Below are 144,179 nucleotides of genomic sequence, written 5' to 3'. Positions count from 1 at the left end.
CCTCTTCCAGAGCATCTGTGGCTGGTGCAGAGAGCGGGCATCAAATGCGCTGACTGAATGCCTGCTGAAGCTCTCTGTTTATTTAGAGATTCACTGGGGACTCTCTTTGACATGATTTTGGTTGGCAAGGTCATCACCACCTTCACCATCACCAAATGTGCCCTGAAAGACTCTGCTGGAAACATATGAGGCAAATGATGCAGACATTGCCTTCGCCAAGGAACTGTTTTCTAAGATATGCATTTCCATCTCAGCAAGCTCAGAGACAAACACCCAGGCACTATGCTCTAAAGAAGTTACACTGATAAATTAGGGGAGCAACATCCTGGGGAACATCTGCACAGGTGTTCAGTGTGTTGTGGGAGACGGAAAGTGTGAGTGGCATGACAGACCTGGCGGCAGGAGTGGGAAGGAGTACATGGAATCATTGGTGTACGACAGTTTGAATATTTTAATAGTCATTACTACTTTTCAAAGAATGCCTTGTATCTGCACCCAGACCTTTAAGGTCTGGGTGTGTGTGTGTGTGTGTGTGTGTGTGTATGTGTGTGTGTGAGTAATTTTATATATATATATATATTTATTTATTTATGTATATAGTTTTATTTTTAAATAAAAGATTATGTTATTTTTTAATTGAAGCATAGCTGGTTTACAATATTATGTTAGTTTCAGGTGTACAGCAAAATGATTCAGTTATAAATATATATATATATATTATACCTATATTCTATTTTAGATTTTTTCCATTATAGGTTATCACAAGACATTGAATATAGTTCCCTGTGCTATACAGTAACTCTTTGTGGTTTATGATTATGTTATTTTTTTAATTCAAATATGAATACACAGAAAAGAAAAATAACCAGCCTCACCAATTATCTGATCCAGGGGTCAAATTATGGTCCCTGGGCCAAATTCATCCCACTACCTGTTTCTGTTTATAAAGTTTTATTGGAATAGAGTCATGCTCATCTACTTATATACACCAATGAAGCATTTATGCTGTAATGGCAGAGTTGAGTAGTTGCAACACTGGCTGTATGGACTATACAATCTAAATATTTACTACCTGGCTCTTTACAAAAAAAGTTTCCCTACCTCTTATCTACTTCCACCAGCCAAGATCATCACAATTATTATTTTGCATATTTCTTTCTAATTCCTCTATGTGCACGCATACATTGGAAAAAATAATAAAATCATAGTCTGTATTAGTGTCCCCAATAGAACTTTCTGCAAATGATGGAACTATTATGTATCTGTACTATCCAATATGATAGCTATTGAATACTTGAAATGTGCCTCGAGGACAGACAGCAGAAGCAAGAAGAACTACAATCCTGCAGCCTGTGGAACAAAAACCACATTCACAGAAAGATAGACAAGATGAAAAGGCAGAGGGCTATGTACCAGATGAAGAAACAAGATAAAACCCCAGAAAAACAACTAAATGAAGTGGACATAGGAAACCTTCCAGAAAAAGAATTCAGAATAATGATAGTGAAGATGATCCAGGACCTCGGAAAAAGAATGGAGACAAAGATCAAGAAGATGCAAGAAATGTTTAACAAAGACCTAGAAGAATTAAAGAACAAACAAACAGAGATGAACAATACAATAACTGAAATGAAAACTACACTAGAAGGAATCAGTAGCAGAATAACTGAGGCAGAAGAATGGAGAAGTGACCTGGAAGACAGAATGGTGGAATTCACGGCTGTGGAACAGAAAAAAGAAAAAAGAATGAAAAGAAATGAAGACAGCCTAAGAGAGCTCTGGGACAACATTAAACACAGCAACATTCGCATTATAGGGGTCCCAGAAGAAGAAGAGGCAGAGAAAGGACCTGAGAAAACATTTGAAGAGATTATAGTTGAAAACTTCCCTAACATGGGAAAGGAAATAGCTGCCCAAAGCCAGGAAGCACAGAGTTCCATACAGGATAAACCCAAGGAGATACATGCTGAGACACATAGTAATCAAACTGGCAAAAATTAAAGACAAAGAAAAATTATTGAAAGCAGTAAGGGAAAAATGACAAATAATATACAAGGGAACTCCCATAAGGTTAACAGCTGATTTCTCAGCAGAAACTCTACAAGCCAGAAGGGAGTGGCATGATATACTTAAAGTGATGAAAGAGAACGTACAACCAAGATTACTCTACCCGGCAAGGATCTCATTGAGATGCAATGGAGAAATCAAAAGCTTTACAGGCAAGCAAAAGCTAAGAGAATTCAGCACCACAAACCAGCTCTAAGACAAATGCTAAAGGAGCTTCTCTAAGTAGGAAACACAAGAGAAGAAAAGGACCTACATAAACAACCCCTAAACAATTAAGAAAATTGTTATAGGAAAATACATATCGATAATTACCTTAAATGTGAATGGATTAAATGTTCCAACCAAAAGACACAAGCTTACTGAATGGATACCAAAAAAAGACCCATCTATATGCTGTCTACAAGAGACCCACTTCAGACCTAGGGACACATACAGACTGAAAGTGAGGGGATGGAAAAAGATATTCCATGCAAATGGAAATCAAAAGAAAGTGGAGTAGCAATACTCATATCAGATAAAATAGACATTAAAATAAAGAATGTTCCAAGAGACAATGAAGGACACTACATAATGATCAAGGGACCAATCCAAGAAAAAGATATAACAATTATAAATATATATGCACCCAACATAGGAGCACCTCAGTACATAAGGCAACAGCTAACAGGTATAAAAGAGGAAATCAACAGTAACAAAATAATAGTGGGGGACGTTAACACCTCAATTACACCAATGGACAGATCATCCAAAATGAAAATAAATAAGGAAACAGAAGCTTTAAATGACACAATAGACTAGATAGACTTAGTTGATATTCATAGGACATTCCATCCAGAAACAGAAGATTATACTTTCTTCTCAAGTGCACAGGGAATATTCTGAGGATGGATCACATCTTGGGTCACAAATCAAGCCACAGTAAATTTGAGAAAATTGAAGTCATATCAAGCATCTTTTCTGACCACACACTATGAGATTAGAAATGAATTACAGGGGAAAATACGTAAAAAACACAAACACATGGAGGCTAAACTATATGTTACTAAATAACCAAGAGATCACTGAAGAAATCAAAAAATACCTAGAGACAACTGACAATGAAAACACAACAATCCAAAACTTATGGGGTGCAGCAAAAGCAGTTCTAAGAGGGAAGTTTATATCTATACAAGCCTACTTCAAGAAACAAGAAAAATCTCAAATAAACAATCTAAACTTACACCTAAAGGAAATACAGAAAGAAGAACAAACAAAGCCCAAAGTTAGCAGAAGGAAAGAAGTCATAAAGATCAGAGCAGAAATAAATGAAATAGAAACAAAGAAAAAAATAGCAAGGATCAATAAAACTAAAAGCTGGTTCTTTGAGAAGATAAACAAAATTGATAAACTATTAGCCAGACACATCAAGAAAAAGAGGGAGAGGACTCAAATCAATAAAATTAGAAATGAAAAAGAAGAAGTTATAACAGACACTGGAGAAATACACAGCATCCTAAGAGACTACTACAAGCACCTCTACGACAATGAAATGGACAACCTGGAAGAAATGGACAAATTCTTAGAAAGGTATAACCTTCCAAGACTGAACTGGGAAAAAATAGAAAATATGAACAGACCAATCACAAGTAATGAAATTGAAACTGATTAAAAATCTTCCAACAAACAAAAGTCCAGGACCAGATGGCTTCACAGGTGATTTCTATCAAACATTTAGAGAACAGTTAACACCCATCCTTCTCAAACTCTTCCAAAAAATTGTGCAGGAAGGAACACTCCCAAATTCATTCTATGAGGCCACCATCACCTTGATACCAAAACCAGTCAAAGATACTACAAAAGAATAAAATTACGGACCAATATCACTGATGAATATAGATGCAAAAATCCTCAACAAAATACAAGCAAACAGAATCCAACAACACATTAAAAGTATCATACACCATGATCAAGGGGGATTTATCCCAGGGATGCAAGGATTCTCCAATATATGTAAATCAATCAATGTGATAAACCATATTAACAAACTGAAGAAGAAAAAACAAATGATCATCTCAATAGATGCAGAAAATGCTTTTGACAAAATTCAACACCCATTTATGCTAACAACTCTCCAGAAAGTGGGCATAGAGGAAACCTACCTCAACAAAATAAAGGCCATATATGACACACCCACAGCAAACATCATTCTCAATGGTGAAAAACTGAAAGCATTTCCTCTAAGATCAGGAACAAGACAAGGATGTCCACTCTCACTATTATTATTCAACGTAGTTTTGGAAGTCCTAGCCGTGACAATTAGAGAAGAAAAAGAAATAAAAGGAATACAAATTGGAAAAGAAGAAGTAAAACTGTCACTGTTTGCAGATATCATGATACTATACATAGAGAGTCCTAAAGATGACACCAGAAAACTACTAGAGTAGTTTGAATGAGTTTGGTAAAGTTGCAGGGTACAAAATTAATGCACAGAAATCTCTTGCATTCCTATGCACTAATGATGAAAAATCTGAAAGAAATTAAGGAAGCATTCCCATTTACCATTGCAACAAAAAGAATAAAATACCTGGGAATAAACCTACCTAGGGAGAAAAAAGACCTGTATGCAGAAAACTATAAGACACTGATGAAAGAAATTAAAGATGATACCAACAGATGGAGAGATATACCGTGTTCTTGGATTGGAAGAATTAAGATTGTGAAAATGACTATACTACCCAAAGCAATCTACAGATTTAATGCAATCCCTATCAAATTACCAATGGTACTTTTTACAGAGCTAGAAGAAAGAATCTTAAAATTTGTATGGAGACAGTAAAGACCCAGAATACCTAAAGCAGTCTTGAGGGGAAAAAGTGGAGCTGCAGGAATCAGACTCCCTGACTTCAGACTATAGTACAAAGCTACAGTAGTCAAGACAATATGGTACTGACACAAAAACAGAAACATAGATCAATGTAACAAGATAGAAAGCCCAGAGATAAACCCACTCATATATGGTCAGCTAATCTATGACAAAGGATGCAAAGATAAACAATGGAGAAATGACAGTCTCTTCAATAAGTGGTGCTGGAAAAATCAGACAACTACATGTAAAAGAATGAAATTAGAACACTCCCTAACACCATACACAAAAATAAACTCAAAATGGATTAGAGACATAAATGTAAGTCTGGACACTATAAAACTCTTAGAGGAAAACACAGGAAGAACACTCTTTGACATAAATCACAGCAAAATCGTTTCTGATCCACCTCCTAGAGTAATGGAAATAAAAACAAAAATAAACAAATGGGACCTAATGAATCTTAAAAGCCTTTGCACAGTGAAGGAAACCATAAACAAGACGAAAAGACAACCCTCAGAATGGGAGAAAATATTTGCACATGAATCAATGGACAAAGGATTAATCTCCAAATTACATAAACAACTTATGCAGCTCAATATTAAAAAAACAAACAACCCAATCCAAAAATGGGCAGAAGACCTAAATAGACATTTCTCCAAAGAAGACATACAGATGGCCAAGAAGCACATGAAAAGCTGCTCAACATCACTAATTATTAGAGAAATGTAAATCAAACCTACAATGAGGTATCACCTCACACCAGTTAGAATGGGCATCATCAGAAAATCTACAAACAACAAACGCAGGAGAGGGTGTGGAGAAAAGGGAACCCTCTTGCACTGTTGGTGGGAATGTAAATTGATACAGCTACTATGGAGAACACTATGGAGGTTCCTTAAAAAACTAAAAATAGAATTACCATATGATCCAGCAATCCCACTACTGGGCATATACCCAGAGAAAACCATAATTCAAAAAGACACATGCAGCCCAATGTTCATTGCAGCACCATTTACAATAGCCAGGTCATGGAAGCAACCTAAATGCCCATCGACAGACGAATGGATAAAGAAGATGTGGTACATATATACAATGGAATATTACTCAGCCATAAAAAGGAACGAAATTGGGTCATTTGTTGAGATGTGGATGGATCTAGAGACTGTCATACAGCGTGAAGTGAGTCAGAAAGAGAAAAACAAATATCGTATATTAACACATATATGTTGAACCTAGAAAAATGGCACAGATGAACCGGTTTGCAGGGCAGAAATTGAGACACAGATGTAGAGGACAAACGCATGTACACCAAGTGGGGAAAGTAGCGGGGGGGTGATGGTGGTGGTGGTGTGATGAATGGGCAATTGGGATTGACATATATACACTGATGTGTATAAAATTTATGACTAATAAGAACCTGCTGTATAAAAAAATAAATGAAATAAAATTCAAAAATTAAAAATACTTTTCATATCTATCATGTATGCCAATGGTAATTTTAAAAAAAGAAATATGTGCCTCGTGCCACTGAGAAACTGGATTTTTAATTTTAATTAATCAAAATTTAAATTGCCATATGTGGCTAGTAGATGCCATATTGAACAAAACTTTCTTGAAATATTTTCTACAAAACAGAAATAGACTCACAGACATAGAAAACAAACTTATGGTTACCAATGGGGAAAGTGGAGGGAGGGATAAATTAGGAGTTTGGGATTAACATATACACACTACTATATATAAAATAGATAACCAACAAAGACCTGCTGTATAGCACAGGGAACTCTATTCAGTATCTTGTAATAACCTATAATGGAAGAGAATGTAAAAAAAGAACATATCAATATATTTTTATATATCTATATATAACTGTATCACTTTGCTGTATACCTGAAACTAACACAACATTGTAAATCAACTGTATTTTAATAAAAATTAAAAAAATAAAGAGTCACTTCAGGAATGAATGAGGTGCAGGAACAAAATTGTTTAGCTGGAAGAAGATGTGATTCTGGAAGGAAAGAAAAAGAACTTTCTTGAAATACTTTTATTTGCATAATAGTTCATGATCATTTCTTTCAATCATTAAACGTTCTTTGTAGAACCCCTTGTTCTGATTGTATAATATCATAATGTATGGATGTGTCATCGTTTTCCTAAACAAGCCCCTATTGTTGACACTTGGATTATTTTCCATTTTTCACTATTATAATCCATTTCTGTGATAAGCAGTTCTGTGCATATAAATATGTGCATATGTCTGTGATGATTGACTTAAGGTAAATTTCTAGATGCAGAACTGTTTGATCAAAGAACATAAATATTTTTCAGATTCTTGAAACATATCATCAAATTGCTAGTTAGAGAGATTGTTCCACTCTACTTATTTGAGAACAATGTAGGAAAATGTTTGTTCCCCATACTCTACCCTATGTATTTTAAAGAATTGTCTTGAAAAGGCTCTCTCCCTTGTCTCCTCCACCTAGACTGAAGTCAAAGGAATAACTGAGGAGGGCACTTTATGAGAACCCATCAGTGTGCTGAGAGAGGTGGGGCAGAGAGCAAAACGGAACTTTTTCCATTGAACTTTTCTACACAATCAAGGTTTCAGGCAACTTGATTAACTTGGGCAATCACTCCTGAGCTTCGTGCTCGGGGCAAAGTCCTTATTCTGTGGCAGATCACGACATTGAAATGTTCTTGCTTGGCGGTGATTAAGACTTAAATGATCTTGTGTATGGGAAAGTGAAACAGTATGCAAATAGCAAGGAGGGAAATAGTACCTTTTCTTCCTCTAGCTCCCATCCCCCAGGGTCGAAATTGTAAGCAATACGTAACATACAAATAGAGGGATGGAAGAATAAAGAAGTTAGAGGTAAACACCAACTGCGAGTGGTTGTAAATAAAGGTGAGATGAGGTGAATCAGAGAAAGGTTTTCTGGTCAGACAAACACAGGATTGAATTTTACTCTGCCATCTTATCATGGAACCTTTATCTCTCTGAACCTCAATGTTTTCATGAGAATAATGAGTACTTTATGGTGAGGATTATTAAAAATAATCTATGTGAAACATTCAGTGCAGGGCCTGACTCATGTTTATAGCATCTATAAGAACAAAGAGGGGGCATCTGTGGGGTAGGGCTCATAAACTAGGAAGTTCTCGCTGTCTCTTGAATTGGTAATACAGTGTATTGGCAAAAATGAGATTACATAATCCAGACAGGCTCTCTGCAACCACGGAAATCTACCACTCTGGTCAAGAGTCAGACACTAGAGAAGTGGTGTTGATATTTTACCAACTCCACAGTGACTGCTGAGAGCACCAGCCGAGTATTGAAGCACAGAGAAGTCAGCCATGCAGCTCACGCAAAAAGTAACTGCAACCCAGTCTAAGTATGTTGACAGCTGGCTTAATTACTAACAGGAGAAAGTTGACATTTTCTGTGTGGAGCCCAGAAAGTGAGTGAAAAGATTACATTTTCATCCAGCTGTGTGTGGGTAGGGCATGCAAAACCAGTCCCTGCTTGCTTAAGAAGAGACAGAAATCCTGGGTGTGGACGGACTTTCAAGTTCAAGCATGGAGACCAGTGATTGGATTGCCCCAAACTGCCTTAATGAAGCCTCTCCCGGGTCTACACAGGGGAACAGCCACCAACCTTCAGGGAGATTCTTTGGTCATCCTCATCCACCACGTTCTCCGCTCTATTTACCTAATATATTTCCCAGCAAAAAGATTAGTTGATACATTCACACATGAAACTAATTATGATAGAATTAAAGCTTTGCCTGCTCCTTTCCACAAATTGAATTACTGAGACTCAGGCTGAATTCTAAAAAATCTCTTCTTGAGTCATTCTGGGAGGAAAATGAATTACACGTGTCGTGAGCCTTGAGTGCCATGGTTTCCTTATGTTGCCACCAGTGCAGGGAGCTACATTTTCCAGGGGACTGGGTGACCCTGTGTGACAGAAATCAGAAAATGGGAGTAGGAGCTACCGTTGGGTCTTTAAAATAGCCCCACTGGGACTTCACTAGTGGCTCAGTGGTTAAGAATCCGCCTGCCAATTCAGGGAACACGGGTTGGATCCCTGGTCAGGGAAGATCCCACATGCCGTGGAGCAACTAAGCCCGTGCACCACAACTACTGAGCCTGCGCTCTAGACCCCGAGTACTGCAACTACTGAGCCCACACGCCGCATATACTGAAGCCCGTGCACTCTAGAGCCCGTGCTCTGCAACAAGAGAAGCCACCGCAATGAGAAGCTCGCACACAGCAAGGAAGAGTAGCCCCCGCTCGCCACAACTAGAGAAAGACCGCACGCAGCAACGAAGACCCAACACGGCCAAAAAATAAATAAAAATTAAAAAAAAGAAATTCAAAGAAAAGATAGCTCCCCTGGAACACAGAACTCCAGGGAGTGACACAGTTGGTCTTGTAGTTGAGATTTAGACTGCCTTAAGTCAACCGTTCATAAACTGGTTTAGTTATGACTCCCTTGAGAAATTGTCATGTCTGTCACGTCCTGGACATTTTGCAGGCTCCAAATCATGAAATAAAATGTCCGGAATATTCTCAATGGCTCTATTTACGTCATCCATTTTAACTGGCATGTCAACATTTACATTGCTGGAGAATAGCTTTGGGAACTATTGCTCTGAATACAAATTAACGATGGAATGCACCGACCCAATAGCATGGTGTGGTGGAGAACCGAAATAAACTTTTCCCCAAAACTCTAGATGAACCGTGTGTGTGAGTGTACCTGTGTGCCAGTAGGCGTTAATCAATTGGTATTGGGCAACACAATTAAAACTCACTTCGGGGCTTCCCTGGTGGCGCAGTGGTTGGGAGTCCGCCTGCCGATGCAGGGGACATGGGTTCGTGCCCCGGTCCGGGAAGATCCCACATGCCGCGGAGCAGCTAGGCCCGTGAGCCATGGCCGCTGAGCCTGCGCGTCCGGAGCCGCAACGGGAGGGGCCACAACAGTGAGAGGCCGGCGTACCGCAAAAAAAAAAAAAAAACTCACTTCGTGGGAAGCACATATTATGATAGGATTTTTTCCCAATGGTGTTTCAGAGCAGGATACTTATAAGCAAAATACAATGAAACATGCAACAATGAAATTCTACAGCTCATCACTCTTTTCTAGTACCTAGTAGGTTAGAGGCACCATGGGAGACACAAAATAATCAACCCCAGGCCTCACCCTCACAGTATTTACAGCCTATTAAGAAATACTAGTTTTTTCCCAATAACAGAGAGAATTAAAATACAGCTAGTTCCCCCCATTTGTTGTCAAAAATAGAAAGAAAACCATACTCTGCTGGAACATATTATTATTTGCTTAAAAAATTATATAAACAGATACCAGCATAGTAAATTTAATTTAAAGTATCATGGAATTGGAAGTCCTTCATTTATACCGACCAATAAACTGAGCCAAAGAAAATGTGAATGACTTGCCCAGGGTCACACAGCTATTTAATGCCTCCAGTGGCACCAGAAACCAGCTTTTTGACCCTCAGATGGAGACCTTTGGATGTATACTGTGCATGCCAGCCTGGGATTTGGTCTGGCTCTAAAATTCTGGGACTCTCCAAGGACTCTGCGACTATGCTGACCACACTCCTGCCGTTCATTTTAATGAATAAAATCACTCAGTTGAACAAAAACAATAGTTTCATTAAGATGGGGAAAGTGCACTTTCATTACTAAAAATGACCTCATGCCTTATTCACTTTAGGGAAACTTTTATATTTAAAATTTTAACATAAAGAGATTTGCCTAGCAAGGAAAAGCAACCAGTCTATTATTGCATAATATTTGATTACCTATTAATTTTGATCATATCACTGAGCAAACTGTTGGATCCTTGCACTGAGGCATGTGTAGAAACTGCTCTATTTTTAACTCTGCCATTCTGGTTGTTTGTAGAATGGATTTCCCTTTATTTGGAATGATGTGTTTTGTTTTTGTTTTTTTTCCAGACTGCAGTTTTTAATTGCTTTCAAGGCATTGAGAAATGAAATGGACAGAGAGGGAGCAAAGGAGCCTAATTGGAGGCACTTTGGGGACCACTTTAATGAATAGAAGGGCAAGTCCTGTATAATTAATATGGTATGGAATAATGTTTTAAACTGAGCATTTGATGTTAACATCATCACCCACTGAAAAAGTGCTAAGTGCTTCCTGAAGAATGCAAGGCAAAGTGAACACTTTCAAATCAGCGCATGAGGCTTTGTTAGCAATGGCTGTGTCCAGCCTTCAACTCGGCTTGTGAGGTGTAAAAAGAAAGTTTGTGCCTGCTTTTATGGCATTTGGCCAGTTGCCTTTGCTTCAGCCTGCCTCCTGCCCCCTGCTTGCTAGGTCCTGGGAAGTCAGTAATTGTATTAGAAGACAGCAGTAATAGTGATAAAATGTGACATTTGTATTGATAGTACTCTGAAACCTTGTTTCAATGCACTTTCCCACACAGTACCTCAGTAATCCTAAGGGAGGAAGAAAACAGTGTTATGATAGAAAAGTGAGGTTCAGAAAATGTAAGTGACCTGAACTTTGACAGAGGGCAGACCCAGGACTAAAATCCAGGTTATTGGAAGTTCTGTCTGGGGGTTACTCCCTAATGGCAAGGAAAGACATGTAGAGACAGTTCAGTCTTAAGCCACCTTAGGGATGGGAGATATTTCTGCACCTGTCCCTTTGATGATTCCAGGAGTGGATCTCTGGCTTCTGGGTATCCCCGGCTGCTAACGTCTTACTTGACATCAGTCATGGTCACATCTTGCCCTACAGCTTTCATGCACTTCTTTCTCTGTGCTGTGGTCTGTCTTGTTGGCCATTTGATATGTCCATAATGGGATACCTTACTGCCCCAATTTTAATTTTTGGATAAATTGGAGGAAACAGAAAACTTTGGATTCTAAGACTTTGAACCCAATCCCTCATTCTCAGTCTCAAACTCTGCCGAACTTAGCATTTATTGGGCACTTAAAGCGTTAGGTGTTATGCTAAGAACACTGAATGTTCTCGACATCCTAACAAGGTGGAAATTGCAGGGATTTAAACCCAGGCCATCTAACTCAAAACCCACACTCTTAGATGGGATGGTACCGTTGTCTCCCACGGTAAGATAACCGTATTTTTAAGTTTTGTATAACACTAGCGTTTAGAAATCTCTTCAAAAGTATGGGATCCTGAGATTTCTTCTTGCGCTGTGGCATAAACAGAAACTATGAACATACCTAACGAACAGCTGCCACTGATATTTACATCTTAACTGGGGGTTAAATATCAAAGGCATTGTTCTGTTTAGCAGGATTTATGGTGTCATAACTTTTCCAGTAGTTCATTTCAAACAGATTTTTTACATAGTGGGAGAAAACAGTATCATAGTAGCTTTTGAAAGTCTAGTGTGGGAAATTAACTACAGATATTAAAAAGATCTCTCACACACTGTCGGCATTCATTTTTAACCCCCAAACAACCACATGAGCAAAAGTGACTGTTATTTTCTCTATTTTCTTTGCTCCACTTTCCTCTCTGAAAATAAGCCCATTAATAAGGAGGTATGAAAGGAAAATGTAGACGTCTCAAGACAAATTACACTAAAAGTTGTTTCTTAAAGAAACAATTTTACCAAAATGAGTTTGCATATAAAAACATAACTAGTAGATGAACATATTAGGGAAGTGTAGCCATTAGGCATGTTTTTATCATGCAATAATTTATCCATGAACAGCTTATAGTTCACATCCATATTACAGTATTTCTTTCCTGTCCCTGGGAGTACTCAAGCAGAATTGAATGAATTCTCGTTCATCTGGAAAGTTCCAGAAGGGAGTTTGCTGTGGGTAGGAAATTGAGTTAGATTGGACAACAAGGTCACTTCTAATCTGAAGATTCTATAATTTCCAACTTGGACAACTGAAATGAGGTCAGTGTTCTGGTAGACTTCATGTCACAGTGAAAAAAAAGGGCCTGGTGGTAGGAAGCAATCATGGGCTGTCCTGGGGGCCTGGAGCCAGCCTGCCTGGCTTCACCACTTGATTCCGCCACTTACTAGCTGTGTGACCCTGGGCAAGCTATGTCCCCTGTCTCCACCTCAGTTTCCTCATCTGTGAAGTGGGGATAATAATAGCACCGACCTCACAGAGTGGCTGTGAGGAGTAAATGAATGAATGTAAGCAGAGTACTTAGTGGTACATGGGAATGTCCCATAATCTTAGTTGTGCTGTTATGTTCCAAGAACGATGGGGCTAGATTGTTCATTTCTAATGAACAGTCTTATCTGCTTCTTCTTGTTACCTCCAACATGAAATAAATGGCAGTCCATTCTGAGTTTAATGAAGGTGGGGTTAGGGCTCACAGCTTGCATGAAGGGAAGGAGATAAGGAAGAGAAGGCGAGAGGTAAAATGAGGGATTTTGTTTAAAAGGAACAGAGAAATGTCTGATGTCCAGGGAGGTAGATGAAATTCCATGGGAATGACACCTGCATGGGATGCTGGGAATGACAGTCTGATAGGAGGAAAGAGAAAGCTCATGGTACATACATACTCTCATTTTACAAACACACACACACACTTCATAGCAAACAGATATGGGAATGACTGGTCTATTTGTATCCTAAGTTTTCCACGTTAGCACGAGTATTCAGTTCTAATATTGACCTATGGTTTCAGTCGGTCAGTTCAAGTCCACAGGTTTGCCCTGAGCCTGTACAGTACCAAGCACGGTGTGAGGTTCTGTGGAAGCAAAGAGGAGGCTGCCCTGTGGTGCTCAGCCTGGGAGGGATGCAAGAAGTTAAACGCTGTACGTTTCACTCAGCGTGCTAAGTGCTGTGACCAACCTGTGTGTTACACTATGGGGTCTCAGAGGAGGCCACTTGACCCATCTTAGAGAGACAGGGCGGACCCCCAGGAGGAGGGGAAAGCTTAGACTTGAACCAGCTATTAGGCTGATGAAGAAGGGAAAACAAACAAACAAAACAAAGGAAAACAAAACCCAAAGAAAAGTAGACTTATGAAAAGTTTTAATTCTCTCCATCGACTTAGAAATTTGACACAGCTGGTTCTGCTACTTATTAGTTACATGACTTTGGGCAATTACTTAAACTCTCTGAACTTCAGTTTTGTCATATATGAGACAGTTTCTGGCTCATTGGGTTGTTCTAGGAATTAGGGAGACAATGTATGAAAAGCCCAATCCTTGTGCCTGACACAAGCGGTGTGTGCAGGCTTATTTTGAGTATTGGTGACATTAAATTACTCGTACTAAAATATGATAAAAGAGGAAGTGATGATTTGTTGAATTTAGGCTAAGAATAATGTCAAGACAAGCCAAAAGTAGAATAATAAGCTGAGTGTTAAGGCCCATGTGTCAATTTTGCCTGAACCACTAGTTCAGAGCCTGGATGGAGAAAAGCTGGCCGGAGTACCATTCCACCTAATGATATACCTATGGAGGGCAGGGGAAAGGATTTTGGCATCTTACCTTGTCTATTACCTGCCCGTTGTACTACAAAGCTCCAGCCCAAACTAAAAACCTAGAATAATCCCATGATCCACCTTCTCAGCAAATATGATGGTTAAACCATCCACAAAAGTTATATGCAAAAATATTGATCTGTTTCATTAGCACCATCTGTAATTTCACCGTAACATAGAGATGAAGCCAAACAGGGGCCCAGAAAAAATCAGTTTTTTCTAATGCACGAGGCAACTTAGGAGAAGGTTTTGTTCTCATTTACAAATGAAGAACCCAAGGCAAAATTGGTGACTTAACAAAGGTCAGATTGCTCCTTCATGGGAAGCCACCAACAGGCCGATCTCTCTGCCAGCAGAGCTGCTCTCTTCATCATGGGGCTAGGACACCGAGTGCTCTGTGATTGGGGAAGGGAGGTGACATGTGTGGTCAAGGAGCTCAACGTCACCAGGAGACTACGGAAGGCCATTCTTCTTCCTTCTGCTTCTGTGATGCTGCTGCCACAATGTTGTAATAATATTGTGAACTGTCCTGGCAAGTCAGGAAGTTTCTCAGGGAAGAGAAGAGAAAGGCCCACCCAGAATGGGAGAGGAAGTACTAATTGGAGTTCTTCAGGAGGTGAGTGGAGTTAAGAACTTCATCCTGGATGAGGCTGTTAGATCTCTGCTTTGCAGATGACCCCAAATACAGATGCAGCCTCTCTGAAATGAGAAGGAGTTCTCTGGTTCTGAGGAGGTATATTTTCTTCTTAGGTGGAGTGGAATGCTATTTTTTTTTTTAAGATAGATTTTAAAAAATCAGAGACCTTGGTTAAAATCCTGTCTCTGCTACTTAATAACTGTGTGATCTCTCTCTAAACTCACTACTCATCTGCTAAGTAAAATTAATGGTATTTACTTCACTTTTCTTATCTCTAAAATGGTGATAATACCTGCCTCTTAGGATGGTTGTGAGGATTAAATGAAGTCTGGAGTGTAGGAAATGTTCCCCAAAGACATCTATCATATTATTTCTATGTTATTACGTTCATTAGCAACATTACAGCATTCTTATATAAAGTACTTGGATGTGGTAGATGATCGATAAGTGACAGCTATTGTCATTAAAGGGCAACATTTTTGTATTGGTGGTGGTCTAGTGGTGGAATTGAGCAGGCTGGAATGAAGAGAAATTCTAATTCCACAGGCAAACATAGAAACAAAAATAAAAACAAAAAAGCAGAACTGGAAGGAAAAGAATCCTACCCCGAGTCAGCCAACTTATTCCCAGAATTTAAATATCAAAAATCTCTACATTATAGAGCAGAAGCAAGAAGAACTACAATCCAGCAGCCTGTGGAACAAAAGCCACATTCACAGAAAGATAGACAAGATGAAAAGGCAGAGGGCTATGTATCAGATGAAAAAAAAAGATAAAACCCTACAAAAACAACTAAATGAAGTGGACATAGGAAACCTTCCAGAAAAAGAATTCAGAATAATGATAGTGAAGATGATCCAGGACCTTGGGAAAAGAATGGAGTCAAAGATGGAGAAGATGCAAGAAATGTTTAACAAAGACCTAGAAGAATTAAAGAACAAACAAACAGAGACGAACAATACATTAACTGAAATGAAAACTACACTAGAAGGAATCAATACCAGAATAACTGAGGCAGAAGAACGAAGAAGTAACCTGGAAGACAGAATGGTGGAATTCACTGCTGCAGAACAGAATAAAGAAAAAAGGATGAAAAGAAAGAAGACAGCCTAAGAGAGCTCTGGGAAAACATTAAACACAGCAACATTCGCATTATAGGGGTTCCAGAGGGAGAAGAGACAGAGAAAGGACCTGAGAAAACATTTGAAGAGATTATAGTTGAAAACTTCCCTAACATGGGAAAGGAAATAGCCACCCAAGGCCAGGAAGCACAGAGAGTCCCATACAGGATAAACCCAAGGAGAAACATGCCGAGACACACAGTAATCAAACTGGCAAAAATTAAAGACAAAGAAAAATTATTGAAAGCAGTAAGGGAAAAATGACAAATAATATACAAGGGAACTCCCATAAGGTTAACAGCTGATTTCTCAGCAGAAACTCTACAAGCCAGAAGGGAGTGGCATGATATACTTAAAGTGATGAAAGGGAAGAACCTACAACCAAGATTACTCTACCCGGCAAGGATCTCATTCAGATGTAATGGAGAAATCAAAAGCTTTACAGACAAGCAAAAGCTAAAGCTAAGAGAATTCAGCACCACCGAGCCAGCTCTAAGACAAATGCTAAAGGAACTTCTCTAAGTGGGAAACACAGGAGGAGAAAAGGACCTACAAAAACAAACCCAAAACAATTAAGAAAATGGTCATAGGAACATACATATCGATAATTACCTTAAGCATGAATGGATTAAATGCTCCAACCAAAAGACACAGGCTTGCTGAATGGATACAAAAACAGGACCATCTATATGCTGTCTACAAGAGACCCACTTAAAACCTAGGGACACATACAGACTGAAAGTGAGGGGATGGAAAAAGATATTCCATGCAAATGGAAATCAAAAGAAAGCTGGAGTAGCAATACTCATATCAGGGAAAATAGACTTTAAAATAAGGAATGTTACAATCGACAAGGAAGGACACTACATAATGATCAAGGGATCAATCCAAGAAAAAGAATTCACAATTATAAATATATATGCACCCAACCTAGGAGCACCTCAATACATAAGGCAACTGCTAACAGTTTCCTCTAAAAGAGGAAATCAACAGTAACACAATAATAGTGGGAGACTTTAACACTTCACTTACACCAATGGACAGATCATCCAAAATGAAAATAAATAAATGACACAATAGACCGGATAAATTTAATTGATATTTATAGGACATTCCATCCAGAAACAGAAGATTACACTTTCTTCTCAAGTGCGCATGAAACATTCTCCAGGATAGATCACATCTTGGGTCACAAATCAAACCACAGTAAATTTAAGAAAATTGAAATCATATCAAGCAACTTTTCTGACCACACGCTATGAGATTAGAAATGAATTAAAGGGAAAAAATGTAAAAAACACAAACACATGGAGACTAAACAATATGTTACTAAATAACCAAGAGATCACTGAAGAAATCAAAGAAGAAATCAAAAAATACCTAGAGACAAATGGAAATGAAAACACCACAATCCAAAACCTATGGGGTGCAGCAAAAGCAGTTCTAAAGGGAAGTTTATAGCTATACAAGCCTACCTCAAGAAACAAGAAAAATCTCAAATAAACAGTCTAACCTTAGACCTAAAGGAACTAGATAAAGAAGAACAAACAAAACCCAAAGTTAGCAGAAGGAAAGAAGTCATAAAGATCAGAACAGAAATAAATGAAATAGAAACAAAGAAAACAATAGCAAGGATCAATAAAACTAAAAGCTGGTTCTTTGAGAAGATAAACAAAATTGATAAACCATTAGCCGATAAACAAAATTGATAAACCATTAGCCAGACTCATCAAGAAAAAGAGGGGGAGGACTCAAATCAATAAAATTAGAAATGAAAAAGGAGAAGTTACAACAGACACTGCAGAAATACTAAGAGACTACTACAAGCAGCTCTATGCCAATAAAATGGACAACCTGGAAGAAATGGACAAATTCTTAGAAAGGTGTAACCTTCCAAGATGGAACCAGGAAGAAACAGAAAATCTGAGCAGACAGGTCACAAGTAGTGAAATTGAAACTTTGATTAAAAATCTTCCAATAAATAAAAGTCCAGGACCAGATGGCTTCACAGGGGATTTCTATCAAACATTTATGGAAGAGCTAACACCCATCCTTCTCAAACTCTTCCAAAATATTGCACAGGAAGGAACACACCCAAACTCATTCAATGAGGCCCCCATCACCCTGACACAAAAACCAGACAAAGATACTACGAAAAAAAGAATATTACAAACCAATATCACTGATGAATATAGAAGCAAAAATCCTCAACAAAATACAAGCAAACAGAATCCAACAACACATTAAAAGGATCATACAGCATGGTCAAGTGGGATTTATCCCAGGGATGCAAGGATTCTTCAATATATGTAAATCAATCAATGTGATAAACCATATTAACAAATTGAAGGAAAAACCATATGATCATCTCAATAGATGCAGAAAAAGCTTTTGACAAAATTCACCACCCATTTATATAAAAACTCTCCAGAAAGTGGGCATAGAGGGAACCTACCTCAACATAATAAAGACCATATACAACAAACCCATGGCAAACATTATTCTCAATGGGGAAAACCTGAAAGCATTTCCTCTAAGATCAGGAACAAGACAAGGATGCCCACTCTCATCACTATTATTCAACAGAGTTTTGGAAGTCCTAGCCATGGCAATCAGAGAAGAAAAAGAAATAAAAGGAATACAAATTGGAAAAGAAGAAATAAAACTGTCACTGTTTGCAGATATCATCATACTACATACAGAATCCTAAGGATGCTATCAGAAAACTACTAGAGCTAATCAATGAATTTGGTAAAGTTGCAGGATACAAAATTAATGCACAGAAATCTCTTGCATTCCTATGCACTAATGATGACAAATCTGAAAGAGAAATTAAGGAAGCACTCCCATTTACCATTGCAACAAAAAGAATAAAATACCTAGGAATAAACCTACCTAGGGAGACAAAAGACCTGTATGTGGAAAACTATAAGACACTGATGAAAGAAATTAAAGATGATACTAACAGATGGAGAGATATACCATGTTCTTGGATTGGAAGAATCAAGATTGTGAAAATGACTATACTACCCAAAGCAATCTGCAGGTTCAATGCAGTCCCTATCAAATTACCAATGGTATTTTTTACAGAGCTAGAAGAAAAAATGTTAAAACTTGTATGGAGACACAAAAGACTCTGAATAGCCAAAGCAGTCTTGAGGGAAAAAAATGGAGCTAGGACTTACTATATGATCCAGCAATCCCACTACTGGACATATACCCAGAGAAAACCATAATTCAAAAAGACACATGTGCCCCAATGTTCATTGCAGCACTATTTACAATAGCCAGGTCATGGAAGCAACCTATGTCCATCGACAGACGAATGGATAAAGAAGATGTGGTACATACATACAATGGAATATTACTCAGCCATAAAAAGGAACGAAATTGGGTCATTTTTAGAGATGTGGATGGCTCTAGAGACTGTCATACAGAGTGAAGTAAGTCAGAAAGAGAAAAACAAATATTGTATGTTAGTGCATATATGTGGAACCTAGAAATATGGTACAGACGAACTGGTTTGCAGAGCAGAAATTGAGACACAGATGTAGAGAACAAATGTATGGACACCAAGGGGGGAAGCAGTGGGTGGTGGTGGTGGTGGTGTGATTAATTGGGCGATTGGGATTGACATGTATACACTGATGTGTATAAAATTGATGACTAATAAGGACCTGCTGTATAAAAAAATAAATTAAATTAAATTCAAAAATTAAAAAAAAAAATCTTCCAAAAAATAAATCTCTACATTATTAATTTGACCTTTGGAGATTTTAAAAAATTGCATCTTTTACTGTTTTCTTTTGTTTTTACCAAAGTCCATTTGAAGATTCCAGTCTTCACTGGGCCAAGGAAGAAAGGGAAAGGGACTTAAGTTTCTACTCATTTAGTTAGTTTTGCTTGTGAAAGAAAGAACAGCCCTGTCCAGGATCAGATCCTTAACTGCATTCACCTCTGACGATTTTCTCTTAGTCTTTCTTGCCTTTTTGGGTGATGATGTGTCTACATCTATGGGAGGGGGAAATGGGGACCACATGCCCTGGCGGTGATGAGACAGAATGTAAAGTACTCTAAAGAAAGGGGGAAGATTCAGGAGACAGAGTCAGAGGCTTCTTGTGTAGCTATCCCTTCCACAACCCTCACCCTCCAAGCATGGAGTGGTTTGTCCCTAAAAGCTACCTGATTGTTCCCTTGGTGATTTTTTTCCCTATCATGGATCTCAGTGGAGCTCAATCCCTTCTATGGCTAAACACCCAACTACTGCTGTCTGGTGAGATGGCCAGAGCCGAGGAGGGTCACACTGAGGAACAGTGTGAGGGCTCCTGACACACCATGACCCTGTGACTGATGCAGGCCAGCCTGGGCAGCCAGCAAGCACGCATTCCCTAAAAGGTGATCATCCACAAGGAGTCCTGCCACATCGTGGGCCACCTGACCTAGAGCAGAGACTGGGGGGTGGGGTGGGATGAGGTGTGGTGGGGGGAATGCCAGGGAGCCGTGGCAAGCCAATATGGAAATAGGCAGTTGTCCTCCGGAAAGGATGCTCACAACTTGTCTATATCTATCTATTATGTTTCTTCTTTTAAATTAATTTTTATTGGAGTATGGCTGCTTTACAATGTTGTGTTAGCCTCCACTCACTGTACAACAAAATGAATCAGCCATACACATACAGATATCCCCTCCCTTTTGGACTTCCCTCCCATTTAGGTCACTACAGTACATTAGGTAGAGTTCCCTGTGCTATACAACATGTTCCCATCAGCTGTTTTATATATAGTATCAATAATGTATATGCGTCAATTCCAGTCTCCCAATTCCTCCCACCCCAACCCTTTCCCCCTTGGTATCCCTACATTTGTTCTCTCCGTCTGGGTCTCTATTTCTGCTTTGCAATTAAGATCATCTATACCATTTTTCTAGGCTATTATCTTTCTATCTATCATCTCTCTCTCTCTCGATCTATGTATCCATCTATCATCTATCTATTATCAATCAATCATCTACCTACCTATGTATGTATTTATGTGTATATGTTTCGGGGTGGAATGGTGTAAGGTAGGTTTGGAGACACTGCTATTCTTTTTACTGAAGTAGAGTTGATTTACAATGTTGTGTTAATTTCTGTTGTACGGTAAAGTGATTCAGTTATACATATATATATTCTTCAGATTCTTTTCCATTATAGTTTATTACAAAATATTGAATATAGTTCCCTGTGCTATACAGTAGGACCTTGCTGTTTATCTATTTTATATCTACTAGTTTGTATCTGCTAATTCCAAACTCCTAATTTATCCCTCTCCCCACCCTTCCCCTTTGATAACCATAAGTTTGTTTTCTAGAGACACTGCTATTTTGAAACCTACCTAGAATTTGCACCTATTACTCTAGTGGCAGAGACAGAATTCATTTTCAGGGAGACCATCATTTTGATTGGGAAAACACTGTAATAGGCTTTTTAGTAAAACAAAGATAGGGCCATGCTTCTATTTTGGAAGAGACAGATTAAGACAGAAAAGCTAAGCTGTTCTCCAGAGGTTTTCTTCTCTAACAGATTTGATGGCTTCCTCAGGGGAGAGCGGAGTCAGGCGGAGTGGAGATAAAGAAGGAGGCTCCTGGAGAGGAGAAGTGGACTTTAGCATTGTAGTGGTAGGCAGGAGGTTCATAACAGAGTTTAATTGTAAGGGATTCCTTTGACAAGGCTGTGACCAATGGGCTTAAGGAGCAATGGTGTCAAGTTTTCCACCTCCCTTTTCTGTGATATGACTCCTCAAGTTGTCCTGGACTCTCAGTAAAGTTTTGTCACACTCCATGGCTGGTGTCAGCTGTGTGGTTGGAAAAAAGGGAGGAGCTGTGTCCACACAGGACAGACAAGTCACAGGGAGATGGGGTCAGGAGATGACAGGAGTTGATTGGTAGAGATAACTAAGCAAAAATCCTGAGCTTCTCCCACAAATCCTCAGAAATTCTTGGGAAAGAAGACAGCACATCTCTTGGTCACACAGAATGGATTCAGATTATTTGAGGAGGAATATTGTCATAGTTATTTACCATATGGGGCACTATGTGATTTGTGGATGCACGTTTTTTAAAATTAATTAATTGATTAATTATTTTTGGCTGCATTGGGTCTTTGTTGCTGCACACAGGCTTTCTCTAGTTGTGATGAGCAGGGGCTACTCTTCGTTGCGGTGCGCGGGCTTCTCATTGCGGTGGCTTCTCTTGTTGTGGAGCACGGGCTCTAGGCACGGACTCCAGTAGTTGTGGCGCACGGGCTCAGTAGTTGTGGCTCACAGGCTCTAGAGCGCAGGCTCAGTAGTTGTGGCGCATGGGCTTAGTTGCTCTGAGGCATGTGGGATCTTCCCAGACCAGGGCTCGAACCCGTGTCCCCTGCATTGGCAGGCAGATTCTTAACAACTGCACCACCAGGGAAGTCCCCATGGACTCACTTTTAATGTTTATGGAACTCCCCACACCCACCGACACGTGAGTGTTGATGGGAGGTAGAGCCCAGCTCTCCCATAGCCCTCAAGCAGGTCAGAGCTTGCTTTCCTAACCCCCAACCTCCGGACTGGGCGTATGTGACCTAGGTTTGGCCAATCAGGCACTAACCCAGCACCTTGAATTGGAGGCTCGTGAGCCAAAGCAGAGGGGTGGTGAAGAATCTATTTTGGGGAGTGGGTTGGGTGAGGTGGAGGACAGCTGGAACCTCCAGTTTCCTGGGGCAGGAGAGAGAGAGGGCTGGTACCATTTGTTAATTCAGGTTCTCTAAGAAGCAGATTTCAAGAGATTTAATAGGGAAAACAGCTCTGGAGGATAAAGAGGGAGGGAGTGGGAGTTGGTGGAGAGAGCTGTTAGATTAAGAGGCAGCTCTGGCCACTGCAAAAGGAGAAAGGGAAGAAAAGATTGGTGGCAAGAGCCTCGGGCAGCAGTGTAATTCTGCAAACATCTTGGCTTGGCCGATGTGGATCCCCAGGGGAAAACTCTGCATTAGTTTTCTGTTGCTGTTTAAAATAGCACAGATTAATTACCTAACAGTTCTGGAGGTCGTGAGCCTGCAATGAGTCTGACCGTCTTATCCAGGTGTTGATAGGGCTAGGTCCTTCGGAGCACTCCACGAGAGAAGCTGTTCCTTGTCTCTTTCAGCTTCTAGAGACTGCCAACGTTCCTTGGCTTGTGGCTGCATCACTCCAATCTCTGCTTCTGTCATTGCATCTCCTCCTCGTTATGATCTCCTGCTTCTCTCTTATAACAACCCTTGTGATTACATCAGGTCCGTCCTCCTAATCCATGATAATCTCACCATCTCAAGATCACATCCTCAAAAATCTCTTTTGCCATATGAAGTAACATAGGAATGTAACTTCATAACATAGTAACATAGGTTCTGGGAATTAGGATGTGGATATTTGGGAGGAGACCATTTTTCAGCTGACCACAGTTGCCCTTAGAGGGTCCTGCACTGGGCAGGAATGGGCCAGCACTAGTATCCCTGAGAGGCTCACCCACTGGGTATGAGTAGCCCAGGGGGAAGCATGGTCTCAATGATGATGGGCCAGCAGCTGGACGCTCACAATCAGCACTGCTCCCTTGTGTAGGTTCTGTTGAAGGTCTGTTCTAAGCAACATCACTCCATGGATCCCTCATAGTCGAGCTGGTTTCCTGTGTTGGTGGCAAGAGTGCAAGCTCAGGTGTCCAGTGTTCAGTGGTACCAGAAGCAGTGTCCTCTACTTACAGTCCTGTGGCATGAGTTTTTCTTTGGTTCCAAATACTTCAGCTCTCTTCTGCTTGTTTTCTGAGCTTTCTTCTAAAAGCTTCCTTGTGCTTCTGTGGGCTTCTTGATCACCTTTTTAAAAAATATTAATATTTTATTTTAAAAGTTTTTATTTTATATTGGAGTATAGTTGATTTACAATGTTGTGTTAGTTTCATATGTACAGCAAAGTGATTCAGTTTTATATATATATATATATATATATACACATATATCTATTCTTTTTCATATTCTTTTCCCATTTAGGTTATTACAGAATATAGAGTTCACTGTGCTATACAATAGGTCCTTGTTGCTTATCTACTTATATATAGTAGTGTGTATCTGTTAATCCCAGACTCCTAACTTATCCCTCCCCCCACCTTTCCCCTTTGGTAACCATAAGTTTGTTTTCTAAGTCTGTGAGTCTGTTTCTGTTCACCTTTTCATAAATTTCTTTTCTACTTAAATCAACCAGAGTCAGTGTGTTTAGTTATTGTTTCCCAATATTTATTTTCCCCCTTTTCTTTTAGTAACAGAACCTCTTTCCAAAGTTCAGCTGGGCAAATGGCCACAGGGATAGAGCTTAAATTTTCCAATTTACCTTATGGCCAGGTATGGCCATGTGACTAAATTGTCATCGGGGGAATGTAAACAGTAGTCATGTGTATAACTTCCATGTGACTTCTTCAAAAGGAACTTGCTTGCACTTCCCTTCCTCATTTTCCCTCTCCTTGTGGGCTGAATGTGTGTGGTACTGGGGAGTTGCCTTTGATTCAGTGAATAAGAGCAACATTTGAGGACACGATAGGGTGGGTGGAGAGAAGGAACCAGGTTCCCTGGGTGACTTCACAGAGCTCAGCCACCTGCCTACCTTAGATTGCTTGTATTCTTCTGGACTGTTACAGGACAAAGAAATAAACCTATATTGTTTGAGCCATTGTATTCTGAGGTCTCTTTTGAAAGCCGCCAAGTCTATTGAAGTTTAGTATAACCTACCTAATGAAAACAAGCAGTTTCTTTCTCATAACCTGGACTAGTTTAGAGACAGAAACCAGGAGTAATTCCAGTACCTCAGGAAAGGGAAGAGGAAAGAATTCTGGGATGAACTGTCTGGAAAGTTGGGACTAAGGGCATTAAAATTCCAGCCACAGTATATAAGAATGAGAATTTATTAGCCTATAGCATGCACCAATGAAACAACCAAGTGTTGGGGATCCACATAGCCACTGTCATCGAATAGTACAGATGGGAAGAGGCACACAGGACTGCGGGGCAGGGTGGTTACTACTAATGATAGGAGTAGCTTAAATAAAGAAAATAACAAACAAATCACTAAATTCTAAGCTCAAATCACAGAAAAGAACAGGATCATGTATAACTATGATAATACAATCTCTTGCAAGGGGGTCAACACAGCTACAAACCAAATGCAATGGCTAAATCTGAAGTTAGCTTTGATCTGTTTTATTCTCAGCCTTGCCAGTAGAACGTTGAACATCAACACATAGGATCCTGAGAATTGAAATGGGGGGATATGGGAGGATGCAGAGGCCTCAGACTATTATTTTGATCTCCCAAAGGCCACTGAGCCTCTGGAGGTCACTGAGGAACACACACCCATAGGTAACAGTGCATGAGGTGCTATGGAAATCAGCTGTTGGAAATTCTACTGAATTTTAACAAGGTAAAGGGAGAAAGGTCTCCATCAGTGTCTGGATGAGACAACTCTCTGAAGAGGTTGTTCTTGCCTTATTTGAAAACCCTGTAATAACCTTTCTGAGGATTTACTCTACAGGGAAATGTCAATTGTTTACTTCCACACTCTCAACATCCTTCATTGTCTACAGACCTATAATTAAAATGCCAGCATGCCTGTGGAGTGAAAGGGGAGCGATTACAAAGTCAAGTAGCAAAGGAAAAGTCTTTCTAGAACAAAAGGATAATTTTTTTCCCTATTTTATATTATCAAAAATATTTTTGGAATATGATTGGGGAATGGATTCTGGGGTGCTAGGTCAAGGAGGGGGAGAACATACATTTAAACCAAAGATTTTTGTCTTTATCTTGGTGGGGGGTGGTTTTTCAGGGTTTCCTCTCGGTCCAACCTAAAGAGTTAATCAAATCAACCTAACATTCGTGAGGGAATTGCTGACTAATGATGAAATTAGATATTAGAAGCATAAAATGGTTTAGTTGTCCATGTAACTTGCTGGTTTGACTGGAGTAGAACATGGATCTTAGAAAGTACAGTGGATTATTGTAAACTCACTTAGGTGATGACTCTACAACTTCAACTCCAGATGTAGTCTCCTTAATGGAGGCAATTATGAGAACCCATGTGTCCAGGTACTACTTAGTTTATCTTTTTTCTCTGTCCCAGGGATTGGAAGACTTTTTCCGGATAGTATATAGTATAGGCTTTGCAGATCATATGCTCTCTGTTGCAGCTATTCAACTCTGCCATTGCAGCAAGGAAACATCCATAGACCATGCATAAACAACTGGGCATGGCTGTGTTCCAACAAAATTTTATTTACAAAAATAAGCCATAAGTGCTCCAGTAGCAATAAGCATATCTTATTGTGCCCAGATCTTGATTTCTGATACCATTCTCCAATAAAAGGAACTAGGGCTCCTTGGGAAAATGTCTGTAAGACTGAGTCAAAAATATATAAGATGAGCCAAAAAGTAGGGAAGGGCTAAAAAAATTACATTGATGGAGGTATGTCAAAGCGCCAACTGAAAGAGCTTCCAATGGCCAAAGTGGAACAAATTGAGCAAAAAAGTAAAGTATTTATAGTACTGGATTATAACCCAAAGGATATGGTAAATATCCATGAGCCCATATTGTTGCAAATAAATGACTGAATAAATAGTAAATGGAGAGAAGAGGCAAATGTCTCATGCAGGAGAATTCTAAAGAAATTATGTAGATACTTGATCCTAAAGAAGGAGGAGCATAAGTCCCAATTCTTTAAGTGTGGGCTGTGCACAGTGATTTCTTTCCAAAGAGTACATATGGAAGGGTGGAATAAAGCAACTTTAGCGTAGAGAAACCTGACAAATGTGGCTTCATAGGTGACTGAGGTCAACATCGACAGTTATAAATCAGGGTGATAATATATACCCTTGATGTGATGTGATGAAAAGAGCACTTTACATCTGTAATATTCTTTCCCAAATCCATAACCCCAGTCTCATCGTGAGAAAATCATCAAATTCCAAAAGAGAGACATTTTACAGTATCCCTGACCACTACTTCTTAAAACTGTCAAGGTCATCAAAACCAGGGAAAGTTTGAGAAACTGTCACAGCTATGAGCAGCCTAAGGAGATATGACAACTACATGTAATGTGGTATCCTGGACTGGATCCTGGCACAGAAAAAAGAACACTAGGTTAAAAAGAGGGCAGTCAATAAACTATAAACTTTAGTAATAATGTATCAATGTTGGTTCATTAACGGGGAAGAATGTACCCTACTAATGTAAGATGTTAATAATAGGAGAAACCATGAGGAGTTATATGGGAGCTTTCTGTACTATCTGCTCAATTTTTCTCTAAATCTAAAACTGTTCTAAAAAAATAAAGTCTGTTACATAGAAAACAAATGTATGGTTACCAAAGGAGAAAGGAGGGGAGGGATAAATTAGGAGTTTGGGATTAGCAGATACAAACTACTATATATAAAACAGATAAACAACAAAGACCTACTATATAGCACAGGGAACTATAGTCAATTCCTTGTAATAATCTATAACGGAAAATAATTTGAAGAGGAATAGATCTATATCTATATAACTGAATCACTTTGCTGGACCACAGAAACTAACACAACATTGTAAATCAACTATACTTCAATAAAAAAATAAAGTCTGTTAATAAAATAAAAGAAGGTGACAAGCTGGATTTTACCTTCAGACTCCACTTTGCTGACTCCTGCTCTATGCCATTAAGCAGAGAAAACAGTCAAGTTTGCTTTCACCTGTCAGGAATAGTAGAACATCTTTACTGTTTTGCCTCAGGGTTAAGTCAGTTTTCGGGGCCTACAAAACAATACAGTATACCAGTACCTTGACCATCCCATTATCCCATAGGATATCATCGTGATCTACTAGATGGATGACATCTTGCTGGCACAGGTTGAAGAGGAGGAATGAAGAGGTAACCTAGATGCCTTAATAAGATACACGTCGGCCAAAGGGAAAGAAATACATACTCCAGGGACTTCCCTGGTGGCACAGTGGTTGAGACTGCATGCTCCCAACACCGGGGGTCCAGGTTCAATCCCTGGTCAGGGAACTAGATCCTACATTCATGCCGCAACTAAGAGTTCACATGCTGCAACTAAGGAGCCTCAACCAAGACCCGGAGCAACCAAATAACTAGATAAATAAATATTAAAGAAAAATACATACTCCATAAAAATAGAGGAGGTGACCTACCACTTCAGTGAAGTTTCCAGGAGTCTTAGAGTCCAGGGCATATTGGAGTATCTTCTTTAAAGGGAATGACAGGTTGGAACACATGGTAGCACCTGTTTATTACAACAGGTACAATCTGGGGCTCTCTGAAATTTATTGCATTTGATTGGGTTTCCCTGAACGATTGACAAAGTGAGAATTGCTAGGATCTTATAGGATGCAAGGAATACGGAAATTATCTCAGTTAACAAGGTTTATTGATAATTATAAGGAGAGTAAGAAAAACCAGAAAAAGTCAAAATAACCAAAGCTAAGCGCCTAGAGAACTAAAACATTATTGCTATTTAAGATGCACTGAAAGCTCTCATCATATGTCTACTGATTTAACAGTTATCCCGACTCATGATTTAGGTCTTCCACCCCACTTATTTTCTTTCCTAGAACTAATTCTCTATTCTGTCTTGGCTTCTGTTTCTGTTCCTGTAACTACTACAATTGAATAGCTGTTTTTAATCTCCTCTATTTATATCAAGATTTCTGTTTACTCAGATCTTCTACTACTACCCAGTTTTGCTTACTGCCTTCTTTTTGTGCATGTGTCTCTTGGCCTCTCCAGCCTGCTGACTCTCTCTGAATGCTTTGCATTTAATCTCTCAAAAAGAGTTTCTGGTGGGACCCTTGACTCCCATCCAATGCCCTTTTATGACAGAGCTCTTGTGCTAGATTCTCTCATAGGCCCCTAACCAATGAGATGGCTGACCAACACCCATCTCTGGTCCAATCGGCTTTGGCCATGGCTGTGATGTCACACGATACACACACGAACCCACTGACCTATGCAAGTGATCTTTCAGAAGAGGCCGTTACTGTGACAGGCACGCTAAAGATTCTCAGAATGAGGATATTATAACTAGGAGGCACTTTCCCTGGCCTGTCCAGACAATTTACTTTGCCATTTTGATTAAGGAAGCCCCCAATCTTTAACACATTAAAGAATTAAGGGAGGTTTCCCTGGTGGCGCAGTGGTTGAGAGTCCGCCTGCCGATGTAGGGGACACGGGTTCATGCCCCGGTCCGGGAAGATCCCACATGCCACGGAGCGGCTGGGCCGTGAGCCTCCAATTTTACTGGAGCCTGTGCTCCGCAACGGGAGAGGCCACAACAGTGAGAGGCCCGCGTACCGCAAAAAAGAATTAAGGGAAAAAAATTAAACTCTTACTTATTTCAAGTTGGCAGATGAGTTAGAAAGTTTTGATTGAGAGGAAGATGCTTTGGGGGAATTCCCTGGCGTTCCAGTGGTGAGGACTCTGCGCTTTCACTGCCGAGGGCTCGGATTCAATGCCTGGTCGGGGAACTAAGATCCCACAAGCCACGCGATGGGGCAGAAGGAGAGAGAAGAAGGTACTTTGGGAGACCACCAGTCATTATAGCATACTTCCTGTTCCCTTGTATCTGTGGAAGGTTTTCGTCCCAGTGGCTAGTCTTGGTTTATGATGGGAAAATAAGTCGGGCTGTGGAGAAAAGGAACATAGTAGCTCCAAACCCCACATATAAGTCTGGGGGCTGCCATACTGTTATAGAATGCTATAGAGTTAGAGCTCAGTGTTAGTTAGTCCTTGCCTGGGTTGGGTCCTGTGTCCAATGATCAGCTACTTGCTTTTCTTTTTTTTTTTCCTTGAAAATTAACCTGATCTTTGTTTTTTGTTTTTGTTTTGCGGTACGCGGGCCTCTCACTGTTGTGGCCTCTCCCGTTGCGGAGCACAGGCTCCGGACGCGCAGGCTCAGCGGCCATGGCTCACGGGCCCAGCCGCTCCGCGGCACGTGGGATCCTCCCGGCCCGGGGCACGAACTCGTGTCCTCTGCATCGGCAGGCAGACTCTCAACCACTGCGCCACCAGGGAAGCCCGAAAATTAACCTGATCTTGATGACTGTGTTCTTGCTCATGGAAACGAGCTCATGCACACCCTTGGCACAGCTGGTTTGATTTCTGCGTCCTAGCACTCAGTCTTCTCGCCTCCTCAGCCTCTCTGCAGTACACAGCCTCCAGAGCTCTGCAAGGTGTGAGTGATGAAAGTGCATCACTGAGATTCTGCCTCTGGCTGCCTGTCACAGGCGCTGCCATCAACCCCTGGATTCATCCCTCTTGAATTCTGTGAAACTCTCTCCTTAGTCAATCAATGTGAAAAGAAGAAAAACTCTCTTTTCCTGATCTAGTTTTTTTTTAAAGAAAAAATTAGCTTTACCAATATTTCCCATTATACCTACAAATATTCCTTCCCTGTCATGGTCTAGTTCTTGTCATTTCGTATTAACGTTAAGAGAACATTGAATGGAATCTTCTTTCAATCACCACTTACATTAGCACTGATTTTAATATTTGCAACTTTGAAACTAAAGACCTATAAAATTTTAAATATAAACTCCCTAGACACGAGGTTCTCAAACAATCATGAGTGACTGAATTTTGTGTTGGACTTAAAATCCAGAGAGAGAAATACTGGGTGAAGAATACCTCAGAGACTCAGAAATCATATCCTGGAAAAGCAATCATGTTTTATTCGTTTCAAATCAAACTAGCATCATAACAGGATTAATTCAAGTTATTATCTAAGAAGATATCAGCCTATGCACTGTACATAGCTTCAACACCCAGTTTCATTTTGCTGTAAGAAACTATAAATTTTACTGGACAAGCACACAAAAAGCCTGTCATATTATTCTTCACCCCTAGAAGCGGGTCATAGAACAGCAAAGTAATGCCACTAACAAGAAGGAGTTTTCTGTAGTAGACAGCAATTCTCCCCCTGCCATGGATTTATCTTACTATTGACAGTAAATTTGGCTGGCATTGACCAGAACTGGTGCTTCCTCCAGCCCCATACCAGAGCTTGAGCATGAGATAAGCTTACGCCACGTTCAATGTCAGTCACATATTTCCCCCACTCAAAGTCACATCCGTCTTCTGATCTAAATGATTAAGGAGGATGTTTAAAAGCAGATATTCTACACTTTGTTACAGAGTGGTCGGTAAGTAATATTTTGCAATGCCAATACTTGTAAGAGGAAACAGCAGCTACTTTAATATGATTAAAAGTAGCAGTATTCACTACAACAAATGAGACCTACCATTGGCCACCAGACATTTCTCTGTGGCTGGCTAACTCTCTATTTACTTTGGTCAGGAAAATGCCAGGTCAATTAGCACAGGAATTCGCTGGGCTCACAGATGACCCTGTGAGGAGCTGGTATTCTATTTTCCTAGTTCTGTCACTTCTGTTGCCTTTTTAAGATATATTGTATGATAAAGCTTAATGCAACTCTCATTTTTTAAAAGTCACTTGAGGGATGAGATAGCATGAGAATCTGGGGAGGTATACAGAGGCAGTAATCAATAAAGTTTGCATGAGTAATTGGGCTCAGGGTACGCAAATCAGCAGAGAGAGGGATGTGCCCCTCAGTGAGCAAGTGCTTGGTTGAAAGCTGCTGAGGTGGGTAACCTACTTGGGGTCAGTGGAGGGACTGATGAAGCAGAGACATCTCCAGAAAAAATGATACCTACCTCCCAACAATATCCATTCTCCCTTTATAGAGCTAGTAGGAAGTTTAAAGACAAAAGGAGTAAAATTGTCCATCTCTACAATAAGTATGAAGAGATACACAAAACAAAAAGATGTAAAATACAATGTCACGAAGCGGCTGGGCCCGTGAGCCATGCCGCTGAGCCTGCGCGTCTGGAGCCTGTGCTCCGCAACGGGAGAGGCCACAACAGTGAGAGGCCCGCGTACCGCAAAAAAAAAAAAAATACAATGTCAAAGACATTAAATGTTGTGGGCATGGGAGTAAAAATGCAGGGTTGTTAGAATGTGTTTGAACTTAAGAGACCACCAACTTAAAATAATCATATATGATACCAAAATCAGACAAGGACACCTTCAAAAAAGAAAAGTACAAGCCAACATCACTGATAAGCATAGATGCAAAAATCCTTGACAAAATATTAGCAAATCAATTTAAACAATATATTTCAAGGATCATACAACATGCTCAAGTGGGATTAATCCTAGGGATGCAAGGATGGTTCAATATCCACAAATCAATCAATGTGATACACCACATTAGCAAATTGAAGAATAAAAATCATATTATCATCTCAGTAGGTGTAGAAAAACCTTTTGACAAAATTCAATATTTATGTATGATTAAAAACTCTCAACAAAATGGGTACAGAGGGAACACCTCAACATAATAAAGTTCATATATGACAAACCTACAGCTCATATCATAGTCAATGGTTAAAAGTGGAAAGCATTTCCTCTAAGATCAAGAACAACCCAAGGATGATCACTCCTGCTAATTTTATTCTACATAATATCAGAAGTCCTAGCCATAGCAATCAGACAAGAAAAAGAAATAAAAGGAATCCAAATTGGAAAGGAAAAGGTAAAACTGTCACAGTTGCAGATGACAGTATACTATGTACAGAAAATCCTAAAAATGTCACCAAAAAACTATTGGAACTAATAAATGAATTTAGTAAAGTTGCAGGATACAAAATTAGTATAGAGAAATATGTTGCATTTCTATACACTAAAAAACTATCAGAAAGAGAAATTTTAAAAGATTCCATTTATAATTGCATCAAAAAGAATAAAATACCTAGAAATAAATTGAGTCAGTAAGGTAAAACATCTGTACTAGGAAAACTATAAGATGATGATGAATTTGAAGATGACACAAACAAATGGAAAGATATACCATGCTCATGGATTGAAAGAATTAATATTGTTAAAATGATGATACTCCCCAAGGCAATCTACAGATTCAATGCAATCCCTACCAAAATACCAATGGCATTTTTCACAGAACTAGAATAATTCTAAAATTTGTATGGAAACACAGAAGGCCCCAAATAGCCAAAACAATCTTGAGAACAAACAACAAATCTGGAGGTATCATGTTCCCTGATTTCAAACTATACTGCAAAGCTATAGTAATCAAAACAGTATAGTACTGGAACAAAAATAGACATAGAGATCAATGGAACAAAATAGAGCCCAGAAATGAATGTACATTTATATGGACAATTAATCTATGACAAAGGAGGCAGGAATATATTGATATAATGGGGAAAAGACAGTCTTTTTAATAAATGGTGTTGTGACAACAGAACAGCTACATGCAAAAGAATCAAACTAGACTACTTTCTTACGCCATATACAAAAATAAACTCAAAGTGGATTAAAGACTTAAATATAAGACCTGAGACCATAAAACTCCTAGAAGAAAACATAGGCACTTTTCAGGAAGAAAATCATGCTCTTTGATATCAGGCTTAGCAATATTTTTTGTATATGTTTCCTCATGAAAGGGAAACAAATGCAAAAATAAACAAATAGGACCATATCAAGCTAAAAAGCTTTTGCACAACAAAGGAAATTCAACAAAACAAAAAGGTAGCCTACTGAATGGGAGGAGGTATTTGCAAATGATATATCAGAAAATGGGCTAATATACAAAATATACAAAGAACTCATACAACTCAAGAAACAAACAACCCAATTTAAAGGTGGGCAGAGGACCTGAGTAGACATTTTTCCAAAGAAGACATAGAGATAGATGGCCAATAGAGACATGAAAAGATGCCCAGCATCACTAATCATCAAGGAAATGAAAATCAAGCCCACAGTGAGATATCATCTCACAACTGTCTGAGTGGCTATTATCAAAAAGAACAAATAACAAGTGTTAGTGAGGCTGTGGAGAAAAGGGAACACTCATGCACTCTTGGTGGGAATTCAAATTGGTACAGCCACTATAAAAAACAGTATAGAGTTTCCTCAAAATAATTAAAAATAGAACTGCTATATGATCCAGAAATTCCACTCCTGGGTATTTTTCCAAAGAAAATGAAAACAGTAATTTGAAAAGATATATGCATCCCTATATTGATTGCAGCATTATTTATAATGGCCAAGATATGGAAACAATCTAAAGTATCCATCAATAGATGAATGGATAAAGAAGACGTAACATATATATTTATGTAGTTTTATATAATGGAATATTACTCAGCCATAAAAGGAATGAAATTTGCAACAACATTTGAAATTTTTTTTTCAAAGGGTCTAACCTTGTTTATAATTTCTTAAACATTTTATGTCTTAATATTTGCCTTAACCTTTTTTTCTTAAAAGAAAAAGTAAAAATCTTCCCTTCAATTTGCAGTCTCTTTTTCCCAAGACAGAAATAACCAGCATATAAGTGCACTTTTAACACTGTAGAAATAAAAATGAAATCATCTGAACTAATGTCCTAGTACCTAATATTTCCTTCCATTTGCAATATCAATGGACCTAGAGGATATTATGCTAAGTGAAATAAGTCACATAGAGAAAGACAAATACTGCATGATTTCACTTATATGTAGAATCTAAAAAATAAAACAAATGGACAAACAATAAAACAGAAACAGACTCATATCAGAGAATAAACTGGTGGTTGCCAGAGGAACGGTTGGTGGTTGATGAGTAAAATAGGTGAGGGAGATTAAAGAGGTACAAACTTCCCTTTATAAAATAAATAAGTCACAGGGATGTAATGTACAGCATAGGGAATAGAGTCAATAATATTGTAATAACTTTATGGTGACAGATGGTAACTAGACATCATATTGATGATTTTGTAATGTACAACAAAATTGAATCACTATGTTGTACACCTGAAACTAATATAATATTGTAAGAAAGAAAAAAATATGCTCTGAACAATTAAGAAAATCAATACCCACCCCTAGTTTTATATTACCTTGTCTACTGGAGAATTTTCCCATAAGTACGCCACCATTGGCGACTCTCATTACCTGATTGATGAAGGCTGGAACCAAATCCATTGAATCTGTCTCACATAGCACTTATGAGGCTACTATGAAGCTACCACAATTAAGGCTACTATTAACAGGATTCCAAGGAGCAGGATGAGGGCAACCTACAGTGCTGACTTCAGCCACGCTGCCCAGAGTGCCGGGCCAACCAGCTTAACAAATCTCGTAAACCATCAAGGTCTACCTTAGAAAGCCAGGTGTCTTTCTCCTTAAGTTTCAGCATTGACCTTTCCACTTGGCCCTGGCATTACTCCAGGTACAGCAGAATGTATTAGTGATTGCACAGATTTCTCTTTGGCCCATGAGGAGGAAGTTTACGGCAATTCTATCATCCATAACAGGTCTGACCTACGTGCCTTCCGGGGCCTGGGTGGTGTCATTGACAATTTCAGCTAAAGTAAAGGACAAATTTTATACTACCTTTTCTAACTGGATCACTCCCGTCTCCTATCATAGAGATTATTGCCTGCATGGTGTGCATAAATAAGGAAGGAGACATCTGAGAAGCAAGCTCATGTAACCAAGCCTAGCCTTGTTTTGGACAGGACTCTGCAGCCATCTGAAGGCATTACGATCTACTTATGATACTGAGAATTAAATCCCGTTAAACCAACACCCCTGTGAGGTGCTCTAGCTGAAAATGGCAGGGATGTATGTTGCCTGCATTTTAATAAGAGGACTTAAAGTGTTAGATCCTCAGTTCTCAACCGGGAATGGTTTCACTACCACCCCTCACTCTCCCCACCCTACCCGGGACATCTGGCGATGTCTGGAGACACTTCTGGTTGTCACACTGGGGACCAGGGGAGTTGCTCCTGGCATCCAGTGATTACAGACCAGGGTTGCTTCTAAAGGACAGACCTCTCACACAAAGGCTTAGATAAAAAGGGAATTTCACTGACAGTGTCTGGGCAAAAAATACCCTTTGAAAAACACACAGACACGAGTTGTGTCACCACCTCTTCTTCAAATCATGCAAGTGTGGGAGCTTCTGGAAGGAACGATGGAATCCTAGAGGGACCCGGAGCAGCCTGACTAGGGGACTGGTCACCTTCGTGTGCTTGAAGTACAGTCAGCACCTTGCTTAGTCAGGTCACCCCAAAATATAGTGTTTCCTTAAACACTTGAAGGTCTCTTGAGAGGCCCCAGCCCCCCAAAGTGCAAGTCATTGTATTTTGGGAATACGATGCTTGGGAAGCTAGTTAATGTCTGACTTCCACACAAAAAGTACAGTCCTGAGGATGGACATGGTACGCTGGAAAAAAGAAAGTTTTGTTTACAATTGTTGGGGACCCCCAAAGGGGACCTACATCAGTTGGGGGCACAGGCTGATAATGTTTCTAATGTGGACTTCTAGCCAATTGGTAAATCTTAGAGGCCCCAGTTCAGTTCAAATAACTGAGTCTAAGCCTTGTTTTTAGAGGAAAGACATTTATATATGTATCTATTATCTCTATCTATAGATACATAGACACATGCTGTTGAAGAATTATCCATCTACCCTTGTTTTGTTAAGAATCTTGTTTTGCCAGAATATATTTGAACTTGATCAATTGTTTTGAGCATCTGTAGAGATAATCATATGGTTTTTCTCCTTATATGTAGTAATATGGGAAATTACATGAAGGATTTCTAACTATTAGGGTATTCTTACATTCTTAAAACAAACCCCATTTGGTCGTGTATCATAATTTCAGTGTGCTGCTGTATTCTGTTTGTTAATATTTTATTTAGGATATTTTAATTGATATTGATAAGTGAATTTGGTCTGTAGTTTTCTTTTATGTGCGATCTTTGTTAAACTTTCTATGTTATGCTCACTTCATTTAAGAAACATGGTCTGCATATGGTATTTGGAATTTATTAAGGTTTACTTCATGGCCTGCTACATAATAAAGTTTAAAAAATATTCATCAGGGATTTGGAAAGACTGTGTAATTTTGTGTATTGGATAGCTTGTTAATTGTGTGTGGTTTAAATTCTCTATAACATTCCCCTCTCTGCCTCTGACCTCTGTCCCCTTTCTTTTAAGATAGTCAATGTCAACAGTTTCTAGCGCATAATTCCAGAAAAAAAATTTATGTATTTAATATCATATATGTGAATATCTTTTCTAAATATAAAAAATTAACTTGTTTTATAACCTATATTATTTTAATTTAATATAACTTGGAGATGTATTCCACACACGTAGATAGACCTCATTGTTAATAGTTCTTTCTTTTTTATTTTAAAGAATAACTAAGATAGTCTGTTCTTCCCATGTAGTTAGATTTATTTTAGACGTATTTTGTTCTTAAAATCTAGTTTCCTTGCATAATGATCAGAGAATGGGGCTGTATACAATATTTGGAGTTTATTGAGATTTTCTTCATGGTCTGGTACATACTAAAATTTTTAAATGTTCCATCGGGACTTGGAAAGAATGTACAGTTTTTGTATCTTGCCTGACTTATTAATTGTTTGTGATTCAAATTCTCTATAATGTTATGGAGTTTGACTACTCGACCTGCCAAGTCCTGGAGGTATGATTCTCCCATTATGACTGTGGTTTTGACAATTCTCCTTGCATTTCTAACATTTTGGTTTTTATATATATTTTGATTACTGTTGTTTAGAATAAAATAGTTCTTGGCTCTTTTATCTTTTTTGTGTATTGTATTTTTAAGTCAATATAAAATATCTCCCATTGCACTAATGATTTCTGCATTAAAATATATTTTTTGACAAATACATTTTTACATGCCACTTAGTTTACATATGGCTGACATATATATTTGTCTGCTTTTTATGTCCAACCAGTTACAGTTTGCTTTATGTATGTTTCATGAAAATAGCACATAGCTGGGTCTAACAGCTGTAAGAAGTCTATAGGGTGTGTAATGAAATTTTTTGGCATCTCCCAGACCCAGATCTAAACCTTGACTCCACTATTTACCGGTCATGTGACCTCATAGAAGTTATTTAACTTCTCCAAGACTCAGTTTCCTCATCTGTAAATTGGGACACTACATTCTTAGTAGTTAGTACTCTGTATGGTAATAAAAAGGCAATTCAAATGAGGTTACATGCAAGGGAAATTTTCTGTGGTGTCTCAAAAGAAGCATTAAAAACCAAAACATGAGGAAGGACGGGGTTACCCCTGCCCATCATTCATTCCTTTTCTACAACAGTGTCTCCTCACGCCCTTGTTATTTCCAACCAGAGACCCTGTTTATTCATAAACTTTAGCTCACACTGCATTTTGTTTATTGTTTGCCTTGGTGTTACAATTGTAAGTCTGATGAGGGCAGCAAACCCACTGGTCTTCTTCACTACCCTACTATGGGCCACACACTATCTCACCAGGGTGTGGCACATAGTAGGTATGCAATGAAACATATTTATAGAACGAAAACAGATGAACTGAACTGGGCCAACATGGTGGAGGGTAGAGAGGAAGAGTTATGGGTTGAATTGCATCCCTACAAAAAGATGTGTTAGGATATTAATGACCAGTACCTCAGAATGTGACCTTATTTAGTGACAGGGTGTTTGCAGATGTAGTAAGTAAAGATGAGGTGGGCCCTAATCCAATATGACTGGTGTCCTTATAAAATGGGAAAATTTGGACACAAACACAAACATGCACAGAGGACTATGTGACCAGATACAAGGAGAGCTCCAGGGTAAAATTATGCTGCCACAAGCCAAGGAACATCTGGGGTTACCAGAGCTGGAAGAGGCAAGGAAACATCCTTCCCCTGCAGGTTTCAGAGGAAGCATAGCCTTGTAAATACCTTGATTTGCGGCTTCTAGACTACAGAACCGTGAGACAGTAAATTTACTTTGTTCTACGGTACCTAGTTTGTGGTACTTTGTTTCAGCAGCCCTAGGAAACTAACACAAGTGGATCTCAGGTACCAAAGACTCACTCACCCCCAGCATCCCAGATGGTACATGGTTACAAGGTATTCACAGACCCCACTAGCTGGTGGCCTGGGCTGCTCCTGAGTCAAGACAGGATCAGGAAATGCATGCATGGAACTGCAGGTAACAGACACTGGGGAATCCAACGGGCCGTGCCTGAAAAACACCATGTCTGACCACTGACCACTGAGTTCAGCAGCACGGAGAATGGTCCCTTTGGGGAAAAAGAACTTGTTTCTTACTCAGCACAGAGTTGGCTGCTGAGTGTCTGAGAAAACAGGATTGTGAAGGAAAACACTCAAACCTGAATGCGTATTCAATCACGCACCACCCCTGTTTCAGAAGTAGAAATCATGAAAGGAAAAGCCAGCCAGGACACTACTCTGAGCAGCATTTGCAATGTCAGAGATAATTGTGGAATTAGGATTTTTCAAGGTTGTCTAGGCAGAATAAATTAAACAGATTACTCGAGGAAAACTGAGGAGGAAAATGACCTGCTTCCCCACCTCTGACCTTTAATTAGCCATGAAAAAGACAACGCTTGAAAAATTCCTGTGTCTTTCCCACCAAACTGGAACTTTTCAAAGTGCCTCATGAACGGTGCTTTTTCTGTGGAAAGATTCTCAGTGACAGTCAGTTTATTTTTTATTTATTTATTGGCCGCGCCTGGAGGCATGCGGCATCTTAGTTCCCCGACCAGGGATTGAACCCATGCCCCCTGCAGTGGAAGCGCAGAGTTCTAATCACTGGACCACCACGGATTTCCCAACAGTCATTTTAGGAAGTTGATTGGACTGACCAAAATTAATGTGATTTGAATCCCAGATAAGGAAATATCTACATGTATAAGTCATACTAATGAGCACCACTGGATTATGGACACATGTTTCTATGCAAGAAGCTTAGAATACAACCACCATTAGAAGACGAATCATTAAATTCAAATGATTTTGCTTACCTTTCAATAAATGCAGTTCAAGTCTGTTCTTTCAGTACCATCTCCAAGAATATTCCAAAGGGTTTTCTTTTAGATTTTGTTTCTGAATTCAAAGCTTTCCATTGGTTTCAAGTGAATAATCAGGGTCTTTTGATAAAAGTCAAATAAACTTAGTTTCGATAATTTTAATTTAGCTGAGACTAAGAAGCTTTTGGTTTCATTCCTATCACCCTATCCTGATTTTGTTATTTTTAGGTTGACTTTTTTTAAATGCTATACCAAAAAAAAAAAAAAGAAAATGTAGGGAAAGCTAAAAGTGAGTTAAGAGGAATAAATTAGGAGGTTGGGATTAACAGATACATGCTACTGTATATAAAATAGATAAACAAAAAGGACCTACTATATAGCACAGGGAACTATACTCAATATTTTGTAATAACCTATAATGGGAAAGAATCTGAAAAAGAAAATATATATCTATGTATAACTGAATCACTTTGCTGTGCACCTGAAACTAATAGGACACCGTAAATCAACTATACTTCAATAAAATAAAATAAAATTTAAAAAACCCAACTCATTACTCACTTAGCATGGAGAAAGCATACATTCAAAAAAAATTGAGTTACATATGATCACATTTATTTTGACCAATATGTAATTCTTCATCTTAACTTTATGATTGAAATATTAGAAAAACATGAACACTTCTCTCACTGTTGTGGCCTCTCCCGTTGCGGAGCACAGGCTCCGGACGCGCAGGCTCAGCGGCCATGGCTCACGGGCCCAGCCGCTACGCGGCACGTGGGATCTTCCCGGACCGGGGCACGAACCCGTGTCCCTTGCAGCGGCAGGTAGACTCTCAACCACCGCGCCACCAGGGAAGCCCAGGAATCCAATTCTTAATGAAGTAGAGTCAGTTCAAAAGCTGAGGGAGGCTGAACTGAACTGATGGGCCCGTATTCTGCTTCGTTGTCAATGAATTCAAATAATGATGCAACAATTCAAAGAGTACATTTTAAAAGTTTTCAGACAGGTACTTTCTTGAAGTTTAATCAAGGCTCTATATTTGACTTTGTATGTTATCTGGGACATATAGCTACATTGAGGTACAAATTTCATCTCCGCCAGTTATCTGTGTAGCTGTCACCTAGGTCCTGCATCTGATGACCCAGCATCTCTGTTATTAAGTGTTGGAGCCCCTCACCTTAATTTTCTCCTAGGCTGTTTATCACCAGGTAATTTGAAGAAGGTCACTGCCCGCAGTAGAGGGAAACAGGGGTAATCTGTGCTAATGTACCTTTAGAATATTTCCCAAAGTCTTTCTTATTCTAATATTGTCAAGTTTCTCTTTTCTACACTAAAATTGGGTTGTTACTGAGCTGCCTTTCCATTGGAGGAAGACTTTGTATATCTGTACCAAATATGCAATTAGCAAGAGGGCAGTGTTGGTAGCTACGCTCTTGATGGCTGGCCTGCTGGGCCTACTTGCTGAGGAGACGGTTGATCCCATATGGCAGCTGGGGCTGATATCAAGGACAAGCAGGAAGAGCCATTCCCCTGGTAGGAGGCAGTTATCTGCATCCACCCTCAGCAGTCCTCACTGTGATTAACCCAGAAACCCTCCATGCAGTGGCTTTGATTTCTCTGTATCTGCTCAAAGTACTCAGCTAGCAAGTTACTCTAATCAAGGAACTGCTGCTTGCATCAAAAAGCCTTGCACCCCAGCAGGTGGATAATAGTTATATCTTCTGAAAGTCAATAACCTTGACCCGTCCTGCTCCTCAGGCTCATAGCCTCCTTGTTTTTCCAGTCATTTGGGGCATTTAAAAATTACTCCAACTCTGGGCTGCAGCAGTCACACTGATACCATCTTCTCCTTCTCCCTGGCACAGGAGCTCAGCACAACTGACTGTTTGGATATTTCTGGCCTGAAATCCTTCTCCTACCCTGCTCTGCTGTGCATACTGGTTCTCTGACATGTCTGCACTCATACCCATCAATTAGTATGGCAGGATGCCCGCTTCTACTAGGTATGGAGCCAGTTTCAACAAGGCGATGTGCCAACCCCATCCTGGCTCAGACAGGGACTGAAGCAAGTGACACAACATGTCCGTGGAGATCCTTGCTGGTGGACAGAGCTGCCAAAGTGGGACCTTGTGTTTCTCTCCAGGGAACTGTCACCGTGGAAATCTTTAATCACTGTGCATCATTTCTACGCTATCTTTTCTCTTGTTAGAAAAGAAATCTGCATTATCGGATACTGTGGATCCAAGACTCTGAAGAATTCTCTTGTACAACCAGAAGATAGAAACGTGGGTATTACCAGGCATGGAAGGTCACAATAAGAAGTGTGGGGTCATCCTTCCTCCGCAAAGCTGAGAACTGCCCTGGCAGACAGGAAAGCATGATCACAGACAGACAGCAAAGCCCTCTGTGTGCTGGTGTTGGGACCTAGAAAAGGTGACTCTGGTGGTGCTAGAGAAGAGAGAAACACTACTGTAAAAGTACCGTAGAGTTGCCCTTTCCCAAGAAGTTCTCCCTTCTGGCTCAAGAAGAAAGGCCTCAAATGAATTAAGATGCTAAAAGAGCAGAAGGAACAGGTAGAATATAGGAGTAGGATGATCAAGATAACCTCTCATTAGTTTAGGGGCTTCCTTGGTGGCGCAGTGGTTGAGAGTCCGCCTGCCGATGCAGGGGACACGGGTTCGTGCCCCAGTCTGGGAAGATCCCACATGCCGCGGAGCGGCTGGACCCGTGAGCCATGGCTGCTGAGCCTGCACGTCTGGAGCCTGTGCTCCGCAACAGGAGAGGCCACAACAGTGAGAGGCCCGCGTACCGCAAAAAAAAAAAAAAAAAAAAAAAAAAGATAACCTCTCATTAGTTTAAATAATGTACAAAGAAAAAAAATCTGTGAAGCTTTGTTCTGACAGCCCCCCACCCCCCTGCAAAAACATAAAAAAGCCTCTCCATGTAAGAACTGTCCTCAGGTGGAATGAACGTTTTTAGTAGTGAGTCCAGTTCAGGTAAGTGGCCTGGAGCCATCTGCATGCAGGAAAACAAGGGTAATAATATTAACAGTGTTTTCTATCTTAGTGAAGAGGTTTGCTGTATGAATTTTTTATTTAACTCTGTTTTCCCATTGTTTCCTGAAGTAAATGCACAATTGCTTTTTTTAACAAGGAAAAAATACAAAAATAAAAAACTCACTTCAGAAAAATAAGACGGCAAGGTATAAAAATGAGACAAACTATTGTCAAAGGAATTTGGGAGAAAGGAGCAAAGGTCACTAGGCATTTTCAGCAAGTAAAAGCATTCAAATAAAAGGAAGATTGGCAAAGAGGAGGAATCACTAATGAAATGCAAGAAGACTTCCCAGAGCTTGTGCCTTGCAGTCTGTCATAGAGTAGACATGATGGAGCCCTCGTTCACAGAGATGAATGAAAATCGGGGACTTGTGGTCACTAACTGGGCTCAGGAGTGTTTCCAGTTATACTTAGTAAATATTTGCCAATGCAAACCTTGTGCATCGGGAGCTGTCTGTGCCTCAACTCTGGGTGCTGCTGCTACCGCAGGCTCCTGATGCCCCAAGTGGGCTGTGCTCTGGGTCCCTGAGTCAGTGGTGTGCTGGAACCATGTAGACGGACAACAGCTGGTGGTGACATACTCAGGAACTTTGCCTGTCGTCATCAAACGCAGGCATTATTAAAATCTGAATTACATAAACTTGCAATTAAATAAATTATATTAAAAACAAAAGCAATACATTCTCAAAACTCATCAGTTCCTAATTATTTTACTACAATTGTAACGTTTACCTGACTCTATCAAATCTGTAGAGTGAAATTATTATGTGAGGAGGGGTTACTGTCTATCTTCTCCCACCTCCATGTTTAATGACATCACATTGGCAGCTTGAAACTGGCCATGGTGGGAATGTTTACACCGTGAAAATCAGCAAGTTCTACACATTGGGACTTTTATTTTTTTATTTTCTAGAGAGCTGATTGTTCAAATGTATTGGCACACCACTGCTTGAAATCCACAAAAGCCAAACTTCCGTGTTCTGTAATCAAGTGACCAGCCTCCTTCACACCACCTTCTATGTGCTTTGGCTGCATTTTCCCAAAGCTGAGGTTTGCTTTGAATTTCCAGAGCCCCAAAAAGGTGGTGAAAAAGGTGCTTAGTCTTTTTTCTCTCCTAAGGACTCAGGCATCCATGTGATGTTGGATGGGATGTGAGGGGGAAATGACACCACAGTGTCCTCGGAGCTCCCTTCCTCGGAACCCGAGGGCCACCCAGCGTGTTGTCTCCTCTCTTAGAACCATCTTCCCCAGGAGGCTCCTCAGGCCCCCGTGGGCACGCACTCTGCCACCAACCCTCAAGATATGCTTAGCCGCAAAGCTTCCGAGGCGACGGGTGAAGGGAAGGTCAGGCTGCAGTGATGCCAATGGGAATAAAAGAGAAAAAAACAAAACAGGACAGATCTAAGCAAGGAGGAAATGGTGACACTTTACATCTCATTAGTTACAGGTGATGAAAGAGAAGATTGAGACCGAGATAACTCAGTTTCACAATCTTTGACCCTACTAGGAACAATCAGGACTACAGAGAAGAATAACTTCTGTCAGAAATTCATACCTGAGAGTACAGCATTTCCATTTGGCGTCCTAAGAACCAGGGGTGACAATGATCAAAGTGTGGCAGTGATAATATTGGCTTGAAATACTTCTCCAAAAAAAAAAAAAAAGCCTGTTTAATTTATATATATATGGAATCTAGAAAAATGGTACAGATGAACCTATTTGCAGGGCAGGAATAGAGACGCAGATATATAGAATGGACATGGGGACACGGGTTGGGGGAAGGGGGGATGGGATCAATTGGGAGATTGGGATTGACATATACACACTACCAGGTGTAAAACAGATAGCTAGTGGGAACCTGCTGTGAGTGCAGGGAGCTCAGCTCGGTGCTCTGTGGTGACCTAGAGGGGTGGGATGGGGTGGTGGTGGGAGGGAGGTCTGAGAGGCAGGGGGATATACGTATACACATAGCTGATTCACTTTGTTGTACAGCAGAAACTAACACAACATTATAAAGCAATTATACCCCAATTTAAAAAAATGAAAAGCAGCTATTCGGAACTTCTAAAAATAATAAAATACTGTAGGGAGAGTTTAAATGTCCATTCAATTTGATGACATTTCTTTTGCTCCTTATCTCGACCCCTTAGGGCATTGGACAGTTGGATAGCGCGGGTAATGGCCTCTTTTTTTTTTTTTGCGATACGCGGGCCTCTCACTGTTGTGGTCTCTCCCGTTGCGGAGCACAGGCTCCGGACGTGCAGGCTCAGCGGCCATGGCTCACGGGCCCAGCTGCTCCGCGGCACGTGGGTTCTTCCCAGACCGGGGCCCGAACTCGTGTCCCCTGCATCGGCAGGTGGACTCTCAACCACTGCGCCACCAGGGAAGCCCGTCATGGCCTCTTTGAAATATTCTCCTCGCTCAGCTTCCACATCAGTCAGGGAGGGAGGAGGGAGGGAGGGGTTTATTTTAAGGAATTGGCTCACAGGACTGTGGAGGTCGGCAAATCTGAAATTTGTAGGACAGGTCGGCACACTCGAAACTCAGGCAGGATTTCTGTTAGTCTTCTTATTTAGGAAACCTTGGTCTTTCCTTTTAAGGAAGGCCTCCAACTGATTGAATGAGGCCTATCCATATTATCCAGGGTGATCTCCTTTGCTTAAGTTTGTAAAGATGAATCACATCTACAGAATACATTCATGGCAACATCTAGACTAGTGTTTGACCAAAGAACAGGGCACCACAGCCTCGCCAAGTTGACTTAAAATTAACCATCACAGCTTCCAAGCAAGACCTTCCTCCTGACTGCTGGGGTCCCTTCTCATAAGTCTCTTGCCAGCCTCTTCTTCTGCTGGACCCCTTTTAAATGTTGATACTCTCCAGTATCCATCTAAATTTGAGGTACAGTTTTTAAGAGTTAAAAGAAATTTTAGAAATGTGTGAACAGACATAGAGCTGTGAAAAGCACATAATATGCCCAAGTAAATGGTGAAACTTAAGACATGATTTTATTTGTTCTTGAGGTAGCATATAGCTTTCGTTGGGACAGAAAATTAAAATAAGGAATCAAAATAAGGCACTGTTTGTTCTCTTTAAACTTTTGGAACATGACATGCCTAGAGTTTCCCATGTTTCATCTTCAGCCCTCTTTTCTTCCCATGCAACATGTTCTCTTTGGGGATCTGATCTATATCCATCCTTCAGCGACGCTAGTGTCTCTAAAATGATGTTCCAAGGAACACTGGATTCCGTGTATAAATAAGGTTGAGAAATGCTAGCTAGAGACCTCTTGTTCTTGGAGAATTGCAATCCGTATTGTGAAACTAAAGGCTCTGAGAAGTCCTGCAGTAACAGGGAAACGTGGCCCTGAATCTGCATTCTGAGCCCAGCGCCCTAAGTTTCAGAATGATGCTTCCAATTGCTTACTGTATGTTACACTTAGATGTCCCATGCAATTCAAAGTTAAAATGATCAAAACTGACATTCTTTTGGGACTTCCCTGGTGGTCAAGACTCTGTGCTGCCAATGCAGGGGGCAAGGGTTCTATCCCTGGTCGGGGAACTAAGATCCCACATGCCACATGGCACGGCCAAACAACAACAAAAAAAATAATGTCATTATTTTGCCTGAGCCAAAGTGTCTCCTCTTATGTTCCTTTTCTCCTATAATCCTTATCTTTTTTTCATAGTCGGTACCTGCGTTGTCCAAAAAAAAAAAAAAAACGAAAACAAAAAACAAGACTTGCAAGGCCACGCAGACTCTTTCTCTCCCCTCGTGGCTCACCATTTGCTAGTTTACTTACTTAGGTCTGTTGAATCTACCTTCTCAGACGGTCCTGTGTGCCCCTGTCTCCACCCAAGCTGCTCCTGCCTCCCCTCTGCCCTCCATTTTCCCTTTATCTGTAACAGTAACCTCACTGCTTCCACTGCCTCTGGAAAGACCGTCTTCAAACACAAAGTGATGACGTGACTTGTGGTCGACACCCACGAGTGGCTTCTTGCTGACTCCAGGTAATGTCACAACTCTCATCGTGGACGGTGTTGCACATTTAATTTAAGTTGAAGGGCTAAAGTTTTCTTTGTCCCTCCTGAGTAATTTAAAGAAAAATCCTCTACCTTCCTTGGAGATGCAATGTGTCTCTGTTGGATTTGAAAAGGCGTCGACAGTATTCAAGTGAGGTTTGGGAAGCAGAAAAGTAGAGAGCATTATTGATGTCTAACCATTATTATTATTATTTTTAGTCATCTGTTTCTGACCATGGAAAATTGAGAGCTGACTTTTTAGGGAATCATTACATCAAATAGTCTGAATCAGTGTCTGATTGACTTGGGAAAATGGAATACTTAATACTACTACAGTGGACTTCCTCACAGATCAGAAAAATTCTGACTGCTCTTTAAAAAAAAAAAAAAGACTTCTAAAAACTTCTAGAGATACAAGATGTTGTAATACGAAAAAGAGCAGGTTGCAAATTAAAAGTTTCACCTTGACACACTCAAGTGGTGACACTAGTATATTTTTCTATACAAGGAAACACAAATTCTGGAAGAATACATCCTAAACTATTGATCGAGTTTATCCCTAGGGAGAATAAATCGGTCATTTTCATATTCCTCTATCTGCTTAATTGTGTTTCCTAACATGTCTACAATGAATATGAATTATTTTTATAATAAGTAAAAAAGTGTGGTTTTAAAAAAATTATTTGAAAATCTTGGCAGCTTACCAGACTGACCGATCTTAGTCTACTTATATCCAAAATGACCTCAATTTACCTCTTTTCCCTCAGTTTTGTTTTTCTTCCAGAAGAACAGCATGTCAATTTGAACTAGTCAATAGCGTGCTTTCCGTGCTGTCTGGCGTTCAACATATTTTCCATGAGAAGGTAGTACAGCCCAACCATGATGACAACCCTTCTAAGAAAACCCTGGCTACTCTGTCTGAGAGTTTAAAAGTAAAAATTGCAAACTGGCTTAATCTCAAAATACATAAAGGATGCATACTGATATGCAGAAAAAAATAGTTTAAAGACCTCTTATCTAAGCTATGCTTACTATTTATTTGGATTTATTTGTATACCCAACCCATTCTAATATCCTAGATATTTTATCATTTCTGCATGGATTTCCCCCCACCCCTTTTTATCTTTATAAGTGGTCTTATTATGGCTGGAATGATTAATGATTAACTTTGCCTTTTTTTTTTTTCAAATAGATTTCAGGTCTAAGTACCTAAAATGTTCGTTTTTCTTTACCTTACTTGGAGGGGGTAGGTATATGTCTTTACTTATTTATTTTCAAGTTTTTATTTTAAAAGTACTTTCCTTTTCAATATGGTAAAACAGAAGTAATTCTGAAAATATTATACATGGCTTTTAAGATTTTTATCTTTATCCCAAGAATTAATTTTAAAACAAATTGCTATAATGCTGATCCCAATATCTGAGGAGAAAAAAGCAGACATAGTTCATTCAATTAGGGCGACTATCTTTTTTCACTATTCTGTTTAATAAGTTTAACAAAATTTAAAGCACATACTTTAAAAATTTCTGAAAGGGCTTCCCTGGTGGTACAGTGGTTGAGAGTCTGCCTGCCGATGCAGGGGACACGGGTTCGTGCCCCGGTCCGGGAAGATCCCACATGCCACGGAGTGGCTAGTCCTGTGAGCCATGACCGCTGAGCCTGCGCGTCCGGAGCCTGTGCTCCGCAACGGGAGAGGCCACAACAGTGAGAGGCCCGCGTACCGGAAAAAAAAAAAAATTTCTGAAGTAAGTCAAAGTCTTTTCTTCTCAAAAAGATCACAACCCAGAACTCTTTTTACTTCTCCATATAACATGACACACACTTAATAGAGTTCTCAGGCATCTGATTATTGAGTGCCCCCAAAGTTTAATAAACATGGTAGTTTAAAAAAATGTAACATTTTTGGGGCTTAGTTCTTAAGAGCAAAGTTATCCATAGAACGTTCTGCGAAGATGGGAAAGTTCTATATATGTGCTGTCAATACTGTAGCCCTAGCCACTGGGACGGTTGAGCACTTACAGTGCGGTTAGGGTGACCGAGAAGCTGAATTTTAAATTTTATTTAATTTTAGTGAATTCACTTTTAAATGGCCACATGTGTCCAGTAGCCACTGATTGAACTCACAGCTCTAAAGTTATAATCGGTTGAATTATATTCAGATAAAAGTATTCATGGATATTTGCCACTTAGTAATGTTCCTTTTGCCTTAATAAAGTCAACGTTGGGACTTGCCAAATTTCCCCAAAAGAGTAAATTACCTGTTTTCATTACCTCTTTACTTCCAATTCTTCCCTGGCAGATGACAGGAAATGAGAGCTTCATGTATTTCCCCTGAGAATGCGTTGGCAAGTCACTCCATCCCAGTAATAGTCTGGTTGAGCCCTGGGGGCTCTCCTGATGAAACTTAGACTGATTAAAAAGCTGAAGTCCTTTATTTTCTACTTATAGGAACACAATGAGCCAACAGTAAAACTTTTATTTTTATTTTATTATTATTATTTTTTTTTGCGGTACGCGGGCTTCTCTCTGTTGTGGCCTCTCCCGTTGCGGAGCACAGGCTCCGGACGCGCAGGCTCAGCGGCCATGGCTCACGGGCCCAGCTGCTCCGCGGCATGTGGGATCTTCCCGGACCGGGGCACGAACCCACGTCCCCTGCATCGGCAGGCGGACTCTCAACCACTGTGCCACCAGGGAAGCCCAAAATTTTTATTTTTATATATGACTGAAGACTGTTTACTAGTAATCTACTAACAGTTAATAGGGCTTACTTTTCTGGATCTAGGGGTGATAATTAATTACATTCCTGTCCCCACCTGTATTAGTTAGAATCCCAATAGGAAACAGAAGGCACACACAAACCTGTAATTAAAGAGAATTTTAAAAAGGACACTCTACAAATGTGTGGGCTGTGTTAAAGGAAACCTACAAGGGGTGGTGGGTATCCTAGGGTCAGCAGCAGAGGTGAGTTCCTGGACCAGATGGGGCAAGGGAGAGGGTGGTTTTGGAACTATTTGAGAGTTGCCGTAGGAGAAGATTGTTTGATAGGAGCTGTGCTCTTTGTTAAAGGGTCACAGCCAATAATGACAACATTACTCCGGTCTTATCCTCTGATCTCTTGGTGTATCGCATTGGCTAAACCAACTAGAAGCTAGAAAACTGGGGAACCTCTAGATATAGTCTATATAGGCAGCCTTCCAGAGCTCAGACATTTGGATAAACGTGGGTAGGGGATCTGGAGAGGCAACAGAAAATATCCAACTACCTCTCCCAAGTTTGGAGCCAATTGAGAGAGGCACAGATGGTTCTAAATCAACCACGAGAGACCTTAGATGGTTATAAAAATATCTGCTTTATTACTTATGAAAGCTGCATTCAGTGACAATGTTTTGATGTGTGCAATGGACCGGGTTTACGCATGTCCCCAGACTCACAGCCTCACCTGCCCTCATCGGAGAGACTTGCCCACCACCACTGTCACCTAAGTTAAGCAGCACCAGTTTCTAACACCACTAGTTATCTTGCCCCCCTGGCTATAGAGTGCCCCAGACTGCCTACCACTGCAAGAGCTACAGCAGCTTTACCACCAAGGGCTGGAGGTTCTGGATCATCCCACTTACTTCTGGACTCAGATGAAGGGCCACACAGTGGATTATGAAATATGGCTTCCCCAGCAGCCACCTGGGAGTGTATGGGTTGCCAATTCATAGGGCAAACTTTGACAGTGAAAGACAACAGACAACGTGGGGGTGAGGAACTAGCAGATAAAGTCTTCTTTCTTCCCAATAGACTGTTCTGAGGTGGTTTTCTCCAAACATCCTATCTGGAGACTGAAATGTTCAAATAACTGGCTGTATTTTCTTGTATAACCCTGGCCAGGTCAGTCATGTACCAGCTTATATTTGCTGTCCCTCTTCCCCGCCTGTGGCCTGTGGTAGGTTACAGATGGTGGCATATTCTTGTTATGCTTTCCATTGAGAAGTAGAGTTTAATTTCCCCTCCCCTTGAATCTACACTGGTCTTAGGGACTTGCCTGATTAATAGAATGTAGTTGAAGCAACATTCTTGGACTTCGTCTTGCAATTTCTGCCTGGTTCTCCTGGAACCATAATGCTGAGAGAAGCCCAAACCACATGGAGAATCCATGTAGCCCCCTGAGCTCCCAGCCAAGAGCTAGCATCAATTACCAGCTATCCCAGACCATGTGAGTGGGGACGCCATCTTGATAGTGGATCATCTATCCCAACCACCAGAGCTGATGCCACGTGGATCAGAGATGGATCACTTATTCCCATCCTTCCCAGGTTCCTCACAAAATCAGGGCAGAATAAAATGATTATTTTAGGCCACTAGGTTCTCGGGTAGCTTGTTATATAGCAATAGAAAACTGGAACATTGCCCTCGATAGACTGTTGTTAGAAGTGCCTACTTTCAGGGATATATGGCATTGGGAAGCTGACTAGGGTGTTGCTTAATTTGAATACTTTAAAAAATCAATAATTATTGAGCAGAAGGCTATCATTGCCTTCCACGAGGGTAAACTGTACTCCATCATTGAGTTTCTAGGTCTAAGTCAGTTAACAAACCCGGAGCCCATTGATTGAAGGAGATGCTGGATCCCCTTGAGGAAGGACCCTCTAACGCCACTGAAAGTATATACAAGTATATATACTTACTTGATCCTTCCCCGGAGGGAACCGAGGCAATTTGCCCGGGTAACTATACGCTGGGGAAAGGGTCAAACCTGGACTTTTCAAGGGCCATTAGCCACAGTGCATGAGATGATCCTGATATCAGGAGACTTGAATCACCAACACAGTCCTCTGGTTAAAACAGAGGCTTACAGAGACCAAGTCCATCTAATGGTGGGTTCAGTGGCTCTGGATACCCACTTTGTGATTATTTCCCTGGTTTCTGAATGTATAATCAAGACAGATGTACTTAGCTCTGGCAGCATCCTCAAATCGATGACCTGTCCTGTGAATTAGCGTGACTGTGGTAGGAACGGTTAATCTCAACGCTACTGCCATTTGGAACCAGACGATTCTTTGCTGTGTGGCATTTCCTGGGCATTGTAGGATATTTAATAGCATCTCTGTCCTCTCCCCATTAGATGCCAGTGGGACGTAGGTTGTGACAACCAAAACCATTTCCAGACATTGCCAAATATCCCCTAGGAGGGTAAAATTGCCCCTGATTGAGAACCACTGGCTATGTGTAAGCCCCTGAAACTCCCTTATCCCCTGTCATTTGCAGGAGTAATACCACAGTCCTTGAAGAATGACAGAGATGAACACCATCATTAAAGATGGAGGGGTTCCCATAACATTCTCTTTTGAGTCAACTCTCTGGCTTCTGTGAAAATCAGAGAGATCATAGGGCATGACAGTGAACTACTGCAGATTTAACAAGTGATAGAGCTGAGCACAGCTACTGTACCAGATGTGGTGTCTCTGCCTCAGCCGCCACGCCTCTAAGGCTCTGACACTACCTCTGTCAGGAGCGTCACAATGAAAGCCATAACAGCCTTGGTCCCTAGAACTAAACTGATAGGACCTGCTGAGGATCTAGCTCTTCTCACCCCGTGGGTGTGGGATCTGACTTCCCCATCAGTTGCCTGGAAGTGTGGGTGATACAACTCCAAGTGTTAGGGAGTACAGGCCATCTGGAGCAAACTTTTTTTTTTTTTTTTTTTTTTTTGCGGTACATGGGCCTTGCCCTGTTGCGGCCTCTCCCATTGCGGAGCACAGGCTCCGGACGCGCAGGCTCAGCGGCCATGGCCCACGGGCCCAGCAACTCCGCGGCATGTGGGATCCTCCCGGACCAGGGCAAAAACCCGCGTCCCCGGCATCGGCAGGCCGACTCTCAACCACTGTGCCACCAGGGAAGCCCTGGAGCAAACTTTGACCAATGCGAGACAGTATACAGAATGGGAGGGGGATGAACTAGTAAATAATTTTTCTCCCTTCTCCCACCAAAGAACTTTTCTGAGACAGTGGTTCCACACAGTTTGTGACATGTGACAAGGTAATTGGCTGTGTTTTAATTTTTTTGTAACGTCATGGCCAGCTTAGTGATACACCTACCACTTTATATTGGTTCTCCTTTCTTCCCTTCCTCACACGTTTTCCCTCATTCCAGTTGCCATGGGATTGCACCCCTTCCCAGTAAAAGTTAGCCTGTAGGTTTCATCTCAGGTTCTATTTTCTAGGAAACTCATGCAACAAACAAGTTGCAACAAAAATAAGTTTCTGGGGACTTCCCTGTCCCCAGTGGCTAAGACTCCATGCTCCCAATGCAGGAGGCCTGGGTTCGATCCCTGGTCAGGGAACTAGATCTCACATGCTGCAACTAAGAGCTTGCATGCCGCAACTAAGATCCCGCATGCCACAACTAAGGATTCTGCATGCTGCAACAAAGATCCTGCAAGGGACAATGGAGATCCCAAGTGCCGCAACTAAGACCTGGCACAGGCAAATAAATAAATTTTTTTTTAAAGTTTCTGAATATTTCTATCAGAATAAAATTTACCCATCCAATAAAAGGCAGAAGTGGAAAAATATGGTATTGCCAGTTGAGACAGGCCACCTTTTTCATGGTAGAGAAGTGTAGAACACAGAAAGAAGTGGTGTTGTCAGAGATACTTAATTCCTTCTCCCAAACTCACCAATCGAATTATTTACTTCTCCTTCTATTGGGACATGTGAGCAAGGGGCAATGACAGTCCAGGAGAGATTCTGTCCTATGTTGCCTCAAGGACATGTGAGGTCAGGAGAGTTTTATCCTCCTTTCACCATGGTGACTAATGCTTGGCATTTATACCTTTTGTAATTGTCCCACAGTTCTTAGATATTCTGCTCTATCTTTTTCACTATTTTTCCTTTTTGTATTTCAGTTTTAGAAGTTTCTATTGACTCAGGTATCAAGCTCACTGATTCCTTCCTTGGCTGTGTCCCATCTATTGCTAAGCCAATCAAAGGCATTCTTCATATCTGTTACAGCGTTTTTGATATGTAACATTTCCTTTTGATTCTTTCTTAGAATGTCCATCTCTCTGCTTATATTACCGGTCTCTTCTTGTACGTTGTCCACTTTTCCATTAGAGCCCTTAGCATATTAATTATGTTGTTTAAAATTACTAATCTGCTAATTCCAAAGTCTCTGCCAGGGACTTCCCTGGTGGCGCAGTGGTTAAGAATCCGCCTGCCAATTCAGGGTACACGGGTTCGATCCCTGGTCCAGGAAGATCCCACATGCCATGGAGCAACTAAGCCTGTGTGCCACAACTACTGAGCCTGCATGCCACAACTACTAAAGCCCACGCGCCTAGATCCCATGCTCTGCAACAAGAGAAGCCACCGCAATGAGAAGCCCACGCACCACAACGAAGAGTAGCCCCCGCTCTCCACAACTAGAGAAAGCTCGGGCGCAACGATGAAGACCTAACACAGCCAAATAAATAAATAAATAAATCTTTAAAAAATAATAAAATAAATAAAACATCTAATACCTCTTTTCAAACAAACAAACAAAGTCTCTGTTATATCTGAGTGTGGACCTGAAGCTTGCTCTGTCTCTTCAGGGTGTGTTTTTTGTCTTTTAGTATACCTTGTAATTTTTTTGTTTAAAGAAGAACATAATTTACTGGATAAAAAGGACTAAAGTAAATAGACCTTTAGTATAAAGTTTTATGTTTAGCTGGCTAGGAGTTAGGCTATGTTTACTGTTTGCTATAGCTGTAGGTATCTGGGGCTAAAATTTCCTCTGGTGGCTTTGTTGCTTTCCCCTCTGTGTTTTCCTAGAGACTTCTTCTTAAATAAAGTCTGAAGTGTACAGTTATTTCAGTCGTAATCCCCTGATATTATACCGGAGCCCTACTTATGTGTTGGTAAGATGTGGGGGAAGGAAAAGCATTCTATGGTCCTAGGATTAGGTCTTAGTCTTTTAATGAGCCCATGCCCCTGGGCTGTGACCTTCACAGGGGCTTCTCAGGTTTTTATTTTCTCCCTCTTAGATGAGACAGGAAGGCTAGATGGGACTGACATTGGGTATTTCCCTACTCCTAGGTCATTAGGCTCTGGTAAAAGCCCTGTTGGTTAGGCTTTTGTAAAATATTTTCCTTGAGGGCAGGACTTACTAAGAACAGGGAGTTCTGGGCTGTTTCGAAATGGCTACATTTGCCCTCTCCATGGTAGAAGCACAAGGGGATTTTTCTCTACTCTTCACTGTGAGAACTGGTTCAGGATTCTGGACGTAAAGCCCACCAAAGTGTGGAGACCACCTAAGACTGGGAAACCCTGGAATTTTTAGCTCTCAGACTTGTCCACACTGAACTGCCAGCAATTATCTACTTACAGTTTAGGTTTCCTGCCCCCTGCTCTGGTTTTGCAGAGCTCTCTGCTCTGGGAAGCTGTGACTCTGTAGCCACCTTTCTGCTTCTCCAACTTTGGGGGCAGAGGTTTGCCCTGTGACCTCAGTTCTCTGACAGATCTAAGAACAGTTGTTGATTTTCCATTTGCTCAGTGGTTTTTGTTTGTTTGTTTTGTGGCTAGGTATGATAACTTCTGCTTTATTTATGTTAATAAAGTTTAATGAAAGTTTTGACTCAATATTTTACTAATAAGCCTGCCTCCCACGCCTGGCAATACTGTGAAATTCTTCCTGTGTGTATATAAATATATGCAGATGAAGAAAAACAGAAAATGGAACTAATAACACATGAAAGGTAAGATCTGGTATGGTATGTGTGCCATGAGGTCCTGCACTCTGCCTGAGTGAGCCAGGGTCCAAGTTTCGGAACCCCTCTAGTATGTTATGACCTTGATGCCTATATTCCAAGGATATTGTTTGGTTCCCATGCCTCGACTGAATCCAAAATCTCACCCACTACCTCCTGTCACACTTAGAGACTAAGAGACAACAACAAAAGATGTTCCAGCCATATGCACAGCCGTGAATATTGTGCCAAGATTCCAGTCATGTCCTCATTTCCTCTCCTACTCCAGCAAGACATCAAGAAGCCATTCATCCCTTGCCCTTAAAAAACAGGAAAGAGGTGGCCTGAGAAATTTGCCTTGTCTCTTCTCTCTCGACCCTCGCCTGGCCCCCTTCAAGCCTCTAGATCTGAAGGTACCTCCTAAGCAGAAGGCAATACCAATCTTACCAAGAAAGAGAAGGGCAACTACATATCCTTCCAAAGGTCCATCCTCTCATCCTTGACATGTGGGAGGCAGGGCATCATCCTCCAGTGAGCTATTAGGACCTCTATATACCATCTGCCTCAGAATCAATGGTCTACCTACTAAAATCGCACATGCCTGGGCTTCTGTCCAAGTTTACCAAACCGGCATGTCTACATTAATAACGTGTTCCCTTGATTCTCTTGTGCACATCAGAGTTTGAGAACCACTGGGTTATAGTAGCCTGGGGGTGGAAGGGCAGGCGTGTGGGGTAGTAGTCGCCATTAGTATTTGAATGGGTACACATTTTTATGTCAAAGTCATCATTCAAGGATCAGTAGCCCATGGACCTAGGGCCACATGTAGTCGTTTAGAGCTTGAAGTATGATCCTTTGAGCAACCGTGAAGAAAAAATTTCCATTACAAATTATATACATAAGGTAATTTTATATATTCTGAAGTATTAGAAATGAGATCTTAGTGTAAGACACATGACTAATATGGATATTTATCTCATTTTAATTAAGATCAATATCTTATCATATGTATCTTTTTTACTTAGGATAAATATCTTATTTTAATAATTTAAATATCTAACAATTAAATAAAATTGATTTAAATTAATATTTAATTTAATTATTTTAATAATAATAATAGTGGTGATAGGGGCTATCATTTATTTTTTTCTGGAGTATAGTTGATTAACAATGCTGTGTTAGTGTCAGGTGTACAGCAAACTGACTCAGTTATACATATACATGTATCTATTCTTTTTCAAATTCTTTTCCCATTTAGGTTATTACAGAATATTGAGCAGAGTTCCCTGTGCTATACAGTAGGTCCTTTCTGGTTATCTATTTTAAATATAATAGCGTGTACATGTCCATCCCAAACTCCTATGCACTCCCATGAGTGTTTAACCATGCTTTAGGCATGGCGGTAAGTGGGTTTCAGTGATTACCTCAATTAATTCTCACAGATACTGTGAGGTAGTAAAATGATTATTCCCATTTCACATATAATGAAACTGAGGCCTAAAGAAATTAGGTAACTTTTCCAAATCGTATAACTTGTAAGTGGCAGAGACAGAATACAGCCCAGGACTGCCTGCTTAGGCTCATAACCACTGTTTCACTGCAGTAAAATTAATTAGATAATAACATATTAAAAAAATTTATAGCCCTTTGTGACATTGGTCCTTTCTAACCCTTGCCTTTACTGTTTGGCTCCTTTACATGATAAACCTTTGATACTTAATTTTGAGTGTGTAGATGGCTGAATGTGCCTCCATTTAATTAAAGAGAAGTACATTTAATTGTGCTGGCAAAGTTTAAATGCTCGGCTATCCTCTGAGCTGGCAAAACCTCCTAAGTGCTTAAGTTAACCCTCGGACTTCCAGAAATTTTGCTTAATGAATGAAAGTTTATTTGAATAGTGAGAGCCCCTCTGGTTTTGGAATACAGTATTAGGGTTTTCCTTGCTAAGCCGCAACAGACTTTTCTCTGATGTGATGGAGGGTGCTTTTAGAATTTCACGGGGAATTAGCTTGCAGGAGGCCCTTTCTCCCCTTTCCCAGGTACACAGGATTTAGCAACATAGCAGTTCTCAGATGATTTGATAAAAATCCTTCCTGCTCAGTTAGGAGTGGGTAGCAGTGTTAATTAGAGGACTTAGGACAAGGACATCTGAATATCTGCCTCTGAGAATGCAATGCTCTTTTCAAAACCAGAACCAGTATTTTCTACACCAAATGCTATACCTTTAAGGCCTCATTTGCAAACAAAAAGATTGCGAGTTTCTAGCATTTGTTTACTGTCGTTTCTCCAGGCACAATAGTCACGCACCCTCCTAATGACAGAAGGGCTGTCAATATCATTTTCAAGTGATGAGACCTCTTCCAGGTAGGAGAGCAGGGAGAGGAAATGGTCAACAGGCAATGCAGCTTTCATTGAAATCCTCCCTGGAGGATTTTCATTACCCTTTCAGTATCAGGACTTACCTTTTCCCTTCTCAAGGTCAGCTCTGTCTAGACAGTTCAACTTCTGGTAGCTAAAGCACACTCACGATAGACTTGTGCCCAGGACCTCGCAGGGCGCCCTTCCACCTAAATCTGGAGAGTCCCTTCCTTCTGTCTTATTTGTGACCTTTCTCTAGGTGAGAAGGTCTCCTAGGAAGCAGCCAGGTCGGCCTTGTTATGGTGATGGCACTGCAGAAAGCGGCTTCTCCCTCGTTAGAAGTGACATCACTGTACACTAAAGACATCATATCTCCTTTCATATTAAAATGCCTGTCAGCTCTCTTGCTCAAAGGTTGTAAATCTGCCAGAGTCGCCTGAGCTTGGGGAGTTTTCATTATGGAAATACAAAGATAAACACTCTGTTTTCCTGTCAAAGGGAAAAAGGTAAGCCTTCTGGTAACGACATTACTTTAAAAAATAAATATACGTTTTCTTAACTGAGTGTTATAGGAGCACATTTGGAAAAGGTAGCTCCCCCCCCCCCTTTTTTTTTAAGTTTTAAAAATTCAGGCTTAGAAAGCGGGCTGGCATAGCTCAGATAGGATATATAGCTGGAGTAAGATTTATTAATGCATGCTTTTCACACTTACTCTTAGAGTAAATCATTAGACGTTTTCAATGATTTTAGCCCTTCATTTTTTGTTGTCCAGTCTAGAAAGTGACCAAAGAATACTTAACCCACCAGTCACTTGTAATTCACAAATGAAGTAGACATTGTGTTGGACTTAAGCTTTTCCTTAACATTTTTAAAGACTTGCCAAATCATCTCTTACTCGTAGAACTTATTTGACGACGGCCTCTCTCCATCACAGGGAAAAAGATGGTGCCAACTACAGACTGGCACTTGCCATCTACCTCTACAACGATTAAATCATGAACCGCTGCAGCTGCTGACTTTCAACACCCCCTGGAAGGAGTTCAGGGTGGAGATCAGGAATGAGGCCCTCTGTGCTCTGGGAAAAACTGGTAGAACAGGTCTTTAGATAGTTAGATATTTTCAAGGGAAGATTTTATGAGCCCAATTCTTGCAATCTCCTCGTACATAGAAAAGCACTAAAACCCTTCATGGTGACGTCTGCTCCTCGTGACTCGCAGTAACCTTCACGAGACTGGCAGAAACCTGCAAAATATATGTGCTTGATTGCATGTGCTCCCCCTTCACCAAAATCACATCTTTACTGACCTTCCCCCCTGCCTCTCTGGAGCAGTTTCTCAGAGCTATCTGGGATGTTGTCTCCTGGGCTATTGTCCTCATTTTTTCCCCAATAAAACTTAACTCACGGGCTTCCCTGGTGGCGCAGTGGTTGGGAGTCCGCCTGCCGATGCAGGGAACACGGGTTCGTGTCCCGGTCCGGGAAGATCCCACATGCCGCTGAGCCTGCGCGTCTGGAGCCTGTGCTCCGCAAAAAAAAAAAAAAAAAAGGAAAAAAAAAAACAACCTAACTCACAACTCTTACGTTGTGCTTTTTTTTTTTCAGTTGACAAAAGTGAGTTTAGAGAGCATTATCCGTGGAAGGTGGGGTTTCCTTTCTACCTAAACACATAAAATAGAGAAAAATGGTTGAGGAAACTACAGTATAAAAACCTTTGCCTCTGTGAGGCTTCAGGTTCCAAATGAACACTTTCCAGGCGGGGACATTTGCATTTTCTGGAAGGTCTTACAATCAAAGACCTAAATTAAACTCGCAAACACCGCTGCATTCAGGAGTGGGGTTTGATCAGCTGTCTGTGAAGCAAACTAATGATTCTCAATTTGGTTTCTGGTTCATCTCCGAAGTTCATTCTTACTTGGTAGCTCGTGAAGAGGACTTTAGATTTCAGATACTATTGCTTCTCTCTGCAGAAGTGACCATTAAGATCAATGCTGGGTTATTCAGGGCATCCCATTAGTGAAAAAAAGTGGCACAGCTGTGTTTGGCTGTCAGCTACTCTGTGGATTCATAAAGACTCAGAGAACTCAGCTTCTCAAAGCTGACAAATCAAAAAGTTTTCATAGGTTGGAATTAACTCCTCTTTCATTCATAAAAGGCTAAAATATCAATATCTCTATCTTCATCCCACTGACAAATGAATAAAAATGCCACAATGCTCCCTCTCTTGCTTTTGACACAATGCTGTGGACTGTACATTATCACTTTCCAAGGTAAGCCGTGAAATGATTTTATGGATGTGTTTATCTGTAATTCAGTAAGTCTAGGCCCTATGACTGGTGACTTTCTATGGATTAATTCAAATGAAAATAACCAGACTCAACAAGCCCAGGAAAGGCTTGGGTATGAGAAAAGCTATCCAATTACCATGAACAAAAAAGAAAACCTCCAGGGAAGTGGCTGAAGCCCAGACATCCTCTGTTTGCTGTGTTCTGTGTAGTGTGTCTCAACACCAGCCTTGCTTGCTGGGGCCTGCTCTGTGGCTTTCTCGGTAGAGGAGGAAATCTAGCTGAGATTAGTCAGTGATTGCAAATGCCTAGAAATAAAACTAAGTCAGGGAACAGGCTCTGTAGTTCCTAGCGGCAAAGAATTGGTTCCGGCAATGTCATAAGTCAAGGAATTTGGGGCACTCGACTATCGAGTGAAGCGAAGTGATGTTTTCAGTTATCAGCAAAATTCTCAAGGGCAAGTTCTGTCATTTCTCCACCCTTGCCCTTAGAAAATTTAGACCATGTTACAAAAGTTAACAACTTCCCACCAATAGCAGTGTGCCTTGTGCCAAGGGGCAGTCCCAATTCAAAAGGAGACCAAACCTTCACTCATCATCAGATCCAATGAGCATTTAAGGGGATCCCTTACTTTATAATCCTTCTGTTGAAGTAGAGGAGGGGGAAAGACTCTTGGCCTTTTGGGAATTTCTCGGAGTTTGGCTTGGGGCTGGGATGCTTTTCTCCCTAGCTGTGCTACAGGCAGTCTGTACCCACAGATGTTGGCTGTTGTTTCCTTTTGAAGTCATAATCACAAGCTCACATAAAATGGGCCTAAGCTACTTTGTGCCACTGAACATAGTCACGCACTAGAGTGTTTTGGACTTGTCCAGGACAGGTGGGACAATCTAGCACAGACAGGCCGTAGTGACTTATCAACCAGAGACACTAACCTACGCAGAAACGCAGTGTTCTCAGACTCCACCAGTTTGAAATCAATGACAGGCTTTATAAAACAAACAAACCAATCGTAAGCACCCAATACCCCCAAGGCCGTCATGGAGGGCTGATTTAATCACTCCAAGCTGGTTTCCTTTGGGGGGACTTTTACTTTGTTACCTACAGCCAAGAAATAAATAGGATTGAAATCTCTAGCTGTCACTACTTGGGCCTCCTAACAGCTTCCTAAATCAGCCTTGTTTGGTAAATGAAATCACAGCTGAAAGGGGACAGGCCGTTGCAGTGGGCATCACTGCATGGGGAGGGGGTCAAGTTGCCTTCGCCCTTCTGCTCCCAGCCCTTTATTGCTGGCCTGCTGCCAGAGGCCAGCACTTGCCTGGACACCGGTGACCCTATATAGAAAGCCCAGCACAGTAAAGTCAGCTATACTGAATCTAATTCGTGTATGTAATAAAAAACAGTTTTGCAATAAGGGTAATTTCTTAGAAGCAGAAAAAGTATATCTTTCCCATTTAGTTGAAATTCTGCATTAAAATCCTGGACATTAGGTCAGGGTCCCAAGCTCAATTTATATAAAGTCTGGTCATTTCTCTTTGGTCCAGAGCCGCAAACTATACCTCCATTCTGTAAATATACTCTGCCAGTTTGCCATTTTATAGGCATGTTTCATCAGTCAGAAGAGTGGGTTGCTGACAAACAAGAATGAATCAGCACACACATTATCGCCCTATGAGTTTTAAAGCACGTTTTATGGGCAAAGAAATTTTTAGTTATGTGGCAGGTTGTATTTCCCTTTTTTTTAATTTACTTTTTTAAAATATCTTTATTGGAGTATAATTGCTTTACAATGTTGTGTTAGTTTCTGCTGTATAAAAAAGTGAATCAGCTATATGTATACATATGTCCCCATATCCCCTTCCTCTTGAACTTCCCTCCCACCCTCCCTACCCCACCCCTCTAGGTCTTCGTCACAGAGCACCGAGCTGATCTCCCTGTGCTATGCAGAAGCTTCACACTAGCCAACCATTTAACATTTGCTGGTGTATATACGTCAATGCTACTCTCTCACTTCCTTCCAGCTTCCCCTTCCCCACCGTGTCCTGCGTCTTTATTCCTGCCCTGGCACTAAGTTCATCAGTACCATTTTTTAAGATTCCATACTGTTAGTTTCTGCTGTATAAAAAAGTGAATCAGCTATATGTATACATATGTCCCCATATCCCCTTCCTCTTGAACTTCCCTCCCACCCTCCCTACCCCACCCCTCTAGGTCTTCGTCACAGAGCACCGAGCTGATCTCCCTGTGCTATGCAGAAGCTTCACACTAGCCAACCATTTAACATTTGCTGGTGTATATACGTCAATGCTACTCTCTCACTTCCTTCCAGCTTCCCCTTCCCCACCGTGTCCTGCGTCTTTATTCCTGCCCTGGCACTAAGTTCATCAGTACCATTTTTTAAGATTCCATACGTGTGTGTTAGCATATGGTATTTGTTTTTCTCTTTCTGACTTTCTTCACTCTGTATGACAGACTCTAGGTCCATCCACCTCACTACAAATCACTCAAAGAGGGCAGCAACAAGATTTCCCATCCTATATGTTCTTGCGATGTGACTTTGACGTACCTCCCACTGAGGGGAGGAGTCTCCCTTAAAAGTGGAGGTGCTTTGTGACTTTTGACCAATTGACTACAGCAGAACTGACTCTGTGACTTCTGAGGCTGGTTCATAAAAGCCTTCAGCCTTGTTTGCTGGAACACTCACTCAAAAAGTCTTTAACCACCTTGTAAGTTGTCTGCCATGCTGGGAGGAAGCACAATTAGCTCATGCTCAGAGACCATTATAGAGTGGACTCACGACCACATGAATGGAGAAAGAGAGAGAGAGGTGCCTAACTAATCCCCAGCTGCATAAGCCCACTGTAGTTCTAGCTCTAGCTACCATCTGACTGCAATCTTGAGGGAGACCCTGAGCTAGGGACATCCAGGTCTGTCCCAAATTCTCACCCACAGAGACTGTGGGAGATAAAATGATTATGATTTAAATAACTAGGTTTTGGGGTGATTTGTTATAAAACAATAGATAACAGAAAAGAACTTAGCTATTTGGCCCATGACTACTGCAGTGCACAGATTAGTATCTGCAATTTAAAAGAAATCTACTGGGCATATACCCTGAGAAAACCATAGTTCAAAAAGAGACATGGGGCTTCCCTGGTGGTGCAGTGGTTGAGAGTCCGCCTGCTGATGCAGGGGACACCGGTTCATGCCCCAGTGCAGGAGGATTCCACATGCCGCGGAGCAGCTGGGCCCGTGAGCCATGGCCGCTGAGCCTGTGCGTCCGGAGCCTGTGCTCCGCAACGGGAGAGGCCACAACAGTGAGAGGCCCGCGTACCGCAAAAAAAAAAAACATATGAACCACAATGTTCATTGCAGCACTATTTACAATAGGCAGGACAACCTAAGTGTCCATCAACAGATGAATGGAAAAGACGATGTGTCACACATATACAATGGAATATTACTCAGCCATAAAAAGAAACGAAATTGAGTTATTTGTAGTGAGGTGGATGGACCTAGAGTCTGTCATACAGAGTGAAGTAAGTCAGAAAGAGAAAAGCAAATACCGTGTGCTAACACATATGTATGAGATCTAAAAAAAAAAAAGGTTCTGAAGAACCTAGGGACAGGACAGGAATAAAGACACAGACGTAGAGAACGGACTTGAGGACATGGGGGGTGGGGAGGGGAAGCTGGGACGAAGTGAGAGAGTGGCATGGACATATATACACTACCAAATGTAAAATAGACAGCTAGTGGGAAGCAGCCACATAGCACAGGGAGATCACCTCGGTGCTTTGTGACCACCTAGAGTGGTGGGATAGGGAGGGTGGGAGGGAGATACAAGAGGGAAGAGATATGGGGATATATGGATACATATAGCTGATTCACTTTGTTATACAGCAGAACCTAACACACTATTGTAAAGCAATTATACTCCAATAAAAGTGTAAAAAATATAATAAAAAAATAAAAGAAATCAAGGTAGTTAAAGATCATGGACTCTGCCTGGGTTCAAATCTCAGATCCACAACTGTGTGATATTGGGCAAATTATTTTTCTGAGCCTCCATCAACTCGTTTACAAATCGGAGATGACAGCTGTAGTAACTTCACAGGGTCTGTGTGAGGATTAAATTAATTCATATTCATAAAATGCATAGAAGAGTGCCTGGCAAAGAGTAAGTGTTAGTAGGAGAAGTCCAGGTTATAAAGGGGACTGAAGCATATACAATTTGGTTTCTCTTAATCCCAAATACATAAAATTACAAATACTAGACATACACAGGGTTAGGCATGTTCCAGGAGCTAGGGATATAGTAGTAACCAGGAATTCTCACTGTCTTCCAGGAGCTTATACACCACAAGGGAAGGCAGGAAAATAAACAGAAATTTACAAACGAGTCAGATTATTTTGGAAAACATCTATCTTTGGGCACTCTCATTTATTATTTGAGGAGTATAAGTTGGTCTTCCTGGAGACACATCTGGCTACAGCTGTAGAAAAATATCCTTTAAAACACGCAGATCTTTGGAAATACTGATTCTACATTGGGGAATTTATCTAAGGAAATAGATAAGCATTCAAAAAAAACACAAAAAACCTCACACACATATTTAAATATATGTTGTTATTGTAGCAAAGAATTTAAAATACAAAGTTGTTTAATAATGACAGGATTAACTAAATTGTGGCGTGAGTATTATGCTGTTATTAAAATGATTTTATATTCACTGACATGTAAAGATCTTCACTAAGTCTAATTAAATGAGAAAAAAGTTATACAAGAGTGAGCGTCATCTGGAGTAAGAGAGAGCGAGAGACACAGACAATGGCAGTAGCCCAGGGGAGCTCTGTACTCACACACTGGTTTGCTCGGAAGTGGTGAAATAACAGGCAAATTTTGAGTTTTCTCTTTTTCATCTGTATTTATCTACAGAAAACATGTCATATTTGTGTTTTTTAAAAAGTAGATAAATTTTTTTAAAAGAATGACTACATTTCACTCAGTGTTTTTTCTTGAAGAGTAACAAACCCATCTCATTAAATATTCATATTTGCCCTCACTTTTTGGTCCACCTTAAATAAAAACACGTATTTGATAAAGCATTCGTTTTTGCAGACTTGGAATCACCTTCTGGCTTGGATGGAGATGTATTGGAACAGGAGGTGAAGTGCAAGTTTGTTAGCCAGGACCGGACATGAGCTAAGAAGACACACGCCCTTCCTGGAAGACCTTCTGCGCTTCCACATCCAGATTCACTAATGGAGCGTAACTAAAATCTGAAGTGTGATATAAAATGCTAACAGTATTGATAGAGAATAACGCATCATCTCTGTGATTTAACTGGATCGACTTCCTTGGAAGTAATCAGGCACGTTCATCCCGATCATCTTTGCAGCCCTCACCTTCATGACAGCTGCCACTATTCTAACTGGGGGGTAGAAGCCTTTCATTTTTCAGGGATGGAATAAGAGGCTTAAATCTTTGGGCTTATAAATATTGAAAGTGTTCAAGTTAAATAAATTATATTCCATGCCACCTTCATGTCCTTCCTCTCCACCCCCTCCTTTTTTTTTTTTTTCAATCAGGTGCTGTTTTATTCCTTGGTTTGCATGAGATGGACAGAGTCTAATGTGGTCCACTCTTAGCCCTATACAACAGGAGGGCTAGGCAGTCAGGCTGCTCTGCGTCTTTGGGCAAGTGGGCTCATCTCCTGCTTGTCTGGGAAAGCATTGCACTTATAAATACCTGCACACTGTCCCCACACTTGGCACTGATGCCAACGCTTCCTAAGAGATTTATGACTCTAAGCTATTAAAGAACTCCACCTTACAAAGGCACACGAGCAAAATCACATATTGGATCTGCTATTATCACTTTACCAAAAATGAGTTTATAAGGTCTTTGCTATGATGACGTTCAGCTGAAAACCTGGGGAAGAGACCGAAAGCACAGGAATTACCTTGGGGAACATTTACAGGGTAGAAGTGCAAACTCAGAGCCAAGACTCAGTTCCTGGGGACACTTGAGAGAAACAGTCCGATAAGAATTCCAGTGTTGTCAGGGGATGGCCTAGGAGACCAGCAGGAGGAGAATCTTGGCAAGGAAGCTTTGGGAAGACGTCAAAGACAACAACTTTCTTCAGACACTTCTTCCCTTGGCACTCACTATTCACATGGGAGGCTGAGGGTGCCGTCTTAGAGGCTTATTTCCCTTCCTCACGCCCTTCTCTACAGAAACCTTGCTTCTAGTGTGTCTTCCAGTGGACGTTCTTGTTCTGTAGCACCATATCTGACTTGCCAGGTCCCTCTCAGACGGAGGGGTGGTGAGCTATGGTGGCCTACCTAACGATTGCCACCTTTTTAACCACCCTTGCAAATCCCTGTCAGATGCAAATATTCAGCTTTAGTACTGGGATAAGTCTTGCAAATGGTCAAAGGCGAAAATTAATCCCTGCCCGAGTTTTGTCCAGCAGCTGTTTCCTGGCGAAAAGCTTCACTCTTTCTAATATGGCGCTTGGTGCAGGTTTGTGTGAAATTCACAGCCTCACACCTTGTCAATCAATACCTCTAAGTTAGGTGAGCACTCTTGGGCCAATGACAAGTTGCCAGAGGTTTAGGAATGAAGGAACTTCAATGATGGAGAGAGACCGTGCACAGAGCTTACCCAAGGCTTCCTTTGCTAGTGGAGACTAATGAAATATTATTGTTTAAAAAACACATGCATACACTCTAAGAATACAAAAGTCATCTACCTTTGTATTTTGAAAGAACAATCAATTTTCTCTATAATAGATTTCCTCCAGAATCTTTTTCTCTCTTGATTTTTGAATTTTTAGGAGTGTACTGTTGAATTTTGCTCACAGTAAGTTATTCTTGAAAAGCCTCTTTAAGTTATTTGCGGTGGGGCAGTTGGCATCCGTAAGACTCTAGTTTTCCTTCACATGGAATTAGGAAGTAACTTACTTGCTGAAGGAGGCACTGGCGTAGTCTTTGACCAGTTAGGAAAGTGAAAAGTAAGCTTCATTGAAGGTTCTGCGATCTTTGCTGCCCCTGAAGAGGAATGGATGCAGAAAGTCAGATTCGGAAGTCATTACCCATTTCAGGTACTTAATCATTGATGAAGAAATGTTTATTAACTAATTGTGTGATTTGGGGATGGGAGAATAAGGCTCAAGAAGTGTTGAAATTCTGATTCCTGTAGAGTTCACATCAAGGAACTTCATATTCTTTCATATTTTATTTAATATTTATTCAAGCTGTGGTTCTCAGAGGGTCTTACTCTGGGACCAACTGAGGATGTGTCCACGTAGTCACATTTATTCATCCATGTATATTTAGGAGTACCTTTTCTTTGCCAGGCACTGAACAAAGACATAAAACTTTAAAAGGGAACAGGTTGTCATTTGGATATAACATTAGGATGGATCTTAATCTAGCAAATGCCTACATTAATTTTTCAGTATCTCCCCCACCAGGTGTGAGAAGAGTATATCCAGCAATTGTAATATACATCCTGGCTCTTGACTAAATTGGACGCTGTGATGTCCTCACCATGTTTTGTGTCCTCTGCGACCTATTTGTCTCAATTCTTCAGCATAAATCCGAAGGCCTTGTTTCTCCTTCTAACAAAAAGCAGAAAGGGACTTTTCTGGTGGCGTAGTGGTTAAGAATCCGCCTGCCAATTCAGGGGACACCGGTTCGAACCCTGGTCCGGGAAGATCCCACACGCCGCAGAGCAACTAAATCCTTGCGCCACAACTACTGAGCCTGTATACCACAACTACTCAAGCCCGCATGCCTAGAGCCCTTGCTCTGCAACAGGGAAGCTACTGTAACGAGAAGCCCGTGCACCGCAAGGAATAGTAGCCCCACTTGCCGCAACTAGAGAAAGCCTGCATGCAGCAATGAAGACCCAACACAGCCAAATAAATAAATAAATAAAAAGGCAGAAAGGATTCTCCTCAGTTGAGTCTGTAGAAGACCCTCAGGGAAAGAGGGTATTATTCTTTGCTCTAGTTACAATTTATAAGATGGCTGTCAGTTCCCCAAGTTCTTTTTTGGGAATGTTATGAAGTGAGGACAGTGTTGTGTTTTTGAGGCAGCTGATCACCCTCTACCTATGGGTAACCTTCTAGAAATGTGTCCAGACGTTGGTGCAGGTCTTGTCGCACCAGAAAGAACTAGACAGTCTGCTACTCAGAGTTTTAGGTAGCCACAGATGTGTTTTTTATTGCAGTAACCTCAGTGAGAGAAAAGGCAACTTTTTCTCTTTTGTTTTAAGAAAAACAAAATTGGAAGGAAAGAGTTTACGCTACCATATTGGTAATTTCCAGCTGTATTATGTTCACTAATCCAGAACTGGGAAAAACAGCTTCTAATGCTAAAAGTTACAGAGAGGTAGCATCTGCTCTTAAATCTTTGCTTTCTCCCTGTACTGAAGGCCTGAGATTCTGAAGTTGTTCTTGAACTTGACCCTGCTAGTTTATAGTATGCTGTATTTTAACTACACCACAGTGCTGGTGAAAGAAACATTTACATCAAAAAAGCATATGGATTTGATAATACACCCTGGGAAATCAAGGACACCTGTTGGTTTTTTTTTTTTTTTTTTTTTTGCTGTAAACATTTTTTGAAAGTCTAAACATAAAGCACTGGTCCAATTCATTAATATTTTGGAATGAATTTAGTTATGTGTCATAATAGAAATGGATTGTGGTGTTTTTTTGTAGTTGAAAAGATCAAAATTTTCACATTATCAGTTAAAATCACGTTAGTAAGAAACATTTTGAAAATTGAATTTATTTTAAATAAATGTGGTGTCAAGTATTCAAGCAGAGAAAATCCCTCAGAGATGTAGATGTGCATTTTTAAGAATGAAAAGAACCACATACCTTGGAAATCATTTGCTGATATCTAAACTATTCCTGAATTTTTATAGACTGTAATTTGTTTATTTCAACTGGCTGTACAGTTTTAATTAGTTTCACTGTGGTAGAATTAGATCACTGAAGTAGATTCACTCCACTGCAAGATGAACAGCAGCCTTATGGACCACAGATTTCCAACATAAACTATAATTCATAAAAGGCCAATACAACTCTTTTCTTTCTGGCTGGGTAACCATTTATGTCTGAGGTGAAGATGTTAATATGGAGATTTTGTGAGCTAGGAAAGAAGACGAACGCTATCATTGTAATTTATGACCTTTCATATAAGGCCAAATGTAAAGGCAACTTCAATTGTTTTATATCTCAGGGCCAGCACATAGCAGATGTATGAAATTTGGAGTCTTAGACATAAACTTTTATTACTAAATTATAAATAATTTCTCCCACTTATACTGTTCACCTTTCAAGTTCATCTTGATTAAAATACAAGAGCAGGGCTTCCCTGGTGGCGCAGTGGATGAGAGTCCACCTGCCGATGCAGGGGACACGGGTTCGTGCCCCAGACTGGGAGGATCCCGCGTGCCGCGGGGCGGCTGGGCCCGTGAGCTGTGGCCACTGAACCTGCGCGTCTGGAGCCTGTGCTCCGCAACGGGAGAGGCCACAACAGTGAGAGGCCCACATACCACAAAAATAAATAAATAAATAAATAAATCCAAGAGCAGCGTCACACTGATTTCACTGAATTTTACTACTGAGAGCGGTTTTCTAGAGTTCAGAGTGGAGCATAAAGCATCACTGCATTTGGAAGACTTTCCTCATAGGAGTTCAGACCCTGAGCCCATCTCTTCTGAAATTCAAGTTATACCAAAATGATGGTCGATGACATCTGAACATTTATTTAAACATCTCAAATGTTATATCTGAAACCCAATGCCCATGATGTAGAATATATCACATCTTTTGGGAAAAATAAAAGGCACACCACTGTTTTTTCTGAGAAATTTGGCCCACAGTCAATAAGCTCATATGACTTCTCAGAAGATATTCGACAAGAGTATTTTTTCCTTATTGTCTTTAACAAAAACGTTTCACATCCCATGATAAAAGGTAGATAACAGTGGTCCAAATACCCAAATCTAGGACGTGACAGAGGTTTTTATTGTCCAGTCTGAAGCTCCAAGTGCAAGCCAGCACTTCATAGAGTTAATGCATTGCTGGAACAAGATGGCCAAAGTTACTAGAAGCATAACACTAATTTAGATATTAAAATCTGCTTTGGAGACTGTTGACCAATCCAGTTTCATGTTTGCATTTCTCATCATCAGTGTCATGAACATAACACAATCACCCACATGTCCACAGAGCTGTTGGGTGTTTTATAAAATAAGCTAGACGTGATATGGTTACCCAACTGGGTCTGTTTGCCTGAGGCTCAGCAAGCCAAATGCTCAGATGATGAGGTTTGCAGCAGAGGAAAGTTTATTCACAAGGCAGCCAAGTGAGGAGAAGGGAGAACAAATCTTAAAACCGCCTCCTTCAAAGGCGAGGGGCTCAGGATATTTATGGGATAAAGCTGAGGCATAGGAAGCGTGGAGAGAGGTGACTGGAGATGAGAACAAGGTGAGGTGATCATCATTCTGCACAAGCACAACTATGCTACAGGCTTTTACACGGGACACATGTTCAGAGAGTGGCGGTGCCAGCATGTTTTGAGGGTGGAGTTTTGGATCCTCTGATGTCAACAGGTCACCTATTGGACAGCCTAATGGGAAGGTCAGTGGTCCTAACCAGTCTTAACCTACCTGAGTTTGAACTGGAGACACAGGTGACTCCAAGTTTCCAAAAAAAAACTTGGGCAAACATCTTATTGTTTAGGCTACATGATGCTTGGAGGACATGCAAGTTTTTGTAAAAACAAAGTGAGTTTGATCAATGAAGTCAGGTTACAGTTTATTATTTATTAATGGCTAATTGACGACTGCCCTTGATTTCAAATACCTTCTCTTATGCACATGAAACACTGAAGGACATGGTTTTTCAAAGGCCTAAGTACAAAGAACTATAGAAGTTTGGAACAAAAAAGCAGAGTGGCAAAAGTTCATCTCAGTATTTTTATGCTAGCATTTGCCTATTTTAAGAATAATAAATTCAAGAGAATGAAAAGACAAGCTACAGGCTGGGAGAAAATATTTGCAAAAGACACATCTGATAAAGGACTGTTATCTAAAATATACAAAGAACACTTAAAACTCAATTTAAAAAAATGAACAATCTGATTGAATAATGGGCAAAAGATTGGAAAAGACACCTCACCAAAGAAGACGTACAAAGGGCAGATAAGCATATGATGATATGTCATTAAGGAAATGCAAGTTAAAACTGCGAAGAGATACCACTATATACCCATTAGAATGGCCCAAATCCAAAATACTGGACACACCAAACACTGGTGAAGATGTGGAGCAATAGGAACCCTGAGTCATTCCGGGTGAGAATGCAAAATGGTACAGCCGCTTTGGAAGACAGTTTGGCCATTTCTTACAGAAGTAAACACACTCTTATCATACACTTCAGCAATTGCGCTCCTTGGTATTTATTCAAGTGAATTGAAAACTTATGTCTATACAAAAACCCACACACAGACATTTATAATAACTTTATTCATAACTGCTAAAACTTGGAAGCAACCAAGATATCCTTCAGTGAGTGAACAAATAAATAAACTGTGGTACATTCAGACAATGGAATGCTATCCAGAGCTAAAAAGAAATGAGTCATCAAGCCATGAAAAGACATGGAGGAACCCTAAATGCGTATTACTAAGTGAAAGAAGCCAATCTGAAAAGGCTACATACTGTATGATTCCAACTGAATGATATTTTGGAAAAGGCAAAACCATGACGACAGTAAAAAGATCAGTGGTTGCCAGGGGTCAGTGGGGAGAGAAGGATAAATACACAGGCGAGGCACAGATGATTTTGGAGACCCTGGAACTGCCCTGTATGATACGATAATGGTGGATACATGTCATTATATGTTCGTCAAAACCCATAGAGTGTACGCCATCAAAGTGAACCCTAACATAAACTATGGACTTGGGGTGATTATGATGTGTCAGTGTAGGTTCATCAATTCTTAAACTAAACCATGTAAGCTAAACTAAATCTTGTCATGCTATTTTTATGACTTTAAAACTCCTTAATAAATTAATGTTTGTGTTCAGGGTTTTGAAGAGTTGTTCTCAGTGGACTACTATTCCGAAAAAGCCTTGCACGTGTTTTCTTTGTATAATAAAAGATGCTGGGGGGAAAAAAGCCCTGTAAAATATGGAAGGTTGCTTGGTGGGTTAGTGAAAGCCAATTCTAAGCTGCTGAGGGGGTTCTGGGCACAACTACATTTTGGTAAACATTTTTGGCTTGTGAACTAATTCATGGTGCCCACCCTGTTTATCTGCTTGGGACCTTACAAATCTTTGCCCCTTCGAAAATATTGCAGCTGCTCTGCAGATGAAACGTGTCCTTAAAATTCTTCCTTGTCCCCTGCCCACCAGTCACAATGACTCCATGGAGGCTCTTTGGTAAAGTGAAAGAGGCTATGAATAAAAAATTCTGTTTTAAATAATTGAAACAATCGGTGCAGAATATAGTACAATTTGATGTCTTCTGTGAAGGTTTTTGGGGATGGGGCTTTATATCCTATTATGTTGTGGGGTTTTTGGGGGCAGCTCATTAATTTATTTAAATGACACTTTACCTAAATTTTTAAAATTTACATTGTATTTTATATTGCAAGAACTTCAAATACAGCTCTTTTAAATAAATCTACAATTATGTGGTCTTTACCCAAAGGGAGCTCTTATAAAAGCATATAAGGAAGTCCTTCTTTTCTACCAAATCACACCTAGTCATTCTCTGTCCCCTGTGTCAATCGAAGGTTCATTTCTTCTGCCTTTAGCTAAGAGAAGCTCACAAGAGGGTGAACTCATTTTTGTCTTAGAAAAAAAATCTGTATTTTAGATCCTGTAACACTTAAACAGGGTTAAAGATCTGTTTAAAGATATCATCGCTTTGTTTATAGCATTACAAATTTGGAATAGAAGTAAAGTATAAATTTTAAGCTGATGAGGGTATGTGTGTAGAGGAAAAAGGAATCAAGTCCTGGCATATTAGTTTTCTTCTTTTTCCTCTCCCTTGAATAGCAAGAATATTGAGAATCCATGCAAAGTTCCAAACCAAGGTCCCATAGCAGCACTTAAATAATGTCTGTACACCATTTCCAGTTAGAACTAGTTTGTAATGCAATGCACTTTATGCCTTTATAATAAGAGTTAGTTCAGTGATTTTAATTTTTTGTGTCGATTATCGTCGCTATGGAAACAATCTCTTGCTAAGAAAGACTTCGTCTTCACACATTTAAGCAAAATCCAAAAGTGGATTTAAAGGTCCGAGACTGCTTGTCTTATTTATTTATTTGTATTTAATTATTCAAATTCAGGACGTTTCTTGAGTATGTATAGACATTACTTTCGCAGTGAATTCCAGTTTCTTATGCCTTCAAGTTATTTTTTAACATTTCTGCCTAAAAGTAATCCTGGTTAAAATATCCCTTCCAGTGTTGCCTTTTCCTTTGCGGGAGTAGGGGAGGGAGGACTGGTGGTGTTTGCTTTCTGTTAGAAAAGAGCCCCAGCGCTTTCCACTTTGACTCCGGGGCGCCAACTTCACCTTCAGGCAAACCAGGATTCTGGGATTAGCGCGCTCTGGCGCGGTGGGGCTTTTCGGTCCTCGCGGGCTGCCGTAGTGATGGAAAGCAATGATTGGCTGAGACAGAAAAGCGCCGCAGCCTCGGCGATTTCAGTTTCGGTTTCGCCCGGTTGGTCGGCCGAGGCCGGGCTTGTGGGGTGCCTGGAGTCGGGGTGCTGATCCCGGCCGCGAGGTGAGCCATGCGGCCGCGCGGGCAGTCCGAGGCCTCAGTGTTCCGTCGTCCCGGGCAGGGTTAGTGAGCAGCATCCCCGGGCCGGGCCTGCAGCCCCTGGAGGGCCCGGGAGCGAGCGCGGACTTCGGAGCCTGCGGGTGGCGGGTCCCCGCGCTCACGCTCGCTTCTCGGCGCCTGTCGTGCCCGGGAGATCTGGGACCGTCGGCGCCGGGCTTCCCGAGCTCGGTCCTGAGAACCCCACCCCGAGGGCAGCGTAAATCGCGCGGGGAGGAACGGCTTTGGCCGGGCCCCACGAGGTGGCTTCCGAGACCGCTCATGGTGGTCGAAGTACGCTGGGAAGCCCGACATGAGCCCGGGGATTCGGCGGGAAAGCGGACCCGAACACAGGGCCAGGCTTCGCCTGGGATTGCTTGGCCTCCGCTGCATCGGGGTGGCTGCGCCTGACTCCCAGGAATTAAGGGCTGGACTAGGCCACCTTCCCGAGTTGTCAGGTTGGGGATGCCCATAGTTGCATGGTTTTAAGTCCTGTCTCCACGGGTTTTGTGAGCAGGCGTGTGCGCGCGCGGTCAGCCCGTATTTTCGTTTAAGGTGTCTAGAACTGGGATGATGCAGATAATCTCGAGAGTGATTTGGTGTGTCCTTTCCCTACCCCTTATTAATACAAGACGGTTATAGAAAAATTGGAAATACAGAAACGTTTAGTGAAGAAAATAACGTTCATGGCACCCTTCCGCCTACAGTCTCTGTTCTGGGCTAGTTTGTATTTGAGCTAAGGCTGTACCCATTTTATCACTTAACAGTATATTTAGTTTTTCACTTTCATTTAGAAATCATTCCTAAGTATAATTTCTAATTTTGTATTTTCTTTTGATTGGCTACCTAAGTCATCATTGTGTAAATCCTATCCATTATTTAACCATTTCCCGGCTGTGGGGCATTTAGGGTGTTTGTGAATTTTTGCTTCATTTTAGTATTCCAGGTAATACTTTGATAAACATTTTTAAAAAAAAATATTTCAGATGATTAACTTGGACTGATTCTGCGGAGTGAAATTATTAGAATAGATGCTGTGATCTTGTGGGGTCTTTTTTAGGTCTTCATACACGTGGCCAGATTGTTTGCCAAAAACAGTTTTAGCAGTTTCCATCATTCACGTTTGTGCCTTTTTCACCAAAAGTAATTCTTTTCTAGGATATCAACTGGCAAGGTTGAGCCTCTTTGGATTTTTTTTTTTTTTTTAATATAGTGTTACGTGGCAATTCCACTTGCTTGAATTTTGTGCAGGACTCTTCAGAGGATGTTATTGTGTGTGTGTATTTGTATTTTTGGAGTTACTGCATAGGCCCTGACTGAATGTTAGAGCAGGATGATCCCTTAAGCGATCGTCTGGCATAACTCCTTTATTTTGCAGATAAGGAACCTGGGGCCTGAGAGGTGAAATGATGAGTTATCCAAGGCACACAGCTAATTAAGTAGCAGAGCTGGGATTAGAACTCAGGGTTCCCGCATCCCAAGTGAGTACTCTTTATGCTGCAGCAGGTGGTCTCTCACTGAACTGTGACGTTCTTAGTATTAGAATTTTAGAAGATGTTTACATCGCTTGGATTATTCAACAGTTTTTTTTTTTATTGAAGTGTAGTTGACTTACAATATTGTGTTAGTTTCAGGTGTACAGCAAAAGTGACTCAGCTATGTATGTATAATTTGTATCTATATATAATATGTATATATATTTTTTCATATTCTACGGTTTCAGATTTGGGCCAGGTAACAGAGATTGTAATCATCTGAGTGATCTGTAGCACTGAAAAATGGGAAAAGTGACGTTTTCATGGTCAGGACTAGAAATTCATTATTTGGAATGGCAATCCCGTCAAGATTTTTTTTGACAGTTGTTTTCATATTCTTTATATTTGGAATAAAATATTTAATAAGTTATGATTTATACTCTGTCATGTGGTTAGAACTTAGCTGTTGGTTCTCATTTGTTAACCCTTGAAGGTTTTTTAAAAACTTGTTGCCTTAAGATCAGAGAACAGTGGTTTTAGGGCTTATAACAGAGTCTCTCAACCTCAGCTGACGTTTGGGGGCAGATCATCCTTCGTTGTGGAGGACCGCCGTCCTATGCTTTGTAGAGTGTTAAGCCGAATCCCTGGCCTCTACCTACTAGACATCAGTGGCACCACGCTCCGCAGTCAAGAGAATCTAAAATGTCTTCAGACATTTCTGAATGTCCCTGAGGGTGGGGTTTAAAAGTACTGCTGGTGGAGAACCACTTGCTTATGGAAATTATTTGGGGAACTTTATACAACATAAACTCCAGTGTTCCTTACCTAGAGAGTCTGACTGGGAGCTGGCTTCAGGAATCTGCATTTAACAAGCCATCTGTGTTGATTCGGGTGCAGCTGTTTCTTGGACAACACAGAAACGTTTCTGTTTTCTCCATCTTTCTTTAATTTGGTGGTCAGTAATAGAGATATTACTAGGTTATAGCTGTTTACATGCATGGATGATGCTGTACTCATCACTGTGCCCATAGCTGGGAGAGGAGGGGAAGGGACAGGGCTTTTTCTTGGCACTGCCTAAGGGCTGCTTCCTCAGGCCTGGGCAGTGTGCTTAGGTACCAGGGTTACTAAATGAGTAACACATTTTCCTCATCCCCGAGAAGCTTAGAACCCAGTGTGGGAGACTGGTCAGCAAACAGGAAAACTGCAAAACAGCCGCCCAGGGCAGTGACTGCGAGTGGAGAGAGGCGCTCTGGGTGCGCAGAGGGCCAGCTCAGCGTGCCCCCGGGAGAGAGGGGAGGAAGGTAGCCCCCTGTGGGTGGGGAGGAGGGATTGGTCTGGAGCCTTCGGAAGAGGGCAGCGTATCTGCTGTCTCTGAAGGGAGATATAGAGAGAGCTGTGTTTCTCCGTGTCTCATGCCCCCTCTGACAATGATGTGTTAGTCTACAGCTGCGTTTACTTGGGTTGTAGTATTGGGTTTCATTGCAGTTTTTTTCCTTTTCAATTTTTTTCACCCTAAACTGTAAATACTTCAAGAGTAGGTGAAAGTTTACAGTGAACATTGCCAAGAAACAAGGATTTGCAAGTCTCCTTGTATATTTCTTTCTGTTTGACCATTTAAAAATATCCTCACAGGCTAATTTACAGGACTTTGTCACTTTCGGTGTTTTCTCCTCAGTACTGCTACTCTCCAGATAGATCTCTCACTGTCTCTATGGCCATTCACCAGGTTTAACACCTATTCAGAAGGGCAGCTGAACCTCTGAAAGGGCTTCGGCTTTGGGGTCAAGCCTTAGTTCTGCTCACCCCCTCACAGGGTTGCTATGTGAATTGCTGAGGAATCTAGTGTGGCCTGGCACATAGTGGATGAATAAAATTTGTTTCTTTTTTCCTCCCCATTCTTCTAATTAAAAAAATCTCTGCAAGGCAGTAGGCAGATGTTCTTGTACCAGACCTCTCAGTAGCTTCTGCCAGAAAATATACTGCTTTTGACTTAATAGCCATTTATGAAAATAGGTCATTTAAAATCCCGAGTAGGAGTCAGGGAAGGGAGAGGAGGCCTAGAGGGTGATTATGGCTTTAATTTTGAAGAGAAGTTTTATCAAGGTGACCCTGAAGCAAGAAAGCCTTTTTCCTCTTATATGTTTGTGGTTCAAGAGGCTTTTTTCTTCCTTCAGAAACAGTCAGAACTGTTCCTTCTGCCTTATCCAATTTAAAAGATTTAAACTTACGTGAGCCAAGTCATGGGAAAAATTGTGGTATCGAGACCAATTGACTCATACAAAATGGATTTATGGACGAGTCATTAAGTAACAGGGAGTACCACGGAAGCCTAATGAAGACAAACGTAAAAGATACACTCTCCTAAAGTGATGGATAAAATGTGTTTGAAGCAACCATCCTCTTTACAAATAACTAAAACAAATTTTTTTTCAAGAGATTTAGCACAATGTCGATGTTCTAGAGAGTAAATTAGAAGCTTGGTACTAGTCTCTCCTTTCACGTGGCTTCCAGTCCTGTGAGGGAGCAAAGACTCCTATTTAAAAAAAGTAAAGCATATAAAAGAGTAAATAGTGACAGGTAACCAAATGGGAAACTCTGACGGCAGAACTAAGTGAGAGGGCCTGTCTGCAATCATGCAAGTCTCTGCTTCAGACCTTCCCAGGGTCCCCATCACTGACACAAGTATTTCCCATGCTTGCCAGTTCATAGGCGTCTCCTGTGCTTTTGCAGACAGATTCTGGGTCCTGCCCCAGAACTACCGAATCAGGATCTCCAAGCGATGCAGATGATTCACTTTTGGGAAACTGGCCTAGAGGCTCAGGGCTGCGCTCTCAGCCTGACTTGCTCTGATCCCATGATGGTGGCCCTGCTCCCTTCTGCAGCTGCTGCTTGTCCTTCTTGCCAAGGTGGCATTCTCCCCTCAAACCCAAACACTGTCTAATACCTTTGCTAAGATTTCTCTCCTTTTAGGCTGGTGGACTCCTTTCCCTCCATACTCAGCTCAGGTTCACGTCCCGAAATCTTTCTTTGATCTCCAAGGCCTGGTGTAAGCCACTCTTCCGTATGTGCTGTTCTCTGCATCATTTTATCCAAATGCATACAGCTTTTTAAAAACTTTGCCATTTGTATGTTTCTGTCCCCTTTGGAGTGTCAACTCTGAGGGCCCAAGGCCACATCTTATAGGTGTTACATCCCCAGCCTAAGTGCCTGACAGGTAGGTGCTGCATAAAAATTTGAAGCGTTGAATGCCTTCAGGAAGAGATTGATGTTAATTGGAGTAGAGGTGAGACTTAATGGCAGAGGCATGATCTTTGATGAGTTTAGAACAAGAGTATGTCCATGCTTTTTTAAAAGGTGAGGAAAGATAGTATTAATAACATTTTAAAAAATAACTAATATCATCAGTTAAGCAACTATCAGTCTAGGTTTGTATTCTTTCATCTGTCGTTAACTTTTTTCTTTTTTCTAAAAAATGGAAAATTTTATTTGAGGATCCTAACCCAGGAAGAGCATCACAGAAACTTTCAGAACTGTTCTCTTCCATTAACTTTTTTTTTTAACATCTTTATTGCAGTATAATTGCTTTCAATAGTGTGTTTCTGCTTTATAACAAAGTGAATCAGCTATACATATACATATATCCCCATATCTCCTCCCTCTTGTGTCTCCCTCCCACCTTCCCTATCCCACCCCTCTAGGTGGTCACAAAGCACCATGCTGATCTCCCTGTGCTATGCAGCTGCTTCGCACTAGCTATCTATTTTATATTGATAGTGTATATAAGTCCATGCCACTCTCTCACTTTGTCCCAGTGTCCTCGAGTCCATTCTCTACGTCTGCGTCTTTATTCCTGTTCTGCCCCTAGGTTCTTCAGAACCAATTTTTTTTTTTTTAGATTCCATATATATGTGTTAGCATACGGTATTTGTTTTTCTCTTTCTGACTTACTTCACTCTGTATGACTGTCTCAGGATCCATCCACCTCACTACAAATAACTCAATTTCATTTCTTTTTATTGCTGAGTAATATTCCATTGTATATATATCCCACATCTTCTTTATCCATTCATCTGTTGATGGACACTTAGCTTGCTTCCATGTCCTTGCTATTGTAAATAGAGCTGCAATGAACACTGTGGTACATGACTCTTTTTGAATTATGGTTTTCTCAGGGTATATGCCCAGTAGTGGCATTGCTGGGTTGAATGGTAGTTCTATTTTTAGTTTTTTAAGGCACCTCCATACTGTTCGCCATAGTGGCTGTATCAATTTACATTCCCACCAGCAGTGCAAGAGGGTTCCCTTTTCTCCACACCCTCTACAGCATTTATTCTTTGTAGATTTTTTGATGATGGCCATTCTGAACAGTGTGAGGTAATTCCTCATTGTAGTTTTGATTTGCATTTCTCTAGTGATTACTGATGTTGAGCATCCTTTCATGTGTTTGTTGACAATCTGTATATCTTCTTTAAAGAAATGTCTGTTTAGGTCTTCTGCCCATTTTTGGATGGGTTTGTTTTTTTGATATTGAGCTGCATGAGCCTCTTCTATATTTTGGAGATTAATCCTTTGTCAGTTGCTTCATTTGCAAATATTTTCTCCCATTCTGAGTATTGTCTTTTTGTCTTGTTTATGGTTTCCTCTGCTGTGGAAAAGCTTTTAAGTTTCATTAGGTCCTATTTGTTTATTTTTGCTTTTATTTTCATTTCTCTAGGAGGTGGGTAAAAAGAATCTTGATGTGATTTATGTCATAGAGTGTTCTGCCTATGTTTTCCTCTAAGAGTTTTATAGTGTCTGGTCTTATTACATTTAGGTCTTTAATCCATTTTGAGTTTATTTTTGTGTATGGTGTTAGGGAGTGTTCTAATTTCATTCTTTTACATGTAGCTGTCCAGTTTTGCCAGCACCACTTATTGAAATGCTGTCTTTTCTCCATTGTATATTCTTGCCTCCTTTATGAAAAATAAGGTGACCATATGTGCATGGGTTTACCTCTGGGCTTTCTATCCTGTTCCATTAATCTATCTTTCTGTTTTTGTGCCGGTACCATACTGTCTTGATTACTGCAGCTTTGTAGTATAGTCGGAAGTCAGGGAGCCTGCTTCCACCAGCTCTGTTTTTCTTTCTCAAGATTGCTTTGGCTATTCGGGGTGTTTTGTGTTTCCATACAAATTGTGAAATTTTTTGTTCCAGTTCTGTGAAAAATGCCATTGGTAGGTTGATAGGGATTGCACTGAATCTGAAGATTGCTTTGTAGTATAGTAGTAGTAGTATAGTCATTTTCACAATGTTATTTCTTCCAATCCAGGAACATGGTATATCTCTCCAAATGTTTAATTTCTTTCATCACTGTTTTATAGTTTTCTGCATACAGGTCTTTTGTCTCCTTAGGTGGGTTTATTCCTAGGTATTTTATTCTTTTGGTTGTAGTGGTAAATGGGAGTGTTTCCTTAATTTCTCTTTCAGTTATTTCATCATTAGTGTATAGGAATGCAAGAGATTTCTGTGCATTGATTTTGTATCCTGCAACTTTATCAAATTCACTGATTAGCTCTAGTAGTTTTCTGGTAGAGTCTTTAGGATTCTCTTTGTACAGTGTCATGTCATCTGCAAACAGTGACAGCTTTACTTCTTCTTTACCGATTTGGATTCCTTTTATTTCTTTTTCTTCTCTGATTGCTGTGGCTAAAACTTCCAACACTATGTTGAATAATGGTGGAGAGAGTGGGCAACCTTGTCTTCTTCCTGATCTTGTGGAAATGGTTTCAGTTTTTCATCATTGAGAATGATGTTGGCTGTGGGTTTGTTATATAAGGCCTGTATTATGTTGAGGTAAGTTCCCTCTGTACCTACTTTCTGGCGGGTTTTTATCATAAATGTGTTGAATTTTGTTGAAAGATTTTTCTGCATCTATTGAGATGATCATATGATTTTTCTCCTTCAATTTGCTAATATGGTGTATCACATTGATCGATTTGCGTATATTGAAGAATCCTTGCATCCCTGGGATAAACCCCACTTGATCATGGTGTATGATCCTTTTAATGTGCTGTTGGATTGTTTGCTCGCATTTTGTTGAGGATTTTTGCATCTATGTTCATCAGTGGTACTGGCCAGTATTTTCTTTCTTTGTGATATCTTTGTCTGCTTTTGGTATCAGGGTGATGTTGGCCTCGTAGTATGAGTTTGGGAGTGTTCCTCCCTGTGCTATATTTTGGAAGAGTTTGAGAAGGTTAGGTGTTAGCTTGTTTGATAGAATTCACCTGTGAAGCCATCTGGTCCTGGGCTTTTGTTTGTTGGAAGATTTTTAATCACAGTTTCAATTTCAGTGCTTGTGATTGGTCTGTTCATATTTTCTATTTCTTCCTGGTTCAGTCTTGGAACGTTGTGCTTTTCTAAGAATTTGTCCATTTCTTCCAGGTTGTCTATTTTATTGGCATATAATTGCTTGTAGTAATCTCTCATGATCCTTTATATTTCTGCAGTGTCCGTTCTTGCTTCTCCTTTTTCATTTCTGATTCTATTGCTTTGAATCTCTTCCCTTTTTTTCTTGATGAGTCTGGCTAATGGTTTATCAATTTTGTTTATCTTCTCAAAGAACCAGCTTTTAGTTTTATAGATCTTTGCTCTTCTTTTCCTTCATTTATTTCTCATCTGATCTTTATGATTTCTTTCCTTCTGCTAATTTTGGGGGTTTTTTATTCTTCTTTCTCATCCTGTTTCTTGAGGTAGGATTGTATTGCTATAAACTTCCCTCTTAGAATTGCTTTTGCTGCATCCCGTAGGTTTTGGGTCGTTGTGTTTTCATTGTCATTTGTTTCCAGATATTTTTGATTTCCTCTTTGATTTCTTCAGTGATGTCTTGGTTATTTAGTAGTGTACTGTTTAGCCTCCATCTGTTTGTATTTTTTACGGATATTTTCCTCTGATTGATACCTAGTCTCATAGTGTTGTGATCGGAAAACATACTTGATACAATTTCAGTTTTCTTAAATTTACCAAGGCTTCATTTGTGACCCAAGGTATGATTTATCCTGGAGAATGTTCCATGAGCACTTGAGAAGAAAGTGTATTGTGTTGTTTTGGATGGAATGTCCTATAAATATCAATTAAGTCCATCATGTTTAATGTGTCATTTAAAGCTTGTGTTTCCTTATTTATTTTCATTTTGGATGATCTGTCTGTTGGTAAAGTGGGGTGTTAAAGTCCCCTACTATGATTGTGTTCCTGTCGATTTCCCCTTTTATGGCTGTTAGCATTTGCCTTATGTATTGAGTTGCTCCTATGTTGGGTGCATAAAGATTTACAATTGTTATATCTTCTTCTTGGATTGATCCCTTGATCAGTATGTAGTGTTCTTCTTTGTCTGTTGTAATAGAGTTTACTTTAAAGTTTTGTCTGATCTGAGAATTGCTACTCCAGCTTGCTTTTGATTTCCATTTGCATGGAATATCTTTTTCCATCCTCTCACTTTCAGTGTATATGGATCCCTAAGTCTGAAGTGAGTCTCTTGTAGACAGCATATATATAGGTCTTGTGTTTGTATCCATTCAGCCAGTCAGTGTCTTTCGGTTGCAGCATTTAATCCATTTACATTTAAGGTAGTTATCAATATGTATATTCCTATTACCATTTTCTTAATTGTTTTGAGTTTGTTATTGTAGGTCTTTTCCTTCTCTTGTGTTTCCTGCCTAGAGAAGTTCCTTTAGAATTTGTTGTAAAGCTGGTTTGGTGGTGCTAAATTCTCTTAGCTTTTGCTTGTTGGTAAAAGTTTTAATTTCTCCGTCAAATCTGAATGAGATCCTTGCTGGGTAGAGTAATCCTGTTTGTAGTTTTTTCCCTTTCATCACTTTAAACATGTTCTGCCACTCCCTTCTGGCTTGCAGAGTTTCTGCTGAGAGATCAGCCATTAACCTTATGGGGATTCCCTTGTATGTTATTTGTTGTTTTTCCCTTGCTGCTCTTAATATTTTTTCTTTGTATTGAATTTTTGATAGTTTGATTAATATGTTTCTTGTGTTTCTCCTTGGATTTATCCTGTATGGGACTCTCTGCACTCTCCGCATTTCCTGGACTTGATTATCTATTTCCTTTCCCATATTAGGGAAGTTTTCAACTATAATCTCTTCAAATATTTTCTCAGTCCATTTCTTTTTCTCTTCTTCAGGGAGCCCTATAATTTGAATGTTGGTGTGTTTAATGTTGTCCCAGAGGTCTCTGAGACTGTCCTCAATTCTTTTCATTCTTTTTTCTTTATTCTACTCTGCAGTAGTTTTTTCCACTATTTTATCTTCCAGGTCACTTATCCATTCTTCTGCCTCAGTTATTCTGCTATTGATTCCTTCTAGAGAATTTTTAATTTCATTTATTGTGTTGTTCATCATTGTTTGTTTGCTATTTAGTTCTTCAAGGTCCTTGTTAAACGTTTCTTGTATTTTCTCTATTCTATTTCCAAGATTTTGGATCATCTTTGCTATCATTACTCTGAATTCTATTTCAGGTAGACTGCCTATTTCCACTTCGTTTGGTCTGCTGGGTTTTTACCTTGCTCTGTCATCTGCTGTCATTAACTTTTAACTTTGGACAAGGTAGTTAATAATAGATTTTCACATCAGAATGCATCTTAGTGGGTTTTTTAGCACAAAATAAACTAGTTTTCTCTCAAGTTTGTAGATGAAGAAGCTGGCACAATGAGACTTAGCATCTGACGGGAAATGAACCTAAGTCTCAGTGAATGAGTCTCTGTGGGGCCTTCAGCATGTCTGTAGACCTGTCCAGCTACAGAACAATGCATGTTGAAGACAGAAATAAAGCACTTTGTAGATAAATGGGAAGATGTGTTTCCTTTTACTAATGTCATTAAATGTATTGAATCTGCTACAGTATTTACTTTGTAATTTTCTTCGTGAGCTCAAAACACCATAAATAATGTTGTGTGGTCTGAGTCATGAATGAATAGTGATTGTCCTGAATAGTAGTCGTAATTTCAGTTATCTGTTGAGACAGTGTAGCTAAACAAATAAACTGGCAATTCAGTGGAAAAATTAAAATTTGCCAAGCAGAATAATTATATGATCACATTTTAAAAATCCTTCAAACCTTGAGGAGATGGATTGGATAGACCAAATGTCAGCCCCACATCAAGAATAGTTTTTAAAATTTGTATTTTCTTTTGTTTAACTTGAGATATTGACTTTTCTTGTTTAAAGAAATTTTTTTTTCTTTTTTTGTGGTACGTGGGCCTCTCACTGCTGTGGCCTCTCCCGTTGCGGAGCACAGGCTCCGGACGCGCAGGCTCAGTGGCTGTGGCTCACGGGCCCAGCTGCTCCGTGGCATGTGGGATCTTTCCGGACCGGGGCACGAACCCGTTTCCCCTGCATCGGCAGGCAGACTCTCAACCACTGCGCCACCAGGGAAGCCCTAAAGAAAATTATTTTACTTAAATTATGATCATTTTTGTTTACTCACGCCCTTTAAACAAGAGTTTAAGTTCTTCTAGATTCTAAGTTCTTTAAGGTTAGAGCCTGTGTGTACATTTAAATTTTTTTCTTGCAGGGCGTGTCCATACACATAATTGTTAAACAAATGAAAAGCCAATAATCTAGCATTCTAGTTTATCCAAACTGCTGAGTCTGCATGGATTTACATTGAGAAAATCTCCAAACAATCATCTTAAACCTGAATTCAGATCATTGAGTGGATAGACTTGGAGTGAAATAACCAGTGCTATTTATGGAAGAATGTTTAGTGAAAGGTTTGATTGAAAACAAAACAAGAAAAAACTTGATTTTTTAAAAAATTAATTTATTTACTTTTGGCTGTGTTTGGTCTTTGTTGCTGCGTGCAGGCTTTTTCTAGTGGCGGCGAGCGGGGGCCACTCTTCGCTGTGGTGCACAGGCTTCTCATTGCGGTGGCTTCTCTTGTTGCAGTATGTGGGCTCTAGGTGTGTGGGCTTTAGTAGTTGTGGCACGCGGGCTCAGTAGTTGTGGTTCGCAGGCTCTAGAGCGCAGGCTTAGTAGTTGTGGTGCACGAGCTTAGGTGCTCTGAGGCATGTGGGGTCTTCCCAGACCAGGGCTCGAGCCCATGTCCCCCGCATTGGCAGGCACATTCTCAACCACTGTGCCACCAGGGAAGCCCCACAACTTGAGTTCTTGAGGAGAGTCCTTCAAGTATTGTATTCATACTAATTTTTAAATGTGAATGTTTATATGGCTACTAAATAAAATTGATGCTGAATTTGACTGAAACAGAATAATTAATTTCCAAAGTTTTAATTTAAGTAACAGTTACGTTTTGTTACGTTTGTTTATCAAAATATTTTGAGATAGAGAACTTACAAAACAGGATGAGTTTTGAAAGGAGTGATGGGTAGCTATGTATGTCTGTGATTGATTTGGGTACGTAATGCTCTTTCCCTATTTTAGATTCCTATTATACTTGATTTTTAAGATTTTTTACTTTGTTATAGAGTGTATATCTGCTATAATTAACATAATATAATAAAAATATTTGGCTACATTAGCAGCTTTCAGGAGGCTGCATAAAGGTGTGATTAAGACATGGGCTGGCCATCTATTTACTGGCTATGTTACCTTGACGAGGATGTTTAGCCCTTTCTGTGTCTAGTCATCTGTAAAATGAGGTTAAAAGAATACCTCAGTGAGCTCTAAGTGGATTAATACATGTAAAGTGCTTACATAAGTGCCGGCCTGTAGTACACTCAAATATTGGCTCTCAGTTATGATTATTATCCTTTCTGGAGTTACTGTTTTGGCATATAGTATTTACAATCAGCTGTTGTAAATACTATATAAACATTATGTAAACAGTGGCTTTAAAACATGCCTGAGGGCTTCCCTGGTAGTGCAGTGGTTGAGAGTCCGCCTGCCGATGCAGGGGACACGGGTTTGTGCCCTGGTCCGGGAAGATCCCACATGCCGCAGAGCTGCTAGGCCTTTGAGCCACGGCCACTGAGCCTGCGTGTCTGGAGCCTGTGCTCTGCAGCGGGAGAGGCCACAACAGTGAGAGGCCCGTGAACCACCCCCCGCCCAAAAAAAAACAAACCAAAAAAACATGCCTGATTGGAACTTGAATGTTGATCCCCCTCACATTTGTGGGCACGTAATTTCATCCTTCTGGGCCTTTAATTTCATCAGCAGCCTTTAATTTCATGGGAATATGAAGACCTTCTTCCCAGGGTTCTTGTAAAGATTAAATTTGACAGTATTTCTAAGGATCTTAGCAGAGCGCTCAGCATGAAGTGAGCGTTGGGTAAGTGGTGGCGGTGGTCATGGTGGTCGTGGGTATGTTGACTGCGGACACAGTGGTCACAAGTGGTTAAGAACAGGGGCTCTGGAATCACAGGACTCTTCTGTGGTGAGGCTGTGTCTGAGGATCCTTGTGGGCCTAATGAGGTAACATGTGTCAAACGCTTAGCTTAGTATCTGGCTCCAGGTAAGAACTGGAATCACGTTAGCTTACGTGCTCTGGGTGTGGTGGTGGAGTAGTGTTGGCTCTTTGCACGTGGTCCTTTGACACTTGATTTCCTATAAATACATTAAGGGCTTCCAGGCTTTTTTGTTGAATAATTAACTTTTGTCTTTACCTTTATTTCTCCCTTTCAGATTTCTGATCAGGATTGTTAAAATGAGTCTGCGGAAGCAAACACCCAGTGACTTCCTGAAGCAAATCATCGGACGACCAGTTGTGGTAAAATTAAATTCCGGAGTGGATTACCGAGGTAAGATTTCCATGCTTCATCCTTACTGGTGTTCACTAAAGAAGTGAAGGTGACTTAACTGCTTTTTATTAACCTCTTTGAAGTACCCAGTAGACCAAAAAAGCATTGGTTGTCAACAGTTTCTATACCCATTCCTTTTTTTTCTTTTTTTTTTGCGGTATGTGGGTCTCTCACTGCTGTGGCCTCTCCCGTTGTGGAGCACAGGCTCCAAACACGCAGGCTCAGCGGCCATGGCTCACGGGCCCAGCCGCTCCACAGCATGTGGGATCTTCCCGGACCGGGGCACGAACCCGTGTCCCCTGCATCGGCAGGCGGACTCTCAACCACTGCGCCACCAAGGATGCCCCTATACCCATTTCTTTTTCTACTTCTGAGATGGTTCATTTTAGAGACAACTCTGACAGCAGAGCGTGTTCCTCTGACTTGCGTGATCTGGGGCTCCTGTCTCCTGTCTTTGCTTTGAGATTGGTGTGCCTGCATCCCCTGGTGACAGGCTTGAATAACCGGATACTAAAGAACTCCTTGGCCCAGCAGCATTTGTTTTTGTGGAAGCAGTCAAGATTGGCAAGCAACGGGAGGGATCTTCAAGACGGCAGAGGAGTAAGATGTGCAGATCACCTTCCTCCCCACAAATACATGAAGAATACATCTACATGTGGAACAACTGCTACAGGACACCTACTGAACGCTGGCAGAATACCTCAGACTTCCCAAAAGGCAAGAAACTCCCCACGTACCTGGCCGAGTGTCTGACAGGTCTTGGTGCTCTGGCCAGGTGTCAGGCCTGAGCCTCTTAGGTGGGAGAGCCGAGTTCAGGACATTGGACCACCAGAGACCTCCTGGTCCCACGTACTATCAAATAGCGAAAGCACTCCCAGGGATTCCCCATCTCAACGCTAAGACCCAGCTCCACTCAACAGCCAACAAGCTACAGTGCTGGACACCCTATGACAAACAACTAGCAAGACAGGAGCACAGCCCCACCCATTAGCAGAGAGGCTGCCTAAAATCATAATAAGTTCACAGACACCCCAAAGCACACCACCACATGCGGACCTGCCCACCAGAAAGAAAAGAACCAGCCTCATCCACCAGGACACAGGCACAGGCGCCAGTCCCCTCCACCAAGAAGACTATATAACCCACTGAACCAGCCTTAACCACTGGGGGCAGACACCAAAAACAGTGGGAAATATGAACCTGCAGCCTGCAGTTAAGCAAAATGAGAAGACAGAGAAATACGCAGCAGATGAAGGAGCAAAGTAAAAATCCACCAGACCAAACAAATGAAGAGGAAATAGGCAGTCTACCTGAAATAGAATTCAGAGTAATGATAGTAAAGATGATCCCAAGTCTTAGAAATAGATTGGAGAAAATACAAGAAACATTTACCAAGGACCTAGAAAAACTAAGGAGGAAAACACAGTGATGAACAACACAGTAAGTGAAGTTAAAAATTCTCTAGAAGGAATCAATAGCAGAATAACTGAGGCAGAAGAACAGATAAGTGACCCGGAAGGTCCAATAGTGGAAATAACTACTGCAGAGCAGAATAAAGAAAAAAGAATGAAAAGAATTGAGGACAGTCTCAGAGACCTCTGGGACATTAAACACACCAACATTCGAATTATAGGGCTCCCTGAAGAAGAGAAAAAGAAATGGACTGAGAAAATATTTGAAGAGATTATAGTTGAAAACTTCCCTAATATGGGAAAGGAAATAGATAATCAAGTCCAGGAAGTGCAGAGAGTGCAGAGAGTCCCATACAGGATAAATCCAAGGAGAAACACAAGAAACATATTAATCAAACTATCAAAAATTCAATACAAAGAAAAAATATTAAGAGCAGCAAGGGAAAAACAACAAATAACGTACAAGGGAATCCCCATAAGGTTAACAGCTGATCTCTCAGTGGAAACCCTGCAAGCTGGAAGGGAGTGGCAGAACATGTTTAAAGTGATGAAAGGGAAAAAACTACAAACAGGATTACTCTACCCAGCAAGGATCTCATTCAGATTTGACAGAGAAATTAAAACCTTTACAGACAAGCAAAAGCTAAGAGAATTTAGCGCCACCAAACCAGCTTTACAACAAATTCTAAGGGAACTTCTCTAGGCAGGAAACACAAGAGAAGGAAAAGACCTACAATAACAAACCTAAAACAGTTAAGAAAATGGTAATAGGAACATACATATTGAAAACTACCTTAAATGTAAATGGATTAAATGCTGCCACCAAAAGACACTGACTGGCTGAATGGATACAAAAACAAGAGCCATATACATTCTGTCTACAAGAGACCCACTTCAGACCTAGGGACATATACAGACTGAAAGTGAGAAGATGGAAAAAGATATTCCATGCAAATGGAAATCAAAAGCAAGCTGGAGTAGCAATTCTCAGATGAGACAAAATAGACTTTAAAATAAAGACTATTACAAGCGACAAGGACACTACATAATGATCAAGGGATCAATCGAATAAGAAGATATAACAATTGTAAATCTTTATGCACCCAGCATAGGAACCCCTCAATATATAAGGCAAATGCTAGCAGCCATTAAAGGGGAAATCGATAGGAACACAATCATAGTAAGGGATGTTAACACCCCACTTTCACCAACGGACAGATCATCCAAAGTGAAAATAAATAAGGAAACACAAGCTTTAGATGACACATTAAACAATTGATATTTTTAGGACATTCCATCCAAAATCAACAGAGTACACTTTCTTCTCAAGTGCTCATGGAATGTTCTCCAGGATAGATCATATCTTGGGTCACAAATGAAGCCCTGGTAAATTTAAGAAAACTGAAATTGTATCAAGTATGTTTTCCGACCACAACACTATGAGACTAGATATCAGTTACAGGAAAAGAATCTGTAAAAAATACAAACAGTTGGAGGCTAAACAGTACACTCTTAAATACCAAAGAGATCACTGGAGAAATCAAAGAGGGAATCAGCAAATACCTAGAAACAAATGACAGTGAAAACACAATGACCCAAAACCTATGGGAAGCAGCAAAGGCAGTTCTAAGAGGGAAGTTTATAGCAATACAATCCTACCTCAAGAAACAGAAAAAATCTCAACTAAACAACCTAACCTTACACCTAAAGCAATTAGAGAAAGAAGAACAAAAAAAACCCAAAAGTAGCAGAAGGAAAGAAGTCATAAAGATCAGATGAGAAATAAATGAAAAAAGATGAAGGAAACAAGAGCAAAGATCTATAAAACTAAAAGCTGGTTGTTTGAGAAGATAAACAATATTGACAAACCATTAGCCAGACTCATCAAGAAAAAAAGGGAGAAGACTCGAATCAATACAATTAGAAATAAAAAAGGAGGAATAAGAACAGACACTGCAGAAATATAAAGGATCATGAGAGATTACTACAAGCAGTTATATGCCAGTAAAATGGATAACCCGGAAGAAATGGACAAATTCTTAGAAAAGCACAACCTTCCAAGACTGAACCAGGAAGATATAGAAAATATAAACAGACCAATCAACAAGCACTGAAATTGAGACTGTCAATAAAAATCTGCCAACAAACAAAAGCCGAGGACCAGATGGCTTCACAGGCGAATTCTATCAAACATTTAGAGAAGAGCTAACACCTATCCTTCTCAAACTCTTCCAAAATATAGCAGAGGGAGGAACACTCCCAAACTCATACTACGAGGCCTCCATCACCCTGATACCAAAAACAGACAAAGGTGTCACAAAGAAAGAAAATACTGGCCAATATCACTGATGAACATAGATGCAAATATCCTCAACAAATGCGAGCAAGCAGAATCCAACAGCATATCAAAAGGATCAAACACCATGATCAACTGGGGTTTATCCCAGGGATGCAAGAATTCTTCAATTCATTCAATGTGATAACACCATATTAACAAATTGAAGGAAAAAAATCATATGATCATCTCAATAGATGCAGAAAAATCTTTTGACAGAATTCAACACATTTATGATAAAAACCCGCCAGAAAGTAGGTATAGAGGGAACTTACCTCAACATAATAAAGGCCATATATGATAAACCCACAGCCAACATCATTCTCAATGGTGAAAAACTGAAACCATTTCCACGAAGATCAGGAAGAAGACAAGGTTGCCCACTTTCTCCACCATTATTCAACATAGTGTTGGAAGTTTTAGCCACAGCAATCAAAGAAGAAAAAGAAATAAAAGGAATCCAAATCGGCAGAGAAGTAAAGCTGTCACAGTTTGCAGATGACATGATACTGTACTTAGAGAATCCTAAAGACTCTACCAGAAAACTACTAGAGCTAATCAATGAATTTGGTAAAGTTGCAGGATGGAAAATTAATGCACAGAAATCTCTTGCATTCCTATACACAAATAATGAAAAATCTGAAAGAGAAATTAAGGAAACACTCCCGTTTACCATTGCAACAGAAAGAATAAAATACCTAGGAATTTACCTATCTAGGGAGACAAAAGACCTGTATGCAGAAAACTATAAGACACTGATGAGAGAAATTAAACAGTTGGAGAGATATACCACATTCTTGGATTGGAAGAAATAACATTCTGAAAATGACTGTACTACCCAAAGCAATCTACAGATTCAGTGCAATCCCTATCAACCTACCAGTGACATTTTTTGCAGAACTAGAGCAAAAATTTCACAATTTGTATGGAAACACAAAATACCCCGAATAGCCTAAGCAGTTTTGAGAAAGATTAATGGAGCTGGTGGAATCAGGCTCCCTGACTTCAGACTATACTACAAAGCTACAGTAATGAAGACAGTATGGTACTGACACAAAAACAGAAATATAGATCAATGGAACGGGATAGAAAGCCCAGAGGTAAACCTATGCACATATGGTCACCTTATTTTTCATAAAGGAGGCAAGAATATACAATGGAGAAAAGACAGCCTCTTCAGTAAGTGGTGCTGGGAAAACTGGACAACTACATGTAAAAGAATGAAATTAGAACACTCCCTAACACCATACACAAAAATAAACTCAAAATGGATTAAAGGCCTAAATGTAAGGCTAGATACTATCAAACTCTTAGAGGAAAACATAGAGAGAACACTCTGTGACATAAATCACAGCAAGATCCCTTTTGACCCACCTCCTAGAGAAATTAAAATAAAACCAAAAATAACGAAAGGGGACCTAATGAAACTTAAAAGCTTTTGCACAGCAAAGGAAGCCAGAAAAAAGATAAAAAGACAACTCTCAGAATGGGAGAAAATATTTGCAAATGAAGCAACTGACAAAGAATTAATCTCCAAAATATAGAATAAGCTCATGCAGCTCAATACCAAAAATCAAACAACCCAATCCAAAAATGGGCAGAAGACCTAAACAGGCATTTCTGCAAAGAAGATATACAGATTGCCATCAAACGCGTGAAAGGATGCTCAACGTCAGTAATCACTAGAGAAGTGCAAGTAAAAACTACAATGAGGAATTACCTCACACTGGTCAGAATGGCCATCATCAGAAAATCTACAGAGAATAAATGCTGTAGAGGGTGTGGAGAAAAGGGAACCCTCTTGCACTGCTGGTGGGAATGTAAATTGATACAGCCACTATGGAGAACTGTATGGAGGTTCCTTAAAAAACTAAAAATACAACCACCATTCAACCCAGCAATGCCACTACTGGGCATATACCCTGAGAAAACCATAATTCAAAAAGAGTCGTGTACCACAGTGTTCATTGCAGCTCTTTTTACAATAGCCAGGACGTGGAAGCAACCTATGTGTCCATCACAGATGAATGGATAAAGACGATGTGGGATATATATTACAATGGAATATTGCTTAGCAATAAAAAGAGATGAAATTGAGTTATTTGTAGTGAGGCGGATGGACCTAGAGACTGTCATACAGAGTGAAGTAAGTCAGAAAGAGAAAAACAAATACCGTATGCTAACACATACATATGGAATCTAAAAAAAAAAAAAAAATGGTTCTGAAGAACCTAGAGGTAAGACAGGAATAAAGATGCAGATGTAGAGAATGTAGTTGAGGCCACGGAGAGGGTGAAAGGTAAGCTGGGATGAAGTGAGAGAGTGACATGGACATATATACACTACCAAATGTAAAATAGATAGCTAGCGGGAAGCACAGGGAGATCAGCTGGGTGCTTTGTGACCACCTAGAGGGGTGGGATAGGGAGGGTGGGAGGGAGACCCAAGTGGGAGGAGAAATGGGGATATATGCATATGTATAGTTGATTCACTTTGTTATACAGCAGAAACCAACACACCATTGTAAAGCAGTTTTACTGTAATAAAAGTGTTAAAAAAATAGATTGGCAAGCAACTATTTAGACAGTATCATTTTTCAGTGTAAACTTCTCACTCATATAATATGTGGGGTATCCAAAGACACCTTTCTGGTCTTGTAGAAAATGAAATGCTCTTTTTAAGAGGCTTGACACTACTGAAACTAACTTTGTGTAAGGAATGGTATCCAATTCCATTTTTTTGCAGTAACTAAATTCCTAATCTTCCAAAATTAAGATATGTTAAATTACTGGGAATATTTTACAGATATGGATAACTAATTGATTAGCAAAGTTTTAAAGCCTTTTTTGGCCTCTTTCCTGAATAATTCCTGGTCTCTTTCCTGAGTAATGATCGAAATCTCTTGAGATTTTTCCACTTTCCACACGTGCAAACTTAATTTTATTGAGAGCTTACTGTGGGTCCCGTGTGCATGAATCACTTTAATTTTCATTTTCTCTTCACATAAATCCTTTGAGATCTCTGTTGATTATCTCCACCTAGTAAGGGAGGAGCTAGGACTCAAACTCAAGCTTGATTCAAAAGCCTTCCTAAAAAATACTCTGCTTTTTATGTACTGCTTTAGTTTCTTGACATTAATAATGTAGCTCCAGTTTAATTTGACTTTTCCAGTGGAATCAATGGATTTATACTGAATACTGAGATATTATAACATCTCTGTGTGCCGCTTCTCACCCCTGGGCTTTTGATGGGCCCAGAGGAGGTAATAGATTCGTAGAGAATATCCAACAGCTGATTAGGGTGGCGACATGTGTTCAGTATCTTCTCAGTACCCCCTTCATTGAGGAGATCCACCAGCCTACTCTTTAGGGGAACATTTTCTATTTTCAAAGGAAATATATACACATATATATATATTTTTAAGAAATTTCAAAGCAAATAATGGAGAAAAGTATATACAAGAAAGGTAAATCTTCCCCAAATTCTACCATCCAGAGATAATCACCCTTACCCATTTAGATCTGTCTCTATATAAGCATAATTTTACATAAGTGGGATCAATTGTACATGCACTCTGATTTTTTTTAACATTAAATGCATTCAGTTTTCTGACAACATGGAGTGTTTAATGGTTACATAGGAATACCATGAGTGGATGGACCACAGTTTTGTTTTTGTTTGTAACCAGTGTCCTATTAATGGACATTTAGGTGTTTACCAATCTTTGTTCTAATGTAAATGACTGCTCCTTTAACATGAATCTCAAGCACTTGTCCAAGTGTCTCTTTATAATAAATTCCCTGGGGTACGGTTTCAGAGTCAAAGAAGGTGTAGATGACCCTCCATCAGGGCAGGTGGCTCATTCATCTCTACGTTCTCATCAACCCTTGTGTTAGCCTTTAATGTCAACTTTTCCATTCTAATTGGCAACAAGTAATATCTCATTTAATTTATATTTCCTTGTTTACTAGTAAGTTTCAACAACCTTTCCCATGGGTAGTAGTAGCCCTAATTTTTCTCCGTTTATGATTGTCTGGCCATGGCTTCTATACTATTAAAGCAAAACGTTGTACACTATTGAGAGCATACTATAAAGAATGTGGTTAAATAAAAACAAACAAGGAAACAACCCAGTTCTCTAGCAATTTCCCTTCAAGTTTGAAGAAACTTGTTTTCTGTTATTCATTGGAATTTAATCCCTTAGAGAAGGGAGGGGGTCATAATCCCAACCTCCAAGAACCTTTTTTGTTAAAAAACCTTTGCTATGAGAATATTTTTATTAGAAGGGAACATTTCATTTTTAAATGCTTTTAATTAATTTTCAAACATTTGCATATCATGTCTCAGAAGTTTCTTGCTCATTTATGATTGTGGTTTAGATATAAACTAATACAGCAGGAATGAAACTAAAGTTGTAGCTTCAGCTTTCTTTTGATAGGAAATTATTATTATTATTCATAGTGCATTCTGATGCTTCGAAAGTTTGCAGCTTCTAGCAGAATTTTGTTAGCTTACTGTCTTGAGCTCATTACACACACACAAAATTTTGAAAAGAAACTTTTGTTGAGAGGATAATGGGGGCAGAAGCAGGGAGTGAGAAGCATATTAATGAAGTTGAGACTACATGGGGCTATCGACTTGGTTAATTGAATCACATTTGTAGTATTTGTTTTTACTTAAGTTGTCTATCTAGAAAATACCACTTGAAGTTAGAGGCTCAGAGTTAATGGTTTACATATCTTCATCTTTTTTAAAAAAGGATCATCAGGTCCAATTTTGCAAAATTGATACCATCTTAACACAATTAAAAAGGTTCACTTGAACAGTTTCCTCGAAAGCTGCCTGGAACGTTTACTGTTTTTCTTATTAGTATGGATCTACAAATATTCTAACTGGAACAGTGCAGAGAGGGATGTGCTATAAAGCAATATGGTGCCCGTGTTCTCAAGCTGTTCCTCACTGGGAGTCACAGCTTTAAGATGTTCTTTCAGGAGCACCTGCTGTCTCCTCTTTTCCATTATTCTGACAGATTGTGGAGCCTTCCTCTTAACCTTGGAGTACATTCATCCGCTGCAGGAGATGTTGTGAAAGAACGAGATCAATCTGCCAGACCCGTATTTCACTTAGTGGCCAAAGTCAGAAATGCCACTGGGCATGAGAGGAGTCATGGCTAGTGATCATTTGTTCCTGCATAATTGCCCACTCCTGTCTAGCTCTCAAAGAATGGTGTCGTACTTGGAATATTCTTACCGTGTTACTTTTGTGAAGGCTTTAAAAGTTGCCATTGTTGCCACACATGCAATGAGGGAGGCGGCAGCCCATTGTTTTCCCTGCCAGCAGTGGGTGCATGACGGCCTTCATGCTGTATGAGTCTTAGCCTTTCATTCAGACGGGCAGAGAGCAAAGACTTTTTTGTGCTTTGCTCTATTGAATTTCATTTACGGTGTGAGTTTTTATATTAAGCATGTAAGAGCTAATGAGTAAAGAGATTGTCAGCTCTAAGGTATACCCTGTAATTTTCAACTCTGCTTTGTATGTCTTCTCTTTGTCTGAATCCATCTCCAGGGGTCCTGGCTTGCCTGGATGGCTATATGAATATAGCCTTGGAGCAGACAGAGGAGTATGTAAATGGACAGCTGAAGAATAAGTACGGGGATGCATTTATCCGAGGAAACAATGGTAACAGCCCTTCACTCTGCAGTTATATCGCATCCAAAATAGGATCACCAGCATGTTTTCTAGATAATTTAAAAGTTCAGTTTTAGTTTTGCTTTGTTTTTAAATTCCTATTACATCTCAGGTCTTCAGTGTGGCTAGTTCTTTTTTGGATGCTTCATGGCATTTTGGAACTAGAAATTCTCTTCCTCCCTCCCTTTGCTGATGGTGAATTGAGGGGCCTTGGTACACTGACCCAGAGCTCTGTTCTCGAATACAGTGTGTTATATTCCCCCAACACGGCCTCTCACACTGGCGGTTGGTGCTCTGAGAATGGCCACTATTTCCCTGCTACCTTTGGTTTGGCAGTTAGCTTGTCTTGTTTCTCTATTAAGCATTCAGATGCTTTTTTTCTATGGGAGATTTGTATCCTTTAGTTTGGCAGAAATGACAAAAGAGGAAATGTGGTTCTGAAGTTACCCAGCTTTTTTAACAACTTATTATTGATACGATTATTATGGTTACTTTCAAGTACCTGGTTTAAAAGCACATTATCAGTAAAGTCATATTTGAATTTTGGGGTGGGGGCAGGGAAGACATCAAAACTGTGGGAATTATCCCTTGATTCATCCCCACTTTTTGGTCCCATCCCCCAAATGGAGCTCTGTGACTCTTGATTCAGGGTTTTTTATTGATGTGTATTCTTTAGTTCTGGATAACTTCTTCAGCCCCCATAACACTTGGATCTCTTTGCTGTGAACTAAACATCCTGACTTTCATTGTAGTTATTCTACCTCCTATCCTTACAATACCATATTGCTTCACATTCTATCTTCATTTTATTTTATTTAAAATTTTTTTATTAAAGTATAATTGAGTTACAGTGTTGTATTAGTTTCCGGTGTGCAGCAAAGTGATTCGGTCATATATGTGTGCATATATAACTGAATATATGTATTATTTTCAGATTCTTTTCCATTATAGTTTATTGTAAGATACTGAATATAGTTCCCTGTACTGTATAGTAGGATCTTGTTGTTTATCTATTTTATATATAGTAGTTTATATCTGCTAATCCCAAACTCCTAATTTATTCCTCCCCCCACTTCCTCTTTGGTAACCATAAGTTGGTTTTCTTTGTCTGTGAGTCTATTTCTGCTTTGTAAATACGTTCATTTGTATCATTTTTTTAGATTCCACCTATAAGCGATATCATATGATATTAGTCTTTGTCTGACTTATTTCACTTAGTAGGATAATCTCTAGGTCCATCTGTGTTGCTGCAAATGGCATTATTTTATTCTTTTTTATGGCTGAGTAATATTCCATTGTATATATGTACCACATCTTTATCCATTCCTCTGTCAGTGGACACCAAGTTTGCTTCTATGTCTTGGCTATTGTAAATAGTGCTGCTGTGAACATTGGGGTCACATCATATCTTTATATATATACCTTTTTAGTCCTTCCAATGTGTAGAATTTCTTTTCCTGTTTTTAATATTGTTCTTATTTGACTCTTTCCATTGACTAAGAAATGTTAATGGTCTTTCCCCTTCTCAGTATAGCTGATAACAGCAGTCAGCTAGCTGCAGGTTCTGTGAGAGGTGATAGGATGCATCCTTTCATGTACAGACTACATCTTGGACTTGGCCAGTTTCCTAGAGATGTTTTTACTGTCATTCTGATGCTTTCCTTTATATAACTTTTTCCATGGGGTAATCGGCTCCATAATTCACATCCTAGGCTCTTAAAGAGGATCCTGGCTTATTTAATTAATCTGTGCTATGTCCTTTGATCAGGATATCTCTTAATGTTCACTTTGCACAAACCTGTCAGAGTCTGAGTAGGCGTGGGGGGTAGGAGGGGAGGTACACCTCTGGTGAAAGCTTGGTCTCTAGTGACCAAGACATTAGATGTGGTCTGATTCTCATGTACTACATATTCAGTATACCCTGAAGAGTTCATGTGGGTGGTCACGAGAGGACTAGCTGAGCAAAACTTCGGATAAACCAAAGGCTGATACTTTACAGGGAATCAGAATAAGACAAAATAACAAACTCCTCAGCTCTTGTTTATCCTGATGCAATTAAAAAAGTAAACAGGAAGTTTAGTGATTATATCGAGGAGATGAATGAAAATTCTTATTTTTTATTTATTCTTTATTTTGAATCTGAAGTCTGGCCTGGTAGATTTACTAATTTGCTTTAACCACCAATCATAATTGTTATACCTAGAATTATAAAACATTCGAAGATTCCAGAGACTTTCACGTACATTTTATTTTATCCCCTTGGTTGCGGTTTGCAAATCCAGTCAGATGTATAGCTAAGATCAGAACACAGTCCTCTAAGACATCAAACCCAGGTCTAGAGTCATAAAATTAGTCTTATAATAGTTCTAGAATTTATTGTGTGGTTTGAAAATTCCTTTGAAATATGCAGAGGTATCAGACTAAAATCTGCTTGCTTTTAAAACTTGCTATTATGATACTTAGAAAAGTTTTTTTCAATTTGTTCATTTTTTCTTTTCAGTGTTGTACATAAGTACACAGAAGAGGAGGATGTGAAGACACCTAGAGTGCCATACTTTTCACACTTGGATATGTTTTTTATTAAGTTTTTTGGTTCTTCTGTCATATAATTTGTCCTGTTTTGTCCTAGTTGGTGATTTTTCACTGACACATGAGTGAGATAAATGTATAAAATTGTGGATTTAATTGTAAAGAGTTCTTTCATATTTAAGTTGCAGTCATTTTCTTTTACCTCTATGTCAGTGAGCAGAAAGCAAAAAGAATTTTCAAAAAAGAGAAAATCTTTTTCTCCCTACATGATTTGTAACTGAAGTCTCAGACAACACCATTTGATTTGCCTGCTTTGCTTGTGGGACTGACTGAAATGATGGACGTGAAGACAATTAAAACATTTGTAGAGACAGCTTCCTCTCTCCTGCTCTGTTCACCGTACAAAATGCTTGAGGGAAAATGTTCCACGAGGCATCCAGTTTCAGTCTCAGGCTGAAAAGGGTCCCTGAGACCAGATGCTCAGCCTCTGTTTCCATTATATTTATAGGAAATAGAATTGGGCGTCTAACCGTGGCACTTCCACAAAAGGAGTGGGAATCCGAATTGAGCTGGGGGAGAGATTCTAAAGGTTCCAACATGCTAGGTGTAGGTGTAAACGTTCCTTTTAAGCCAAGTCTGTGCACATTCACCTTACATCTCCCCCGGGCGGTTCACGCCGTGGGTGATGGAGTCCGGGCATCCACGCCGTCCTCTCATTTTGTGAACACGGTAGAAAGCGAGGCCTGGAGTTTGTAAACTCATTCAGGTTCCGGTTGCTCTGCTGTGACTAGAAGAATTTCTCTGCCCTCTGGCTTAGGGAGGGGCTTCCGGGAAGCCTTTCTCTCCAGTCCCAGCTGGGTTTGATGTGACCTCATCAGAGCACAAGTGTCCACGTTGCTTGGCACGAGGCAGCCTCTCTGTGTCATGTGGCTCCTGCCGAGAGGGTTTCCCACTCTATTCATGACGTTTCCACAACCCTGCTGTATTCCCTGAACAGTTCGCGCTTTCTCTCGGAACAACAAACACATCTGGGCACTGCGGTTGAACGAACACCAGACAATTGTGTGACCATCGTGTTGGCCTTCCTCCTCCGCCCCTCCCCCTTCTAAGCAGCAGTCCTGTTCCAGGAGTGCCGTGTGAGTTTCAGCAGTTTCCTGGTTGAAGGATGTGCCGGCAGGATGGGGAAGGAGGGGAGGGAAGGGGCGGTGCTGGGTCTGGAGAGGCATGTGTGGTATTTTGTCTGGTTTTAGCTTAAAGATCACAGAGTAATTGGAAACAATTATTTTTTAATTAATAACTTAGGAAAGGTGAACAGAAACATTTCACAAGGTATTACTGCACACCAAAAATAAAACTATGCTTCAATAATTTATCACTCCTTGACAGGGGCTTGAAAAGGGTCCAGTCTGTAAGTACAAATCACCAATTTGCTCTTTTATAAATGACTTCTTCTAAGGGGAAAGTGGATGTCCCTCCAAGTGGAGCATACATGTTCTCATTTGTTTTGTAGAATATGGGGCTGCCAGGTTACTGCATCCCTTCGTTTACTCACATCAGCCGCTTCTAAAAGCAGTTCCATTGTTATCTCCCACCAATCTGTAGCATCCTGTTTTTACTAACTTTTTCCCTGACCTCCCTTTCGGTATGTGTCTTTATTTTCCCCTTGCTGTCTCTCTGTTCTAATATCTGTATGGTGGAGTAGTGTTTTCAACCATGGAACTGCTTTTAATCATGATCAACTTTGGGAAATGCTACCATTTTTATGGTAATAAAGGACTGTATTATTCACTTGTACTGATGCAAGTTGTCCCCTGTGTATACCTTCACATAGTAGAACCGTGAAACAAAGTATAAAAGCTAAAATTACTTTTTTTCTTAACTGGAGTCTCCTAGAGGTCAGTGAATGATTTCCAATTGCATTGTAGCAAAGGCATTTGTTCTGGGTTGAAGAATTTTTCACTTGAGTAAATACATTTTTCCCTGTCTCTCTGCCCCCAAACTCTGGCCACCAGGCTCTGTCTCTTGGGCTGTGACAAAACAGTGTTTAGTGAGAAACAGAAAATTGTGCTTGATTTTTTTTTTTTTTTTTTTTTTTTTTTTTTTTTTAGACTATCTGACTTCATGTTCTGTTTTGGTCTTCTGAGCTGTTCCTTGGTTAATCTTCCAACAAGTCGAATTGATTCTTACTTCAAAACTGTTTATCCCAAAACAGAGCTGTTGACAAGTACAAATACAGATGGCAGACATGTGCTGTGATTTCCACATTCACATCTCAGCATTCAGGAAGGGAATGCTATTGAGAGATGGTTTACATCTTCAGCTTTTTCATCCAGGGCGATGTGGAGTGCATGCTGGGAGTGCTTCATTACGTGACAAATAGTCAGTGTTTAAGGGGTTTCCGTAAGGTCTGAGAACTCAGCGGCGATGACTTGCCTGTATGGTTTATCACCTGGGAGGCTATAATAATCTACTTTATAAGAACAAAAGTGACCTCTGGGGGGAAACATTGTCTTCGATAATCACACTGACTCACAAGTGACCTTAGTACAGCATTCCAGGCCGAAGGGCCAGTCTGTCCTCTTACCGTGGGCTGACACTGACCTTTGTCCTCATAGAAAATGATCCTCAAAGTATTGGCTAGCTCTTCTATTCAGAGGCAAATCCTGGCCCATTCTGTGGCCAGGACTAGTCTCCACAGCCAAACTGCATTAACCATCCTTTTTCTCTCCACAAAAAGAAATTGTTGGTGAAAGGAAAACAAACTACAGTTTTTATCTCCCTTGACCTTGTTTCTGGAGGGCCTGCACCCAACAGCATGGCTCTGACTACCTTTACTAAGATTGCCCCCATCGTTGTTGAGCTAATCTCCACCTAAGAGTTCGGCTTGACTTCTGGGATCTGAATATCCAGCAGCTACTTTTATTCCAGTTTGTACCAGTACACAGCAGACGTGCGGCACTCACGCGTGTCTCCGTTGTTGACCGACCAGCTCTGACTCACCAGTTGGAGTCCAGTTAGCCAAAGTGGGGATGAGACCACAGAAGTGGGTGGGCAAGAGTGGCACATGCCAAGTGGCGGGACAGTGGATGTGACCCTGATACTTGCTCTGCGCCTCTCAGCCTGCTTCCCTGGTTTAGGAGATGGGGGAGGGGGCCGGGCAGTGGGATTTGAGGAAGTGATAGCAGAAATCAGTTTCACATTTAGGGAATGATAACAGTAGGCAGGCACTGTGCTAGGTCCTGTGGGGAGAGTAAAGTAAATGTGACCCTGTTCACGTTCTCCATACGAAGTGTGCAGGTTTAGGTGTTTGTGGTAGAAAATGGTGCCATCCTTTTTTTTTTTTTTAAATTGAGACAAATTTTGAGAATTTCTTTAAAAATCTGAACACTTTAGGTGGATTTGATAATCTCAACTGTATGTTCATATCTTGCAATTCAAGATAACCTCAGGACTAGATAATTTTGAAATCTGATTGTCTCCATCTGTTTATCCCATTTCCTCACAGGCCCATATGGTTCAAACTCCCATCTTTATACACTTTTTTTTTTCATCTAGCAAAAGCCAGATTTTTGGTTTCGATTCATCTGTCTTATTGAAAGATTATCTCTTCTTAGTAGTAATTTGGGAGTTATAGCAAATAGAAGGTGGACATATTCTAGGACCTTCATAAAATCATAGAACACTGGAGCAGTTGAGATAGAACATTTTGTAAACAAGATAGGTCTTGTTTACAAAATGTTCAAATCCATATGGACTCCATTTCTTCCAAGTTTCATAATGGAATGGATGCTGGTGGGTTTAGCAAAATATTCTACCAATAATTTGGATTAAAGGCGAGGCCAGTTTGTGAAAAGTTTACATAAAATAATTTTAGAGAAGCTGTTTTACTACCATCATGTGCAGCGTTCCAAATTACTATTCAGTGTTTACATCAAATAGAAGTCCTACTGAGCTTGTAATAAAGAAAAAATAAAAAATTTGTAATTGGCACGTTGAGTGGATGTTGCTAGGATACCAGACTTTTTTTTTTTTTCCAGGTGGTGTGTCAGTCATAAACAACACCCAAATCTCAGTGGTTTGAAACAAATGATTTTCACTCATGCTGTACATCCACAGGGGCTTGTAGGTAGGACTCTGCTCATGTGGTCACCTGGGGGCCGAGGCAGAGGGAGGCAGCACCTTATGTTTCTAGCATCTCAGTGTGACTCAAGTCTTGGTGCCCTGGCAGAAGAGCGCAAAGCATTATGCCCTGGCTCTTAAATGCTTCTGCTTAGAAGTGACACCAGTCACTCCCACTCCCATCCTGTTAGCCAAAGGAGGTTACATGGCCGTGGTTTACCTTAAGTTTTCAGTAAAGTATAATCTTTTCATGGACCTAGACGGAGAAGAAACCAAAAATACTGGTGAACAATGTTCACTTTTATTACAGTATGTGTATTAGGGTTCTCCAGAGAAACGGAACCAATGGGGGGGTGTGTATATCTGTCTATCCATCCATCCATCCATGGGGGGCAGGGAGGGGACATTTATTTTAAAGGACTTGCTCACACAGTTGTGGAGGCTTGGTATTTCAAAATTTACAGGGTAGGCTGGAGACCTGGGGAGGAATTGCTGTTTGAGTCCAAAGGCAGTCTGGCAGAATTTCTTCTGGGGAGGTCAGGTTTTTTTCTATTAAGGTCTTCAACTGATTAGATGAAGTCTGGCCACATTATGGAGGATGATTTTGCATTACTCAGAGTCTGCTGATTTAAATGTTAACCTCATCTAAAAAATACCCTCAGAAAAACATCTAGAATAATTGACCAAAAACTTCAGTACCATGGCCTAGCCAAGTTGACTCATAAAATTAGCCATCCCAGAATGTTAACTACATCCTTTGCATTATAAATTTTTCTTACAGACTGCAAAAAGTCTCAGATTTTTATTGCCTTGAAAAAAATCCTTTTTTCGTTGACAGGGGTTGAGGGACCTGTGTTCCTAGTGCCTTAACTACTTCTTCACTAGATTCCAAAGGAAAATAGTGATCGTTCCTTCCATAGTTTCTGAAGCTGGGTGTGGATAGGTTGGTTTGGTTTTGTTGCAGGATAACTTAAAAGTTCCCTATATTTCTGGATTTAAAAGAAAATGCAAAAGGTAAGAAAATCCTTCCCATGGAGCAGGTAAACATGATCCCAAGCCAGACACATATGTTTTCTGTCCACATATTGTGGAGAGCCATGGAGCCTTTCATGTACATCACAGCCATACCCTGTGTCAGCTGTGTCTCAGAGGCACAGGGTATATTACATCTAAAACTGAACCTCATCACTTTTCAAACATTAGGTTGGTATGGCTCTCACTTTCAGTATATTTGAAACCCATTTTAAGTATCTTTATCCTGAGAAAGTGAATGTGCTTCCTATTTGTCCTGTTGGTAGGACCTGACCTTTGAGCTGAGCATGCCTGCCTCACACCCTCTTCCCAGTCTCTCTGGCATGAGCACAGATGCAGAGATTTCTGGGATGATTTCCCCACCTTGGGAATGCGGTAGAAGATCCCCACGGGACCACACCTCCGCCCTGACCTCAGGAACTGACTGGGCAAGTCCTCGCAATCTCCCTCTGTGGTCACTGAAAAAGGCAGTCGCCTTTCCCAGACGCTGAAGCCTGAAGCAAAGAAGATCCGAGACTTGCCTGGGTCACCTGGGGAGTGGCTGCGACTAGAATAACAGTTCCCACTGATATTTGATCAGGCTCTTTTTTTTTTTTACATCTTTATTGGAGTATAATTGCTTTACAATGGTGTGTTAGTTTCTGCTGTATAACAAAGTGAATCAGTTATACATATGTTCCCATATCTCTTCCCTCTTGTGTCTCTCTCCCTCCCACCCTCCCTATCCCACCCCTCTAGGTGGTCACAAATCACTGAGCTAATCTCCCTGTGCTATGCTGCTGTTTCCCACTAGCTATCTATTTTATGTTTTGTAGTGTATATATGTCCATGCCACTCTCTCACTTTGTCCCAGCTTACCCTTCCCCCTTCCCATATCCTCAAGTCCATGCTCTAGTAGGTTTGTGTCTTTATTCCTGTCTTACCCCTAGGTTCTTCATGACCTTTTTTTTTTCTTGTTAGATTCCATATATATGTATTAGCATACGGTATTTGTTTTTCTCTTTCTGACTTACTTGACTCTGTAGGACAGACTCAAGTCCATCCACCTCACTACAAATATCTCAATTTCGTTTCTTTTTATGGCTGAGTAATATTCCATTGTAAATGTCCGTCATCGGATGAATGGATAAAGAAGATGTGATCAGGTTCTTAAGTGCTGAGTTCCATCGACTCCTCTGTTGATTGTACGTTTAATCAATAAATCAATGGTCTCTTTACTCATCGTCCCAGTAGTCGCAATAAGAAGGCCCCAAGGTGTGTGCGGTCCTCTGCGTTCAGAGATGATGTTGCTGACAGTGATTTGTTGGCGCTCCGCTTGGGTGTGACAGGAAAGATCAATAGGCAGCCAACAGCCCTTTACACCCCCGCCGAGGTACGAGCTGCCCTGGGGCTGTGTCTGCAGGTGCTGCGTCTTGAGTTTTTTGACATGACTGTCTTTTAGAATTTGTTCCCCCCGCCCGCCCCCGGAGTCTCCTGAATCCTAATTTCTACACGCCAGGCTGTTTCCCAGCAGACCTTTGCTGCATCTTCATGTTAGAAGCTGCATCGTCGGACCCGGTAAGTACGTGAGAGAGATGGAGACGGACTGTGTGCAATGGGATCTCCTTTTCCTCCCCGACCCAGCTCTGGCTGCATCCATTGTCCTTGGTCACAGGTACACGCACTCAGATGTCAAATAAAGACTGAAACAGTTTGGTGCCCTTTCTAGAGTGAGATTTACCGTGCTGCCTGACCACCCTCCTCTGCACCCTGTCACACCCACAGTGTGGGCTCAGGGGTCCCTCGCCCCCCACCCCTTGAAGCAAGACCCAGCCCATGAAACCGCCACACCCAGCACGTGGGGCTCAGAATCCAACCGGGTCGTGTTGTGTTTCCTGTTAGATACATTTTACTTGACAAGTTTACTGATGACTCCTCTTTTGCTGTTCTCCTTACCATCTTTCACTTTATTATATAACTTAAAAAAAAAAAAAAAACACTTTTCACTGAAGCTGATCACTTTGAGAATTGTGATGGAAAAGTCCAGGATGTAGGAAGATGTAGCGGGCCTCCATCAAAATGTCCTATTGTGTTTGCATTTTGGAGAAAAATCTATTTTAAGAACTATTTAAAATACTTCTTAAGAATGGGTGAGAGGGTGAGTGAGAATAGGTGCTTTTCTCCTAATTAGAACAGTGTTTTCCCAAATGAACCTGTTTTGCCCGTTCAGAGAAATGAAAGTATTGTTTTAACTGAAAAGGAAAACTAAGGTAAATAATCAAGCCATCAGACAGAGAATTTAAAAACCATTCTTTTTATTATTGAATAAAACCCAGAACAGACTCTTAATATGATTCCTTTTTTTATTGTCATTCATTCCCCTTTAACGGAGTGAAACTTAACTCCAAACTAAGGCGTTCTCTTCTCTTCTTGCACCATCTCCCCTGTGTTGTGGGAGAGACCAGCCTTGAGACTACAGTTCCTGCTCCTGACATCACCCCTCCCAGCTTATACAGGCATCATTTCTCTCCAAGTTGCGCTTCTTCTGTACGTCATGTCGATTTCTGTATTTTTCGAACAAGCTGAACCTACCTCGAGCTTTCCGTGCAGGGGGAGGAGATGTGCCGCAGTCACGGCTGACCTTCAGTGGAGGAAGGGCCCATCCCACAGGTAGTGACCCCTTGTTGGGGGGGATGGTGGGTGAGTGTCACTGACGTGGGTGCTTTAGGAATTTAACAAAACATGAAGAAAGAAGTTCCTCTCTGGCGCGTGGGGAGGCATGAGAGACACACCACTCCAGTTTAGATAGAAAACAGCGGGGAGACTAGATGGATTTTAGAGCCATTGTAGACTGGAGGCTCCTTGCAGGTAGGGCTGTGTTTGGCTTTGTATTTCCAGTGCCTGAAAGTGTCTGGCTCTTTGGTGTTTGTTTGCTGTCTTCTTGATGACAAGTAACACAGAAACACAGTCCTGACGCCCTTAAATAATTTACCTGGGTCGTTGGCAGGCATTTTTGCTTCCAGATAGACATGCTCTCATGCTCAGCATCAGGCCCACTATTATATATTATTGGGAAGTTTGGAAACACTGGCAAAGGCAGGGTACGGTGCTATTCCTTCATTTCCTAACATTGGCTGGCAGCTCGTCCCACTACAAGGAGGTCATCTGACACATTTTTGGCTTGCCTGGGTGACAGTTTCATCCCTTAGAAATCAGAAGAAACACCAAGGAGGGTTGATACTGGGCTCAGAGGAGGAAATGCTCACCGACAGAGAAGTGATGGGAACTGGGGAGAGTGACTTTGTCACGTAAAATAAACATGAATGTAGTCAGACGTGTAGCCCAGCCTTTAGAAAGGCAGATAGCCAAAAGTTCAGAGAAAACATCATCTTGTGAGAGGAGACTCCAGAAGGTTAGAAACCTTCATAAACTTTTTTCCGGTACAGAAACTCCAAAGAGAAAGTGAAGGATTGGCCTTCAGAGTGTTCCCCGTGATACCGATACCAATAGCAGCTGATTTCATGCTGGCCACTGTTCTAAGCTCACAGCAACCCCACGAGATAGACATTATTCTTCCTTTTGCAAATGAGCAAATTGAATCACAAAGACGGACTTGCTTGGCATCACCCAGCTAGTAAGTGGCAGGGGTGGGATTTCCGCCCAGCAGTCTGATTTCAAAGACCCTAAATAACCCACCACCTGAATATGTCAAGAAGCCCAAACCACAAATGAGCTGAGGCTTTTCAGAATAAAGTGAACCACCAAGGGCTAGGCCACTTGTTAACGGGGTGCTACCAGGTGGTAAGAAGGCCAGGCTACTCTATTCTTCCAAAAAAAAAAAAAAAATCTCCAAGCTGAAAGCATTCCTAGGAGAGAAAGGGAATCCACCAAGATACAGGAGACTGTAGCTCGTCCAAGTTAACTCATTGAATTATGTCCCCCCGCACAAAACAACTTGCTGGTGACCTTGAGGAAACACTGTTAGGAGTCTGTGAGATCCAAGAAAACAAGAGGCAAGCAAGTGCCCTGGTTTTAAGAAAGGAAGAAAAGGTTAGGAAAACAACAGATCTGTGACTTGAGGTTACAACCTTTCAAATTCTGAGGTTACTCAAAATAGAAAAAGGGGGAAAAAAGGGGTGATTTTTAGGAGGCACTTTGGGTTCACTTGAAGAAGGCATGCCAAGACCACATTAGCATGGTTTTGAGCAGCTACACTAGAGGAAGATCACTGTGACACCACCATCATCACCATCAATGTCATCCCAGCTAACAGCCATCCAGCCAGGCACTGTCTAGAGCACTCGGCTTACATCACCTCATTTCATCCTCAGAACCAACCGCCCTATGGCATAGCCACAGTCTCTCTCTCTCTCTCTCTCTCTCTCTCTCTTTTAAAATATATTTTATTAAAGTATAGTTGATTTACAATGTTGTGTTCATTTCTGCTCTACAGCAAAGTGATTTCAGTTATACATATATATATTTTTTCATATTCTTTTCCATTATGGTTTATTACAGGATATTGAATATAGTTCCCTGTGCTATACAGTAGGACCTTGTTGTTTATCCATTCTTTATATAATAGTTTGCATCTGCTGACCCCAAACTCCCATTCCTTCCTTTCCCCACCTGCCCTCCCCCTGGCAACCACAAGTCTGTTCTCTATGTCTGCGAGTCTGTTTCTGTTTCGTAGATATGTTCATTTGTGTCATATTTTAGATTCCATATATGTGATATTATATGGTATTTGTCTTTCCATGGTCTCTTAATCTTACCACACTGAACAAAATTTCTCAACCTTGTGGAAAAAAATAAAATAAAGAAGTTGTTGGTATGCGTGAAGGATTTGTAACTGATTCTTGGAAAAGAAACTACATAAATAAACACACCTGGGTGAGCAACTGCACTTAAAATGAGTTGCAATCTTCTGTTCTTGGTTCTATACAGTTTCATATTTTCATCAGTTACTCAGGTAAAAGGATCAAAGATTTTTCAGATGATGTAGTATAAGCAGGAACAGATAATAGAAATAGAATCAAGAATTGAAAAGCTTAATAATCTAGAATAAGAGAAGGAAAGCAATAAACTGGAAACAAAAAGCAGTTCAATTAGGGTTTGGGTTTTTTTTTAAGCTACGTAACACAGTTTGTATTATTGAATGATTGAATCTCATTGTAGGAAGGAATTGTTGGCTCTCTAGCTCATCCAAGCAGCCCCACTCAATAGTTCTCCAGGCCAATGTTTTTCAGTCCGCGTGATATGGCACTGGAGATGAAATCAATTTAGTGGATGAAGTTCAGCATTTTAAAAAAGTAAAATAGAGGGACTTCCCTGGTGGTCCAGTGGCTAAGGTTCCCCACTCCCAATGCAGGGGGCCTGGGTTCGATCCCTGGTCGAGGAACTAGATCACGCACGCATGCCTCAACTAAGACCTGGCACAGCCAAAATAAGTAAATAAATATATTTTTTTTTAAAAGTAAAATAGAAAGAATAACCCAAGGTGCACCATAGCAATTAGTGGTAGTAGTAGTTAGACTTTTGTTTCCATTTTATTCTCAATCACGTATGCATGTATATGGTGGTGATATAAAATATATTATCTACTATATGTATATACTATAATATATACTATGTATAATATTTAATAAATAGTATATTATATGTACTATGTATAACATATACATTGTACATATACTATGTATAATATATATATAAAATTTTCTGAAGATTGTGGTTGAAAATTTGAAAGCCACTGCTATGGCCCATTCTTAAATACCTTTCTTTCATTGCTTCATAAGTAAGACACTATCTACATGAAAATCTGCAGACTTCTACTTTGTATTTGTACAGATTTGACTCATAGGAGGATTTTTTCTATTAATATTGAATTTAAATTTGTTCTGAGCTTGAGCACATTCGTTGTCTCTCAGCCCTGCCACATACTGGCCAGAAGGTCTTTGCTCAAACAATTTTACGTCTTTAATCCAAGATATCCAAATATTTTGGATTAAATGCTCTTCTTCATAATCCTTAAATTTACCTTGGACAAACCTAATCTCTTCTTGTCAACCCTTCAGCTATTTGAAAACACCTCTCATAAATCTTCTCCCCCGTCCATCCAACTGCACTTCGGAAATGCAGGTTCAGAGTCCACAAGCCACTCCGGCCACTCTCTTCTAAATGCACTCCAGTTTGCATATGTTTATTCTGTTTTATTTATTTTCTTCTGTGTACTCATTTTAAAGTAAGTATGCAACGTGAAAAGTGACATGCAAGCAATGAACATAGCCGTGTTGGGTGAAGGAACTTATGGACAATGACTTTGCTGCTTCAAAATTGTTTTTTTTTTAACATCTTTATTGGAGTATAATTGCTTTACAATATCAAAATTGTTTTTAACGTTAGTTTAGACCCATCTTCCACAGAAATAAAGCAGGGTGCCCAGAATCTAATTCCAAATGTAGACTAGTGATCTCAGAATATGAAGAACACATTCTTGTTCAAAAGACAAAATTGCACTAAGAAGTTTTGGGTTGTTTTTAGTGACATGCTTGTAGTTTAAAACTCTAAAGTTTTTTTGTTTGTTTTGTTTTGTTTTTTATGCCTGCTGGTGAACCATATCTCTACCATCTTGGGTTGGTGCCATTGGTTTTTTTTCTGACCTAAGTAAAGCACTTAACATTTGTCCTTGTTTAATTTCATCTTGTTAGATTCAGCTCATTGCTCCAGCCTGTCAAGATCATTTTTCATTATTATTCTGTCGTGGGGTTGTCTGCCTGCTCATCCCAGGGCTGGTCACCTACAGGCCAGAGTCACATGCCCGCCACACCTCCCTCTCTCAGCCCTGGGGAAGGGGCCACAGGGAGCCCCTTGCCAGGTGACATGAAGGAGATGACAATAAGTATCCTTTCGGAGATCCTACAGCCAGTTTATCGTCTCTCTAGTTATCCTTGTGTTATTTTAGCCCATTTTTCTCCTTATGGTCCATAAAGATAATAAGTAGGCAACTGGTTATACTTACCTTTCTTACTTAGCTTCTAGGAAGCTCAGACCCTGTGCCAATTATCCATTTTCAATGGGTCTAAGCCATTCAAAATCGATAGAAATAAACTAATAACATATGTGGTAAAAAGCTTTTGTTTTTAAATGATGTGCTTCTATAATATATGTAATTTAAAAGAATCTGGCTATATAAATCCCACTTGGGACTGCTCCTATCTTGTATATTTCAAATAGAGTTTATTTTTATACGCATGGCACAGAAAAACCAAACACTAAAGGAGCGGCCATATTCGAATTTTGTTTAGACAAAAACTATGTTCGAATAATTAATAGTTTCTGCTTAACTACAGATCCTTCAGTAACACACGTGTGAATTTGACTTTGGGAGGGAGATAGAGGTGCTTTGGTGGAGGAATTAGTACTGATGTGCCATCTTACCCTGTGAGATATGCAAACAAGTCAGCAGGAGATTTAGTGAAATGATGGCGTTAAAGTGGTATTGTTGGCTCAGCTCAAGGTAGACCTTTCATTAAACTGAAGGGTGCTATGGCTACATGGATTTTGTCCCCTTCACAGCAATGTTTTCATGTGAAGAGAGAATTAAGTACTGGCCTAGGAATTGGGAAGGCTGGTGTTTCTCCTTCCAGCTTTCCTGCTCGGAAGCAAATGAGCACGTTTCTCTAAGATGCCGCAGACGTGGGCCCCCCTCACGTCTTAGAGGTGTGTGCAGAGGACGTCAGTGATTCGGTAAAGACACTGGCCAGTCTCCCGGCAGCAAGTGCAGGTGTAGTATTACTGGCTGTGCGGCACTGCCCTAGAGGCCGACTTCTACTGCGATTTAGCGGGAGGCCGGTGAAAGAGGCCGGTGAAAGAGGCCTGTCCGTTTCAGGTGCCCGTTTAGTAGAAGAAAGCGCTGTGTTAACAGAATGTGACAGAACTCCAGTGGGTCTGGGGGGAATTTGGACCTGGCTCCGGAGTTGAGGGTCATAAAGCCAAAGAAGGAATTTGTCCTTCAGAAATTGACTATAAAAAGTGAACCAGAGTTTGGTCTTTGTAGGTGCCTTGAAAAATGTTTTTTAAAATTTTCTCAATTTTGATGAAGGGCCTTCACGTTCAAAGATCCTGGTATTCTCCATTGGCAAGGGAGGGCGGGGTGGAGGGTGCTAATCAAACAATCTGCTTCTTTTTGATGCAGGCTGGATAAGAGGCTTGGATCACTTCCGTAAAGGGGAAACTTAGAGAACCCTCCTTGTCGGGACTGCTTCCATGGTGGGACACAAAAAGGCAGTGTGAAGGGCGAGAAAGTGAAGGATGATATTTAGGTACTAGAATAAGCATGTTCTTTATTTTAAAAAGAGGGAGAGAAAAAGGGGCAAAAGAAAATACATCCTTAGAATTTTAAAATTTCTTTAATTTGAGAACATCTGCCACGGAGGGAAGGATGGAAAACATTTGACAATGTGCAGTACTGAGGCGCCCTTACCTCCAGTTATGCTGCGGGCTTTTTACCTGCATCTTCTGAAGGAGTGGATTTGCCCATTTATGTTAGGTTTGCAAGTTCAGGATGCGAGTTCCTCCCTGAGGGGAAGTTCTCAAGGGGTGTCCTACTTACCCAGAGGGCCTTCCAAACCCTGGTCCAAGAAGCAGAAAATTGAAGTCTCGCTGCCACCCGTAATGTACTCTTTAGAACCCTCACAACCCACACTCTCTGTATACTTCAGTTTTCTGGAACATTGATGGCAGCTGTAACAGCACAGGGGTTGGGCCACAGGTTCCAGAGCTTCTCCGCTTAGGAGCAATGTGACCTCAGACAAGTTGTCCTAATCTTTCTATGCCTCGGGCTGTAAAGTGGGAGAGTATTAATACATAGTTTATAGGGTCATTGTGAAGATTAGATGAGTACATACAAGTGGAGTTAGATGTGTGCCTAGCACATAGTAAGAACTCAACAATTGGGAGCTATTATTCCTCCTTCCCTGGGAAGGTTGGAAGAGGATGATTAAAATGAATGAAACACATAGAGTTCTGAACACAGAGATGCATGCACCTTAGCTTCTGTCTGTGCTAAATTATTTAACAGATAGCCTCACAATAAGCATGGTACTGTGCTATGTATTGGAGCTTAGCAACTTTAAGATGAATCCTACCCTCCAGGGGTTTAGCGCTTGGTTGGTAGAGAAGATAAGCACACAAAGCCGATCAGTTGCAATGCAGGGCCGTGAGGGGGACCAAGTGGCCACATGAGGATAAAGAGTATACATGGTGTAGGAGACTTAATAAAGGCTACAGAACAGTCGTAAACGAATTACTTGAAGACTGATCTTTGAGACTAATTTTTGGCATCCAATCACAAGATGTGAGTGTTTGGGTTTTTTGAAAAGGGAAAAGGAAATTCTTAACCAACCCCCAGATACTCCTTCTCTGTACTTCCATAGTTGTATGTGATTCTATCTCTGCTGATCATTTATCCCATAGTTTTGTGATTATCTGCTGATGCTTTAGTCTCCATCTCCAGCATTACAAAGGCAGATGTTGTGTTATTCATCTTGATAGCCCAGCCCTGTGTACATGGCCTGCACTTAGTAGGCACTTAGGAAAGGTTGGCTGAGGAGTGGATGATGCTAAGAGGGCATTTTCAGCATGTCTAAGATTGAACGCTATCTACCCTATTTCAGATATAGGTTATATTTTTCGTTCAGGCTTTCTAAATACCAATTTTTAAAAGCCCCTCCTTTGTCTCCATACAAACAGTCTCCAGATCTCACTGGCTCTTCCCTTTACTTCCATTTCCTCCCAACAACATCACTGGCTCCAACACCCTACATCAGGCATGCCTCATTTTATTTCCGGATAATTACAACTAACACGATCCGTTTTTTCCCACTTTCACACCATTGTGCAATCTCTTTCTCCGGCTTTGAATGTTCTACTACCCTTCTCTATCTACCCAAACCCCACCTAACCTCTAAGATCCACCATCTTTTCTTGTTTCTAGTTGAAATACCTCTCTCTGCTCTAAATTCTGGTAGCCTGGCTTTAATCTCCCTTCTGATAACAGCTGTGATTTATTGCTATGCATCATTATACAAGGACACCTAGTCCTTACAGTATCCTTGTGAGAAATCTAATCATCTCCCCATCTCACAGATGGGAAAACTGAGGTTCATCAACATTAATTAACTTGCCAAGACCACACAACTAACTTGCTGTCTGACTTCTTTCTTCTACACCCTGCCACCCCACCCCAAGTAAAACGTTAACTCCTAGAGAGAAGAGATACTGCTGACACTTTCTCACATTAGCCAACTCTCTGTAAGTACTTTTTTTGCAAATAGTAAGCAACTATTGATTTGTTTTAAAGTCCTGTTCATCTGTATTGTTCTTTAACAGGAAGAATACAGGAGGGGATAATTGGGTAGAGAAAAAGCACCGAAAGATTCTTTTCTTCCAATGGAAGAAAGTGCATGGCGGCATGGAGAAGGAAGCAAGTCGACAAGCCTGCGACATTTACATAAATGTCCATCAATTTCCCATGTTTAAGTAAATTAAAGTCGAGTTCAACGAACATTGTGAAAATTTTTCTCTTTTCTTACACTGATTGTCCCAGAACTCCAGAAATCTGTAGTTTTAATAAAATTTTTATTTCTGAAGATTGCAATGCCCACCACAATAACGATACTAGAATAGCCATATCTACCTACAAACACCAATCAATGTCAATGGAAATTCATGACCAAGGCATGAAAAAGGGACAAAGGGTGTTAATAAGTTGCCAAAGGCAGGGCCTTCCCTGGTGGTCTAGTGGGTAAGACTCCACGCTCGCAATGCAGGGGGCCCAGGTTCGATCCCTGGTCGGGGAACTAGCTCCCGCATGCGTGCCACAACTAAGAGTCCGTGTGCCACAACTAAGAGTCCGCATGCTGCAACTATGAGCCCACATGCTGCAACTAAAAGATCCCTCATGCCACGACTAAGACCCGGCGCAGCCTAAATAAATATTAAAAAAAAAATAAGTTACCAAAGGCACATACTCCATTTCTCCCTTTCAGAGGCCTCTAAACATGAAGAAAATGTCCCAGGGATGGGACTGGGCTGGTGAAGTTGGCAGGTCCTTCGTCTCTGAGGATTCCATGGAGGTTGGGGAACGCTTTTCCAAGGCTGCTCCCGTACCTGGAGGATGCAGGTGGTGTGGTCGTGGCATCATCACATGCCAGACTTGGTCCATGTCATCCCAAGATGCTCTGAGGGTAGCTCATTCTATGCCTTCATGACTAAAATAAAAGTAAACATATGTATAATTTTCCAGCTGGAAGAAATCTGAGGGATCATTTAATTCAAACCTTTTATTTTATACCGGAGGCAACACAGAGAAGTTAAGTGATTTACCGAAGGACACAGAGCTGCCGATTTATAACCATAAAACCCACCATGAAAGAGAATTTTCTTGTGTGTGATGTTAATGTAACTCTTCTAGTCAGGGGCCATGGGATGTTAATGTAACCACTTAGTCACTTAATGTATCGAGTCCAGCCAGATTGCCAGTGTGAAATGACTCCAGCAGATTCAAACAAAAAGCAGTGTTTTCTTGCTTTCCCTGTGCACCCGCGGATAGGAACGCCCGCGGAGCCCAGATGCTGGATAACCTCTTTCTTAGCCCCACTCCGGCTCTCTTCCTCACAGTCACACCCCTCACACCCCCACCCGCCGAAGGCTGCCTGGCAGGAAGCCTCTCCTCTGCAGCTCAAACGAACATGCTCTGAGCCCTTCCTTTGTGTCCAACCCGGGCCGAGGGCTCCCTGCTTACTCTTTATCACCTCACTGAAACCTCACAGAACAGGGGGATTCAGGTACAAGAAGGACGGTTGTCCTCATGTTTGGAGGAGGTTATAAAGGGGGTCAGTGGCAGAGCTCTGGGGAGAGACTGCGTCTATCACAGCCTGGAAGCTCTGGAACCTTTGGCAAGTTAGACACAGGGGCTCAGTTTCCTCCCCTGTAAAATGGGCTAACAGTAGTACGGCCCTCCGGTGGTGTGAGTGTTCGTGAGCTAATTGGCTAACTGCCCAGAATGTGGCACAGGGAGTCCTGCCAACCCAGCGGAGGCTGTGAGTGAGGCAGGCAATGAAGGTCATGCCTCGGATAAGGTGTCCTCCTGGTTTCCACCAATAGGAACACTTAGTACCTGGGTGAATGGCAGGATTATTTACTGAGCCATGTGTGGGCTCTCTCCAGCTGCTTGCCAGCCCCTCTCTAACCTGGGGGCTGGCCTTTTGAGAATCACTGCATCAGAGGGCGTATTTGTTATGGGGCTAAAGCAGAAGTGTTGGCACCTTACCCCTCTCTCTGTGGCAGGTAGATTATACCAGGTGACCGGGGTGGGGAGTTGGCTGGAGATAGTGGGGAGGGGCCTGGGGAGGGGAGATAGCCAGTTATCCCCAGACTAGGAAGGGAGTGGGGTGAAGAAGTCTTTCCTAGCAGCAGGAATCTGTGCCCCACTCACGGGGGACCCAGCAGAGTGGGTGGGAGACCCTCAGAGGTCAAAGGACACACGGTGCATCTGGGGAGGTCGAAGCCCAGCCTGGCTGGAGACTTGAGACTTTCTTTGCACCAGGGCATCTGAGCCAGAGCCTTCAAATGACCTTGTGAGCAGCGGCGATGGAAGACCCTCACCCTAGGTTTCTGAGCCCCCCAGAGTCTCTGCTGACTTAACAGAAGATTGAGATTTCCTCCTTCCTGGTGGGACAGAGGCTTAGAGAAGTCAGATTCTATCAACGTGATTTCACCCTGCACGGGGAGCACCGGCGTCCTGGCCGAGGGAGCTCGACCTCCTCTGGTGTCTGCAGGGCAGACGGTCTCCCACTTGCCGTGACGGCCTGAGCAACTTGGCCCCCAAACCGACATTACGGGCTGGAACTGTGGTCTCCGAGTCGGTGCTTTGCCCATGAAGTCACTCACTTCATTACCTGGAGCGGAGACTAGGCCTAACGGTCCAACTGCTGCCCTTCCTGGAGCCCTACCTCCTGTTACCTGGCGCCGCTGGTGCTAGGATGCTCTCTAGGACATCCTGCATTTATTTTTTTTTAATTTTTAAAAATAAACTTTATTGAAGTGTAGTTGGTTTACAATGTTGTGTTAATTTCTGCTGTAGAGCAGAGTGATTCAGTTATACATATATATAAATTCTTTTTCATATTCTTTTCCATTATAGTTTATCACAGGATATTCAATATAGTGCCCTGTGCTATACAGTAGGACCTTGTGGTTTATCCATCCTGTGTATAATAGTTTGCATCTGCTAATCCCAAACTCTCGATCCATCCCTCCCCCATCCAACCTCCCCCTTGGCAACCACAAGTCTGTTCTCTATGTAGGACACCCTGCATTCATTTGATCACCAGATGCTACCAAGTCTGTCTCCAAATGGTGTCCTGAGTCCCTCCCTCTCGTTATCCCCACTGTCACTGTTCACCTCACCCTTTCTGACTGGCCTGCAATACAGTGGCCTCCTCCACAGCCCCTGGGCTCTCTTCTCTTCCCAAGTTGTCTTAAGGGACCCCACTGCCTGCCTGAAACTCTACTGCTTAAACAGCCATGGAAGTTCCTTACTTCCCACTGAATACGGTTGAACCTCCTAATACTATGATGTGCAAATCCCTTCAGCGTTTGGTTGCTACCACAGTTCTCAGCCTTGCTTTCCTCTCCCTCAGAGCCTTCTTTCTGGGCATGTCTCAAACACGCCAGGCCCTTCTCAGGACTCCATGGTCAAGTCTCAGAGGCGGAAAAACAAAGACAAACAAGCAAACACACGAAAGCGCTCTCACATTGTTCCAATAAAGGGGAAGGAGGACGTTACAGAGAAGAGCTCTCAGAAGTGAAATTTGGTTGGGCTGGGCATGTCATCTGTTCCAGTCCTCACTTTCTGTATCCTTTTAGCTCAGATGATGCGTTTCTTGAAAAGTCTGGATTCTCAAGGCAGCCTGGTTGGTTGCTTCCCCATCAGTGATTGACTCATCTTGGGTAAAGTGACTACCTCTGACCAATCAGTCATGGTACGGAGGGGGCAATGTCATACAGTATAAAGGGGCTTTGCCAAGGGCTGAGATCTGGCAGGTTCTCTGGGGAGCCTGTGAAAATGCAGAAACCGACTCAGTGGCTCTGCCATGGGAGCCAGAGATTCTGCATTTCTCACAGGCTCGCAGGTGACACTGGTGCTTCTGGTCCATGGACCACACTTTGAACAGTGAGACTCTACAGTAGGATGTAGTCAGGAGAGGCAATAAACAGTATTCAGTACATCCTTCTTATTCTAGAATGTTCTCCATTCTTTGTTGGCAGGAAAAATTTTGCTCACTGTTTAAGGTGCAGTTCAAATGTAAGGTCCACAGGGATGTTGGGTTCTCCTAGAGTTAGTCTCATAAGTCCTTTCTGGAATCCCACGTGTCATTTGCCTAATAGTTACCTGTGTATATCTGTCACGTTCGTTTTTGCTTATTCTACTTTTTTAACGTACGTACAGTAAAATCCACTCACAGTCTGTGAGTTTTAACAAGGTGGCACATTTGCGTAACTACCACCACAATTGCTTCAGACTCACAGTATTTCCATCCCCCAGAAGGTTCTCTCCTGCTGCCCTTTGGAGTCACCCCTCCCCATTGACCCCAGCCCCTGGCCACCACTGACCTGTTTCTGTTCTACAATTTTGCCTTTTTCAGAATGTTATATAAATAGAAGCATGCACTCCGTAGCCTTGTGAGTCTCCTCCGTTTTGCTGTATCTATGGATTGGGATTCGTGTCTGATTCGTCTTTGTTTTTGACTAAATAAGTGCCTGACACCAATTAGAGTTCAGATACCCATATGCATGCATGATACTTGTAATGAGTCCAATGTCTTTTCAGAAGCCTGACTCTTTATTAATAAACCTCCAGGTGGGATGGAGCCTCTAGAGGTTTGGTGGTGATTCTTCAACTCAGTGTTTGCCTAACTTGCCTGGTCAAAGAATCTCCTGTCTCCTGGGTGTGTAGTAAAAATATGGATTTCCAGAACTCTCTCCTGCACAGTCTGATTTCACAGGTCTGGAAAGAAACCTGGGGAGCTTCTCAAATTACGCTCATGTCAGAATCACCTGAGTCACGGATTGCTAGGTCCCACTCCAGAGTTTCTTGTTCAGTGGGTCTGGAGTGAGGTCTAAGAATTCGCACTTCTAACAGATTTCCAGGTGATGCCAGTGTTGTGCTCTGGGGATCCCACTTTGAGATCCGCTGATCTACGGCTCTGCGCTAGGGTCGTCTCCAGCGATCTTTGTACGCATGCGCAGGTGTGAATTCCAGCTTAAGTGCGACTGATGGGGAGGGAGTGTGCTATGTGGGACATTTTTGTACCAAACATTGCACCCTGGCCATGACCTCAATCCCACTTCACCCGGGACAACTTCTTCAGCCCACGTTGACATAGAAGCAGGGATCTCTGAGATTTGTTTGATTCGATCATTCTCCCCGTGGCAGGGGCACCAAGATGAAGACGTCCGGCTCCTGCTGAGAATGCCGAAGGAAGTCGTATGCAAAACCAGTCCCAGTTCTTTCTAGTCCTTCACACAGGTTTGAACAATGATGATGTGGAAACTGTACCTGCGGCTGTGTCTCTGATCTTAAAGAAACCAATGCGATTAAGGCTGGATTTGGACTCCGAAGAAGAGTTCCTGGGGACGCTGAGGGTTAGCGGTAACAGCTGTTATCCTGCCCATTGGAGGAGAAACTGAAGGGGGAAGAAAGGACTTGTTGAAAGGATGTGTCTCTGCAGCTCTGAGAGTAGAAACTGTTGCATCCATCCTGGAGGAAAGTGTATTCCTCGGTAAGTGATGCTTTTCTGGTTCAGGTAGACAACAAAGTGCCGGTGGGTAAGAAACTTCGAGATCTAAGGAGGGCGGGGAGGATTAAATTTATGGCTTCGGTGGTGATCTGCGGGATGTGGCACTCACCCCGCTTCCTCCATAGGCATCTGTGTTCAATCAGACCAGCTTCCACCATCCACAAGGGCCCCCCGGGGGCTGTCTATGTGGCCCCTCTGAAAGGAGACGAGAAGGGCCCTGGGTCTCCTCAGCTGAGAATATGCTTTTACAGCTCCTTGTTCATCATCTTCTAATGTGTCTGGAAATCGGTAGGAACGGCCCCTTGTGGTGTAGGGGCTTTGACTTTTACTGCCTTATGGAGAACAAACCTAGCAGAGAAAGGTATTGTCTGAGGACTCTTAGGACAAGTCCAAGAGATTCCCATTATACAATAGATCATACTCCTATCCCCTGTGTCTGGTCAGTGTAAAGGTGGCGATGGTGTGTGCAGATAGGATGGCAGTAGATGACACGATGATTTGGTTGTATGGTTTACCTCCTTAGTCTACTGTTTTCATAGCTAATTTCACCAAATTTTTGCATTTTATTTTTACCTTTTAAAACCAGCTTATTAGAGAGGAGAGCTGTTGTTGCTTTGCATTGCTCCTTAGATCACAATATTAGCAGAACTTTTAAAATACATGTACATAGGACTATAAAAACAAATAGCTATTTTAAAAAAATGCCTACTAGTCCTGAATTTTTACTCAGAGAGCTTTTCATCTGTCTTATTTGCTATTTCTCACTTTACTTTCATCTGTGAACTTCTTTGACAATCAACTTTTAATTCTTTCTGTGGATGGGCATCGGAGATGTAAACAAAAATATTTACTCTATAAATGTTGTTTTGCCTAAACATTTTATTCTATTTCTGAGCCAGTTTTTTTGTGGGCTTTTTTTCCCCCCAGTATATTTAACAATGTATAGAGTGGATGGGCTCGGGTATAACTTTCTCTGTGAGAAAGGAGTGAAATAATTAAAAATCATCAACAGGAGAAAGGACAGGAGCTATGGAAGCATTGCAAATTTAGCAGTCTCCTCTAAATAACTGATAGTTGGCAGAAGATATGTAGCAGTTAACTCTGTAATCTGCAATTAGAGAGATAAACCAAGTCACCATATGTCAGGCTGCCTGTCCATATTGGAATATTGGGTGTCTCATTCCAGCAATAATATATTACAGCTCACGTTGTCCTTGGATATCAGGCAGTTTGTAAGGAGTCCACATTAGGATTCAGACATTTTCTGGTCTTTTTTCTTTGATGTAATTAGTATAGCCTCTCTTTAAAAAGAAACATTCTTACAAAAAAATTACAAGAAGAGAGGTTTAAAAAAAAAGGGTTTAGAAATGAAATACTTCCTACAGTCTGGCACATCTTTTTTTTTTTTCTTGTGGTTTCATTTTTCACATTTAAACTTTAATTCAATTGAAATTCCTTTTAGTTAAAAGATGTTCTAGCTATATTTATTGATCATTTCCACATTGGTTTTTTTTTGTTTTTTTTAAATGTCATTTTAAAGAGATATACTTTTTTTAACAGAAGTATAGTTGATTTACAATGTTGTGTTAGTTTCAGGTGTACAGCACAGTAATTCAGTTATACATATACATCTATTTTTATTCAGATTATTTCCTTTATAGGTTATTACAAATACTGAGTACAATTCCCTATGCTATTGTAATAGCATAGGGAATTGTTGGTTATCTATTTTATGTATAGTAACGCGGCACATCTTTTTGATCTTGACCTTGAGTGCTTACAATCTGGGGAGGTGATACCAAAGGTATTTCAGGTTTAAAGGCAGTGTGGGATTCAGGTCAGGCACATTCAGAAGGACATCGTATTGTTTTCCTAAATAGCATGTGCATTGAAGCTGCTGTTTCTCGGGGCACAGGAGAGGGCAGGATGAGGGTCCCCGCTGCCCTCGCAGGCTGGCCTTGTGCCGCTCTCTGCCCGGCATCCAGCTCCTCTACATTTTCCCATGGGACCAGCTCCATGGCCTGTGTGGACATGCAGCCCAAGCACATTCCAGCCCAGCCTCAGCACCCCAGGACCCCCCACATCACCATTCTCACTGGCAGCTCTTCCAACTCACCAGGTGACATGGCTTCAGGTATGTATGGGAGAGGCTTTGAGAGATCCCCAGGAGCCCCTGGGCTCTAGTGACAAATTCCAAGTTGTGTTTGTCCCAGGTAGGAGTTTCCTGGGCTAAAGTTTGCCTTAATCCTAAGAAGAAATTATGTAGCCAAAAATAAGCATGAAATATTTGTGGGTTTAAAAAAAATTTTTTTTTATCGAAACATAGTGGATTTACAATGCTGTATTAATATCTGCTGTGTAGTAAAGTGACTCAGTTATTCACATATATACATTATTTTTTATATTCTTTTCCACTATGGTTTATCACAGGATATTGACTATAGTTCCCTGTGCTCTACAGTAGGACCTTGTTGTTTATCCATTCTATACGTAATAGTTTGCATCTGCTAACCCCAAACTCCCAATCCATCCCTCCCCACACCCCCCTCCTCCATGGCCACCACAAGTCTGTTCTCTATGTCTGTGAGTCTGTTTCTCTTTTGTAGATAGGTTCATTTGTGCCCTATTTTAGATTCTACATGTAAGTGACATCATATGGTGTTTGTCTTTCTCTTTCTGACTTATTTCACTTAGTATGCTGATCCCTAGTTGCAGCTATGAAGCATGAAATATTTGTATCATGAAAATCATATAACTAATCTCTATATTGATATTAATCTTTATAAGAGAAGAGGGCACAAATGGCCTTATAATAAAAACTTATTTTGTCTTTATTATAAGGTATAAATATAGTTACCCTGAACAAATATCACGTATCAAGGATGTGTGAGAAATAGACTTTTTTCCTCCTTATTTAAAACTAAAATTATTTGAGGAGTGAAAAGAGCATTTCCTGCTATTTTAGTTCAGGTGCCTACAAATTCAGAGCGAGAACTTAAGTGCAGGTGGTTTATTTGAGGAGTGATCCAGGAAGTGTAGATGAGAGAGAGGGGAAAGTGTGACAGGGAATAACGAAACACTAATGAGGTGTCAGACAGAGTGGATTACTGCCGTGGGCAGCGCACTGGGGCCCAATTCCAGTGGGGACCCTCTGAGAAACCACGGGAAACACACCTGTGAATCATCCCTTGGGAGGATGGAGGAGGGGTATTTATTGGTTGAGGGTAGCCCCTCAGGGGGGTTTCCACCATCCATCCCACCTCCCAACACGCATACACACACTTCAGAGTCACACCTGCCCACCTTGGACCAAGCTCCCAAGATGCCAGCTGGAAAAAGCAGGAAAGACAGCTACTCATGCAGAGTGAAGGAAGTCAGAAAGAGAAAAGCAAGTATCGTATATTAACGCATATATGTGGAATCTAGAAAAATGGTGCAGATGAACCAATTTGCAGGGCAGGAATAGAGAGGCGAACGTAGAGAACGGGCAGGTGGACACAGTGGGGGAAGTGGAGGGTGGGATCAATTGGGAGATTGGGATTGAAATATGTACACCAGCATTTGTAAAACAGATAGCTAGTGGGAACCGGTGGTATATAGTGCAGGGAGCTCTGTGATGACCTAGAGGGGTGGGATGGCAGGGCGTGGGAGGGAGGTCCAAGAGGGAGTGGGTATATGTATACATAGAGCTGATTCACTTCGTTGTACAGCAGAAGCTAACACAACATTGTAAAGCAATTATACTCCAATAAGAAAAAAGATAGAAAAAGGAAGAAAGAAAGCTACTGAGGTGATTCAGTTATACATAGACATATACACCCCTGGGGGGGCTACCCGCAACCAATAAATACCCCTCCTTCATCCTGAAACTAACACAACATTGTTAATCAACTATACTCCAATATAAAATATAAAGTTAAAAAAGAAAGCTACTGATGTTGAAGATAGTAGCTAAACATAGAATTAGAGGCGATAAATGGAAATGAAATTTACCCTCTGTATATGGTTCTATCCAATCATTTTGTTCTACTGATTAATGTGAGGAGTAAAAAAAAAAAAGGAAAATATTGTCGGGTTACCCCCTCAAAGAGTTGCATAGTTTAAGTTCCAGTACTACTGAATGAGTGCCCTAGTTTTTCTGTTGACCTATCAATACTAGTTATAATTACACATTTTGAAATTTGTTAACATGATAGGTATAAAATAGTGTCTTATTTATAATTGTTTTAAAAATTATGATTGAGCTTGTTTATTTTCTGTTTGTGTCTGTTGATAATTTTCAGTTTGGCTATCTTTTTGTTAATTCACCATAACCCTTTGTATATTTGTCTGTTGTATCTTACAAATACCTTTCTCATTGTATCATTTGTTATTTCTTCTATATTGAGAATTTTAAGAAATCATCTTTTCCTTTATGGCTACTGAATTTGCTTAGAGAGGCATTCCTAACTCCAATATTAAAACAAAAACAAAAGCAAAAAAAACCCAAAACAAAAACAATGAAAAAAAAAAAAGCTAAACTATTGTTTCTAGTTCTTTTGTATTTCATTTTTACATATCTTTTATATTCCATCTTTACAAATGGAATTTATTTTGGGTGTGAAATAGCACTTCAACCTTTTTTTTTTCCCTAATGAATTGCGTACTTTTGGGGGACTGGGCTGGTCCTAAGCTTTTCATTTTGAAAATATGCATGTAAAGTCACCAAGTGGAACTCCTTCAAGTGTGTTGACCTTGAATGGATGTTTTCTGTGGAAGTGGCTGTGAGGGGCAGTCGTGATTTCATGGGCTTTCTACTTCAGGCCCAAAGGGAGTCTGATCATCAGATAGCTGGCACTTTTGTTTTCATTCCTCCTCATTCCAAACCGATGGCTTGTTTTGAAGAGGCTGACACAGTCACCCACGTGGACAAGTCCGGAAGAGAAATCTGTCGTTTGAGTGGCGGGCCCCCGCCCACCCTGTAAGGGACGTCAGATTCCTATAAGAGAGTCCAGGAGTCCAGTTCTGGTTCTTGGTAACTGAGCTTCCACTTTGAAGACAGGGAGCTTCTCCTCCCTTTCTTCTCGTTTCCTACCTCCCACCCTCCACCTTATAACAAGGACAGGGTCACTGGGGCTGCCCCAACTAGAGTGTCTCTACAGGGGGGACTAGAAAAAAATTGTCCCAACTCCCCTCTGTGCTGTTATCCATGGTCCAGGAATGTGTGATGTCCCTCCTCCCCACGCACAGATGAACCTTGGCCAATCTCTTCAGGAATTCTCACTAGGGGACAAAAGAGCTGTTGGTGGGAGAGTCGAGAGAGAGCCCAGAAAGAGAGAGCCCAGAAAGAGAGAGACAGAAGCAGGCAGACAGTGGACACTTCCTGGGCCTGGGCAGAGCCACTGAGGGCTCCGTGCTTCGGCTTATTGTCCCCCAGATGGGTGTGATCATGACAGCACCCACCTCGTAGTGTTGCATAAGGACGAAGGAGCCAGTATATGCCAACTGCGTGGACCAGTTCCCGGCAACTGTAAGCACCGTACAAGCATCATTGCTCCTCAAAATGAGACTGTGGCTTTGTCCTTCTTTTCACTCACATGTACCAAGAAAGCGAACTTTTTTTTTTTTGGTTTTTAGGAAAGGGTATGTATTCCTCTGTTTCTTTCCCCTACACCCTCATATACAGAAGAGGGAGGTTGTGCCCAAGTGTGGAGACATCCAGACCCCATGCTTGTCCCCTCTGCACTGGGGAACCTGAGAGATGAGGTGTACGTCCCCCATCCCTCAGGGTCCTCTTTCCTTCCATCCATTCCTGGTGGCCTAAAGCAGCAGGAAGGACAAACAAGGAGGACGACACTGTGCCCTGACGACTTTGTCCATCTGGAAAGGCCAGGACCCACTCGACTGTTGGTGTAACTGGCTCCTGCCAGGACTTTGGTCCCAATGCAAGGGATGTGTGGTGCCTGAAGGCCTTCAATCTGTACAGTTACTTTTATTTCTCAAAGCCCCTCCGTTTGTATTTTTAGATTTACTGTCATAGCTGCTCTGTGCTACAGAAGAAGTAGTTCAGAAACTGTTATCTCCCTTTGGCAGAAAAAGGAGCTGAGTCACTGGTCAGAAGCATCTCTCAAGTCCTCCTACATTCTCTCACCTCCCAGGATCCTTTCCCACCATAACCTTGACATGACAACAAACCATGACTTCTACCTGCCCCTTAACTCTCTGGGTGATCTCAGCCTAATTCATCACATTTTTATAACTGCCTTCTGAATACTTACAGTGAGAAAAATGGTACTTGCCAATAATCCCCACTTCAGTGAAATTTGGGGGAGGATGAATGAGATCATGTTGGTGCCAATGATTCTTACTGAAGAAAGGCATTATGTATTCAAAATATTATTTAGAATATGAATGATTTACCTCTCATTTTCAATAGCATTTACAATTCCAATAAGATTATACAATTTTACAACAGATTTATAAAATTTTCAATGAAGGGTGTAATTCAATTCATGACATACCAGTAATGGCGGATGATCACAGTTGAAGATGAAGCCTTTTGAGTCCACGGTTCTAGAAGACACCTTTTAGTCAAAAAGAGATTCTTAATGATTGCATTTATTCGGGAGGGTAATTGATTTGTACCTATTGTCTCCTATAGTCACCCGAGGGAGTAACACAATCATCTCTCTCTAAGTTCTATCCATGTAGACTTGGGCTCTTCTTTATCTTTTTGTTTGTTCTCTCCTTTCTATCAGGATGGCCCGAGCTACAATTTAAGGGAAACTAAATCCTTGAATCACTCTGCTTTCTTTCTCCACAGTTTATCAGTGGTCCAGTCATATTTCGTTTACTGGGCGAGGATTGAATCATCTGTCGTGTCTCAACAGACACACAGTAGAGCTAGTTCCGACAGCCACGTGGAGCCTGGCTTACCTATGCCAGCCCCTGGGCAGAGGCCGGAGGGCATGGAAGGAACCGCCCCAGGTGCAGCTTGCCGCTGCATTCACCAGCCTGGTTGGCAGCATTATTTTCACAGTTACTAATTTTCACTTAAGAGTGACTCCAGCCAGTTTCCGCTTCCTGGGACCCCACCAATAGACACCTGCCTTGGGAGTGTCAACAGTTCCTGGGGATGTGATCCCACAGCCATGGATGTGGGTCGGGGAGACTCTTGCAAGTTCAGGGTTCGCTGCAGCAAACACACTCTGTCCGGCTCAACCTCACAGGTGAAGTTGGGCCACGAAGCATTGGAACTGAGCTGCAAAACCAAAAAATTAGCCATACACCTTCCCCCACTCCCACACTTAACAAATCACCACGATATTTCAGCTGTTTTCCCAAGACCCCTGAGGCTGCACAGGCAGTACCAGAAAGAAATAACCCTTTTTTCTTTTTTTATGTAAGTTCATCCAGTTTTGATTGTTACTTTCCGAGGTAGGTAGATGGCTCTTTGCAGCCTGGGTTGTAGAACAGAATGAGGAACGAGAGGCTGTTTCGATGGCAATGGATGTTTTCCCTGGCTCACCAAGTGACTTTAGATTCCATTGGCCCATGAACTTCTGAGAAAACAAACAAACAAAAACAGATAATGAAAAAAACCCTAACCAGCTAGAGAATGTCTGATCCACCTGAAAATTCCTGGTGAAATGGAACTTATTTTCGTTATTTATATCTAGTTAAGTGCTCTGAACAGATGCCCTCCATCCAATCACCTGCACAGAAGATCCAACCTTTGATCCATTCAGTTCCACTTTCCTTTCCGGGCTAACATGGTGCAGCCGGGATCCGATATGAATCCCTGACTTTGCGAGTCTAGCAGACTCAGGCTCAGAGCCAACCCTGGGCCACCCTCCATCCCTGCCTGTGACCAAAACCTTTGTTTTCTCCACATTGCCCAGCACTGCTCCTCCAACCGTTTCACCAAGATACTCCTAAAAGCAGAGAAAAGGTCTCAGGGTCTGAGAGGGTGGCCTTAAGGAGAACTTGCAAATCCAACATGGGTTTGAAGTCTCCTGTTTCATGTTATAAATCATGTGAATGTTGCATTCTGATCCCAGGCATGTTTGTTTTAAGATGAATATGAATATTAGTGAGGCTTCAGGAAGATGGGTCCCGTTGATACTGTGAAGTCTCTCAGATGGTTGACCCTGCTGGCACCTTGTCCCCTGGGGGGTGGCGGACTCCAATCTGAGCAGCTACAGGGTGGACCCCTCATCATGCTACTCACATTCCTCCCCTTGGCCCCTGCCTGTTTTCTTACCCATTCCTCTACACAAACCCCAGCGCTTCCCAAGGGAAAAACGAATGTGTGTGTGTGTGTGCGTGTGTGCGTGTGTGTGTTGTGTGTGTGTGTACATGCGCACACATTGGGGGAGGTGTCATCTAACAAAGTTAAATGGATTTTTTAACTGTAAGAAGACTTCAGCTGGCAAATGTGAGTGACAAATTGTCCCACTGGGAAGATAGTATATTGTATCTCTCAAACTTATTTTCCAGCAGAGCCTTGGAACACTTTGGGGTCCTACCCAACCGCACTAGGCATGACCTACTTTTATATCTCCATGTTTTGCCTTCTGACATTTCCTTAAATGGAACTGTTCCTCATGCTGAACTATTTACCTTTCCAGGAGCGATTCAAATATCTCCTTTGTGAGCTTTTTCCCCTTACTTCTTGGTAGGCAAATGTAATTGCTTTCTTTTTTTGTTTTTTTTTGTTTTTTTTTGCGGTACGCGGACATCTCACTGTTGTGGCTTCTCCCGTTGCGGAACACAGGCTCCGGACACGCAGGCTCAGCGGCTGTGGCTCGCAGGCCCAGCTGCTCCGCGGCATGTGGGATCCTTCCGGACCAGGGCACGAACCCGTGTCCCCTGCATCGGCAGGCGGACTCTCAACCACTGCGCCACCAGGGAAGCCCTGTAATTGCTTTGTTTAGCTCTGGTATTGAAGCTCTCATCACACTGCGATTTATAAGGTTAGGCATCTAGGAGCCTGTCCCCTAGATTTTGAATTCAGAAACAACAGTTAGCAATCGGCATCACTTCTGCATCCCCAGCACCTGGAATGATGCCCAGCACACAGTGGGTCTGCAGAAAGTGTCTGAAAGCATTTAGAGTTCAGGCAGGAGTTAAAACTGTCAGAATTTTTGCTAAATTCTGCATGTCTGTGTAAGCCTTCTTTATTTTTCACTTCAATCTTGGTATTTTTGAGTAATGAAGACATTAGAACAAAGTGTCACAAAAAAAAAAAAAAAAGAGAGAGAGAGAGAAAGAAAGAATTCAATCCAACCCAGCTGCAGCCCTGGCCAGAGAAACTTCTGTCAGCACCTTTTTGTGAACAACATCGCGGTCGCCCTACTCATCATCGTGGTAAACACGTAGTGCACGTCGCATCTGTACCAGGCACTGTGCTGCATGCGTTCACATCAATGATTTCACTTTACCCCTGCTACAGTCCTAGGCTGTAGGTACCATTACTGGTCTCATTTTGCAAAAGAAGAAACTGACATTCTGGAGGACTCACCCCAAATCAGGAATTAGCAGAGTGAAGATGCCAAAACCTGTGCTTGTTTGTTTGCTGCCCTCTGTGAAGCTATTTCTAATGCTCTGGGCCATCATGTCAGCTCATCACAGATGGGAAAGGAGACACTGGAGGGCAGTGATCCCACCTCTGCCCATAGCAGAGGCTCGAGCCCTTACCATCCCTGGGGAAACATTTTGCATTAATATACTATGGCAAGAATGATCTAGGGCTTTAAAAAACCTGTGATTTGTGGGATTCCATTTTATTTTCTAGCTAGAAGCAGGCTTTGGCAGAAGTGAGAAAACAGAGTGGTCACAGCGGTTTCTATATTCTATGATTGGTGCCTGTTAAGAAGGCACAAGCCCAGAAGCCTAGGAGCTTACTCTTTAAAAAGACATGAGAATTCAGGTGCTTTGCTGCTTGGTCAGGAGTTTCTATTACTGAGCAAATCATCTTTATGGTGATGCTTTTGAGTGGTTCACACTTAATAGTCTGTCCCCAGGCACGTTAAAGTCTCTGGCATTCAGCCCATTGTCCTGGCTGTGTGTGTTAATCGATAAAAGGAACTGATTTCTCCTTCTCTCCCTGTAGTGTCTCTGGGCCTCCGCTTGGCCCCCAGGGTCCCCGTCATTCTTCCTCAGCAGCGCACAGATATCTCTGCTGTGGCCGTCCCTGGAGCTGCAGGAGAGGACAGCTTAGATCCTGTTCCTGCCGATGTTCGGGTGACAGAATTTCCTGGGGCTGCAGAGACTCCGTTCCCAGCATCTTCACGCAGAGCTGCCGTAGTCAGCGATGGCCACCAGCCCAGTGGGGACAGCAGCCGAACCCTGGAAGCATCCCCGGACATTCGTGGGCTGGAGAGGTTCATGGCCATCAGGGGATTCTCCTCAGAGAGCTTTGCTTCCAGCCCTAGCACCCACCACAGGTAATGGGCCAGGGGTGGGCCATTCGGGACAGATGGTGGGATGAGGCCAAACACAAGGGTGCTAAGGAAATGGAACCTTCTTGGAGTCAGACAGAAAAAGATCTCAACCGTATTTATTCTTAAGTACGTGAGAAACACTGATTGTAGAAAAGCCACTGGTCAGAAGAGCTGGATATATAAATTACCTGGGGAAACTGTACTGTCTTGGACAGGGTGAGGTCTCTGAGATGCTGCTATAAATAAAATAAAATATAAATATAGGTTTTATATTTTAGATACATACATTTATAATATGTAAATATATATAAATATAAATTATACAAATCAATAAAAGCATTCACTGAGTCTTTGCTGCCATCTTCACACATCACCCGCCCCCATTCCCTCTCCAACTCCAAACTCCAGTGTTTCCAACAAATGTAATTTTATCAGTATACACAGCAGTGACAGGAAATGTTGCTTTTATTTATTTATTTTTTTTGGCTGCGTTGGGTCTTCGTTGCTATGTGCGGGCTTTCTCTAGTTGTGGTGAGCGGGACTCTTCGTTACGGTGCACAGACTTCTCATTGCGGTGGCTTCTCTTGTTGTGGAGCATGGACTTTATAGGCACGCGAGCTTCAGTAGCTGTGGCTTGGGGGCTCTAGAGCGCAGGCTCAGTAGTTGTGACGCACGGGCTTAGTTGCTCCACGGCATGTGGGATCTTCTCAAACCAGAGATCGAACCCATGTTCCCTGCATTGGCAGGCGGATCCTTAACCACTGCGCCACCAGGGAAGCCCCAGGAAACGTTGCTTTTTGATTACCATACTAAGTGAAATAAAGTCAGAGAAAGACAAATACCATATGATATCACTTATGTGTGGAATCTAAAAAAAATAATGCAAATGAACTTACTTACAAAACAGAAACAATCTCACAGACTTAGAGAACGAACTTATGGTCACCAGCGGGGAAGGGCAGATTGAGAATTTGGGATTGACATGTACACGCTGCTCTATTTCAAATAGATAGCCAGAAAGGTTTTAGCACAGGGAACGCTGCTCAGTACTCTGTAATAACCTAAATGGGAAAAGAATTTGAAAAAGAATAGATACACATATATGTAAACTGAATCACTCTGCTGTACACCTGGAATTAACACAGCATTGTTAATCAACTCTACTCCAAAATAAAATAAAAATAAATTAAATAAATTAATTTCTGAAGGAAAAATCAAACAAACAAACAAAAAAACCTGGCGGCAAAGTAGGTAGGTAGGAATAAAGATAAAATAAAATTGGTCATGATTTAATAATTTTTGAAGCTGGGTGGTAAATATTTGGGGGTTCATTATATTATTCTACTTGTTTATTTTGAAAATTTTTATAATGAAAGGTAAGAAAAAAACCCCGATACTTAGGGACTCCTTCTAAGCCTTTTTTCCCTTCCCTTTAGGACTCAGAATGATCCAAGCTTTGATTCACTGGAAACTTGCCTGCGCTCGGATAGGGATGAACAGGTAACAGCCAAGTTGTGCATGGGCAGTGAGTTTGGTATTTTTGATGCCAGAGTGGGAAGTTCCAGGCTGGGAAATCAGAGCTATTAGACTAGTAGCCAAAATCATAGAGAAGGAGGCAAGGGTATGATATATACACAGCATCTTTTTCCAATCAATATCAGCCTTTTCATTATACACAGCATCTCTGAAGTTATCGGCAATTGTAGAAATTGATGGTTTTAGTGAGTTGTTTTCCCACTTAGCTTCGGTTAATAAGCCCTGTCTCCTCCTCCCCCCACCCTGTCCTTCATAACATTGGCCTCAAAATACCATGTATGGTCCCAAAATAAAACATGGTATACTATCCGTACTCAAACTGATTGGAACCTACAGCAAGATTCAATGGTCCCTCTTGCATAAAAAGACACACTCAAAGCTTTCAGCCATTGGAGATGACTGTCACCCACATTGGTCTAGAAGCCTCTTAAACGACCCTAAGTTTATTCTTGACTTACAAGAATGATCTCTCAGTGGAGTTTCCATTAGCTTCCCCATCACCATCAATAACAAGTTCATGTTTATCTGCATGGACGTTTTCCTCTGAGTTCTTTTTTTTTTTTAATTAATTTATTTAAATTTATTTATTTACCTTTGGCTGTGTTGGGTCTTCGGAGCTGCGCGTGGGCTTTCTCTAGTCGCCGTGAGCAGGGGCTACCCTTCCTTGCGGTGAATGGGCTTCTCATTGCGGTGGCTTCTCTTGTTGCAGAGCACAGGCTCTAGGCACTCGGGCTCAGTAGTTGTGGCTCGCGGGCTCTAGAGTGCAAGCTCAGTAGTTGTGGCTCACGGGCTAAGCTGCTCCGCAGCATGTGGGATCTTCCCGGACCAGGGCTCGAACCCGTGTCCCCTGCGTTGGCAGTCTGATTCTTAACCACTGCGCCACCAGGGAAGTCCCCTCTGAGCTCTTTTAAGAGCAGGCATGAGGCTGGGTTTTCAGCTGCGATCTGGGATTCTCTAAGGAACTCAGGTTAGTTGCCAAGTTCAGTGGCTGCTTGGGGGGGAGACCAGCCCCTCTGATCTCTCTTTTTTCCTTTGCTTTTCTAGGACAAGATGAAGGCCTCAAATAGGACGGTGATGAGGCCTCCTCTGTACACTGTCCATCTTTCCTATACTCGCCTTTGGTCCTCTGGGGCACTCACTGGACATGGGGCCAGGGCGGCCAATCCAACCCCTGTCCTCCACACCTCTGCCACCTCCAGGCCACCCACTGCCAGTGGTCAGTCAGAGGCATCAAGACCCTCTGCCAGCTTCCTGCCTCAGTCAAAGCACAAGGAGCCCAAAGTGAGGGAGGGCAATGGAGAGAGTGGCGTGCGACACCCCAGGAAGACCAACCCAAGGCCTGAGCTTGGGCAAGACGAAGCCAGGGCCCCCTTGGGGATCCAGCTCGGGACTCTGCAGCTGGGAATCCTGCTTTGCCTTTCAGCTGCTTTGGGCATGGCCGTGGCTGCTGGCCTTCGCTACCTGCATACCCAGTCTTGCCACAAGCGGACAGAAGTATCCTTCAGTGAGCCTGCTGGGCACGCAGCTGCCAGGAGTGACGGAGGCGAGATCGTGCATGTCAGGAGGATTGGGGAGAACAGTTTTGTTTTGGTTGAAGCAATACAGCTGGATCACTCCCTCTGTGGGTAGCAAGAAAACAGTCCTCTGAGAAGGCTTCTCAGTGACCCCCTTAAATCCTGCGGAGTGTCTCAGCCAGAACAGAGCTACTGAGACTAGCTAATGAGGACAGGGTTTCACTGCGCCTCCCATCAGGGAACAGTTAATGGAGGGAGCAGCAAAAGGACAGTTTTATCGACAGAGGGAATTATTTTCTGGCTTTGTTGTCTTAACATCTGTAATTTAGCAGTTTTTTTTTTCTTATTTTTTTTTTAGCAGCTTTGTTTTCTTTTTGCAATTAGACGTTCTGTTTGAAGAGTTAAACTCTACACAATGAATATTGTATAATCTGCTCATTAACTAGACTCCCGTGACCACTGAGCTTCCTCCGTTGCCTTAAGGAACCCGCAGAAATAGAACTTCTGTCCCTCCTCAGCATGTCAGCCTCATCGACTCTCTTTGAAAAAAAAGTAACGTTGAGGTTGAGTCTCTTGCAAGAAAAAGGGCTGCAGCCCTCCCTTTGCCTCTTCAAACCACCCCCAAAGAAGTCCTGTTTTCCAAACTGGAGTTCAAAGGTGGCTCTGATGTCGTTGCCTGGGTGAGCGCAAGGGTATTCAGCCTTCTTGGACACTCAGAAACCCGGCAAATCTGCCATGGAATTGATCCAAAGCAAGGAAGAGTTTAGAGAGTTTGATTACCCACATCTGTGGGAAAACATACATGCAGCAGGAGGCCATAAACACCAGAGAGGGGTAAGCAAGCCTCTTCAACAGGGGTAAATGGGATCTGAGATCACCCATTCATTTACACTTGATGAGAGACTCATGTATCCCAGAGACTAGCAGACATCTTGCCTTTTGCGAAAGGTCAGGCTGAAAAAAATGATGATACCAGCACAGTTTTAAGAAGAGTTTTTACCCGTCTAAGAAAGCAAGAAGGACGAAGACTGTCTACCCGCCCTCATGACTTTATGAAGATCACTTTGATTTAGCAAGAGTCCCATAGATACTACATGCGGTCAAAACAACGTGTTTGAATATAACTCTCGAATGTGCTCACCTAATATAACACAATGGAATTAGCTGCCTTTTCAAAGGTAAACCTATTACAGAGTCACGATCTATTTAAATGTGGAAACGAAAACCACTATAAATTTGGAAAAGGTATTTCTTGATCGAGCACCTAAATCGTGCAGGTCCTGTGCTAAGAACTGTACATTAATCTTCACATTTAATTCTCACAATAACTTCATGAGCAATAAGTTCAGTAAATCGCTTAAAGAGAAGGAGGCATTCGTGACATCTCGATTCAACAAAAACATTTTTAAAAAATTGGGTGTGTAGGAAAGAGCTGCTTCTGTTTTTCCAGCCCCTGTTAGCTCACCGGGCATCAATTCCAACACTCTCTCCTCCTGGATTCTGGGGTTGACAGATCTGTCCCCTGACTTCAGTCAAGCACCTCATTGGGCACGTGGAGACCTAGGTAATTGTGTATTCACAAGTGAAGGTGTTCTAGGAATGCTGTGGAAAGAGATACATGTACTGTACTCCAGTTGGGGCCACAGATATCCCTCCTACATACCCCACCCTCCCAAGGGATGCCCCCCGCCAAGATGCAGAAGACAAGCCATCTCACTAGTGGAGAGCTCCCATCTGGCCAGGTCACATCAGAGCTGGGTGCACCACACATACACTAGCTTCCAAATCTTTCCTGTCCAAGAGGATATTATCCTGTGTAAACAGACTGTTTTGATTATTTATTGCTGTGAAACAAACTACCCCTTAACCCAGTGCTTTAAAACAACTCCTACCATTGATGGTCTCACGTGACGCTGGGGTTGCCTGGGCTCAGCTGGGCAGCTCTTCTGCTCTGCCTGTTGTCAAATGGGCTGGGACATCCCAGGTGACTCACTCACGGGGCTGGCAGTTCATGCTGGCTGCCGGCTGGGTACTCACTGGGGCCGTGGATGAGTGTGAGAAACAATTTGCTTCTCCTCTTTGTGGCTTCTTACTGCATAGTGGCTGGGTTCCCAGAAGGAGTGTCCCAGGCAGAGCAAAACAGAAGCTGGGCATCTTGTAAGGCTTAGCCTGGGAAGTAACATGGTTTTACTCCCGCCACGTTCTGGTGGTCACAGCATGTTACAGCCCTCATTCTTCCAAGGGAAGGGCAACAGATTTCAGTTTTCAAAGGAAGAAGTGGCAAAGGAGTTGAAGCTATGCTTAATTCACTGCATCGCTGGTTAGACTGCTGACCTGCCACGGGGCTTGTGTGAGAAGAGACAGCTGCTCAGCTTCAGGAGATGCCATGGGTCACCCTCCCTGCAAAGCATCAAAGGGGCCGAGGGAACTCTCCAGGCTTTGGGGGGGGGGGGTTGTTTGTTTGTGTTTTGGCCACACCGCGAGGCTTGCGGGATCTTAGTTCCCCCGACCAGGGATCGAACCCATGCCCACTGGTTGGCCAGGGAATTGCCCAGGCTTTAGGGTTTAGGCACCTCCTCTTCCCCAGCTGGGAACTCCAGGTCAGGCACGATAGTGACAGGGTGCAGAAGAGTCAGCCAGACTTATGAGCCTCAGCTTCCTCATCAGAGATCAATGGATCACAAAACGATTTATCTCTTTTGGCTGTTGTGAAGACGAAATGCATGTTGAACACTTAGCTACCTCTAACCGACATGCCATTGTTATTAACATCATCCTGCAGCTGAGACACTATCTTTAATTCTAGTCCATTTAGAGAAATCCTATGGCCACCAAAAATGTGATTCCCTGTCCGTGACAATTTCTCCCCCTGTGGCCCTACTGCCCCAGCCCAGCCAGTGGAGGCATCACCGCGTTGGTTGTCATGGCAGCCACTGGCTACAGTTCCTGCTGGGGTCAGACATTTTTGCTGAGACATTCTGAGTAAACTCCGTTTTGGGAAGGGCGGCTGGAATCCCCAAGCCTGAATTCAGGACACATAAAACCCCTCAGTCACTGTGATCTTGAAGGTCCTCTAAGCCTGGCTTCAGAGAAGCCCCAGAGGGGAGTGAGTAGGCAGTGTTCATTTAACCTGAAGGCACTTACTAAAGCACAAAGCCCTTAAAAGTTATAAAAAGGCAAAGGACTCAAATGCAGCATCTTAAAATAACTTTTTTTGTTTTGTGGGAACAGCTAGAGAATTGCTCAGCCAACCACTTCTTGGAGAAGGAAGTTTGGGGCTAAAGACACACTTCAGGGAAGATAACAGAAAAACAATTGCTAAAATCTCTATTTTAAACAAATGGTTTTACATCTATTGTGCTAATTTCATAATCACAGATCGGGGCTAGGGGTGGGCTTTAACCTTTTTACATTCAGAGGCTATTTTTGATATTTCTAATTAATTTCTCCCCTTGGATACAATAATTTTGGTAAATCACGACTTAACGCTTAACTGTAGCCCGGCTGAGCTATCTCACTGGCGAGGCTGTCTGCATTAATTTACTGTTACAATGTTTGTTTTCTTTTTTTAAAAAAATCTAATTAACAACAAAAAAAAGGATCAACAAGCCAGTAAATATTTAAACAAGTGTCACGTTTTATTTGAAATGTTGTCTGGGAAGAGCCGGCATTTTATGAATAAATTACAGATAGCTTATACCCTCTCCCGGTCCTGGACTTCCGGTATTACAAAGTGATCCCAGCCTTTCTGGAATGCAGGCTCTGTGATTTGATTTCATGTCACCCCGACGTATTCCCCTCTTCTAAAAAACGGTGTGTGGCAAGGAATTTCTTCTATTCGAGTGAAATGAATTTGCATTAATTTGTTTTATTAAACTTGAGAATTTCTCTGTTTTCTTAAGCTATTCAGAACTCGGCTCCATCTGGCCTTTAGGGGTTTGCAAAAGCAGCCATAATCATCTCTGGCTTAGAATGTCAGGAGGGCCTTTGTGACGAAAGGCTGGTCGATGTTTTGTGGGTTTGCTCTGTTCTTTAAATGCGAAAAGAAAAGTGAACATTTTGAGACTCGGCTCTTTTGAGCAGGTGGGTGGAGTGGCTGATACAACTGAAGTCTGGCAAATGATTTTTGGTTTTTGTATTTTGCTTTTAAAACATAAATCGTTCATGCTACGCTGTCTCCACATTCTCTAATGGCTTTCCATCTTGCGCAGAATAAAATGTCAATATCCGGACTGGGCTGACCAGGTACTGTGAGACCCCGTCCTCCAACCACCTTCTTGCACATTCCCTGAGTTTCCAAGAATGGTTCAGGGATGCTGCAGAGCTCCATCCAGCTCCCTTGGTCTGGCTGCCCTTCTTGTCTGGAAACGGGTTCCCCCCAGAATTCCACAGTCTTCAGAACTTTGCTCCCATGTTGCCTCACCTGAGCAGCATCTCCTGTCCACGGCCCCCCACCACTCTCTATGCCCCTGGTTGCTTTACGATATTGACAGCGCTTCTTACCTCCTGAGTCTACGCATTCATTTGTGTGTTTATTTTCTGACTCTCCTTGACTAGGGTGTTTTGTAAAGGCAGAGACATTGTTTATTCATTGCTAATGCTCCCGGTACATAGTAAGTTATCAATAAATAACGAGTGAAAAGTTCAGTGTTTGTATTACTGTCACCACTGCCTGGTCTAGATTGAATTTGGATATGTAGCACCTTGGGCCGCTGCAGGTGCCTGGGTGTCAAGCAGTACGAGTTTTCTCTCCAAAGGTGAGCTAAAGAGTGCTGTGTGCCACTGTCCCCAGGAGGGGAATATTCTGTGTCTCAGATCCAAGGCTTGGAGAGTTCTTGTTGGGGGGAGGAGTTGAGAATGGACTTGTCCTTTCAATCTTGGCTGGGCAGAAGATAAACTGAAAGGAGTCTTCCCGCTTCACCTGGGAGCATCCTTTCCCCAGTTCATGTGGTCTGGCACGGGGTTTCTCATCCTCCATGCTACCAACATTTGGGGTTGGATCATTCTGTGGAGGACTGTCCTGTGCATTGTAGAAGGTTTAGCAGCATCCCTGGCCTCTACCCTTTAGATGCCAGTGGTACCCCTAGGCGTGACAACCAAAAGCATTCCCAGACATTGCCAGATGTCCCCTGGGGGGCAGAATCACCCCCAGTTGGGAACCACTGGCCTAGCAACTAAGAGATGCAATGATAGGCCCTTAGATGAAGCCGCATCTCCTAAATCATTCTCATATCAGTGATGGAGTGGGCAGTATCGCAATAGAGAACTACAAGATTCAAAAACTGGAAATGGCTTTAAAGATAATCTGACTTAGCGGTTTTAGATTTTTAATTTTGCCTATCAGGGGAGACAGTAAAGGCTGAATGCTGTAGTTGAAGGCTGAGTATATTTCCCCTCCGCCTTCTCTCTCACCTTGAGGCACCGCCTCAGAAATGCAGGGCTCCAAGAAGCACGGACTGAAATCATCAACAACACCTCCTCATTAAAGATGATGAGACCAAGGCCCCCGAGCCATCACAGTCAAACCACAAGGTAGGGTCTAGGTGGTCCTCGGATTCCTGCCTCTCGCCTCGACTTCCAACCCACTTTTCTTTCGCCATACTCGGCAGATCATTTATTTTCTTGGAGCATGTTGGGTGCTGTAAATATTTCAGTGGATCCAGAGAGAGCCTGGAATCAAGCAGAAAAATGGCCTAGAATGATTAATCTACAGCTGCCATTAGGACCAGAAGGATGAACGGACTTCGGGCGATGGCCACTGCGGTCGGCTGAGGGTGTTACCGAGTCTAGGTTCACGCTGCTTCCCCCACGACGAGCCAGTGATGGAGAGACGAATTGCTGGGGCCAGGAATAACGACCTCATTCGGGAAGCCGGCAAACCGAGAAGATGGTGGGCTCCGTGCCCCAAAGAACCATCTTGCCTGAGTTAGAATCCAGGCTTCTTTTATACTAAAAGGGGGAGGGAGTAAAGTCAAACACTCCCTGGTTCCCATCAGCCTCCGGAAGGAATGTGTTAATTTCTTCCTTCCTGCAGCCCCTTCACAGGTGGGCCTGGTCAGGATGTTTCCCGTGAGCTAAACAAAGGTATTTTAGCTTAATGTTCATGACCTGGGAAGCAGGGTTCCCAGAGATGGGCCATTATGTACAATTTAATCTTATAGGCAACATCCCTTTAGTGATTAACTTGTAATAGAATACAAAAGATTCTACCCTATTACAAGGGGAGGAGACACAACGGAGGGAAAAGAGACCAATAGGCCCAGCTAGGGAAGGTGCTGGCTGTCACCATCCACTACCCAGCTAAGAGACACCACTTTAAGACGTTTCTTTGGTTTACAGACGCCATCTTGAACTCACTGCCTCCCTTCCTCTGGGCTCCTGCATTTTCCTTCCTTCCAAGAGCCCCTTGGGAGAATCTTCCCCCCATCAGCTGGTCAGAGACGGTTTCTGCCAAGGGTTTTGTTAGTTACTTCGTCGAGGAAAGAAGCTGCCTGGAGATACATTCCATTGGATATTAAAGAATGTGTTTTCTTGATTTATAGTCAGGCTAGGCAGGGTTGTCTGAGAGGCAAGGAACCAATGGGGATATCCACTTTGACTAATGATTAATTATTATACCTAAAGTGATGTTTTCCTATCATCTGATAGGCTAGAAAAATAGACTACAGCTTGCCAGGTTAGCATCACGGGTCACAGATGTTGCCTCTGCATTTTCAGATTGTATTATCCATTACAGACGGCATCTTCTCATTTAGAGACATAATTTGTTGTTCTCGCAGACAAAAAAAACCCCTGACATTTCACTTGCAAGCCGAAGATTAGAATCACAGCACAGGACCACAGATGGGAGTACATTAGGATGTGGTTGTGGTGTCCCTGAATCAAGGACAGGAGGCTTGTGCCAGGAGAGCTGTAGAAGGCGGTGACTTCTGATCTTTATTATGCAAATGTGCAGCCCCGAGAGCCGGGCTGTTTAACCTCATCAGGGGAAATGTCACTGATCATTTCAAGCTCCAAATGTAGCACAAGCATTAGTACTATTATGTTATGATTATTATTATTTGTAGGGCATGATGTAAGCCCAAGCCCTCTGATTGAGCTGAGTCTCTGCTTGCCCAGACCCTCTGGGGTTGAAAATCAAGTCTTCTTGATGTTAAACAATTAAACAAACAAATATATTTTGTTCTCTCTCTTTAATGCTTGTGGAGGGGTGCTGTCCAGGTCTGGTGTCTGCCAGGTTTGGGGAAGATGGTGAAAGTTTCACAACGTCTAATTTCCACCCCCAGATGCTTCCTCTCCTGTCTCCTGCAGGAATTATGCCCCAGCGACAGAGGTGTTTAGAGAAGCTGGGGCAGGAGAGGGGGACAGATCTGGGGGTGGAAAATGGTGAGGATGAAAAAGAGAGAGATACTGCAGGAGATTAGAGAAGAAAGGGCTGAAGGAGGCGAAAGGTCCTTCAGCCCCGGGCATGGGTCCCTGCTATCTACCGGAGCCATAAAGCAAACTGAGAAGGCTCCCGGATCTAAGAGGTGGAGACAAAAAGAGATCGGAATCAAGCAACAAAGAAAAGGAAGTCAGTGAGAAGGGGAAAAGTCAGAGGCAGTTGACTTGCAGCCCGGGGTGATAGAAGGCAAAGGCTGTGCATCTCTGAATCCAGATTTCAGGACCTGAACTGGCAAGGTCCTAGTTTCCGAAGAAAAGACTCCCGATGTGGGAAACTAAGAAAAAGAAGTAAAACACACAGATGTAGTGAAGTTCTGGAGGAGACACAGAGCCCGAGTGCGTTATTGCTTTCCCCTCCCACAGCCTGGCAGTAGGGGAAAGGTCCAGCTTCACAAGTAACCCAGGAGGGAGGCTGATTCACTGCACAATTGGGAAGACTAGACACTTCTCCGCAGACCCTCAGAGGCCCTCCCGTCTGGACCCAAATCCTAAGACATAAACACTGACATCAGGATCCCAGTCCAATTAAATCAGACTTCTTAGGAGCAGGGCCCACGTCCGTATTTTTTAAAGCTTTCCAGGTGACTCCAGTGGGCGGCCAAGGCTGAGAACTGCTGCTTTAGATTCTGGTGGATATAAACTCCACAAACTCTTGTGTGTTTATGTTCTGCTGTATCCTCTGGCATCTAGCACAGTGCCTGGCACAGAGTAGCAACTGAATATAGATTTACTACATGAAAGGACAGTGGGTAAAGCACGGCATTTCTGTAACAGAAGCAAGTCATATAATTAGGCCATGCAGGGCATCTGTGCAGAGGAGTTACCTCCCAGCCCTCCAAGAGCCATGGTCTCGGGGCACGTTTGTCTCCTGTTGTGCCAGTGCAAGCAGACGCACAGATGTTGGACTCTGGGTGTGGGTTGTTTAGCCGACAGCAAATCAACAGCCCTACCACCCAAGGAGTTGGCCCAGTTGTCTTCCTCTCTTCTCCCAGGAGCCCTGGTGTGACAACATGGCTTTCAGAGAAGAGGCTCAAACCATCACGCCACCATCGGCAGGCAGCCCGCTATGGGCCATTAATCTTTCCCCACCAGCAACTGAGGAATAGACAAGGGTCACTTCCGGTGGACTTTTCTTCCTTCCTCTTCCTGCTTAAGGTCCGGTCCGTGATGAGTTCGGCAGAAGTGTTGAGTGACCTTTTCACTCAGAGGCAGGAAACCTGTCCCTTTGGCTGCTGGATGAGAGAAGCCTCGTGAAGGGAAGCTAAGGAGGGTCCCCGGGTGTGGACTTGGATCTGAGTTCATTTTGTGGAAGAGCATCTCCTCAGCATCTCTGCAGGACCGAGGTCGAGGGAGTCTGACATCAACGGCCAGACTTGTGTACCACTGTCAAGAGCCAGAGAAGCAACACGTTGGATTGGAGCTAGAACCAGTGTATGGTCTGGGTCCTTCCTCTACTCTCGCGGGAGTCCTGCAGCAGATGCTGGGAGACAGGGAGCCGCGTACTGTGAACTCACTTCAGACGGTGCGGGATGCCCATTCGAAACCTGCGGGCTGGGAGAGACTTTGGGATCTCATTGTTTCCCTCCCCATTTCCACCAAGAAACAGGGCATAGGGAAAGAAAGATAGACACTATTTGGGAGTCAGACGGGCCTCGGTTCCAAACTTGACAGTGCTACTGATGAACTCGACGACGTCTGGCCAGTCCTTTCAGACCTACACATCTATAAAATGAGGATGACACAATTTACTGGGCAGATTTACCTTGAGCAATAGATCTTAGGGCTACTGTGAAATCTCCCTGTTCGAATCCTATGGAATTATTATTTCACCGTTGTGCTCTGAGCTCTTTGAAGGTACAGATGACATCGTCTTTTTATCTTTGTATCCTTAACCTCTAACACAGCAAACAGCTGGCCCATAATAGATGCTTAATGTAACCTTCTCAGAGCAGTCTGCCCAAACGCTTAATCTCGCGACCCCCCAGTTATTCATTACACTCTCTTGGTTTCCTTCAGAGCCTCAGAATGATATATTTGCTTGTGTATCATCTACCTCCAAATTACACTGTAATTTTCATGAGATCAAGACCTTGTCTGTCTGGGTGGTCTGAGTCTAGAACAGAGTGCCTGGTGCCCAGTAGGTGCTCAAATATGCTTCTTGAATGGGGGAAGGAAGGAACGGCAGCTATCTTATTACTACTAGTGGTAGCAATGGTTGAAGATGAATTGGAATCCATCCAAACGGAGAAAAGTTCATGGACTCTGGAAAGCGGACCAGAAAGGGAATGGGAATGGTCAGAAGCCCTTTGAGTTTCCTCCGCACAAAATTCTGCCAGGGAAGCTTTCTTTAGGGCCGGCGATTTCCGCAGGCCTCCGCCAGAGGGCCCTTCATGCTAAACGGAGCCGCGTGAATGGGGTTTTATGACGTGGACAAGGGCTGCCTCGGAGCCTGAACTGGGACCCTCTGCGGGGAGCGGGCGGGGGGCCACACCCACTCCTGGGCTCGGCACCAGTGGAAGGCTCCAGACGGCTCGGGCTCTGCGCCAGGCTGCTTGGTTCCAGTGGGAAAGCTGACCTTGGCCAGGAAGAGGCACAAATGACTCATTGTCCCACATCCTCCAAGGTAAAAACCCAGCAGTGTGTGTGGCCTTTGGGGCTGGACGTCATTGCAGGCTTGGCTGCCTCCGCAGCCAAAATAAAAGCCG

At 41.6% G+C, this 144,179-nt stretch overlaps 2 protein-coding genes across 3 annotated transcripts; both read left to right on the top strand.

Annotated features, from left to right (window-relative positions):
- The first annotated feature begins 74,269 nt into the window (after nt 1-74,269).
- LSM6 (LSM6 homolog, U6 small nuclear RNA and mRNA degradation associated) lies at nt 74,270-99,936 on the top strand. Of its 2 annotated transcripts, XM_024736129.1 has the most exons (5): nt 74,270-74,349; nt 75,761-75,863; nt 87,482-87,597; nt 96,910-97,023; nt 99,533-99,935. In XM_024736129.1, the coding sequence occupies exons 3-5, from the start codon at nt 87,504-87,506 to the stop codon at nt 99,565-99,567; spliced, it is 243 nt and encodes an 80-aa protein (XP_024591897.1). In that variant the 5' UTR covers nt 74,270-74,349; nt 75,761-75,863; nt 87,482-87,503; the 3' UTR covers nt 99,568-99,935. The 2 variants fall into 2 exon arrangements, with proteins under 2 accessions (XP_024591897.1, XP_024591896.1); XM_024736128.1 differs by lacking the exon at nt 75,761-75,863 and having other exon boundaries at nt 74,272-74,349; nt 99,533-99,936.
- A 22,547-nt stretch (nt 99,937-122,483) lies between these two features.
- REELD1 (reeler domain containing 1) lies at nt 122,484-134,165 on the top strand. Its single transcript, XM_024736035.1, is given in 8 exon segments — nt 122,484-122,691; nt 125,316-125,471; nt 125,474-125,545; nt 127,368-127,523; nt 130,651-130,984; nt 132,418-132,481; nt 133,562-134,115; nt 134,117-134,165. Coding segments are annotated over 8 exon segments (1,593 nt in total).
- The last annotated feature ends 10,014 nt before the right edge of the window (nt 134,166-144,179 follow it).

The sequence above is a fragment of the Neophocaena asiaeorientalis genome, unplaced genomic scaffold (assembly GCF_003031525.2).
Source record: "Neophocaena asiaeorientalis asiaeorientalis breed wild unplaced genomic scaffold, Neophocaena_asiaeorientalis_V1.1 scaffold7, whole genome shotgun sequence".
In the NCBI taxonomy this organism is placed as follows: Eukaryota; Metazoa; Chordata; class Mammalia; order Artiodactyla; family Phocoenidae; genus Neophocaena; species Neophocaena asiaeorientalis.
The sequence above is the reverse complement of the archived record's forward strand: the minus strand, read 5'-3'. Positions and strand labels throughout refer to the sequence as shown.

Coding starts and splice junctions, on each gene's coding strand:
- LSM6 (XM_024736128.1), top strand. CDS start 87,504: ATGAGTCTGCGGAAGCAAACACCCAGTGACTTCCTGAAGCAAATCATC. Junction 87,598..96,909: donor TTCCGGAGTGGATTACCGAG/GTAAGATTTCCA, acceptor ATCCATCTCCAG/GGGTCCTGGCTTGCCTGGAT. Junction 97,024..99,532: donor ATTTATCCGAGGAAACAATG/GTAACAGCCCTT, acceptor TTTTCTTTTCAG/TGTTGTACATAAGTACACAG.